This window comes from Nycticebus coucang, chromosome 11, assembly GCF_027406575.1.
Source record: "Nycticebus coucang isolate mNycCou1 chromosome 11, mNycCou1.pri, whole genome shotgun sequence".
Taxonomy (NCBI): Eukaryota; Metazoa; Chordata; class Mammalia; order Primates; family Lorisidae; genus Nycticebus; species Nycticebus coucang.
In genome coordinates, this window is record NC_069790.1 from 109,916,731 (window position 1) to 110,051,457 (window position 134,727).

At 43.0% G+C, this 134,727-nt stretch overlaps 2 protein-coding genes and 1 pseudogene across 3 annotated transcripts; all 3 read right to left on the reverse strand.

Moving 5' to 3' along the window:
- Positions 1 to 23,978: 23,978 nt before the first annotated feature.
- ZC3HAV1L (zinc finger CCCH-type containing, antiviral 1 like) lies at positions 23,979 to 34,358 on the reverse strand. Its single transcript, XM_053608730.1, has 5 exons — positions 33,545 to 34,358; positions 32,568 to 32,703; positions 25,505 to 25,763; positions 24,174 to 24,296; positions 23,979 to 24,061 (listed from the first exon to the last, which is right to left on the reverse strand). The coding sequence occupies exons 1-5, from the start codon at positions 34,066 to 34,068 to the stop codon at positions 23,979 to 23,981; spliced, it is 1,125 nt and encodes a 374-aa protein (XP_053464705.1). The 5' UTR covers positions 34,069 to 34,358.
- A 6,015-nt stretch (positions 34,359 to 40,373) lies between these two features.
- Positions 40,374 to 107,533, reverse strand: ZC3HAV1 (zinc finger CCCH-type containing, antiviral 1). Of its 2 annotated transcripts, none has more exons than XM_053554007.1 (13): positions 106,869 to 107,533; positions 86,683 to 86,818; positions 82,583 to 82,835; positions 79,183 to 79,938; positions 78,018 to 78,119; positions 75,352 to 75,475; positions 71,752 to 71,926; positions 69,991 to 70,111; positions 64,925 to 65,027; positions 59,084 to 59,174; positions 58,189 to 58,319; positions 57,645 to 57,778; positions 40,374 to 44,541 (listed from the first exon to the last, which is right to left on the reverse strand). In XM_053554007.1, exons 1-13 carry the CDS (start codon positions 107,174 to 107,176, stop codon positions 44,279 to 44,281), a joined length of 2,697 nt encoding a protein of 898 aa, XP_053409982.1. In that variant the 5' UTR covers positions 107,177 to 107,533; the 3' UTR covers positions 40,374 to 44,278. The 2 variants fall into 2 exon arrangements, with proteins under 2 accessions (XP_053409982.1, XP_053409981.1); XM_053554006.1 differs by having other exon boundaries at positions 78,826 to 79,938.
- A 5,477-nt stretch (positions 107,534 to 113,010) lies between these two features.
- On the reverse strand, positions 113,011 to 113,357 carry LOC128560413 (ubiquitin-fold modifier 1-like; annotated as a pseudogene).
- Between the last annotated feature and the right edge of the window lie 21,370 nt (positions 113,358 to 134,727).

The window sequence follows — 134,727 nt, forward strand, 5'->3', positions numbered from 1 at the left end:
TCTTGTCATGAGTTGGGGTCTACTCCATGAATAACCAAAGCCAAACCCACACTAACTGCCCTGCTTCTCTAGAAAACTCCTTTCCCGCTCATATCCCTAAATGAACACTCTGCTAGGAAAGAGACATCTGTTCTTGAGCCTTTAGTTGGGGACATCACTTCTACAGGAGGCCTTCCCTTATCTCCCCAGACTAATCTCCCCTCCTGGCTCCTCCGAGGTAGTGAATTAACCTAAAGGGAGCCTTGTGTCCATAGTTCCTTGGTAGGGACACAAGGGAGGAACCGTGGCATCTCCTTATCATCCTTACACTGACATACTACTCAAACTTCAAGTCAAGAAGTGCTAGATTCTTCTTCTACACACCATGAAACACCCAGCAAAGACTGTTTTAAAGACACAAAAGGCCATTTCAGACATGACATTGGTTTGACCTTATGTACAATTCAGTAAGGTACGGTAATTGGCACCAGCAAATGCTTATTAAATTTAGCAGTCTAAGGCCCCTCAACGAAATGGAGGAAAACACCATTTCTGCCTTTTAGGAAATAACAATCTCTGAACAATAAAGCATGTTTACCAAAATTGGATTTTATAAGCTCTGGATGCAAACTGTGAGAAGCTGAATGATAAAATTATCTGCCCACAGACAACTGTGTGTGGAATTCACCCACTGTTTTAAAGACGAAATTAAGAAACTTTCCAGAAGAACTTTATAAGATAGTGGAACTGTTCTGTAAATCTGTGCTGTCCAGTGAAGTAGCCACTAGCCACAAATGGCTATCAGGTACCCTGTGTATGGCTAATGCAACTGAAGAACTGAATTTATAATGTTATTTAATTTTAGTTAATTTAAATATCCACATATGTGGCTCGGCGCCCGTAGCACAGTGATTAGTGCTGGGTCCCTGTAACCTGATAATCAGCTGGAAATTCATGATTCCCATAAATCACTGGGACAGTCTCTGCCTGAGACTTAGGACAGGATTGGACTCAGCCACCATCTGCGACCATAGCAGATGTCTGAGGGAGCCCCATATGCACTACAGACTGGTCACTGGGTGAATAAAACCTAAAGATATCTGCACTGAAAATAAACACTTCGAACATGTACAAATAAACTTCCAAAGCTCCCCCATCACTTTGTCAATAAAATGCATTGCTCAGCATGCCAGGGCAAAGGTTCTCAGGGAAGTCCAGCCAGAGCAGCCATCCCTCCAGGTTCCTCCCCTGGGCCTCTTCCCGCCCCAACCCGCTGGGCTTTGACCTTCACCTCCCCCTTCACCTGGTGGGCTCTTCCTCACCTCGCCTGCCTTGACTGTCTGCCTCCATTTAAATAAATCATTCTTGTTGGCCTGTTCTTTTTCAGCACTTACTAGAACTTGAAATTATATATTTAATTCTGTGTTTGGATTCATGTCTGTCTTCACTACTACATCACAATCTCTATGAAGACAGAAACCATTACTTTCTGTTTAGAAAGGAGCATTTCCACAATGTCAAACTGCTCAGACCCTTGAGCCAACACTATCTGCATTTGTCTCAAAGCTCCACTGACATAGTACCTTAGTTTCCACATCTGTAAAATGGAAAAATGTAAACACCTCAGGAGGTTGTATGAAGATTAAATGAGTTAGTAGATAAAAGCACTTAAAAAAAAGCCTAACACGTAAGTGTTAGCTCTTATTATCCTTTGTCACTATATGCCCAGCACCTGGAACAGTGCCTAGCACATAGTATGCTCAGTAAATACTTACTGAATGAATGATTGAATTTCTAACCATGTTTTGCCCTCTTAAAGTAATGATTATATTCTCTAAATGTATTCTAGATGATCATTTTTTTTTTTTTTTGTGGTTTTTGGCCGGGGCTGGGTTTGAACCCACCACCTCTGGCATATGGGACTGGTGCCCTACTCCCTGAGCCACAGGCGCCACCCTCTAAATGTATTCTAAATAATTATGATAGGGATTAATTGACTTATAATTAATGTGATGTTGACTTTTGCTTTTAAAGACATAGACACCAAATTAGCAAAATATCTACTTGATCAAAGTTCATTGAATACTACACAATGCCTCTGCAGTGTCTATAAACTCGTGTTCTAGTGTTCACCCTTCACTCTGTTGATGTGATATAATACATTCAAATTTTCATTGGGGTCAGTGGCTCCATAACTGTAATCCCAGGAAGCTGTGAGGTTGAGGAGGATCACTTGAGGCCAGGAGTTCATGACCAGCATGGGCAACACAACAAGACCCCCATCTCTAAAAAAAATTTTTTTTTTTTACTTTTTTTAATAAGTATATGCCAGGTATAGTGACATAGACTTATAGTCCAGCTACTCGGGAGGCTGAGGCAGAAGGATCCCTTGAGCCCAGGAGTTCCAGGCTGCAGTGAGTTATGATTACACCACTGCACTCTAGCTGGGGCAACAGAGTAAGACCTCATCTCTGAAAAAAACAAACAAACAAACAAACAACAACAACAAAAAAAAACAAACAAAGCCATACACATGCACTCATTCAGAATTTTCTTTGTGATCTGCTAGTCTTACATTTGGAGGTAAGTTCTTCTCAGTCAGGGCATGGTATGTTCTACTTAATCAAGTTTAGTGATTGAGAACAAAAAAGACCTGACTTTGAATACAGTTTTATCATTTAATAACCATTTAACTTTAGGCATTGTTTTTCTAAGCCTTGATTTCCATCTAAAAATAGAAATGTTAATACCTTCTTTATTGTGTGGTATGAAAATAAGTTAATTAGGTAAGTTAATCTAGTAATTAGCATCTAGGTTAATATATAATGATATTATCATTTCTCAATTCTTTGCTGAAATTTTATATAAGAATTTTGTTACTATGTTCATAAATGAAATTGGTTTCTAATAGAAATTTTAAGAAATCTTCCTTATCAGTGTTAAGAAAAGCATCTCTTTAATTAACAGAATTAATTTGGGATCATGCCATCTCTCATTTTTCTAAAAAGAACCTTAATTTTTTATTTATTTTTTTTTATTATTTTATTTTATTTTTTTGGCTGGGGCTGGGTTTGAACCTGTCACCTCCGGCATATAGGACCGGCGCCCTACCCCTTGAGCCACAGGCGCCGCCCAGAACCTTAATTTTTTATTACATGTTATAGAAAAAAACAGAATATGCAGAGAAGTAAAATTATGGATATTAAATTAATCTGTAATCTCACGATTCCCAAAGAACATTATATCTCATTGTTAACATTAAATTGTATATTCTTCTAGACACTTTAAATGTATAAATTCATACTTGCACACAATACTGATAGAAAACTGTACAAATAAAAAGAAAACTGTACATAAAATTTTGTTTCACTCAACAATATATTATGAACATCTTTTCACCTTAGTAAATAATATTTCCAAAACTTAAATTTTAATGGTGGTTTAAATTCCAAGACATGACAAGTTGTTCAGCAAATTCCCTAATGTTGGGCACTCAAGTGGTTTCTAATATTTTACCATCATAAACAATGCTGCATCAAACATTGTGCTAAATCTTTTTATTAGCCCTCAGTCCCTCCTCTGCCCTTCCCTATAATTCAGTTTGCTTCAGGAAGCTGACCTTTGAAATCACTGGGCTGACTTTTTTTTTTTTTTTAATTCTCCAGCTTTATGGAGGCACCATTTTTAATTTTTATTTATTTATTTATTTTTTCTTGTTATATCATAGCTGTGTACATTAGTACAGTCAAGGGGTACAGTGTGCTGGTTTCATATACAATCTGAAATATTCTCATCAAACTGTTCAGCGTAGCCTTCATGGCATTTTCTTAGCTATTCTATGTAGACATTTGTATTCTGCCTTTAGTAAGTTTCGCCTGTACCCATTCTAAGATGCACCGTAGGTGTGGCCCACCCATTACTCTCTCTCCACCTTAACCTCCCCCCTCCCTTCACCTTCCTTGGCCCTTTCCTCATAGTCTTGTGCTATAGTTGGGTTATAGCCTTCATGTGAAAGCTATAATTTAGCTTCATAGTAGGGCTGAGTACATTGGATACTTTTTCTTCCATTCCTGAGATACTTTGCTAAGAAGAATATGTTCCAGCTCCATCCATGTAAACATAAAAGAGGTAAAGTCTCCATCTTTCTTTAAGGCTGCATAATATTCCATGGTATACAATTTGCTAGTCCATTCGTGGGTCAATGGGCACTTGGACTTCTTCCATGACTTAGCAAATATGAATTGGGCTGCAATAAACCTTCTGGTACAGACATCTTTGTTATATTGTGATTTTTGGTCTTCTGGGTATAAACGTAGCAAAGGAATTATAGGATCGAATGGCAGGTCTATTTTTAGGTCTCTAAGTATTCTCCAAACATCCTTCCAGAAGGAACGTATTAGTGTGCATTCCCACCAGCAGTGTAGAAGTGTGCCCTTTTCTCCACATCCACACCAACATCTCTGGTTTTGGGATTTTGTTATGTGGGCTACTCTTACTGGGGTTAGGTGATATCTCAAAGTAGTTTTGATTTGCATTTCTCTGATGATTAAGGATGATGAGCTTTTTTTCATGTGTTTTTAGATTGTGTGTCTGTCTCCTTTAGAGAAGTTTCTCTTTGAGTCCCTTGCCCACCCTGAGATGGGATCACGTGTTCTTTTCTTGCTAATATGTTTGAGTTCTCTGTGGATTCTGGTTATTAGACCTTTATTGGAGGTATAACCTGCAAATATTTTCTCTCATTCTGAGGGCTGTCTGCTTGCTTTACTTACTATGTTCTTGGCTATGCAGAAGCTTTTTAGTTTGATCAGGTCCCAGTAGTGCATTTTTGATACTGCTTCAATTGCCTGGGGAATCCTCCTCATAAAATATTCACCCAGGCCAATTCCTTCAAGAGTTTCCCCTGCACTTTCTTCAAGTATTTTTTTGTTGTTGTTCTTCTTCTTCAAGTATTTTTATACTTTCATGTCTTAAGTTTAAATCTTTTATCCAGTGAGAGTCTATCTTAGTTAATGGTGAAAGGTATGGGTCCAGTTTCAGTCTTCTACAGGTTGCCAGCCAGTTCACCCAGCACCATTTGTTAAATAGGGAATCTTTCCCCCACTGAATGTTTTTAATTGGCTTGTCAAAGATCAAATAACACTAAGTAGCTGGATTCATCTCTTGGTTCTCTATTCTGTTCCAGACATCTACTTCTCTGTTTTTGTGCCAATACCATTCTGTTTTGATCACTATCGATTTATAGTACAGTCTCAGGTCTGGTAGCGTGATTCCTCTTGCTGTGCTTTTATTGCTCAGTAATCTTTTCGCTATTTGAGGTTTTTTTTCTGATTCCATATAAAACGAAGTATTTTTTCAAGGTCTTTAAAATATGACAATGGAGCTTTAATAGGAATTGCGTTAAAATTATATATTGCTTTGGGTAGTATGGACATTTTAACAATGTTGATTCTTCCCAGCCATGAGCATGGTATGTTTTTCCATTTGTTAACATCTTCAGCTATTTCTTTTCTGAAAGTTTGATAGTTCTCTTTGTAGAGATCTTTCACGTCCTTTGTTAGGTATACTCCCAAATATTTCATCTTCTTTGGCACTACTGTGAAAGGAATAGAGTCCTTGACTGTTTTTTCGCCTTGGTTATTGTTGGTATATAAAGGCTACAGATTTATGGGTGTTGATTTTGTAGCCTGAGACGTTGCTGTATTTCTTGATCACTTCTAAAAGTTTTGTAGTAGAATCCCTAGTGTTTTCCAGATATACAATCATATCATCTGCGAAGAGTGAAAGTTTGATCTCTTCTGACCCTATGTGGATACCCTTGATCGCCTTTTCTTTCCTAATTGCAATGGCTAAAACTTCCATTACAATGTTAAAGAGCAATGGAGACAATGGGCAACCTTGCCTGGTTCCTGATCTAAGTGGAAATGATTTCAATTTAACTCCATTCAATATGATATTGGCTGTTGGATTGCTGTAGATGGCCTCTATTAGTTTAAGAAATGTCCCTTCTATACCAATTTTCTTAAGTGTTCTGATCATGAAGGGATGCTGGATATTATCAAAAGCTTTTTCTGCATCAATTGAAAGAATCATATGGTCCTTATTTTTTAGTTTGTTTATGTGCTGAACTACATTTATAGATTTACGTATATTGAACCAGCCTTGACACCCTGGGATAAATCCCACTTGGTTGTGGTGTATAATTTTTTTGATGTGTTGTTGGATTCTGTTTGTTAGGATCTTATTGAGTATTTTTGCATCAATATTCATCAGTGATATTGGTGTATAATTTTCTTTTTTTGTTGAGTCTTTCCCTGGTTTAGGGATCAAGGTGATGTTTGCTTCATAGAATGTGTTGGGTAGTATTCCTTCTTTTTCTATATTTTGGAAGAGGTTTAGTAATATAGGTACTAGTTCTTCTTTAAAGTTTTGGTAGAATTCTGACGTAAAGCCATCTGGTCCTGGGCTTTTCTTTTTAGGGAGATTTTGTATAGTTGATGCTATTTCAGAACTTGATATAGGCCTGTTCAACATTTCCACTTCCTTCTGGCTAAGTCTTGGTAGGTGGTGTACTTCCAAGTATTGGTCAATTTCTTTCAGATTTTCATATTTCTGAGAGTAGAGTTTCTTGTAGTATTCATTAAGGATTTTTTGAATTTCTCAGGGGTCTGTTGTTATTTCATCGTTACCATTTCTGATTGATGAAATCAGAGATTTTACTCTGTTTTTCCTGGTTAGGTTGCCAAAGGTTTATCTATTTTGTTGATCTTTTCAAAAAAACAACTTTTGGATTTATTGACCTGTTGTATAATTCTTTCGTTTTCTATTTCATTTAGTTCTGCTCTGATTTTGGTTATTTCTTTTCTTCTGCTGGGTTTGTGGTTGGAGTGTTCTTCCTTCTCCAGTTGCTTGAGAATTCCCATTCAGTTATTAACTTCTTCTCTTTCCGTTTTCTTGAGAAAAGCTTGCAATGCTATAAATTTACCTCTTAGGACTGCCTTTGCAGTATCCTAGAGGTTCTGGTAATTCGTGTCTTGATTGTTGTTTTGTTCCAAAAATTTGGTGATTTCCTTCTTAATCTCATCTATAACCCATCTACCCTTCAGCATAAGGTTGTTTAGCTTCCATGTTTTTGTATGGCTATGCAGGTTCCTGTTGTTATTGTGTTCAACTTTTATTCCACGATGGTCTGAGAAGATGCAAGGAATAATTGCTATTTTTTTTAAATTTGCTGAGGTAAGATTTGTGGCCTAGGATGTGGTCGATTTTGGAGTATGTTCTGTGGGCTGATGAGAAGAATGTGTATTCAGTTTTGTTGGGATGAAATGTTCTGTAGATATCTGTTAAGTCCCGATTTTGAATGGTTAAGTTTAAATCTAAAATTTCTTTGCTTAGCTTCTTTTGGGAGGATCTATCCAGCACTGCTAAAGGGGTGTTAAAATCTCCAACTACTATGGAACTGGAGGAAATCGAGTTGCTCATGTCTGTTAGAGTTTCTCTTATAAATTGAGGTGTGTTCTGGTTGGGTGCATAAATATTAATAATTGAAATTTCGTAATATTGAGTATTACCTTTAACAAATATGAAGTGTCCATCCTTATCCTTCCTTATTTCGGTTGGTTTAAAGCCTATTGCGTCTGCGAATAGGACAGCAATGCCTGCTTTTTTCTGCTTTCCATTTGCCTGGGGTATAGATGACCACCTCTTCATCTTGAGTCTATATTTGTCTTTTAATGTAAGATGCGATTCTTGTATGCAGCAGATATCTGGCTTGAGTTTTTGTATCCAGTCAGCCAACCTGTGCCTCTTTAGAGGACAATTTAAACCATTCACATTAATTGAGAATATTGATAAGCCTTTCGAGAGTCCGGTGGACATTTTTAATCCTTTTGCGACTGTGGAATTTGGAATTCGATCAAAATTTTCTGGGTGGGTTTACTTTTGTGGTGGAGGATTGTGCTGGTCTTTATGAAGGATAGGTCTGAGAATATCCTGGAGAGCTGGTTTAGTTGTGGCAAATTTCTTCAACATGTGAATGTCATTGAAGTATTTAATTTCTCCATCATAAATGAAACTCAGTTTAGCTAGTTACAGGATCCTGGGTTGAAAGTTATTTTGTTTTAGGAGATTAAAAGTCAATGACCATCCTCTTCTACCTTGAAATGTTTCAGCAGAGAGATCTGCAGTTATTCTAATATTCTTGCTCTAGTAGGTGATGGTTTTGTTTCATCTGGCTGCTTTCAGAATTTTCTCCTTTATATTAACTTTAGTGAAATTGATTATGATGTGTCTGGGAGATGTCTTATTTGGGTTGAGTCATGCTGGAGTTCTGAAACTGTCTGCTATCTGAATTTCAGAATCTCTTGGCATGTCTGGAAAGTTCTCCTTCATAATCTCATGGAGAAGAGACTCTGTGCCTTGTGAAGCCACTTCGTTGCTTTCGGGGATCCCTATAAGATGAATATTGGTTTTCTTCTAATTATCCCAGAGCTTTCCAAGAGAGTGATCTGTTTTTGCCCTCCATTTCTCTTCCTGTTTGAGAGTTTGGGAGTGTTTGAAAGCTTTGTCTTCAATGTTGAAAATCCTTTCTTCAGCTTGGTCCATTCTGTTACTGAGGGATTCTACTGTGTTTCTCAGATCTTTGAGGGCTGCAACTTCTTGTCTCAATGTGTCAAAATCTTTGGTCATTTGGTCTTTGAATTCGTTGAATTCTTGAGATATCTTTTGGGTTACTGCTTGGAATTCTAATTCAATCTTATTTGCTATTCAGATTCTGAATTCGATTTCTGACATCTCAGTTATTTGTTTGTGCATGGGATCTTGTGTTGTGTCTGCCCCATTGATCCTTGGGGGAATTGATCTACTCTGATTATTCACATTTCCAGAGTTTTTCTGTTGATTTCACCTCATGATTGTTTTTCACTGTTGCCTCTGGCCGTCCTCAGAGTTGGGGAGGTGTCTCTCCAAGATTAGACCCCAGCGGGATCACTCTATTGTTGCTGGATCTTTGTAGGGAGTGATCCTGTGTAGTTCCTCTGGGGATGCCCCAGCCAGGGAGTTCTGGTTGTGGAAGCAGCTCCAGAGTGTGATACACCCGGATCCAGCACTAGGGTGGGAGGTATTGCGCACTGTTCTGGGAGTGCCTGGCACCCAGTGACTTTGGCACAGAGAGCCCAAGGCTCCAGCAGTGTCTGGCCAGGAGAAGGGCTCTGCACAGAGGCAGGGAGGGTTCTGGGGGGGCACGTGGCTACCAGAGTCCCTGGCCAGACGAGCGGGCTGGTGTGTAAGCAGGGAGGTTACAGGAGGGAGGACGCAGGGTTGCGCGGCTCCCGCAGTTCCTGGTCAGGGCATTTGGAGGCCCAGCGGGCTCTGGTCGTGGGTCGGGGGTTGCAGCACAGCTCTTATGGAGGTCCAGGCGGCGCCAATCCCAGGAGTTTGAGGTTGCTATGAGCTGTGACACCACAGCACTCTACCCAGGGCAACAGCCCAAGGCTCCAGTGTGCCAGAACCGGTCTCACTCTGCTCCTGAGGGTTAAGGCTGTAAGGCAGCTCAATCACCGCCTTTAGGCTGGTCAGTCACTAGGTTTCTAGCACCTGCCAATCCTTGCTCTGCGACCCTGAGGGCAGAGCTTGCCCGGGCAGTTCTCTCACAATGGCTCCCTGCGGCCCACAGCCAAACACTATTAGCTCTGTCTGGCTCAGCGGCTCAGTCTGGGGCCCTAGACAATGCCCAAAGTTCTCTGCACTCCTGCTCAAGCTCTCCCCAAGGCAGTTCAACTAAGTGCCAAGTCCAAAAACACTGAAACAGTTCACAGGTAAGGCGTTTGCAGTCTTGCTGCTGCTTGTACCTATGGCTGCCAGCAGGATTAGGTCGATCAAACACACACAACCACTTGCCAGTTTTCCACTGTTTTTGTCCTCCTCTTGGGGTCCAGAAGTCCCTTGCTGATTCCCTGTATCCTCAAAGGGATGATCATAGGTAGATCCCACCAGCCTGAGATGCCTGGAGTCCTATCTCCCCAGACTCACCATGCCCAGTTGCAGGGAAGCTGTTACTCAGCTGCCATCTTGCTCCACCTCCTGGGGGGCTGACTTTTGAATTTACTGGGGTGCCCTTTGAACTCCCTGAGCTGACCTTTGTATCATGGTCTTCTTTGACTTCCAGCTTCCTGTGGGTTCGGCCAATGACAGGCACCAAAAGAAATCCAAGGATGGAAAAAAAGGAGAGATCAGGGTATTCATTGCCCCAGTTCTCTTTCCAAAGGGCTACTAGTTGGCTCTGTCCTTGAACTAGAGACCATAACACCTGGTTGGAGATTCCCTCCTGTGGTTACTCTCCCTAAGCTCCTGTTATAGCTCCTCTCCTTGCACCTTCATGCTTGGGGTGGTAAGGTGCTACCACCCTTGGTTTCCCTTAACCATGCCCATGCCTTTGTACATAGTCCTTATTAAATTCTCCCTGCCTTTCTAGTTTAATTGTGCCAGGACCCTGACAAATATAAACAACTTCATAAATAAATCCCTCTACATACTTTTTCCTATTATCATATGACACATTTCTGCAACTGGAATTATTTGATCACAAGCAGGCGTACTTTAAAAACTTTTTATAATATAGCCAACTTGTTTTCCAAGATAGCCTTCCTCTGGCAGGCTATGATAGCACCAGCCTTGAGGTCATTGTCCAGTTGGACATTATCATTTCTTTTCATCTTTTTCTGTGTTCATAAACAATTCTATAACAAAGGGATCATCTTAACTTTGAAAGTGTGGGGGGGGGGCGGTGAGTGGAGGAGATTACCTATTAATGACTGCAGACTATTTGTCCTGGTGGTTCTTGCATAACTTTCCCAGTATTCTCTGCTATTAGCTATTACAAATTGACATGCTGGCCTATGCTTGGCCTTTAATAATTCATTAAAATTTCAGTTCATTTCATTTTATTCATTTCTACTGGGGCCTTCTCTTTCCCTGCAGTCTGTCAAAGGTGAAACTGTCTTTGTGTCACCTCTCTCCTTGTAGGGCTGTGTCACTCTTTGGATTTCAGTTACCTTGGTTGTCTTGTGACTATAGCTCTTTTATGGACTCAATGAAAAGTTATGATTTTGTAAATTATCTGACTTTTTCTAGTGACTTCCTATATCCTCAGCTAAAATGAAACTCCCCATTTAATATTTTGAAAACTTAATGAAATCTTGACATTTTTATATAAAGCACAAAGCTGTATTCAAATACTGGGAAAGTATACAGCTTTCCCTTTGTGCTTTTTATATAAAGCACAAAGCTGTATTCAATTCTACATTCAATATGAATGTAATTCCTAGTGGAAGAAATTGATATCCTGCCTATCACTTACATAGAAAACTACTTTATAAATATTGGTCAGGCGCGGTGGCTCATGCCTGTAATCCTAGCACTCTGGGAGGCCAAGGAGGGTGCATTGCTTGAGATCAGGAGTTCAAGACCAGCCTGAGCAAGAGCAAGACCCTGTCTCTTAAAAAATAACCGGGTGTTGTGGCAAGTGCCTATAGTTCCAGGGACTTGGGAGGGTGAGCCCAAGAGTTTGAGCTGGGAGCTATGATACCATAGCACTCTACTGAGGGTGACAAAGCAAGTCTCAAAAAAAAAAAAAAGAATATATATTCAACACACATATTGTTTCATAGTGCAAAATGTTCTCCTGCCTCCGTGCACAATTGCAAATACTATTCAATTTGTGAGTACCTTTAGAACTGCTGATTTGAATGCAAAGGAGGGAAAACAGACATTAGAAACTGCTGGGGAAAGATATTTCATTTCGCTGGAAGCTGTTACATGCATGCCTTCTGAAAGGCAGGGCCTGACTCATTAATTAGCTCTGGCTGACCTGCACATTTCCACCATGAAAATCTCTGCAAAGTTCAAACCCATGTCTGTTTCTAGTGTTGGCAGTAGTACAACCCACAGACCTGCAGAGTATCCAGAAGCAGTCACCCCTGGCTTCCAGGACATGGGATAAGTGATGTGGAGAGGCATTTCCCTGGGGCCTGAATGGCATAAATCAGCAGCCCTCTAAAGCAGAGGCCAAAGATGGCGGCCTCTCTTGCCCTGGTCTAAAGGCAGTATTGATGTAACTCCTCTCTGTTCTGATGAATGAATGATTAAATAAAAAGACTTTGCATAGTACCTGTCTCTCAGTAAAGCTACAATAAATGGAAGCTATTATAATTATCACTATTGATGAGAAATATTAGCTTTAAGTATCTTAAAGATACTTATTTCAATTCCTCTGACTTTCTACTTGGATTCCAAACTCCAAAATCATGATATTCTCTCTGGTATTTCTTTCTTTTCTTTTTTTTTTTTTTAATTGCAGAAAATTGTGTGGGATGGCAAAACACAGTAACATCTACTATCTGATTAAACCAAAAGACTTTCAGAGCTAGCACAAGGCGTATGGGAAGATGGTCTGGGCTAGAAGTGTTTACTGAACATCAGAGTCAGCACTGTGAGAAGATAAATGCCAGGGGAAGCCCCTCAGTCAGTGGTATTTTGTTTTGGCATCCCTAGCTGACCCATGCAGCTGCCTACAGGGAGTGAGTGAAAATGGGTTAGAAAGAACAGAGGGAGTGAGGGGGGGCAATGACTCTTTACTGAATATACCTTTGCGTGTAACCCTAACTTCTGGAACCACCTTAATGTTCATATACTTTTAAAAAGAAAAAGAAAAGAAAAAGAACCAAGATGTGAGCATCACAAAATTAACACAAACAGAAGCAAATGAACCAAATTATATTTCAAATGAATAATATAAACCATACTGACCAGGGGTGAAGGTGGGGACAGGGGAACTAACCAAACCCAACTAACTTTTGAACACTCTATTCACTCTATTTGGATTATATAACCCCAGTTTAAAGATAAAATGACCAATAAACAAATGTTTAATTCTTGTTAGTAGGCTTCCTTTTTTACAGAAGCACAATTTACCAGTTCTGAAACTGCTTTTCCATACGTTCTAATATTGAACAATTAAGTAAACATATTACGGACAATGGGAGCCGGTTTTCTCACTGTAAAAGAAGAGGCTTACAAATAGGGAAAGGAGGAAGGAGAGAATGAAGGCTGTGGGGTTGCATTAGATTTGTAGCAATATGAGCTCAAGAGTTTGGTTTTTTCCCTTTGTTTAAGACAAGGTCTCACTCTTGTTGCCCTGGGTAGAGTTTCATGGCATCACAGCTCACAGCAACCTCAAATTCTTGGGCTCAAGAGATTCTCTTGCCTCAGCTTCCCAAGTAGCTGGGACTACAGGCACTCACCACAACACCCAGTAAGTTTTCTATTTTTAGTAGAGATGGGGTCTTGCTCTTGCTCAGGCTGGTCTGAATCTCCTAAGCTCAGGGGATCCACATGCCTTGGCCTCCCAGAGTGCTAGGATTGCAGGCCTGAGCCACCAGGCCAGCCTCAAGGATTTTACTATAAATGTGAATAGCTAGATATATAAATGGATATTGATTGTGTATGTGGACGTGTGTTAGTGTGTGTGTCCATTTCCAAGCCCCATCAGCTAATAGGAACTAGAACCAGGGGCCTCTGCCCTACAGCTACTATGAACACACCTTGCCTTTCATGCAGATCTCCAGTTTAAACTCCATTCTCTACTGAAAGGAACGGGAGGTTGGGGTGTTTCAGAAATAGTTTATTCCAGGGCTGGGAAAGAACAGATGAACCTGAAAAAACTCATGTCAAAAAGTAAGGCATCGGGTGGTGCCTGTGGCTCAGTGAGTAGGGCGCCGGCCCCATGTACCGAGGGTGGTGGGTTCAAACCCAGCCCCGGCTGAACTGCAACCAAAAAATAGCCGGGTGTTGTGGTGGGTGCCTGTAGTCCCAGCTGCTCGGGAGGCTAAGGCAGGAGAATCGCAGAAGCCCAAGAGCTAGAGGTTGCTGTGAGTCCTGTGACATCATGGCACTCTACCGAGGGCGGTAAAGTGAGACGCTGTCTCTATAAAAAAAAAAAAAAGTAAGGCATCCCCACCTGGTAGCTTGCACCTATAATCCTAGCACTCTGGAAGGCCAAGGTGGGAGGATCACTTAAACTCAGGAGTTTGAGACCAGCCTGAGCAAGAGCAAGACCCTGTCTCTATTAAAAATAGAAAAATTATCCAGGTGTGGTGGTCTCGCCTGTAGTCTCCGCTACTCAGGAAGCTGAGGCAGGAAGATTACTTGAACCCAGGAGTTTGAGCTGTGAGCTAGGCTAAAGCCATGGCACTCTAGCCCAGGGAACAGAGTGTGACTCTGCCTCAAAAAAAGAAAAAAAAAAAAGTAAAGATATCCTCAAAGAATGAGAGGGACCTATAAAAAAGACACAAGACGCAGGAACTAGCTTGCAGGGCTCCCCACTGGACAAATACAAACCAACTTGTGTATCAAAATAAACAATAATAGTAAGGGTACAGTGGCTGATACCTGTAATCCTACCACTTTGGGAGACCCAGGCAAGATGATTACTTGAAGCCAAGAGTTTGAGACCAGCCTGAACAACATAGGAAGACCCTGTCTTTACAAAAAATTTTTAAAAATTAGCCAGGTTTGGTGGCAAGTGCCTGTAGTCACAGCTACTCGGGAAACTGAGATGGGAGGATTGCTGAGGCCTGGGAGTTTGAGGTTGCAGTGAGCTATGATGATTTCTTAAAATTTTTTTTGTGTTTTTTTTTTTGGCCAGGGCTGGGTTTGAACCCGCCACCTCCGGTATATGGGACCAGCGCCCTACTCCTTGAGCCACAGGCGCCACCCGAGCTATGATGATTTCACTGCACTAAAGCTCAGGTGACAGAGACTTTATCTCTAAATAAATAAATCATGACAAGAGATTATAACCATTGAATAAGGAATCCATGAGTTCACACTGAATATGTATATGTATATATATATAAAGTGGCCATAAGTTTTTGTGCAAATTGACATGAACTTAGTGTTAGCCACCCTGTATATATGTAAATAAGGGAAAACTATGGAATCAGAAAATTACCCCTTGGCAGCCATCATCATCAAAGAGGAGGGAAGGATAAAGGTGATCAGCATACATTTTTGTATTGTATAACTAACTCCCTAACTAGGTGATTTAGGTTACAACTGCTCCAATCACAGCATACTCATGGTTCTACCAACGATGAATGCACTTATGCACTTGTTTATACATCAATCCCTGCTTGACATGGAGGCCATGGGACAGAGCCAAGTAAAATGAGTGTGTTCCATACACACTAATCCCACAGGGTCATGTAAAAATGAAAAAGGACATTTCTGAATATGGGAAAATTTGCTTGTCCTAATACCCAATTAAGTTATTTTGTGATGTATAGTCATTAGTGAGGGGGTGCAGGGAGGGTTGGACAATCTCTGACTGCTAAGTGTGTAAAACACTCAAATGTTTATAAGACATATCATCTCTTTGTCTTCTCACTTGAAAAAATTTTGAAGCAGAAATAAACCTTTCATCTATGTCAAAGATTCAGATCTCATAGGACAAGCATAATGTCATGCCTCTTCTCAGAGACAAAAAACAGAACAGTGCCTCCAAGTCAATTGATGACTTCGTTTCCAAGAGAAAGAAAGATTGCACAGAATCCATTTGGATGGTGGGTGGCAGCAGTTCAGCTTCTGGGATCTGGCCCCGTTGTTGCTGGTGGTACCAGCTGCTGCATCCTATGCTGGGGCGGTAGTGGTGCCTTAGTGGTTTGGTTCTCAGGCACAGCTCCGAGTGTGGTTGTTGGCAGCACAGCCTCCAAGCTTTTTTCAGCAGCTCTTCCAGAAGAGTGAACTACCCAATACTGTTACAATAAATTCCTTTATTTACTTACACTGGCATGGCTTTCTACAGCTTGCAACTAACTACAAGTCTGATAAAGTGGATAGTTGTGATGTTTGGCCCTATTTCTGTTATTTTGTTTTGGACATTCTATTTGGCTTTGTTGTTTTGGGGATTTTTGTGTGCTGACTTATTCTGTTTTATTAAACAAATTGTATTTGATTTTATTAATTTTTGGTAACCATTTAGGCAGTGGTATGCTATTTTTAATTCTCATTAAGGTCATCAAGTATATTCTTAAACATATATTTTTCTAGTTATTAAATCCAAGTGATTTTTTTTTTTTTTTTTTTTTTGTAGTTTTTGACCAGAGCTTGGCTTGAGCCAGCCACCTCTGGCATATGGGGCTGGCGCCCTACTCCTTTGAGCCACAGGTGCCTCCCCCAAGTGATTATTTTTAAAATTCCACCCTATGTACAGTGACAAACTTCTATGAGCTTTTCCTTTTCCCAACACGCTTTTCCCAGGCTTTGCGAATTCAACCAGGGATTATAAATACCTTCCATAGTGCATCAATCTACTCACTACTCTGCTTCACAGGGAGCCTCTGCTGATTAAGAAATGAGGCAGCAGGAAGGGTGCCTAAGCTGTGCCCCCACTGTCCCAGGAACCTCCCCTGGAGGACAGTGGGTCGCCCTCGCCTTATCCACACCCCACTCTGTGCTTCTCATCTATGTCTTTCCTGAATAAGGAAGGCACTCAGTGCAGGTCTGGGTCTCTCCCTCTGGCTAGAAACCAGAACTCTGCTTATGTTGTCAGAATATTGGCACTGTTTGCCACATCTTAGTTGAAGCAATAAAAGTGCACCAACATCAGAAATTCTGCAGCATCCATAAAGGAGACTGCCTCCCCAGGGCAGCACAAGAAAGGCCACTGTCTGAGCTTCCTCCTGTGGAAGGAATACCTTCCTCCGTATTATGTTAAAAATACTCACTGCCCCTCCTGATGGGACATTATCATCCTTGTCCACTGATAAGCTTGGCTATGCCATCTGCAGTGCCCTGTAGGATCATATATCCACACCCTGTCAAGCGCAGCATGGCCGCACCATTTGCTTTGAACAATGCAATGAGAGTAGATGATTGAAGGGCCAGCTTGTGGTCTCCCCTGCTAGGATAGCAGCACTGGTCCAGATAGAGGCTCCTTAGTCAACTCGGGTCCCAACGTGAAAACAACATGGAACAGAATTGAAACTGATTATGAAAGTGAGAAATCTTTGTTATTACAAACCATGAGATTGGGAGTCTTATCGTTACAGCATAACCTAACCTATCTTGCTCATACATCTCTACACTATGTATAAGCCCTGATTCTTCCTGTATCTCTGTCTGGGAAAAGCCCATTCATTGGACTCTCTGATCAGTGTTAACTGGAGGAAAGGGACAGAATGGTGGGTTGTACGAAGGAGCTGTGATTGGCTCATGTTTTCTGGCTTGATTTTATGAACCTGGAGAAAACTGTGAGGCAAAAGAAGGTCTTACCTGAGACAGTTCCAAGTTTTCTAAGTTCATCTTGAAACCAGGTATTGTCAACTCAAGTTAGCAAACATGTCATCAAAGTGACAGCTTACTATGCACTCCATACAGAGGCAGTATCTCTTCTGAATAAACTGACAATTTATCCAGGAGATAAATACCTGAGAACAAGCACCCAAGACACCATGTGAACATTGCCTTTATAAGGGGAATGCACAATCAGTTTACAAAAAAACTGACAAAGCAAATGTAAAGCAAAAAAGAACTCTCAATAAAGACAAAACATCAGGAAAATACATATAATATAATAATCTTATTGTATAATAAACAGATTAATAGCTAAGCCTTGGATATATAATTAAGGAGAAATCATTACAACGTATTTCTCTAAATACTGGCCCAGAAGAACCCCTTTGGAAACAAAATGTGTTTGGTGTCTTTCATCAGAATGTGCTTTATAACACATGCTATTGAGGGAATACTGAGACAGGCAATTCCCCTTGTGATCCCCCTTCCCCTGTGTAATCTGGCATAGCTATTCTGGAAGACAATTTGGAAATGCTTTTTGAGTCTTTATAATATTCAAATCTTCTGGCACAGAATATTCACACCTAGAAATCTGTTTTAAGAAAATAATCAGAAATTTAGTCAAAGATTTATATACTAAAATGTTGCAAACAATAAATATTTAATAATACAACTATGATAAAATAAATAATATATTTAAAAAATGCAACCAACAAGTATAATTATGATTGCTTTCAATATGTAGAAAAATGCTTCACAAAATATCAATCCAAAACAGCATAATGTAAAATTGTAGTATACCCTCAATATTTAAGAACATATGCATTAAAAAGACTGAAAAAATTACCCTTAAGTATTAGCAGTGATTATATTTATATAGTAAATATTATTATTACTGTAATTATTATTTCCTTAACACATTAGCAGTCCCTAAATTTCCACAATGATATTATATATTCAAAAAAAATTATTATAGAAAAATATTCCTAAATAATAACAGAAAGAATGATTCAAGTCTACAATAATACATTATTTTTTAAATAAAAGTGACATTACAGGCCAGGTGCAGTGGCTCACATCTGTAATCCTAGCACTTTGGGAGGCTGAGCCAGGAGAATTGCTTGAGGCCGGGAGTTCAAGATCAGCCTGAGCAACATAGCAATACTCCAGAGCTACAAAAAATAGAGAAACCAGCTGGGTGTATATTGGCATGCACCTGTAGTCCCACTACTCAGGAGGCTGTGGCGAGTGGGTCACCAGAGCCCAGGAGTTTGAGGCTGCAGTGAGCACTCTAGGCCAGGCAACGGAATGAGAATCTGCCTCAAAAACAAACAAACAAATAAACAACAACAAAAAAGATAGTGCAAATCTATTTTTAAAAACTCCAAATAGTACTTAGAATAAAATTTATACTTTAAGCATATACAAGTAAAAATAATAATGAAATTACTACGCACACACATGAAATAGAAGTGAGTTTTATTTGTGAATGTATAGATGTACAGCAAATAGGAAAAATACATTAAAGGAACACATACCATAATCAGGTAGAATTTATCTCAAGAATTTAAGGATGCCTTAATATTGTGAAAGCTTATATATTCGTATTTGGTGAGTAGAATGATAAAAATATAATTATATCGAAAGATACAAATTCTTTGTATTAAGCCTTTAGCTCCTAACAAACAATAGAAATTGTTTTTCTTATCTGAATAAAGAACCTTTGTTTAAAACCAAAAATTAACTTCATATGTAATGAAGAAATATCAAAAAATATCTTTTCACAATTTTACTAAACACTAAAACAAAATACAGATACCTAAGAAAATAGATACTTTTTCAACTATGTCTTAATAGTTAAAAAAAAAAAAACAAAAACAAATAGGCCGCCTAAAACTGTTAGAACAAAGATACTTCATCAAAAGATAATTGTTTAAACAAATGAATAGCTTTCTAATGATGGAAACGCCCATGCTGAGCAGCAAGACAAATATAAAACACCCAAGAAAAGGTTAATGAGGTACACAGAAGACCCAGAAAAAAATAAGAACAAAATATAATGAAAGAAATCAAGCGACAGGACAATAATGAAGAGATTTAATCACTTAATCGGATTTCTTTCCTTTCCTTTTTCTCTGACCAATCCCTTATGGCTTACTTAGTTTAGATATCAAATTCTCTCCCAAGTCTTCCTTACCTAACCTCCCACAAAAATGAATTAGATGCCAGTCCTAGCAAACCATAGCTTTTACCTAAAAGGTAAAGGACGCATCATAAACATAAGCTTAAAGAGTTAACTGTAGACCTAGACAAGTCATTTAGACCTAGGCAATTCAAATGAAAGCACTAAAAAACAACTAATAACAGAAATCTTAGGGGGATTTCTTTCCTTAGGGGGAAAAAGATTTCTTAACGTTAGAAAAAAATATAAATGGGAAGAACAATGGGTTCAAATAGTGTTTCGTTTGCATGACAAAATATGTTGTAACTCCCAAGTGTTACAACTACCAAGGGGAATAAATAATGTTTTTGTTCAAAACCAGGGAATAAAAACACACAGAATTGCAATGCAATGTAGTAAGCATGATGGCAGCTGTGAGAATGTGACAAGACCTGGCTCTCTTGAGGCAAGCAAAGGCCAATCTGGCATTCTGAGGAATCTAATTTGCCAGGTGTTGAAGCAGGAGGAATGAAGAAGGAATGACATTTGTAAAAGAGGGAACATCATTTACAAATACAGAGGATACCAAGACAAAATGGCATAGTCCAAAAATTCCAAGTAGGTCAAGTACATATAATATCGGCCTGCATCTGAAAAACTTTAAGTCAGTATTTAAAATTCAGAACATTTCCCATAAGAATCTGGATTTCTGTTTTTTGTTTTGTTTTGTTTTTCTTTTAATAAAAAACTGAACAATATGAGAAACTGGGCTAGGAGAAGTGGCTCACACCTGTAATCTAGCACTCTGGGAGGCCAAAGCCAGTAGATCGATCACTTGAGCTCAGGAGTTTGAGACGGACCTGAGCAAGCATGAGACCCTGTCTCCACTAAAATAGAAAAAACTATTGTTGATATGGGCACCTGTAGTCCCAGCTATTCAGGAGGCCAAGGCAGGATGATCGCTTGAGCCCAAGAGTTTGAGGTTGCTATGAGCCACGATGCCACAGCACTCAACCCCAGGGTGAGAGTGAGACTCTGTCTAGAAAAAGAGAAAGAGATTCAGCCTATCTTCCCACATGGAAACCAGAGGCAGGTGTTCCCTTTAGAGCAGCGGTTCTCAACCTGTGGGTCAGGACCCCTTTGGACTGTATTAAAGGTCCGTGGCATTAGTAAGGTTGAGAAACACTGCTTCAGAGCCATTCACCACAGTGCTTCCTCCCTTGTCCCATTTCTCTGCCATCCACTTCACTTCATCCCTTTAACTCACCCTTCTGCTCCTTGAAAGCAGCTGAATTTATGAATTCTACCCAGCATGATGGGGACCGAGGAAGGTTTTAGCCAAAAATGCAAATATCATTCTGTCTGCTTTCAAAAGATCAACCAGGCAGCCAGATGGAAACAGGCAAAGAGGAGGATGATAAGGAGACCAATGAAGTTCTCAAAAGCCCATTGTGTTAAAAATGAAAACAGGGCTACCATCATTGAAGTGGGACAGGGCACTTTCTACAATAAACCTAGCACCTCCTACAAAAAACTCCCACGACACATAACTTGAAAACCACTGAGTTATGCATCCTTGAAATATATGCAGGAGGTGAAGAGGGTTTGAAACAAGGCAGTGTGTAGGCGATGGAAAGAAAGAGACAGAGAGGGATAAACATTTGGGAAGCTTCTGAAGGGAAAGAAATCTCTAACACTGGGTAACCAATTTGACACAAGGGACAAGGAGAAAGAAGAGTATAGGGCGATTTGCAGTTTTTATGCAGGTTTGTGTTACGAGGTAGACGGCAGCAACATTAAAAAATAAGGGAGTAACAATAAGGAGGAAAATTGATAATTCAATTTAGGATATGTTGGACTTATGGAGTCTATTATAGATATGTGGCTTTGCCTCATAAGCACCAATAAATCACCAAAGGAAACTCATTTCCAGTTGTAATGTGATAACTCTCTAGCAGCTGAATCATAAGACAAACATAAGATAGACAGGCAAGACTGTGTAAAATATTTTTACAGAATGAATACCCACAGAACTAAGATTAAAATGGAATATTATGGAATTGGATAAAATATTGCAACTATAAGATCACAAAGGATCAACTCCACATATGCGAGCATAATGATAAACACATGAAAAGGACACAAAAATGTGAAACATCTACCAAGTCCGTCAACATGAGGGGTGTGCATTTATACATCATAATGTTCCCACTGAGGATTTAAAATGACTAACTAGGCTCAGCACCTGTAGCTCAGCGGCTAAGGCACCAGCCACATGCACCAGGGCTGAGGGGTTCCAACCCAGCCCGGGCCTGCCACACAACGACAACTACAACAAAAAAAATACCTGGGCATTGTGGCGGGTGTCTCTATTCCCAGCTACTTGGGAGGCTAAAGCAAGAGAATCACTTAAGCCCAAGAGTTTGAGGTTGCTGTGAGCTGTGACGCCACAGCACTCTACCAAGGGCAACATAGTGAGACTTACTACACAAATACACAGAGTAAACTGATAAGTGTAAATGATAATTATTCATGTAAAAATATTTTTTAAAAAGTTAGCACCAGGAGAAATCAGAACTAGAAAAAAAGAAACAAAATATGTAGAACATAAGAGCTTTCAGAAATACTGTTGTTGACAACCAAAATAAAAAGATTAACACAAATTACATAACTGTCCATTAAGAGAAAACATAGCCAGTTCTTACTTAAAAAAGAACATCTTTGCATTCTTACCCAATCAAAAAGATAATATTTCAACATTTAGCTTTATGAAAACTTATTACATTAGTCTTATTTCTCAAATGTTATGTCATTTCAGGACAGTTAAATTTTTTTTTGACAGTTAAATATTTTCAAAAAACCACTTTACAGCAATGTGCACAATGTGAGGGTGTTTGGCACGCCCCCTGGGTGAAGGGCTCAACTACAACTTGAACTTTACTGTAGAAGTAAAAACAATATAACCTAAAAATTTATACCCTCATATTAATTCAAAATTTAAAAAAAAACTTTACACAACAACATTTGTGACTATTACTATGATAAACACAGTAAAGGATTTCATAAGACTGCTTCTTTGTGGTACCCTTTGATGAAAACAAAAAAAATCGAAATTACGCAGCTTGATGAGGATAGCGTGGTGGGTGGAGGGCAGGGTGGAGGAGCGTAGGGAGAGAGAGGAAAGGGGGAAATGAGGTATATAGACTTATGATGGTCCATCCTGATCCACAGAAAGAACAGATACGATGTAGAGGAATGGTCAAACCTCACATCCTTCAAACAATGGAAGTTGGGCTTTGGTGAGAGTTCAGTAAAAGATGAAAAGTAGACAGAATGGCTCAGCGCCCGTAGCACAGTGGTTATGGCGCTCACCACATGCACCAAGTCTGGCGGGTTCGAACCCAGCCTGCGCCAGCTAAACAACAATGACAACTGCAACAACAACAAAAAAATAGCCAGGCATTGGGGAGGGCACTTGTAGCACCAGCTACTTGGGAGGCTGAGGCAAGAGAATAGCTTAAGCCCAAGAGTTTGAGGTTGCTGTGAGCTGTGACGCCATGGCATGCTACCAAGGGCAACATAATGAGACTCTGTCTCAAAAAAAAAAAGAAAGAAAGAAACAAAAGTAGACAGAATGAGGTAGAAATCTCTGGTAAGAACCCAAAGGTAGAGTTGGCTGAGATACAAAAATTGGATATCCTCTGAGCATGGTGTGGTTGACATCCTTTTATGAAAATAAAGGAGACTCATTAAAAGCCACGCACATCAGCATAGGGAAGGGCCCCCTTAATAAAAGGCCTTGTACAAAATGACAAAATAGACATATACCCTGTTTCCCCGATAAGGTGTGCTCCCAAAGATGCGCTAGGTCTTATTTTCAGGGGACATCTTATCTTTCCTGTAAGTAGGTCTTATGTTCGGAGGATGTCTTATTTTCAGGGAAACAGGGTAGAAAGTAGATGCAGAAAACTACTCACATATCTATTTTTAAAAATGTAAAAGATAGTATCATTTAACACCTATAAGCTAAGTAAATATAAAGAACAGCCTTAAAATTCAATACTTTACCAGTTTTAAGAAAGAAGTTATACTTGAAATGTTAGAAAGAACTAAAATATCCCAGAATAAGTAGTTAAATAAACTATGATATATTATTGTATCTGTTCAAAAAATGATTACATATGATAACATGAACAAACACGGAAAGAAGCTTATGAAGCATTAAGTAAAAAAACTGTGTACGAAGTGTACATATGCTATGCTTACGACCACAATGTAAACTGTGCTATTTGGGCATATAGAAAAACACTGGCTGGACCACAGAAGTCAGCAGAAACTCGCCCCTTGAAGAGCTCCATCCACCCCGGTGAGGACAAGTACTCAGAACTGCAGGCAGAAGCTGCCGTCTGCAGGACTAACCCCATCTGCACTCGGCTTTCTCCGCTCCGCCAGCTCAACTCCCAACCTCAGCCCCAACCGCCCATCCCTGATATTATCCTCCAAGTCTGCTATCTTCTCCTTTTCCATCTTCTTTACTTCTCACAACACGCTGTGAGGTAGATACTATCATGACCACTATTAAGAAATGATTAAATGAATGAATGCTTACAAAGGAAAGTTCAACAGAAACCTCGTTTTCAGAGCTGACAAGCGTCTTCTTAGTTCACTGACCCTCTTTAAGGTTTACCTGGGGAGGGCTTCTTGGCCGACAGAGGGACAGAAGCTGAAGGGCTGGCTTCTGCAGCTCCAGCCACCTGTGCGCCTTGTTTCTCAAGGCCCTGTGAGTGCTCAGTAGAAGAGGCTGAGTTATCTGAAAAGAAGAAAGGGATGAATTTTCATAAGACACACCAAGTTTTATTTTACATTGGGAGCAACAGCCCAGCTAACCACACCTCAGACAAGACTCCCAACACCCTCGATTTGGAGAGTTCATGTCCTTGGCTTAAAAAAGAAATGTATATATATATGTGTGTGTGTGTGTGCATGCATACATACACGTATACAGAGAGAACAAGAGACAGAGATGTTGAGTATATACATGTATCTCAATAGCAAGCAGAAAAGCACTATGTCATAGTGATTTAGTAAGAGACCCACTAAACAAGACCAGAGGAAGATAATGACAGGCCCCAGACATGCCACAGAGTAGAAGGTCCCTGCCACCCCTCAGGGTTCCCTAGAAATGCTCTAACATGGATATATCTTATCTGGTTTTCCCAACAGCAACTCTAAGCCTACCACCCAGATTTTCAGCTATAAACAAATGTAATAGAATAAGGAGCCTATATGTTTTAAAATTGAAAGAACACCTAACTATAATTTGCAGACTTTTAAAAACGTCCAAAAGAGAAAAATAGGTCCAAAAGACTATGTAGCAGTATGGGAAGATATTTATGACACTATGCAAACTGAAAATTTGAAATACTAATGCGCAGTTTGAGCACAACTGGGTTAGCATTTGTAAATACAGACTGAAAAGCGTCTAATAAAATGTTAACAAGTACTGTAGATGAAAGTGAGCAGATGCATATGTGATTTTTATTTCTAGTCTATTTTCTAAGTTCTCCTGTAATGTGGTTAAAATTACTTAAAAAATTAAAAAAGAAAACCCTTTAATTGCACTTCATAAAAGAACGCCACCCCCACCTTATCCTTACTTTCCTAGTCACTAGCCCATCTCTCTCCTTTTTTTCCTAATCAAGCTGTTAAGACTGTTCTTCCTGCTTCCTGACCACCAACTTACCAAGGAGCTACACTGCTCAAACACTTGGGCAGATTCTATTACCTAGCAGTGGCAATGATGAAAATAAATGTTGCTTCCCCACTTTGGTTAGACTCACAGTTCTTTATCATAAAATGCTGACTGCTCTAAGCTTTCCAAAGGACTACGCCACAATTAATATATGAAGTAATCTATTCCCAGACTCACTTTCACATTACTGTTCTTAAGTCTTTACAGTGAAGAATCTCAAAACCATATCATTCGTTGATCATGTCTGAACTACCTGAAATACCCACCTTTATTTTCAAGCATATTGCGCAACTTCATATGCTTGTAGGTAGCAATTATCTGAAAATTAACGACACTTGGAATATTCAGTCCTTGGTCCTGCAGCAATTTCAAGGCCGTAGCATGAATGAGCTGATGGGACCGTTTGCAGGTCTGAAGTTTGCACTCTCCCCTGACAAAGGATTTGCACACGTGAAACTTGGTGCACTTATCCTTGAGGTTGCAGTATCCATAGAGGGCTTCGCCTTTGTTGTACAGCAGACATACCTGATACAGGAAAAGAGGCAACACTTGAAACATTACTTTTTACTGTGTCTTTTAAGCTAATAAACCACAGCTTCTCTAGCTAAACTGAAGATTAGATGGTGTCTTATGATCATCAATGGCTGTTCATATTTTGGGATAACAGCCTGACAATGCAGAGTGTGCCCCAGCCTCTGTGAATGTTGGCTCCTACCTTAGACACTCAGGAGCCCTGCCCTCCTCTCCAGAGCCTATAGCAACTGAGTGACTGGGGTGGAGGCACAAAAGGCTGCCCCCTTGACTCAGAACTAGAACAATTGCTTGGTTACAATTACACCCCTGTAATCCTGGCACTCTGGAAGGCTGAGGCAGGACAATTGCTTGAGCTCAGGAGTTAGAAACCAGCCTGAGCAAGAGTGAGACCCTGTCTCTACTAAAAAATAGAAAATTAACCAAGGGTGGTAGCATGCACCTATAGTCCCTTGGGAGGCTGAGGCAAGAGGATCACTTGAGCCCAGGAGTTTGAGGTTGCTGTGAGCTATGACGCCACACCACTCTATCTAGGGCGACAGAGTGAGACTGAGACTCTATCTCAAAAAAAGAAAAAACGGTAGAAAAATTCTGCAGTGTAATCCTCAGGAATCCAGTCAAGGCCAGACTTCACCTTCCTTATAGCTCTCCCTTCCCTCTACCCTGCTTCCCTCACTGGGTTTTCCTGAAGAGCCCACCTTTAATAAATCTCAGACAGCTGAGTCCCTGCCTCAGGCTCTGCTTCCAAGGAAACCAGCCACAACAGGTAACACAAATGCATAATTTATGATCAAGACAAGAGCATCTTTGAGGGTGCGAGGGAGCACTATTAAAGTTAGATTGGGACAACTAATGAAACGTGCATTAGAACCAGACAAACCAAGAACAAGAGCTTTATAATGATGGATCAGCTTGGCTACCCTGAAACCAGTCTGCATCGCACATGCACAAAAAGATGACAAGACATGACATACTTCCTCATGTAACGCAACAGAAAACACAACTGTCCAGAGTTGACCACGAAAGTCTGACATCCCAGGACGCCCCTCCTGGGGATGGGCGATGGTCAGTCACTCTAATGTGCCTCACACTTTAAAAAAACAAAAGTCTTGTTACAGAATCAATCCTAAATCCAATCAAACCTCCAGATCTGTCAGTTTACAGAAGATTCAGAGACTAGAGGAACACGTTATTAATAAATGATATTATAAGAATGCATTTAATCAAATAAAAAAATGTGGGCAATGCTACCTGATACAGATGATCTGGTTTAAAACAAAAAAGCAGGGCAGCACCTGTGTGGCTCAGCGAGGTAGGGCGCTGGCCCCATTTGCTGGAGGTGGCAGGTTCAAACCCAGCCCGGCCAAAAACTGCAAAATAAATCAAAATAAAACAAAAAAGCATTATATCTATAATGCTTCTAGTTCTCTAAAATGAACTCCTAAGTTTAATAATTTTAATGTAATTCCTATCTCTGCCTAAATAATTTCTATAAAGTAGTTTTTGACATTTAATAATTCTAAAACGTATCTAACAAAGGAAACAAGTGAGACCCCATCTCTACTAAAAATGAAAATCTGAAGCAAGAGGATCACTTGAGCCCAAGAGTTTGAGATATGATACCACAGCATTCTACCAAGGGTGACAAAATGAGACCTCTGTCTCAATAATAACAATAATAATAATAAATAAAATAAAAAAGGAAATAAGCATTGATTCAACAAAAAATGTAAAAGAAGAGTAAGGGGCATAGAGACTTGAACTATCATATATTAAGATATAGGCTGGGGGGCGGCGCCTGTGGCTCAGTCGGTAAGGCGCTGGCCCTATATACCGAGGGTGGTGGGTTCAAGCCCGGCCCCGGCCAAACTGCAACCAAAAAAAAAAAAAAATAGCTGGGCGTTGTGGCGGGCGCCTGTAGTCCCAGCTACTCGGGAGGCTGAGGCAAGAGAATCGCCTAAGCCCAGGAGTTGGAGGTTGCTGTGAGCTGTGTGAGGCCACGGCACTCTACCGAGGGCCATAAAGTGAGACTAGGTCTCTACAAAAAAAAAAAAAAAGATATAGGCTGGGTACAGTGGCTCACATCTGAAATCCCAGCACTTTGGGAAGTGGAGGCAAGAAGATCACCTGAGGCCAGGAGTTCAAGAGCAACATAGCAAGATCCTATCTTTAAAAAAGATAAAAAAAAAAAAAAAAAAACTAGGAGGACATGGTAAAGTGGGTCTGTAGTCCCAGCTACCAGGGCGGCTGAGACAGGAGGATAACTTAAGCCCAGGAGTTTGAGGTTGCAGGGAGTTATGATGATAATACTACACTGTAGCCTGGGTGATAGAGCGAGACACTGTCTCAAAATATAGCAATAAAACTGTACTATAAACTGTTTTAAATAGTGTGATACTAGTTTAAGGAGATCAAGAAAATAGATTCTAGACTTACTCTAAAAATTAGAATAAACTGTCCATTTAGGGGAGAGTGGGGAGATATAGGTCTGAGGGTACAAAGTTTCAGTTAGACAAGATGAATAAGTTCTGGAGATCTATTATATAGCATGATGAATATAGTTAATAATAACACACTATATATTTGAAAACCCCTAAGAGAATAGATATTAAATGTCCTCTTCAAAACATAATACTATGCAAGGTGACAGATACATTAATTAGCTTGTGATAATTGTATCACGATGTATTGTTTAAGAATGTTGAAGGTGGTGACCATTCTTTTCTGGCTTGGAAGGTTTCAGGTGAAAAATCTGTTGTCACTCTAATGGATCCACCTCTGTAGGTCAGTTGGCACTTACTCCTGGCTGCTTGCAGAATGTTTTCTTTCATCTTGATTTTGGACAGGTTCATTACAATGTGTCTTGGAGAAGCTCTAAGTTGAGATAACCTGGGGTTCACTATCCCTCTGAAAGGAGTGTCAGGGTCTTTAGTCTCCAGTAAGGCTTCCATTCCCTTGGGACAATCTTCTTTCCCTATTATTCGTATGTTTGACTGGTTCATGGAGTCTCGTAGTTCTCTAAGCCCCTGTTCTGCTTTCTCTCTCTTCTGCCTCTTTAACTACCTGGGTTAACTTTATCCTCTAGCTCTGAGGTTCTTTCTTTTCCATGGTCTAACCTATTTTTGATACTTTCTACTACATCTTCACATTTCCTGACTGTCTCCTTCATTTCCGTAAACTCCACCATATCCTTTCTATATTCTACATATCTCTCATCCAACTTTTGTTTCTGTCTTTCCATTTTCTCGTCCATTCCTTTTGTTGTCCTTATCATCCATATTTTATTTTATTTATTTATTTTTTGAGACAGAAGTCTCACTATATCACCCTTGGTAGAGTGCTGTGGCATGATAGCTCACAGCAACCTCAAACTCTGGGCTTCAGCAATTCTCTTGCCTCAGCCTCCCAAGTAGCGGGGACTACAGGCACCTGCCACATCGCCCAGCTATTTTTTGTTGCAGTTGTCATTGTTGTTTAGCTGGCCCAGCCAGGTTTGAACCCGCCAGCCTCTGTGTATGTGGCTGGTGCAGTAACCACTGTGCAGTAACCACTGAGCCCTATCATCCATATTTTAAATCCCCTTTCTGTCAACTCCATTAATTCTTTATAGGTGGAGTCTTCTGCATTAGCTGGCTCATGGTCCCTTGGAGGAGTTGCTCTGTCTTGGTTTTTCAGGTTGCCTGAATTTTTCTGTTGGTTCCTCCTCATATGTTATTTCTTCTTATTCACCTCCTTGTCCTTTTTCCTTCTCCCTCCTTTGCTTCAAATTACCTTGTCTCAGAGCTTAGGTCTTGAAGTTGCCTCAACCTGAGTAAAGGCAAACTTTTCCTCATGGCCAAAAACCCAGTCCTTGCTCTTGGTGACAATATGTCTCTGGGACACTAGGTGGTGCTGTTTTTTTTAAAGGTGATGGAGCACACAGCCAGCAACCTCTATGGTCCTTATTCCTAACTTAGTTGCCCTCGTGATCACCTGATCGTTTACTCAGCATTCAGACCCCACTGGGTTGGGATCCCAAAGCTCACAAGAATCCTCCAGGGGCAAATCTCAGACTGCCCCCTGACCCCAGTTCCCATGAGGTGTGGGATTCCCTCTGCCTGTCCCAGGAGTGGAGTTCTGAGCCCCAGTAGGCAGAATTAAGATGGCAGTGCTAAGACCTTCTCACATTCCCATAATGGCAGCCTCTGGCCACGGAGACCTTCTCAGTCCAGCTACCCTGCCAGCCACCAAACCTATGACAAGTCCACTCCAACCAGTATTCAAATCTGGTTGCTGTATACCGTTCAAATCTGCCCACTCTTCCAAGCTTTCCACTAAAGCACAGCTTCCCCCCAACAACTAAAAACTCTGGAAAGGCATCCTCCTGTCCATGACCTTCTATGGGAGGCCAGCCAATCCCAGCAGGTCACAATCACTTGCCTAATTCATCCACTTCTTGGGATCATACGCTGTATTCAGTTCACCACCTCCTGGCTGTACTCCCTAAGCTACAACTCTGGGTAAGGTCCCCACACCAGGTAGGGCTGGGTTCTCTCTTTTTCTCCAGTAATTCTAGGAGAGCTCAGCTGACTGATCCTTCTGGTCTGCCATCTTGCTCCACCCTCTCCACAATGTAAATACATAGCAGAACACCATACTGTATACCCCCAATATAGTAGAACCTCCATAGCTGATCACCTCCCTATATTGGCCACCTCCCTAGGGTGACCTAACTTTCATAGACAAGACATGCACCCCATATACATATCAGTACAGCAGACCTAGTTACCTTATGTTGACCACCTCAATATGTTGATCAGTTTACAGTCCCTTGGATGGTCAACTTACAGAGGTCCTACTGTATATAATTTTTGTCAATTATACATATTTTAATATAGAAAATAATGTGGGGTGGCGCCTGTGGCTCAGTGAGTAGGGCGCCAGCCCCAGATACCAAGGGTGGTGGGTTTGAACCCGGCCCCGGCCAAATTGCAACAAAAAAAAAATAGTGAGGCGTTGTGGCGGGTGCCTATAGTCCCAGCTACTCCGGAGGTTGCTGTGAGCTGTGATGCCACAGCACTCTACCAAAAGCAACGAAGTGAGACTCTGTCTCTATAAAAAAAAAAAAGAAAGAAAGAAAATAATGTGATAAAACTCAATAAAACCACATAAGCCTGATGTTTTCTCATAAAAATTTTTTAACTGTCTTAGGATTTTATTGAGTTTTTAATTTAATTTAACTTTTACTTTTTTGGAGAAAGGGTCTCACTCTGTTGCCCAGGCTGGAGTGCAGTGGTATCACCATTGTTCACTGCAGCCTCAAAGCTCTGAGTTCAAGTGATCCTCCTGCCTTAACCTTGGGAGTAGCTGGGACTACAGGTTCCTATCACCACCCTAGCTAATTGTTAGTTTAATGCTTTTATTTTTTTAAAAAATGGTAAGACTATTCATGCTTTCTATTTCTTCTTGAATTAATTTTGATGAGTTGTAGTTTTCTAGCAATTTGTCCATTTCATAGAAGTTTTCAAATGTGCCAGCATAAAATTTTACAAAATTATCTTAGTGTCTTTTTTGGTGGGCAGTGTGTCTGTATTATGTACTGTATCTTTAGGAGAGTGGTAGAAGGAATCATCAGACATTTTCATACAAGAGATGTGAGCCACCATTCTTCCCTCATCCGCTGTGCTGGTCTGTGGTCCCTGCTGTCTAAGTGGCCATGTTTGTGCCACAAGGCACACACCTCTGGTCCCAGCTGATGGAGCCTACCCCTGTCCCAACTGCAGCCACCCATTGGCTGCTCACAGAACGTCAAAGTAGTCTAATAGGACATAATGAGCCTGGGCTCAGGACATGAGGTTAGAAGCCACAAAACAAAAGATTCAACAGGTTTGACTATATGAAAACATTAAAACTTCTATAGCTCAAAGAGTACCATAACATTAAATGGCAACAACATGGCGGCACATGCCTACTTGGGAGGTTGAGGCAAGAGATCACCTGAGCCCAGGAGTTAGAGGCTGCAGTCAGCTATGATGGCACCACTGTATTCCAGCCTAGGCAACAAGGATGAGACACCATCTCTTAAAAAAAAAAAACTTAAAAGGCAAATGGCAGTTGCACTACCCCTTCTCTCTGAGAGACAGCAGGGACTGGAGCCAGCTTCAGAGCTCCTACCGTTCTCCTCACCCTTTATACCAAGAACCTGCACTGGCTGCTGCTGCAATCTACTTTCAGCAATATGGCTGGCTGGAATGCATCTGGTTCACAACCAAGACATATCAGACCTGGCTTCAGAGGTTGAGATGAGAAAGGAGATGGATGTCAGAAAGAAACCTGTGGCTCCTAAGACCAACTGTCTTACAGATTCTGCTGTGTGGCCTCTGCCATCTGCACCAAAGGCTTCAAATCATACTACATATTCTAGCCTTGTGCCTTTTCCCCTTGTAGACCTTGAAATACCTTAGAGTTAATTCGGGCCACAATTATGAACTGTCCTCTGTCTTCCCAACATCCTCCCTCTTCTGGCAAAATGGGAATGTCAATGATAGGATCATTGTGCTAGATCAAAAAATAATGCTTGTAATAGATATTTTTATAATAGTGTCTCTTGGCATTCCTACTATTTTGTATATACAAAAAAAATCTTTTTATATTGCTAAACTAGAACAAACATGGTAATTTCACCATGATAGCAATGGGTATGTTTTAAGTATTTGAAACTGAATCATGTTGCTGCATCAATTAAAAGCCAAAAAAGTACATAGAGAACAATATTTGTAACAAATGTAACAATATTAGGGTGACTCTGTGGTGACTCACCTCTGGTAAAAGGCAGGGATCATTCTGCAAAAGCAAGATCCGCAGCTGACCTTCATTGAGGCCAAAAAGACCGTGGTTTTTCAGCACTTGGATGTTGACAGATGTGTGGATATCATGGGAAAGGGTACAGGTAGACCTAGGAGATCAAAACTCCAGGTTAGAAGCCGGGTGAAGAAGGGCCTATCTGTCAAGTTCCTTGCTTTGAGCAGCTTTCCATTTACACATGAAGTTGTACAATTTTCAAGAGGCCCTGAATACTACAGCCTAATAAGCACTAATGGATAAGAAAGTTGGGCTGAAGCAGCTCCTCTCCCAGGGTCATTTTCATTTCAGGGGGGCTGCTTAAAGCCAAGGACACCCCTCCCTCAATCATGGTCTGGACTGAGGGTGGGCATCTGGCCTTGGGCGACTGCGCTTGCCTCTCCAAACAGCTGCGCACCCCCACAGTCAACCACTGGAGGGAGGGAAATATCCCCAGCAGGAGGAAACCTCACCCGCCAGCTCTGGTAGTCACCGACCCAGCACCTCACCCACACCACCTAGGCTTCAGTTTGGGGGGAGGGATTGTCAGACTAGATCAAAGCTAAGGACACAGGCCCGGGGCCTAGAACCGTGTGGTTATGTGAGAACAGGCGATAGCTGGCTAAAGGGTTCATGGATGTCATGGGATCCTCAGATGTCTCAAAAGCACCAGTGGAGTAAGTCCCAGTCCTGATTTAACCCGCCGTGGTGTGAGGGATATAGCGGCAAGGTCAGAAGGTTTTTTGGCGGGGGGTGGTTGAGAAATCTCAATGGAGCGGACCTGGGGAGCAGGGGGTGGGAGAAGCTGCAGCCCGCGGCCCCCGCCCGGACGCACCGCCCCCCTCGTTTCCAGTCCTGGCCGCGGCTGGCGGGCTAGGCCTGCGGCCCGCGCACGGGGGTCGCGCCGCCGCCTTCGCCGCCCCCCACGGCCCCGGCCACCCGGTCCGCCGCCTCACCAGCAGTCCCGGTGGGGGCACTTGCCCAGCATGTGGCGGCGACAGAGGTGCAGCTGGTCGCAGCCCCGGCACTCGCCCCGCTGGTAACGCGCGCAGAGGCGCGCGGAGGACACGGCCACCACCCTCCAAGCGGAGGCGCCGCCGCCTCCTGCGCCGGCCGCGCCGGCCGCCACCTCGGCCTCGGCGTCCCAGAGGCCGTCCTGCATCGCCACCTCCTGCAGCAGGAAGCGGTCGGGCCCGGCGCGCCGCAGCGCGTCCCGGAGCGAGGCCTCCGACAGCTCCACGTGGCCGCGCAGCTCCGGCAGGAACATGCGGCCGCCGCCCGCGCACAGCACCTTGGTGAGGAAGGAGCAGAGTGTGGGCTCCGCCATGGCGGTGGCTGCGGGTCCTGCGCGCGCTGCGCCGACCGCGGGGCGGCCAGACTCCTCCCCGTCACGTCCACGGTGTCCAGCCAACATCCCGGGGATGGGCCTGGGCAGGCCGGGCGAGGGGCCGCCCTGCGGGGGACGCGGCGGGGACAGCATGTATTGAACCTGCTGTGCCGGGCACCCTTGGAAGTGACTTCTAGCCCTGTGGCTCTTGTGTAGTGGGGAATCACAACAGACTTGCTAGCGAGTAAGATCATTGAAAGTCCTCTCCTTAAGGGCTGCCAAGAAGATAAAATAGGTAAAGGACGTCTCTGAGGAGGTACCACTGGCGCTTACGAATAGTCCAAATTGAGAGGTGATGTAGGTGTGAAATACACGCAAGGGACTTTGAGAATTAAGAATGAAATATAAAATATCTCATTAATACTTTTTTATGAATCACGTGTTAAACTGACTTTGATTATATTCAGTGCAATAAAATGTTGTGACCATTTCATTTGTTGCTTTTACTTTCCTAATGCTGATATAAGAAAATTTTAAATTATAAACATGGTTTATCTTACACTATTTCTGTTGGACAGCACTGGCCTGGCCCAGTACATCTGTTAAGCATCTATCCCTTTTGCCCATCATCTTGCTCATTTAGTGAATGTTTATTGAGCCAACTGCTAATTCACTGACAGTTCAAAGATGAATGAGACCACCGAGGACGCAGCCAAGTTGCTATATTACAAGGTGCTTGTGAGCATTAAATGTGTTACTGTCGTGTAATGTAAGGAAGCTGGAGAAAAGGGCAACTGGCCAGATGCCCAAGACCTTCTCTGCCATGCTAGTAAGTTTCCACTTAAATTCTGAGGATTCTGAGAAGCCACTGAAGGATTTTCAGCTGAGGAGCAACATAGTCTTTCCCCTGATACTCGCTTAGATGTGTTCTTTGGGCCATTCAGCCATGAACTTGAGTCTTCTCTTCAGCAAGGCCTTTCCTGACGTCCCAGTCTAAAGTACCTCCTCAGTCTCTGCATGGAACTTAGCACACAGTTTTCTTCTTTCTTGTTTATTTATGTATTTGTGAAATTCAGGATCATGAAGGCAGGAGCGTTTGTCTTGTTCATTGCTGTGTCCTCACCACCTGAAACAGTGCCTGGCTGTATTGTAGGGTAGGTGTTTTAGAAAAATCCCTGACTGCAATAAGAATAATGGATTTCTAGAAAAGTGAGAAAATACAGGGAATAACAGAAGACAAACAAGATTTGGGAACTATAATCCCAACTTATGTTATGTTGAGTTTGTAGTGGACAATTCAAGGTAAGATGCTCAATAGGTAGTTGTGCTATATGGTCAGGTCTAGACCATGTCCCCTTGTTACTTAGCGTCTGTCCCTGGACCCTCTGCCTGAGGCCTTTTTCCAGAAGGAGTGAGCAAGCCTGCAGAAGAGGCAGGCTGGAGTTACCAAGAAGATAAGACCTGCAAAAAGAGCCCTCAACCAGTAATGCTGGGTAATGGCTTTGTCTCCACTCAGACCTCTACAGTCGATATGAAGATTGTTTTAAGCCAAAGACATTTAATATTCAACAATGCAGAAAAAGACCTTTTTGAAGAGTCCTTTATTTCACTAAAAGCAGAAGCTTCTCGAAGGGGGGCTGCTGTACATTCCCTCTCCAGGTGTTTATGGACATGAAATAAAAAATGGGGAAGACCACCAGTGCCTGCATAAATAACAAACTTCTTATCTCCTATTTCTTGTTTCCACAGAAGCCTTTCTCCCCCCTCCCATTCCCCACTAAGTTAGTTATATAAATCCTCGTCTTGAACTGTTTTTGGGGAGTCGTATCTTTCATACCTGCCCATATGCATAGGAATAAACTTTGGGGTTACTTTTCCTCCTACTGTCAGTTAAATTTGCAGGCTCCAAGGCCCTGAACCTAAGAGGTACAGGAAGAGTTTTGCCTCTCCGACAGAAGATAAATATCCCAGCTCCTTATTCCTCAGGGGAAACAACTTGGAGGTACATTGCATGGTGTTCCAGAGGTTCGTTAGGGGAACTGACCACAGCCTGCTCATTAGCAGCCCTGTGCTGTGCGCCTTCCTTTCCTCCTCCCACCCCCCACTCCCCTACCCGTGTTTCTTGGGATTCCTCCCAAACGATCTGCTCACGTTCAGTCCTTGTCTGTGTGCTTCTGAGGGAACCCAGACTAATATATAAACTGATAAAGAGAGGTTACAGGAAAATGAGAGTGATTCCAGGATGCACAGAAGAGAGTTTCACGCAGGAACTGGTCAGCATGTTTAAATGCTGCAGGGAGGAGTGTGCCTAAAAAAAAAAAAAAAGGAGGGCAGTGCCTGTGGCTCAAAGGAGTAGGGCGCCGGCCCCATATGCCAGAGGTGGCGGGTTCAAACCTAGCCCTGGCCAAAAACTGCAACAACAACAACAACAACAAAAATTGGAAAAGCCCAGGGACCAGAGCCTACTTTTAAAAATAAGATAATGATATGACCTAGTACATGGTGGGGAGTGGAGGAAGGGAAGAGCAGAGAGAGGAGGGGGGGGAATGGGGGAAAGGAAGAACAGAGAGGGAAGGAGGGAGGGGGGTGGGGGTTTCGGTGTGTGACACACCTTTTGGGGCAAGATACAATTACAAGAGGGACTTTACCTAACAAATGCAATCAGTGTAACCTGGTTTCTTGTACCTTGATGAATCGCCAACAATAAAAACAAATTTAAGGCTCGGCACCTGTACTCAGTGGCTAGGGCGCCAGTCACATACACCGGAGCTGGTGGGTTCCAATCCAGCTGGGCCTGCCGAACAAAGACAACTACGGCCAAAAAATAGCCGGGCGTTGTAGCGGGTGCCTGTAGTCCCAGCTACTTGGGAGGCTGAGGCAAGAGAATCGCTTAAGCCCAAGAGTTGGAGGTTGCTGTGAGCTGTGATGCTACGGCACTCTACTGAGGGTGACATAGTGAGACTCTGTCTCAAAAAAAAAATAAGGTTATGATAAAATGATAATTAGACATGAGATTGAGGGAGGTGTTTTATTATAGGAAAGACAAGCATAGTTATATGCTGCATAGAAAAAGCCAGTAAGAAGGAAATGTTGAAAATAGAGAAAGGAGGTGGGCGGCGCCTGTGGCTCAAGGAGTAGGGCGCCGGTCCCATATGCCGGAGGTGGCGGGTTCAAACCCAGCCCCGGCCAAAAACCACAAAAAAAAAAAAAAGAGAAAGGAAAATGTAATTTGGTGGGTTAGGCCCACAAAACCGTGGGAAAGAAGGGGACATAGTGCAAGACTTAACCCCAGACAGGAGGAGAGACGCCTCTTCCACTCAGAGAAGAGAAAAGGAGGCAAGGACTACCTGCAAAGACAATCTCATAGGCTTAAGGCCAAGGAGTAGAAAAGACTCCTCCCAATAGTTTTGTTTAGTCTTTTTTAAGCATAAGAGACAGAATGGGTGTGAGAACACTCATGGGGTAGGAGAAGGCTGACAGGTAGGACCAGTGGATACTGATTTGGAGTGGCATTAATCCAATCAGCACTGTACTCCTAAAAACTCCCAATGTGTAAGAACAGAATTTGATTAATCCACTGTTAGGTTTATCAAGTAGATGAGACTTAAAGTCTAAGGTTCTGGATGATTGAAAGTTGTCAATTTTACAGGCTCACACTTGTAATCCTAGCATTCTGGGTGGCCAAGGTGGCAGGTTGCTTGGGGTCAGGAGTTTGAGACCAGCCTGAGAAAGAGCGAGACCCCATCTCTATGAAAAATAGAAAAAATTAGCCAGGCATAGTGTTGCTCATCTGTAGAGGATGAGGCAGGAGGATCACTTGAACCCAGAAATTTGAGGTTGTAGTAAGCTATGATCACACACTCTGAAGCGACAGAACAAGACTGTCACAAAAGAAAGTGTAAATTGAAACAGTGGTAAGGAGCTGAAGATAAGAATGGTCCAATGTGAGCAGAGCAAGTCATGTGGGGAATCTAAGAGCTAAAGGGCAGGCTGGGGTCACAGAATATAGAAATTTAAGATTTAAGAAAGACACCTGTGGGATGGCTCAAGCAGGTAATAACAGCACTTTGGAAGGTCAAGGAGGGAGATCACTTGAGCCTAGGAGTTTAAAACTAGCCTGGACAACATAGCAAGACCCCATATTTTAAAAAAAATTAGCTAGATGTGGTGTTGCATGCCTGCAATCCCAGCTACTCGTGAAGGTGATGCAGGAGGATCACTTGAGTCCAAGAACTAGAGGATGCGTCAGCTATGATCATGCCACTGCACTCCAGCTTGGGCCACGGAGAGAATCTGTCTCTTAAAAAAAGTGAGGGGCAGCGCCTGTGGCTCAGTGGGTGGGGCACCAGCCCCGTACACTGAAGGTGGCAGGTTCAAACCCCCCCCCCGCCCTGGCCAAACTGCAACAACAACAAAAGAATAGCCAGGTATTGTGGCAGGCGCCTATAGTCCCAGCTACTCAGGAGGCTGAGGTAAGAGAATCACTTAAGCCCGGGAGTTGGAGGTTGCTGTGAGCTGACACCACAGCACTCTACCAAGGGCGATAAAGTGAGACTCTGTCTCTAAAAAAAAACAAAAAAAAAAAGTCCAGGTGCTGTGGTTCATGCCTGTAATCCTAGCACTCTGGATCCCATCTCTACTAAAAATAGAAAAACTAGCTGCGAGTAGTGGCGGGCGCCTATGGTCCCAGCTACTCCAGAGGCTGAGACATGAGGATTACTCAAGCCCAAGAGTTTGAGGTTGCTATGAGCCATGCCACCACAGCACTCTACTCAGGGTGACAGAGCGAGATTTGGTCTCAAAACAACAAAAGATTTCAGAAAGAGCAGTTCTGGAGCAAGTCTGACTGATGACAGTGGGGTGATGGATATAGATGGCTATGGATATAGGCCTGGAATAGTGAAGATGATGAAGACAGAGGCTAAAGGCATCTAAGGATAGGAAGGGTATGTGACGTGTCTACAATGAATGGTGAGGGATGAGGGGCAAGATTTAGAGTAGAGAAGAAGTCTGAGCCAGAGTATGGAGAAGAGACCAGAAGTTAACAGGGGAAAGCGGGGAAGGGGAGAGGTAGACCATTGTGCAGATAATCGCACTTAACCTGCGGGCTCTCCAGCTGCACTCTGAGGGTCATAGTCTTGATTCTGTTACTCTTTAGCCACAACACCTTGTGCAAGTTATTCGACTCCTTAGCAGAGGTAAAGGGGCTGGAGTCAGAAGTGTGTGATAACCTGAAGTCTGGGAAGAAATGACACCTTTCATAGGGAAATGTATAGAGGGGGAAAAGGAAAGATCCCAGAGCAGGTTATTAAGAAAGGTGAAGTTCTGGGGCAGAACCAGGAGCCATTAGATGCTGGGCAGGTTCACAAGGAACTAGGAAAGAGAAACAGGAGGTTGAAATTGGGGTACTTTAAGACCAGAGCTTTTATGACTCAAGCATTTCCTAAAAAGTCCTGAAATGTCCTCCCTCTTGGATTCTGAAGCTCATTCTCAAGCACATGTCTGTAGCACAGGCTTTTGAACAAGTCACCCCAGGGCACACACTGGTACCACTGCTGTAAATTCACTCTATTATTAACCCCCTAAATGAAACCTGCCTGTTTTCCCTGCACCCTTTCCAAGCCACATCTGGCAACACCCCAGTGTGTGTAACCACACACATGGCACTGGACTAAGGGTTGCCTTTGCAGTAGCTCAGGTGTGGCTGGGAAGCCACTGCTATCTAGTTTTGCTTCCACCAAATGCTGGACTGAGGAGTCCCCCAGAAACCAGACAATGGCAGATCTTCTGGGGGAGCACTAAGGTGAAGTAAATAAACACATAGAAAAAATAACCAGTAATCTCAAATACCCACTCTTGCTAGGTTTCACAGCACTTTCGTGTATTTGAATGGGAGTGCTTTGACAGCATCGGGTTATATCGAGGCCCAAGTCAAGCAGCAGTTTTACCTTCACTTTATCGAATCTGCAGTTGTCACAGAACTTGCTCTCTCTCCACTCAAACCTTTGGGATTAAAAAACAATGCGTGGAGAAGGGTTCTGAAGATTGGATAATTCTGCTGATAACTATTTACGTTTTTAACTTTTGTGCTTGGCCTGACCCTGTTTCCACCTGTTGGACCAGAGGAAGGTGTTAGCAGCTTCAGCTCTGGCCCTTCCCTGTCTGAGTCCCCAGACAAAAGATGTGCAAACCAAGGGTGGGCAGCTCTGTCACCATCACTGTGTCTCACTCTGGCAGTATGCTGTAAAGACTACTTGGTCACGGAAACTTGGGATGTTAAAACCGGATGGACAAAACATGTCATCTCTTCCCAGCTGAGTGCACTGATGTCTGTGGTTGGTGATTTCTTTGGAGGTACCTAGAAATAAAGCAAGTAAAAAAGGCAGGACAAAATTCTTTCCTTTTATTAGACAGTTCAAATGAAGCGGAAGAACAAGCAATACAACCCAACTGAAATATACATAGTTGAGCTTAATTTATTCAACAAATGCAGCTAAATTAATGAACACAAATTTAACTATAGATGCGTCACTTTATTAATATGGGCATGTGGTGTGGTGCAATGAACAAGATTTGGCCCTCAGAGAGCTTACATTCCAATTCAAAAAGCAGGCAATTTCAAGTTACATAGATGAATGAATTAACAAAGTAAGGCATAAAATATTATAAAAACTGCAAGTACAGGAAACAAGCAACTAACCTATAGAATTCCTTATGCAGTTAAGAGTTGGCCTAATCTGAGGATGTTAAGACATTAACTAGGTCAGTGGTTCTCACTGTGGTGTTTTAGAAATGGATGGGTGTTGGTGGTCTCAACATAGCTCAGGACTACCACCAGCATTGAGCGGATGCTGCCAGGGCCAACAGATGTCCTATAGTGTATGGGCGTGTCCCACACAACGAAGAATTATTCTGTACCCTGTACGACTTTCTAATGTCCCACCGGACATTTATGTAGGACCCTACAGTTTGTCTCGGAGAATTCAATTCATTTGTTCCTCAGAGACAATCTGCAATTTGTTTTGTCCTATTATTATTTCAAGTTGGGTAATCTCGCTCTTTCCTTTGCCATACACAGATAAGGTCTGTTATGACTTACCCTAATACTACAAGGTGTTCCAAAAGTCTCCATACATAGGAAAATTGTAACAACAGATATCTTGGAACATGTTCGCCATTGAGTGGGAGAGAAAACTCTGTGTTAGTATAGGAAGAGATGGCCAACACGCAGAGAATGTTTTGTAAATAAAGGTACATTTAGCTACAATTTCCCGTTTTCCTGTGTATGGCAACTTTTCGAACACCCTACAGTTTTCATGCTAGAGTCCCCCATACCTCTAATCTTTCATATTCCTGTACTTCTTCACAGGAAGCAGCCTCTAATCGGCTCTTAAATATAAACCTATTCATTGTAAGTAAGAATAAATATCTATTTCATGTCTTATGTGGCATAGTCATGCCTGTGCATTTATAAAATTGAAATTCATTTTATTTTCATTACCTTTTTATTTTTACCTTCTATTTCTCCATTATAATAGAGTTAGGGCATTCAATTGATTTTTTTTTTTTTTTAAGAAATGTATGTGTGGAAGTAAATTGTATTATCTATGAATCATCTCAGAACAACCAAGAGGATGTTACAAAATACCTGCTCAGCAAATGAATAGGTCTTGACAGTGTCTGGGGCTGTCACCAGGGTTGGGGTGGGGGCGGGGGTGCTACTGGCATTTAGTATGTGAGAGCCAAGTATGCTGAACATCTCGCAATACATTGGACAGTTCCTCACAATAAGAAGTTACTCTGCACCCTATACGAACTTTGAACGTCTCGCCGGACATTCATGTATGAGCTACAGCTCGTCTGAAAGAATATAGTATCTCCTCATTTCCTCCGCTTCGGTAATCTGTAAATTTTCTTGCATGCTATCTTTATTTCAATTAAGGTGACTTCGTTCTGTCACTTATACACAAATAGGTGTTATCTTATGCAAGTAAGTTGTTGTATCTTTAGTTTTTATTCTGATGTCCACTAGTATCTCTGCTTTTTCTTTTCCTCATGCTTCTTTGTACAAAATGGTTTCTGACCTCCTCCCTTCTTCTAAGTTCAAATGTATTCCTTAGAATTAGGTGTAAACATCTGACTACTTCATTAGATTTCCTAGTATGATTGTGCCCAAGTTATATAGCTTTTATATGATTTTTAGTTTTACTTAATTTTCAATTTATTTCTAAAATTGTGCATAGATAAACCAGATCACCTCTGAATTGGAGTTCGAGGATAATAAAAGCGTATTTGTATTAGACGTTTAAAAAAAAAAAAGGCAGAAGCGATAAATGAGAACCACTGAACTAGGTGAAAATGGGAACCACAGGGCTGAAAGAAACCCAGAGTGGCTTGTGTAGAAGAAAATAAATGGTAAGAGGTGGGGAAGGGAGACTGTGAGTCCACGAAGTGATTTGTGTTTTCAAAGAACATTACTAAGTACATTGTTTTAGAGAACAATGTGCAAGGGAACAGAGACAGTTAAGAGGTAAAACTGGATTTGGGACTAGCTTAGATGTGTATCAGGAGGGAGAACAAGGGGTTAAGGATCACTTCTGTACTTTTGCTTGAGTGGAGGGTGGATGGTGGTGCCATTGACCTGTACACAGAAAATAAGTAATGATTTGTGTGAGCGAGACAGATCAAGGGTTCTGTCTCGGACCTGTTGAGTCAGCAATGCCTGTGAAATATCCACCTACAGGTGCCCACTGGGGAGCTGGAAGGAGCCGGATAAATTGCACCTCTATGGCATTGGGGTCAAACAAAGTCAGAAAATGAACAATCCAAAATTGATACCATGGGAAAAAAAAACGTGTGAATGAGAATAACTATTTGGGGTAAGACTGCCGAAAAGGAACCCCACTCTAAAAGATCTTTGCATTGGTCTAAAATCTGCCTAATATAAAATCCACTCTAATGCCAATTAATTATCTGTGGTATGTCTCCTGGAAGGAACTGTAACAGGGAATGTTGACTCGTAAGGAATGTTAGAAAAAGGAAAATTGGAAGAAATAACTTGGTTCATAATAAGAAAAGACATATTGGTCCCTAAAAACTGTACCACGATTCCATATAATCCGATATACAGAGGCTGCCAGAAAAATGCATATCCATATGCAATGGAAAAAAACTGTATTAAAATTGTAATACTCAATATATAACAGAAATGTTTGTTATCTTGTATGTTGTATCTTGTATCTCTTGTAATTGCAGAAGTCAAACGTGACTTGAGTATTACAATTTTAATAGTTTTCGTCCTTTCTTAAAATGTGTGTACATTTTTTTGGCACCCTCTGTATGTAGAAAAAGAAGCCCTAGAAGGCACGAAGCCTCTTTAAGACATTTTTCTTCTAGATCTGATTCTATGCTCACCAGGAAACAAATCTTGTCTCCTTAGGGGGCCCGACCTTCAGTAAAGATGGCTTGCTCCTAATTCCCTGGTGAGGTTCATCTGACGCAGCCAGCAACTACATAGCATTTGTGTTTATCGGTCATGCTCATGTGAGTCTGGTTACTGCAACTCAGTTCCCTAAAAATACAAATACCTCCATAAAAGACTCATATGATAAAAGCCTTTTCATATGACACAATATCTACTTTGTCATAATTATATAAAGAGCCTAAACAGACAATTAACTTCATCAGGTTGCTTCTCGCTGAGCCACACTTGGTGTTCCAAAAAAAGTTAACCTGGATGGTTGACCCCTAAATACGTTTAGAGGCAAAGAAATGTGTGACCCAACTAAGTTTCATCACTAAGATATAGTACTGCAGTTACATCTACAATAGCACTTCAATTTTACTTTTTTTCCCTAGTCCCTAAGCTTTCCTCACCCCCCCCAACTTTTTCACAATCTTTCATTCAAGTCTATAATGTCTTATGTCCTTATTTCAATAGGCCTATTAGATTTCTCTCAATTTCCCAAATTAATTTTCTTTCAATTTAAGCAAAACAAACAAAAACCCAATGCCATACAGTAAACTAAATGAGCAGATGGGAGAAAAACTGCTGCAATTACCGAAAATTTAGAAATCAACTATTACCAGTTACATCTAAAACAATGCAAACTTTCCAAACATTGGAATCATCAGGAGAGCTTTAAGAAACACTGATTTAATTGGCATGGGGTGCAAAGCTGAACGTTGGAATTTTTTAAAGCTCCCTGGATGATTCTAATGTGAAGCAAAGTTTGGGAACCACTAATCTAAGACATTAGGTAACTGGGCAAGGAAATATAAAAGTTTAACTACTATCTGGGAAAATTTGGTCCTGTAAGGAAACAATGTTTATGGCATTTTTATGACACTGTATTCATCAGTTCTAACTAATCACACAGGCTTTGTCTACTTCAGTATACTCTATCACATATTCTGGGTAAATCTGATCTTTATCAAATATGACAAAAACGGAGGGACTCCCTCTGGTGTCCACACAGCTGTCGTAGTGCAGAGGAGGGCTTGTGTATGTCATATGGCCTTCAATAAAACTTCCCACCAGGACTCGAGCTACAAACATAATGATGTTTTTAGCATCATACGGGCAATTTTTGTGAGAATAGATGGCATCTTCTGCGAAGTAATATCCTAGAAATAATCAGGAAATAGGTTAAGAATTATAAAAGAAGACATATAGTTTATAAGATTATTGACACATAATCAGATGAGGGGCATGAACTAAGCATATTCAATAATATCGTACTGATATTCATAACTTGTTTACACTTTAAAAAATGTTTACGATACAGAGCAGGGCTCACACTGATGGGGCCAGGCACCGGGGGCACAAGCAAGTGGTGATGACAGACACTGGGACCCATCTATGCAACCTACACAGGATGAGTTGAATGAGCTGAGTCAGAACCAATGAGCCAAAGATACTCAAAGCAGAGGCCCCCTTTATATTGTGTACATTTGAAGGAACAAAAGTTATTTACTACTGATATGAAAGTCTTGGAAAAGGTCAAAGGCAGGGGTGCAGCACGGGCAAGGAATTGACGCTGACAGAGCTTTTAAACAAAGTTGATGCATCATTCTCAATTCTAAAATAACCCCAGACAATCCCTGATGTTTCCATACCCAAGGAGATCAGCAACAATTTCCAGACAAGTTAAAATTTCCTCTTTTTCTTTTATTTATTTATTTTTTTTGTAGAGACACAGTTTCACTTTATCGCCCTTGGTAGAGTGCCGTGGCGTCACACAGCTCACAGTAAACTCCAACTCCTGGGCTTAGGGGATTCTCCTGCCTCAGCCTCCCGAGTAGCTGGGACTACAGGCGCCCGCCACAACGCCCGGCTATTTTTTGGTTGCAGTTTGGCTGGGGCCAGGTTTGAACGCGCTACCCTCGGTATATGGGGCCGGTGCCCTGCTCACTGAGCCACAGGCACCGCCCTCCTCTTTTTATTTTTATCAATGTCAAATACTTTTCTGCCATTTAAAAGACAATGAGTAGATATTACAAATTCTGATTTCCCCAAGGAGCATCATAAGTAAAATGAATTTGCTTTATTTATAGTAACAAATGTTTAATGCATTTTCCATCTATTTTGCTTTTTTTGAATCTTTTTTTAATAGTTAGATGTTTGAATTCCAAAAACATTGCTTATCCTGAATGGCTCAGACAGTGGGTATTCTGGGTAAATGGTGTTCTAACGAAAGTAAAACATAAAAGTCCACCTATACTGACCTACCATGTCCAAGTCCACTCTCCTTCCCCCAACAGTTAATGGCTTGGTAGGAATACTTTCATACCTGTTTGTATGCATTCATATACATATATATGCAAATATACGCTGATATAGTTTTCTGTTAATTTGTTCATGCATAGAATCATACTATATGAACTCTTCTACAACTTCTTTTTCCACTTCAGTCCTAGAAATCTTGCTAGGACTTTATAATAGTTACATAGTATTATATTGTGTGAACGTATCAGAATTTACTCATACATTGAAAAGGTAGGTTGATTTCACTTTTTTTGCTATTACACACAATACTACTTAAATAAATGCTCTAAAACTGTGGTCCCCAACCCCTGGGCTTCAGACTGAACTGTTAAGAAACAGGCCACTCAGCAGGCAGGCCAAGTGAGCTAAACTTCATTTGTATTTACAGCTGCTCCCGGGTGAGGTAAACTTCATTTGTATTTATAGCCTCTCCCCATAGCTGGCATCACCACCTGAGCTTTGCCTCCTGTCCCAATCCCCTACCCCTAACCAACCCCAGTCCATGGAAAAACTGTCTTTGATGAAAACTGGTCCCTGGTGCCAAAAAGGTTGGAGACAACTGATTAAAACACCCCAGTAAATACACCTTTGCGACTGTGTAACAATTTCTGTAGAACAAATTGCAAAACCATAATAGCTGAGTCCAAGGACCTGACCATATTAAATTTTGACGGATACTGCAGACTGCCCTCCACAGTGGTCTCACAATTTTACCATCAACAATAAAGAAAGTTGGCCAGGCACAGTGGCTCATGCCTATAATACTAGCACTCTGGGAGGCCAAGGCGGGAGGATAGCTTGAACTCACGATTTCGAGACCAGCCTAAGCAAAAGTGAGACCCCATCTCTACTAAAAATTAAAAAACTGAGGCAAGAGGACTGCTTCAGCCCAAGAATTGGAGGTTGTTGTGAGCTATGATGCCACAGCACCCTACCCAGGGCAACACCTTGAGACTCTGTCTTAAAAAAAAAAAAAAAAGAAAGAAAGAAAGGAAAAGAAAGTACTCTTGTTCCACATCCTTACCTACACTGGATATTATCTATCCTTTCACTTTTAGTCAATCAGAGTTTTTAAAATTTCAGATTAAGGTGAGAGTACAAGTGATTCTGTTACACTGTTTGCATTTGTTAGGTAAAGTCCAAGGTGAGCCCTTCCCCCAGGGAGTGTGCTGTATACCCTTACATCGTGCCCATTAGGTGAGGGCTTGCCAGTCCTCCTCCCATTCCCTTCTTCCCCCCCTTGAATTGAATTATTTTGTTCTCCCTGTGGGCATGTAGTTGTGTATCTATTGGTTTCATATCAGTATTGAGCACATTAGATGCTTGCTTTTCCGTTCTTGTGATACCTTACTAAGGAGAATGTTCTTCAACTCCATCCAAGTTCATACAAAAGACATAAAGTCTCCACCTTCTTTATGGCTGAATGGTATTCCATGGTATACATATACCACAATCTATTAATCCATTAATGTGTTAAAAAAACCCTGATATTTTTCTTCGAGGAAGAGTGTCAGTCTGTTGCCTGGGGTGCAGTGCAGTGGCAAAATCCTAACTCACTGCAGCTTGGAATTCTGAGCTCAAGCAATCCTCCTGCTTCAGACTCCTGAGTAGCTAGGATGGACTACAGATTCATGCCATCACTCCCAGTTAATTGGTAAAATTTTTTTTGCAGAGACAGTGTCTCTCTGTGTTGTCCAGGCAGGCCTGGAACTACGGCCTCAAGTGATCTTCCTGGCTGGCCTCCCAAAGCTCTGGGATCACAGGTGTGAGCCACCATACCCGGCCACCCCTGATTTTAATATGCATTTCCCAGAATATTAGTGACATTGAGCATCTTTTCATATGCTTATTGGCATATTTCATATGCTTTTTCTCAGAACTGCCTTTTGGTATCTTTTTTGCTGTTGCCTCTTTCTTACTGATGTGTGATTTCACCAAGACAAGCTTACAGTCGAGGTAATGGGTCCATCAGGATCTTTTTAGGGTCATGTAAAGGAGGCCAGTAGATAATTAGAAAATGACCCACACACAAAAATCACCAACTCACCACATTGCTCTAGGGTGCCGGTTCTCAACCTGTGGGTCACAACCCCTTTGTAACAATGAAAATACATCCTGCATATCAGATATTTACATTACAATTCATAACAGTAGCAAAATTACAGTTATGAAGTAGCAACAAAAATAATTTTATGGTTGGGGGTCACCACAATGTGAGGAACTATATTAAAGGGTCGTGGCATTAGGAGGCACTAGGAAGATTGAGAACCACTGCTCTAGGGCCACCTGCTCTGCCTCTGTCGCTGCCACTACCCCCTTCCAAGCTATTTCCTCAGTTTTACTAGCTCACTCATTCCAGCGTGTCCCACACCGCTCTGCGAGAGTGTCTGCAAACAACCGGAGACGAGAGGCTGGGCCTTCTTGTGTTACCTCTCACTGTGATGAGTGCCTCATGATGTACAAATAGTCCCTGGGTTACAAACATCCATTTACATACAACTTGCACTTACAGTAAGTCCCTGAGTTACAAACATCTCACTGACGGACAACTCACACTTACGAATGGAGGATATTACAAGTAATAGGTAAGTGTACCTGTTCCAACTTACATACAAATTCAACTTAAGGACAAACCTGCAGAACCTATCTTGTTTGTAACTTGGGACTTGCCTGTATTCTGTATTACCCCATCTTGCCTCTATATCACCATATAGTCATTATCTTTTTTGTTTGTTTGTTTTTTTTAAACATATTTTCACTCTGTTGCCCTGGGTAGAGTGCTGTAGCATCATCACAGCTCATAGAAACCTTAAAGTCTTGGGCTCGAACAATCCTCTTGCCTCAGTCTCCCAAGTAGCTGGGACTACCAGCGCCTATCCCTATACTCAGCTGATATCTTATTTCTTTTTCTCTTTCTTTTTTTTTAGAGACACTAAAAAAAGTGTGGGTGACTCACTTTGTCACCCTCAGTAGAGTGCTGTGGCATCACAGCTCACAGCAACCTCCAGCTCTTAGGCTTAGGCGATTCCCTTGCCTCAGCCTCCTGAGTAGCTGAGACTACAGGTGCCCACCACAATCCCCAGCTACTTTTTTGTTGCAGTTTGGCCGGGGCTGGGTTCAAACCCGCAACCCTCCATATTTGGGACCGCCACCCTACTCACTGAGCCACAGGCACCACCCCATTATCTTATTTCTTAAATATCCACAAAGAGTCAATCCTCATCTACCAAGTTCCAGAACTTCTAAACAGTTTAAGCTATTTTGGAAAGTGATTTTCCTGAAGCAATACATTTTACTGGTTTAAAGAAACAGCAGGACGGGTATGGTGGCTCATTTTTGTAATCACAGCACTTTGGGACACTGAGGCAGGATTGCTTAAGCCCAGGAGTCTGAGACCAGCCTGAGCAAGAGCAAGACTTGTCTCTACTAAGAACAGAAAAAATTAGCCAGGTGTGGTGACGGGTGCCTGTAGTTTCAGCTACTCAGAAAGCTGAGGCTGGAGGATCACCTGAGCCCAGGAGTTTGAGGTTGCTGTGAGCCACTGATCTAGCATGGGCAAAAGAGCAAGACCCTGTCTCAAAAGAGAAAACAGAAAGAGATAGAGCAAATCTATTTTAAACAAATATAAATACTAATTCTGATATGTAGTATTATAACCAACGACTGCTTTCTCGAGTTAGGAAGCCGGATAGCATCATTTACCCCTGTATCAATGTGCCTGGCATGGGAAAAAATGCTGTGTGGCGTTTGTGTGGTACAGACCATTTTTCCTCTTTTCCCACTGAAAGCTGTTAACTTCCTCCTTGTTCTTTGCCTCTAGCTTCTCTTTACTTCTCCTACACCATATTTGCTGGGCTGGTGTTAAGAAAACAACACACTCTGAAATAGGACTCCTTACATTCTGAGGTGCTCCCAAGGATTCACATACATGATCTTCAGAATGCACATTTTTTTTTTTTTGGGGGGCTGGGGCTGGGCTTGAACCCGCCACCTCTGGCATATGGGGCCAGCACCCTACTCCTTTGAGCCACAGGTGCCACCCCAGAATGGACATTTATGACAACTATTTAGGCTACCCATCACATTGGTCTTTCATTCCTTTTTTCACTGTTAATTGACAAACGGTAGATATTTATGGGATACAATGTATATTATGATACATATAGGTAATGGGGACACTTTCATATTTTTAGTTATGCTACATAAAACTAACATTTCCAGGCTCAGCGCCTGTGGCTCAAGTGGCTAAGGCACCAGCCATGTACACCTGAGCTGGCGGGTTCGAATCCAGCTGGGGCCTGCCAAACAACGACAGCTGCAACCAAAAAATATCTGGGCATTGTGGTGGGCGCCTGTAGTCCCAGCTACTTGGGAGGTGGAGGCAACTTGAGCTCAGGAGTTGGAGGTTGCTGTGAGCTGTGATGCCATGGCACTCTACCCAAGGCGACAGCTTGAGGTTCTGTCTCAAAAAAAAAACCTAACATTTCTAGATGAGCAAAGTCTTAGTCATACATGTAAAAGGTTGAAAATAAATAGTATGGAGTTGCTGGTAGGAGACAGATTTGACTTAAGCAAATAGAATTAAATCTGTAAAAAGGAATTTTATCCATTTTTTTCTTTACTGTACATTATCACTTTATAAAACCATAATACCTATTTTCTGAAATTCAAAGCTGACTGTACATGTCTTTCAGTGACACGGAGTTACTTTAATACTTCTCAATTAAATTTTTTATTTTTTAAGGAAGTCTGAGAGCTGATTTGATTATTTGATTACTGTTATCCATGCTAACTGAATGAAGGATTTGTGAAGTTAAGGAAAAATGATTGTGTGGACAGATTAATTATAGATCTTCAAGAGCTCTTTATCATTCTCCACTGAGCAAAAGAGTAAACCTTACCTAAAAACCTGATTTTGTAAAATGAAGTATCCATTTCTTTTACTACTCTTTCCTTTTAAAAAATATTATCTAACTTGGGCGGCGCCTGTGGCTCAACGTGTAGGGCGGCGGTCCCATATGCCGGAGGTGGCGGGTTCAAGCCCAGCCCCGGCCAAAAAAAAAAAAAAAATATTATCTAACTTATTTTTTAAATTAGTAAATAATAATTGAATATATTTGAGGGGTACAACGTGATATTTTGATATATGTATATAATGTAGAATCACTAAATCAGGCTATTAACGTACTCGTCACTTCATTTTTTGTGATGAGACATTTGAAATTTACTCTCAACAATTTGAAATATACATTATTATTAACTATAGTCACCAATGCTATGCAATAGATCTCAAAAATGTATTCTTTCTAACTGAAACGTTGCACCAACATCCTTTCATTCCTCCTCCTTCTAACCCCCTCCCCCCAGGGCCTACAGTAACCACAATTCTCCTTTCTACATCGTGAGTTCAACTTGTATATATATATATATATTTTTTTTTTTTTTTGTAGAGACAGAGTCTCACTTTATCACCCTTGGTAGAGTGTTGTGGCATCACACAGCTCACAGCAACCTCCAACTCCTGGCTTAGGCGATTCTCTTGCCTCAGCTTCCCAAGTAGCTGGGACTACAGGCGCCCATCACAACACCTGGCTATTTTTTTGTTGCAATTTGGCCAGGGCCGTGTTTGAACCCGCCACTCTCACTATATGGCGCCGCCCTAGTTCAACTTTTTTAGATTCCACATTTGCCTTTCTGTGCCTGGCTTATTTCACTTGGCATAATATCCTCCAAGTTTATCCATGTCATTAAAAATGACAGATTTCCAAAAAAAAAAAGGGCAGTGCCTGTGGCTCAAAGGAGTAGGGCACTGGCCCCATATGCTGGAGGTGGTGGGTTCAAACCCAGCCCCAGCCAAAAACTGCAAAAAAAAAAAAATGACAGATTTCCTTCTTCTTAAAGACCGAATAGTATTCTGTGTATTCAACCACAATGCTTGGCTATGTTTAGAGATTGGGTATTGCTCTGGCTCAGGTTGGTCTCAAACTTATGAGCTCAGGCAATCCACCCTCCTCAGCCTCCCAGAGTGCTAGGATCACAGGCATGAGCCACCATGCCCAGCCAACAATTCCACGTTTTTTAACAACCATTGGTAGATATTCTGGTTATCATGCATAATGCTGCAATGAACATGATAATGCAGATGTTTTCCATGTACTGATTTCAATTCCCTTGGATATACACAGAAGTGGGATTGCGGGATCACATGAGTTCTATGTTTCATTTTTTGAGGAACCGCCCTAACAGTTTTCAATAATGGCTGTGCTAACTTGCATTCCCACCTAACAGTTACAAGGGCACCCTTTCCTCTATGTCCTCTTATTTTTTCTCTTGTTCACAACAGCCATTCTAACATGTGTGAGGTGGTATCTCACTGTGGTTTTAATTTGCATTTCCCTGATGATTAGTGATGTTGGGCATTTTTTCATGTACTTGTCTGCCGTTTTGAGAAATATCTATTCAAGCCCTTTACCTATTTTTTAAAACTCTTATTTGCATTTATTTTGTGTTGAATCTATTCATATACTGTATTTATTTATTTATTTGTTTGTTTGTTGAGACAAGAGTCTCACTACGTCACCGTCAGTAGGGTGCTGTGGCCTCACAGCTCACAGCAACCTCAAACTCTAGGGCTTTAAGCGATTCTCTTGCCTCAGCCTCCCAAAGTAGCTGGGACAACAGGGGCCCGCCACAATGCCTGGCTATTTTTTTGTTGCAGTAGTCATTGTTGTTTTAGGTGGCCCAGGCCGGGTTCGAACCCACCAGCCTGGGTGTATGTGGTCGGCACCTACCCACTGAGCTACGGGTGCCACCTACATACTGTAAGTTTTTAAGTTTTTTCTAAGGTATCTCTTTCTTCTGTGCAACCTCCTCTTCTGGTTTAGGGGTAATTTGTTTCTTTCCAGTAAGGATCATTTCAACGTAGCAGGGGAAGCTGGTGCTTGGGTTAATCTGACCACGGGCTCTCTTAAGTGGAGCAGTGCATCTTGGGAGTTCTAGTCACCTAGGTATGCTCAATGACCAGAGGATATATGTGAGTTTAGTAAATTTTTAAGCGTGTGCATCAAACATTTAGCATTATTTTTTTGGGCCACTGACCCTGTGCCCAGCCCCAACTCTACCCTTGGAATGGTGGAAGGGTACACATTGTTTCTATAAGGTAACATTTTCAGATACTTGATGGATTTTGGTATGCACATTTCCTTGACATCCTGGGTGGTTTCAAGGGTGTTCTTAAATTGAACACAAAGATTTACATGATTTCACTAAGTTTTCTGGGCCAAGAGGATAGTGAACCATTTTCACAGATGACTGCAGGCCCACGTAAAAGAACACGTTGCCCATTTTTTCATCAAGTTATTTGTTTTCTTGCTATGGAGTTGAGTTCCTTATGTATTTGGGACATTAACCTCTCATCAGATGTATGGTTTGCAAATCTTTTCCCCCTCTCTGTGGTTCATCTTCACTCCGTCAACTGTTTCCTTTGCCTTTTAGTTTGATACAATTCCATTTGTCTATTTTTACTTTTTTTCCCCAACATCAATTTTTTTTTTTTTTTTTTTTTTGCAGTTTTTGGCCAGGGCTGGGTTTGAACCTGTCACCTCCGGCAGATGGGGCCAGCGCCCAATTTCTTTGAGCCACAGGTGCCGTCCCCAATATCAATCTTTCAAAATTCATACTGGGGCAGCGCCTGTGGCTCAAAGGAGTAGGGCACCAGCCCCATTTGCCAGAGGTGGCGGGTTCAAACCCAGCCCTGGCAAAAAAAAAAAAGAAAAAGAAAGAAATTCATACTTATACCTATAATCCAAAATCTACATTTTCTCAAGTTATCCAACTTGAGAAAGAGCCAAACTTGTACCTTACTCCTTTGCGTGGGAAAGGGAGTAGAGGGTATAGACCTCCCTGGAGCCCCAACATTCTTTTTATCCTTCTGCTACTATCTGAGTCTAGGCTATCTTTATTTCTTGTCTGGACTCTTTTTTTCTTTTCTTTTCTTTCTTTCTTTTTTGAGACAGAGTCTCACTATGTCACCCTTGGTAGAGTGCTGTAACGTCGCAGCTCATAGCAACCTCATTCTCTTGGGCTTAAGGGATTCTCTTGCTTCAGCCTCCCAAGCAGCTGGGACTACAGGCACCCACCACAACACCTGGCTATTTTTTTGTTGCAGTTGTCATTGTTGTTTAGCTGGCCCGGGCCAGGTCGAACCCACCAGCCTTGGTGCATGTGGCTGGTGCCACAACTACTGTGCTACGGGTGCCATGCCTTGTCTGGACTCTTAAATAACTTCCTAACTGTTCTTTCCACCTCTAATCTAAGACCTTTCCATCCTTTCTTCACCCTGCCGCCAGAGTCACCATGTAAAGCCATAGGGAAGTTTACTGGTGGCCTTGGATATAATCTATCCCCTACACATGGCTTATAAAGTCTTTCAAGATCTGACCCAAACCTACAGTCCTAGCCTCATCTTTTATCACTCCTAGCATACCCTAAAAGTGCTATCTCCAGCCTTCCCTGGCCAATCCCTAATCTTCACAAACACTCTTCTCCCAACTTTTTTTTTACCTACCTAGATGCTTTTCTATAATCTACTTTGAGTCATTTTTCATTTGTTCAATATTATTGATGTAATCGAAAAATATTGCCAAAATATTGTGGTCCTTTCTTCTCTCTCTCTCTGCAATTCTTAATACATAACCATTCTTCTGTTTATCAGACATGTCCTTTGGTTTACAGAGAATTAGAATTATTGGAAGGAATATAAAGATAACCAAAGAATCATGGTAGCTTATTACCAAAATAGGATTTAGAAGTTCATTGTGATACATAATGGTCGGGCTTTGCCAACTAGAAAGAACTCTGAATAAGACCAGGAGAAGGAGGCCTCTCCAGGCTGAGAGTCAGAAAGGATTCAGTTGACTCTGACTCAGTCATCTGGGGAGCCTGGGTCTAGGGTATGGTAAGTAACCAGAAGTCAGAGATGACAGAGGAAGGCATCAGCACAGGAGACCCATGCCGTACTTCCTGTGAGGCCAGCATTCTCGTTCTTTGTAGATTCCTGTGGGTTTTCTTTTTTTTTTTGCCGGGGCTGGGTTTGAACCCATCACCTCCGGTATATGGGGCTGGCGCCCTACTCCTTTGAGCCACAGGCGCCACCCTCTTTTGGGTTTTCTACACAGACATGTCTATTACCTCCCAAAACAATATTTTTGTTTCTTTCTTTTTAATCATTTAGCACATTGAAGTGTCTGGGCTGGAGAAAATGGGGAGAGTTTATAAATGCTGTGATGCCTGCAGTGCCCTGGCCCTTAACTACGTTTCCTGGCCTCATGTACTTGCCATCTGTCTTCTTGAATCTAGTCTGAACACCAGGACAGGTCTTTCTTCCGATAGCTATCATCCCAAACCATGTGCTTCTTTTTTTAGTTTCACCTTGCTTCTACTTTTTAGCCGTATGTAGATTGAGTTCTTATAATCTCCTCTGGCTGTTGAGTTGAGGGCTTTCCCCTAATTGCCATAGTTCTTATAGCATCTTGCTCCAGACTGATCAGCAGCTCCCAGTCTCCGGCACTTACCAACTCTCTTACTAATCCAGAATAATAGTCGTCTACGATTAGTTTCCATCTCTCTTAGTTGCCTGGTTTCTGCCTTCATTTACCAGAGTGCAGGTGTAGCCCACAGTCCTTCTGTGTTTTCAGGCATGCTTTCAGGATCATGTTTTGACCCTTACACATGGTCAAATAATAATTTATGTAAGATACCAGCCTAACCACAGTAGTTTCACACAGGCTACAGGGGGGCTTGGTTTCCCTCCAGACAGTAGCAGTATCTTTGATATCTACCACTTGGCCTCTTTTAGGATAACTGTCTGACCTGTTAAAGATTGCAGGCCCAGGGCGGCGCCTGTGGCTCACTGAGTAGGGTGCCAGCCCCATATGCCGAGGGTGGCGGGTTCAAACACAGCCCCGGCCAAACTGCAACAAAAAACAAAAAATAGCCAGGCATTGTGGCGGGCGCCTGTAGTCCCAGCTGCTTGGGAGGCTGAGACAAGAGAATCGCGTAAGCCCAAGAGTTAGAGGTTGCTGTGAGCTGTGTGACACCACAGCACTCTACCGAGGGCGAGGGCGGTAAAGTGAGACTCTGTCTCTACAAAAAAAAAAAAAAAAGATTGCAGGCCCAATGCTTTATACTAATCTAGGTGGTCAGTACCAATAGCATCATGGAAGATGGGGATAGAAAGCCTACATTAAAAATAAACACAAACCAAACAAAAACATCTCCTAATTCTGTATATAAAGAAATGGGCCAAGGAGAATGATCACTTCCTTATCTTCACAAGGGAAGGTGGACTGGGGAAAGGTTAAGATCTTTGCAAGACACCTTGCCTGCCCTATATGAGCTATGGACCACACCCTTGCCCCTATCCTTAATGAAGCACCTGGGTGTTCTCTTAGCTGTCAACAACATCCCCCTCTTACCAAGCAAAAGGAAAAATAATAGCAAGTGAGGAACAAGGTCAAACCATCAAAATATGCTTAATGGGTTTCGGTATCCTTCTATTTATAAAAGTGGAGAGACAGGTTAAGCACCCATTATGTCACTATCAAAACAAGCTATGGCCAAAAACTGGGAACACATACGTAGGCTATTTCATTTTCTAGGATAAATATTTGTTTGAGTTCTGACACAGGATAGACTTTGAGAAACTGATGCCTTTAAATTTCACCTGTGTTACATATTGCTCAAGATGGTTATTACACTTCCTCTAAACTTCCAGGTAAGTTTCAGTGATGCATTTAAATTTAAACTTATGAAATTCTCATCAAGTCACTCCCCAGCTTGAAACCTTTCATTAGCTTCCCAGGCCTTTACAGTCAAATCTAAACTCTTTATGGCATGGCCCTTTATGGCATGCCACTTACCACTAACTGCATGTCTTTCCTTGAGAACATCTCTCTAGCCAGGTTAGGTGTCCACAGGGCCTGTTCCTTTTCCCTACAGCAGCCCCACATTGGCAATCATTTAATTATTATTATTATTATTTTTTTTTTTAGACAGAGTCTTAAGCTGTCACCCTGGGTAGAATGCCGTGGTGTCACAGCTCACAGCAACCTCAAACTCTTGGGCTTAAGTGATTCTTTTCCCTCACCCTCACAAGTAGGTGGGACTACAGGCACCTGCTACAACGCCTGGCTATTTTTTGGTTGTAGTTGCCATTGTTGTTTAGCAGGCCCAGGCTGGATTCGAACCCACCAGCTCCAGTGTATGTGGCTTGCACCCTAGCTGCTGAACTATAGGCGCCAAGCTCATTTACTTATGTATGTGAATAATCTGTCTGGGGCCATGTCACACTTGTTCCCCACTTGTCCTTGGCACTTAGCATATAGAAGACAGTCAAAAATGCTCACTGAATCACTAGTTGACTTCTTGCCTTTTGGGGTTATGTGAGAAATTAATTTTAGTTATATGACTTGAGCTCACTTTGAAACTATGATGAATTCTTCATGGTTCCCTAAAACTGAGTGACTCTTTGGGTTTGTTTTTGTTAAAGAGATGCATGCAGAAGCGAAGGAGCATTTACATGTAGGCAGACTGTGATACATTCGGCCCCAGGTGACCCAGTGAGGCCTGAGATGGGGACGGCCCTCTTCTTCCCATCTTTAATTAAAATCCATCTGCAGCAACAGAAGGCTACTTCGAATGGCTTTGCAGGCCTGGGCTTGGTTTAGGTAAAGCCATAGCCAGAACAGGGTAGTAATGGTTGATAATATAGCCAACAGATGGAGTAGTTTGCAAACATGTAAAGACTCTAGTCACTCCCAGAAAAAAAACAGAAGAGAGAAGCAGGGTTGGGTCCCAGCAATCAAGCTCAAGTCAGCTGAACCACTCTAATTAATTACATATACTTCATAACAGAAGCATGTATGAAGCATGACTAGTTTGCCTTCTCTATTCCAGCACAAACCTTTTCCATATTTGTTTTCATGAGTTTCATGTAAGACCAAGTTGAAATTATTCGCACAGATAGACTCCACATAGGTGCGCCTCGTTGCATAAAACAGGAGTTTTTCGGTTTTGTTGGTCATCTGCATTTTCTTCCTAATACAGGAAATGGGAGATTTAACACCGAGAACATTCTTGCCCTACTCCACCTAATAACATTAATCCCAATTAAATCCCAATCAGTTTAAATTTTATTCCAGTGGTTTTCAGAATAAGGCTACTAACTTTGAGGCAGCAGGCATAAAAGAATACATTTATGAAAATATTTAAATGATATACCCACGAAATCATTGAACTGTAAAATAATAAAGTTTTAAAAAACAGTGAAGCTCGAGTTAATACAATGAAAAAACAACTAGAGACTGAAGAAAACGTTGATTACTAAAATAAACACTGAATGTAAGTTTATATTTATATAATCTGAATCTAAGTTTTAAAGAATGGATCTCTTAACGAATCCTCATCAGTTTTATATTAGGAAATCTGATAATGTGGACAATACCAACCTTCTAAAATTATTCGAGAGCTCTGAGTTCTGGATCATCTTTATCTTCTCAATCTTGCAATTTTTCATGGAAGCTTTAAAACGCTCACTTACTTTGGTATATTCCAGAGACGCGTTATTGATCTCTACCAACTAAAAAATTTTAAAAATATGTAAACATGAAACAGAAAACATTTAAAGCATTAAATGCATCATACATCCATTATGTATGCCCCTCTAATACCATGAAGTATCAATGCCAGGGTTCTGACAGCAGATGGGATCAGCTGGCTTAGAGTTTCCACATCTGGCACCTCACTGCAGTCATGAACCAGATTGTCAGTGGGCCTCCTGTCTATCCAGGCCAATTTACAGCTGGCAAGACATTGTGTCTATGGGCAAAGGGCAGTTCCCTTTGGTGTCTGATTTAGTCCAGTGACCTGGCAAGTTCCTTGCCTAATGCTCCAAAACTAGTGAGGTGTAGAGGAATTGGAGGTTCCCACAGGGTACAAGCAGACCAGCCTGCACAATACTAGAGGCTAGCATGTGTTACAAATCTGGGACTAGTCTTATCCCCATCAGGCTAGGTGACAAGGATGCATAGTTTGACTCTTGCAGAAACCTTTTAACTACCTAACTGCAACTAACAGATAAGTCTTCCAGTTTTCTCATCTATCAAATAGAGATAATAATATCTATCTCGCAGGGTGGTCTTAGAGATCTGTCCAGAAACAATGAGGTGCCCCATAAAGGTTAATTTTTCTCTGGGAAAGAGAACCAATCATTTCATGTCTGCCTTTGAATCTTGATCTAAGAGTTTTGCAGGAGCAATTCATTCATTCAAACAAACCCTTATAGCAAATGACTTTTCCCCACCCTTAAATGATTCCCCCACCAAACAAGTGAAAATCAAGTACCTTATAACCCTTTGAGGGGAAGACAGAAGGATCCTGCAGAGGAAGAAATCTCTCGGTTACAGATGCTGACAGGGCTTGAACCGGTTGATAGCTACAAATAAAAATAGATTAAGAATCCTTTTAGCTCCCTGTTCTGCATGCCCAAGCAACTTTTAATCTTAACTTTCTGCCACTAAGCCAAGGTTCCTAGAAAAATGCACAAGGTTTATTTCTGTGTTTTCTCTGTATTATAACCCTGCAGATTCCCTGTATAGATGTCCCAGTAGGCACACTTTTTTAAAAAAAAAATGCAATAACTATTTCATAATCAGTAGATTAAATGCTATTTTCTCACTGATTTGACCTACACAAGCATTGATTCTTTTTCCTATTTCTGCTCAACCTTCAAAGGTCCTCATGTGTTAGCATTAAGCAAATGTGTCTAACACCTTCAAATGATAAAACATTGAAATATATTAGGGATTCCAGGGGAAGAATTCTGTCTTTCCCATAGGAACTATATTTTAGGGTAACCATACAGGAGGAAAAATTCTTCTTTATAGATGAATTACTGTTAATAATTACGAAAGAATTGCTAGAATTAGAAAAACACCATAACAGATTTAAACAATCATTAATCACTAGCTACTAAAATCATTAAGTGGAAGATTGGATGAGGAATACTATAATGGAAGATCATAATGGAATGACTAAACCTAATCTGTGATCTACATCACCAAAAAGAGGACAGTTAGATGTTACCTATCTCTTCCTAAGAAGTAACAAGAAGTGCAATGTGCGTTGCTTATACAGGATTCTTGACCCAAAACTGAACATGACCCTAATTAACCCTCTAAATCTAATGATCAATTAACAGAAATTATGCATCAAATGACCCCAAGAGGATAGAATTTGCTACATTTTGAACTTGGGGAATTTCATAGGTCACATCACTTAATTTCTCTTCTTTGTTTTTGAGAGTGCAAAAAAAATTGTGATATATTCACACAATGAAGTAAACTGAGCGATAAAAATAGGACATGTTACTATTACATAGAAGAACTTGGATGGATCTGACCGACATCATGGAGGGTGGAAGCATCGGGATACAAGAAAGTAATTCTGCAATTCACCTAATTTCTTTAAAAAAAATTGCATAAAAAGAGGGGTGGAGGAAGATGGGAGACCAGAAGGATCCTTCAGCTAAGGTCTCCTAGAAAGACTGGGGAAAAAGAGAACCCAGCCATACTTGACGTGGGGACCTTACCCAGAGTGATAGCTCAGGGAGCACAGCAAGGTGGTGGTGAGCTGGATACAGCAGATGATCCGGAGTGATGGAAAGTGATTGCAACTGGTTGGGATCAGCTGGCCCTGCACGGAGGAGTAGCGGGATGGCAGGAAGCCTTTCTGGAGTTTTCAGTTACTGGGGGAAGCTGCATGTTGAGTGGAAAGCTTGGAAGAGTGGGAGGACTCAAACAGTACACAGCAAAGATTTGAATGCCGGTTGGAGGGGACTTGCCAAAGGTTTGTTGGCTGATGAGGCAGCCATACTGAGAAGGTCTCGGTGGCCAGGGGGCTGCCATTGTGGTAAGGTCAAGAGAAGGTCTTAGCAGGGGCCTAAACACAGCCTGCTGGGATCAGAACTCCACTCTTGGAACAGGCTGAGGGACTCCTGCACTCCACAGGTACTGGAGTCAGGGGGCAATGTGAGACCTGCCCCTGAAGGATTCTTGTGAGTCTTAAGAACCCAACCTGGCAGGAAATAGTCAGCAATCACCAAAGGTGACTAAGTTTGGAATAAGGACCATAGAGGTTGCTGGCTATGCTCTCTATCCCCTAAAAAAAAAAAAAAAAAAAAAAAAAAAAACCACTACGCATCTGGTGTCCCAGCAACATTTTGCAAAATACTGTCATCAAGAGCAAGAACTTCTGTTTGAAATAAAGGAGGCAGTAAGAAGTAAAAAGAACAAGAAGAAAGAACACCTGAGGAAGAACCAACAGAAAAATTCAGGCAACATGAAAAAGTAAAATAAAAGAACTCCCCCAAGGAACCATGAAGCAGCTACTGCAAAAGACTCCACCTACAAAGAAATAATGGACTTGACAGAAAGGGAATTTAAAATACGGATGATAAAGACAGTAAAAGGAATGGATGAGAAAATGGAAAGACAGGGGCGGCGCCTATGGCTCAGTCAGTAAGGCGCCGGCCCCATATACGGAGGGTGGCGGGTTCAAACCCGGCCCCGGCTGAACTGCAACCAAAAAATAGCTGGGCCTTGTGGCGGGCGCCTGTAGTCCCAGCTACTCGGGAGGCTGAGGCAGGAGAATCACCTAAGCCCAGGAGTTGGAGGTTGCTGTGAGCTGTGTGAGGCCACGGCACTCTACCAAGGGCCATAAAGTGAAACTCTGTCTCTACAAAAAAAAAAAGAAAATGGAAAGACAGGAACAAAAGTCGGATGGCAGAGAAGGAGACTATAGAAAGGATATGGCAGAGCTTAAGGAAATGAAGGACATCATCAGGGAATGTAAAGATGCAGTAGAAAGTATCAAAAATCGGTTAGACCATGGAGAAGAAAGAACCTCAGAGCTAGAGGATAAAGTTTTCCAGGTAACCCAGGTTAAAGAAGTAGAAAAGGAGAGAGAGAAAGCAGAACAGGCACTTCGAGAACGAGACTTCATGAAGCATTTAAACATACGAATAACAGGGATTCCTGAAGGGGAAGAATATTGTTCCAAAGGAATGGAAGCCTTACTGTAGACTATCATAAATTAAAACTTCCCAAGTTTTACTAAAGACCCTGTCCTTTCAGATGGATAGCAAACCCTGGGTCATTTCAACTCAAACTGAGCTTTCTCCAAGACACATTGTAATGAACCTGTCCAAAGTCAAGATGAAAGAAAAAGTTCTGCAAGCAGACAGGAGTAAGCACCAAATGACCTACAGAGGCAGAGCCCACTAGGATGACAGCAGACTTTTCAACTGAAACCTTCCAAGCCAGAAAAGAATGGTCATCCACCTTCAACATTCTTAAATAAAACAATTTTCAGCCCAGACTTATGTATCCTGCTAAACTAAGCTTCAAAATTGATGGAGAAATCAAATCTTTTGCAGATATACAAGCACTGAGGAAACTCACCACAAGAAAAGCTCTACAGGAAATACTTAGACCTGTTCTCAATATTGACTACCACAGTGGACCACCAGCAAAGTAAACACCCAGAAGCTAAAGGTCAAAACTTAGCTTCCACCATGGCACAAAGGATAAAATTACACAAAGGACTTTCACAAAATAAGATGAATCAAAGTCTGCCACACTTATCGATTCTCTCAATAAATGTCAATGGACTGAATTCACCACTGAAGAGGCACAGGCTGGCGGAATGGAGAAAAATGCACAAGCTATCCATATGCTGTCTGGGGATATCACCCTTCCAGACTTTCAGCTATACTACAAGGCCATAGTGATCACAACAGCATGATATTGGCACAATAATAGACACATTGATTGACATTTGGAATCTAAGAGAAAACCATGAGATGAAACTAACATCCTAGAGCCACATATCTTCAATAAACCAAACAAGAACTTACACTGGGGAAAAGAATCCCTATTCAATAAATCGTGCTAGGAGAACTGGATAACCACATGTAAAAGACTAAAACTGGACCTGTGCATCTCACCACTTACAAAAATTGATTCAGGATTGATAAAAGATGTAAATCTAAGGCATAAAACAATAAAAATCCACAAAGTAAGTGTGGGGAAAACTTGAAGATATCAGACTGGGGAAAGATTTTATAAAGACTCCCATGGCAATTGCAATAACAAAAATAAACAAATGGGACTTAATTAAACTGAAAAGCTTCTGTACAGCTAAGGAAATAACAACCAAAGCGAACAGGCAACATTCAGAATGGGAAAAGATATTTGCATATTATGAATCGGACAAAAACTTGGTTCACGCCTTTACCCCTAGCACTCTGGGAGGCTGAGTTGGGTAAATTGCTTGAGCTCTGGAGTTAGAAACAGGCCTCAGCAAGAGAGAGACCCTGTCTCTACTAAAATAGAAAAAAGTATTATTGTGCTGGGCCTCTGTAGTCCCAGCTACTTGGGAGGCTGAGGCAAGAGGATCACTTTAGCCCAAGAGTTTGAGGTTCCTATGCATTATCATACTACAGCACTCTACTGAGAGTGACAGTTAGACGCTGCCTAAAAATAAAATTGGGGAAGGGACTTGAGATAGCTAGACCAATCCTAATGAAATTCTTGGGAACTTGATTAAGAAATTCAGAGAAGGGCGGCGCCTGTGGCTCAACGGGTAGGGCGCCGGTCCCATATGCCGGAGGTGGCGGGTTCAAGCCCAGCCCCGGCCAAAAATAAAAAAAAAAAAAAAAAGAAATTCAGAGAAAATCAGGCAGTTAGTGGCAGAAGATAAGGCTGAAGGAATTTGCAGAATTCTGAATTAAAATAAAGTCAGTAGATATATACATATATTTATGTATATATGTATATGTACACACACCATATATACTATATATTTATATGTAGTATATGTTTATATATATATAATGTATATATAGTCACTGAATCTGTTCATAGAGGAGAAATAAAAATAATAACAATAAGAGCAGTTAACATTGATTGAATACCCATATGTATTAGCTACTGTTCTGAGTGCCTGGACTATATTACTCAAGTAACCTTGAGGAAGGTACTATCTATTATTAAGCCCATTTTATAGGTGGGGAGTTGCACAATGATCAGTTAGTCCAAATCCACATAGCTAATGAGTAGCGAGGTAGAATTTGAACCTAGGCAATCCATATCCGATCTGTGTGACTCCAGGCTGCTCCAGTTCTGAAGCCCAACCAGAACCAATTCCCATTCTGAGGCCCCAATCTAGCTAACAATAAGATTCTTAGATCCTTGTACATTGTTTTGCGCATTCCCTTACACTTATTTATCTTGTTAGTAATTTTCCTTTTTCATGAAATACCTTAAATTCTTATAACCAGAAGAACACCTCGATTTTACATCTGTCTTGAAAACTATTTCACATGATCACACATCACCCAGGGGAAAAAAACAATTCCAACTCCAAAAATATTCGTGGTACAATACAGATTTTACTGAGAGCTTCACAAAGAAAGTTACAACAAATTCCCACAGCAAAATTCTTTTTTAAAAATCCCTTTTAATCGGGCGGCGCTTGTGGCTCAGTCGGTAGGGTGCCGGCCCCATATACCGAGGGTGGCGGGTTCAAACCCGGCCCCGGCTGAACTGCAACCAAAAAATAGCCGGGCGTTGTGGCGGGCGCCTGTAGTCCCAGCTGCTCGGGAGGCTGAGGCAAGAGAATCGCTTCAGCCCAGGAGTTGGAGGTTGCTGTGAGCTGTGTGATGCCATGGCACTCTACCGAGGGTGACAAAGTGAGACTCTGTCTCTACCAAAAAAAAAAAAAAATCCCTTTTAATCAGCATTACCTTTTCCCTAAGCACTTGCTCACACAGATACCTCATCGCTTCTTTCTCTCCACCTCTCTCTCAGCCTCCCGCCTTCAATAAATCACAGAACAAAACTAAAGGCACTCAGAAAAATCCACAACAAAACAAAAACCCAGTGCATTTGATTATTTCTTAGACACACTGCGTTCATCCAGCGATGGAGACACTGTTGCCCAGAGTATTAAAGATTCCCGCAAAGTCGTCTGTGGATAGTACTCCAGCCACACCATGCAGCTTAACAAACACCTTAGTAACAGATAGTGCAGCAGGAAACTGCAATGTAAGGCAAACAGGAACTTTTCAGGAAACCAGGGTCCAGACTCACGAGTGATTTAAGAGCCCTGGGCATGCACACTTACTTGGGCCCCCTTCTCCTTTGTTCCACATCCCACGGAGACACAAACGTTGGCCTGCGGATGACATCCTTTTGCGTCTTGGAATCTACGTTTGTCTGAATCATCCCTTTAGACAGAAAAAAATAAAATCGAGAATTAGTCCTAATGAATCAAGAATTAGTCCCAGAAAATGACTCCTTATTTTCCAGAGGCTATTTACACAGCAAACATTCATGACTAAACTGTATGTGTATAACAGAGAAAATCCTTTTGAGTAAAAACCGCTCATGATAAAAAAAACTTGTACCTTTCACTGCCCTTGGAAGGCAAAGAGGCAAACAGAAGCTGGGGAATTAATCTACTGTTTATATCAAAGTCAAGGGTAAAGAAGAGAGCGAGGGCAGCCAGGTCACCATCCACGCAAGTTGCCCTAGACCAGACATCAGTGATTATGGACTGGAATTTGGTAGCTTCGTTTTGAAGGATTTTTTTCTACATCAAGTGTGAAACATCATTTTCAATTCGTGCATGGTGTAGGCCTAGTTCCAAACTGTAAAGGCGATTCCTTTGCGAAATGAAGCACCATACATTGCTAGTCAGAGTGTAAAATGGGACAACCACTTTGGGGAACAGGTTGGTGGTTTCTTATAAAGTTGCACACACACATCCTATGCTTATGATGCAGCAATCCCATTCCTAGGTGTTTACCTGGGAGAAATGAAAACCTATTCGCACACAAAGACTTGCAAATGAATGCTCACAGCAGTAAGTATGATGTTTAATCTTCTATAAGCATTATTTTTATTTTTTCATTCTTTTGAGACAGAGTCTCTTTCTGTCACCCTTGGTGGAGTGCCGTACTGTCATAGCTCACAGCAACCTCAAATTCTTGGGCTGAAGTGATTCTCTTGCCTCAGCCTCCCAAGTAGCTGGAACTACAGGTGCCTGCCACAATACCTGGCTATTCTTCTAGAGACAGGGTCCCTCTCTGACTCAGGGTGGTCTCGAACTCATGAACTTAAGCAATCCACCTACCTCAGTCTCCCAGTCACAATAGCATTATTATATATATATTTTTTGAAATGCAAATGTTTAATAGAGCGTGCTTTTCTATAAAAATCAAATACATATTGTTATATACATAATGTGTATTGCTCCAACTGTGAGGTAAATAACAGAAAAAATTATTCCTTCTACCATTAGTAGACAGATCTACTCTGTTAGCAACTTTCAAGTACATAATATATTGTTATTAACTATAGTCACCATTATATAAGGTAAACTTCTTAAACTTGTTACTCCTATCTAACTGGAATTTTTATTTTGAGACAGAGTCTTACTCCATTGCCCAGGATAGAGTGCCATGGCATCATAGCTCAGAGCAACCTCAAAGTCTTGGGCTGAAGCAATCCTCATGCCTCAGCCTCCCAGAGTGCTAGGATTATAGGTGTGAGCTACCGTGCCCAACTCTGCAGTTGTTGTTTTTTTTTTAATTTCAAATTAATATAAGGGTACATAGAATTAAGTTACATTATTTGCATTTGTTAGGTAAAGTCCAGGTTGCAATTGAACCCTTTACCCAGACATTGCCATACACCCCTACACTGTACCCGTTAGGTGAGAACTTACCAAACCTCCTCCCCCTACTCCCTTCTTGAATTTAGAGGTGTTTTTCTCCCTTGTGGGTATGTAGTTATTCATCTACTGATTTCATATTAATATTGAGTATATTGGATGTTTGCTTTGAGATAGTTTACTTACTTAGGAGAATGTTCTCCAAATCCATCCAGCTTAATACAGAAGAGTTAAAGTCTCCATCTTTTTTTATGAATGAATATTATTCCATGGTATAATATATACCACTGTTTACTTACCCATTCATGGGTTGATGAACACGTGGGTTGTTTCCTCATCTTTGCAAGCATTATGATATTTTAATAAATAAAACACGACACGGGGCATGGTGGCTTATGCTTATAATCCTAGCACTTTAGGAGGATGGGGCAGGTGGATTGCTTGAGCTCAGGAGTTTGAGACCAGCCTCAGCAAGAGCAGGACCCCGTCTCTACCCAAAATAGAAAAGCTAGCTGGCTATTGTGACGGATGCCTGTAGTTCCAGCTACTTGGGAGGCTGAAGCAAGAGCATCACTTGAACATCAGAGTCTTGAGGTTGCTGTGAGACACGGCATCAAGGCACTCTACCCAGGGTGACAGAGTAAGACTCTGTTTCAAAAAATAATAACAATAATAATAAACAAAAAGTGGAAACAACATAAATGTCCATTAACTATGAATGAAAAAACTACAGTATATCCTTGCAATGGATACTACTCAGCAATAAACAGGGAAGAATTACTACACATGCAATAATGTAGACGAATCTAAAAAATTATTCTGAGAAAGAAGTCAGCCACATGCAACGCTCATATTGCAAGAGTTTCTTGCTTTTGGGGGGTGGGGAGGACAGAGCCTCACTTTGTCACCCTCAGTAGAGTGCTGTAGCATCACAGCTCACAGCAACCTCCAACTCTTAGACTCAGGTGATCCCTCACCTCAGCTCCTGACTAGCTAGGACTACAGGCGCCTGACACAACATCTAGCTATTTTTAGAGACAAGGTCTGGCTCTTGTTCAGGCTGGTCTCGAACTCGTGAGCTTAGGCAATCCACTCGCCTGGCCTCCCAGGGTGCTAGGATTACAGGCGTGAGCCACCTCATCTGGCACTGCAAGAGTTACTTACGATGAAGTTCTAGGCCAGGTAAAATGAATCCATACGGACAGAAAGCAAATCAGCAATGGCCTGTGATGGGGATAGAGGTGGGGGGACGTGGTGGGGGTTGGGGTGGGATGAGATGGATTGCAAAGAGACAAGAGGAAACTCGGGGTCAATGGAAATGTTCTACATCTTGATTAGCACGGTGAGCTGACACGCATTTGTCAATATTCATCCAACTGCAGGCTTAAAATGGGCGCATTTTCTTGTGCTAATTGTACCTCAGTGCAGGTGATGTAATAAAAAATGGACATAAGCAAAAAGATAAGTCAGATCCTGTGACAATCCTGCTCAAAATCTTCCCATGTCCTGGGCGGTGCCTGTGGCTCAGTCAGTAAGGCACTGGCCCCATATACCGAGGGTGGCAGGTTCAAACCCGGCCCCGGCCAAACTGCAACCAAAAAATAGCCGGGCGTTGTGGCGGGCGCTTGTGGTCCCAGCTACTCGGGAGGCTGAGGCAAGAGAATCGCTTAAGCCCAGGAGCTGGAGGTTGCTGTGAGCCGTGTGAGGCCACGGCACTCTACCGAGTGCCATAAAGTGAGACTCTGTCTCTACAAAAAAAAAATAATAATAATAAAATTAAAAAAAAAAAAAAAAATCTTCCCATGTCCTAACAATACATCCAAGTTTCTATCTCTGCTCTCATCTCGTACAGACCCTTCTGTTCTGTGAGACTTGGGGCCTGTCTGCAGCTTCCAGCATCAGCCCCACCTCTTCCTCCTACCGGAGGAGCAGCAGCCTATGTGCCTGTGCTGCCCTCGTCCCTGAGGCTCCTCCTCAGACGAAATCAAGGGCTCTCCCAGTTGACTGCTCCGTTCTCTGGCTGCTGCATGACATTTTCTCCTTTCCACATAGCTGCTATCAAATTCTAAAGTGGCCCAATCTGCTTACTGGTTCACTGTCTCTTGCCAACCTCTTGAACGGAGGCTCCCCAAAGAGCAACTTCATTACTGTGTCCCTGGGACCTGCAACAGTGCCCAGCACGTGGCTGCACTCATATAGGAGTTTGATGGATGAGAGAGTCTAGATAGCAACGAGAAAAACCTGTCTGGAACACTGCAAACTGCTCTGAACTGGTTCTATGTACCAAGTGAACAAGAGTAGGTGGCCAAATTGCTCCGGATCCAGGAACAAAGTATATTGGCTCTCATTTTCCAACAACGCTTTAAGGCTGAAAAAAAAAATCTCACCACAGAATTTTTGTAAAAATGTAAGTCATTTTTAATTTCATTACCCAATAAAACAGATTTTTATTTTTCTCTATTGACTTCCAGTCTTGGCCTATACATTAAAACTTTTTCAAAAAATCTTTTCCATTTTAAATGCAACACACAAACCGAAAAATGCATAGACATAAATTTGGAGTTCTGCCTTTTTCATTTAACGATGTCAAATTTTGTTTTTACTACCTAGTTTTCATAACTATGATCTTTAACAACTACCAGATACTCCACTGAAATTTAACACCCTAATTTATTTAGTCACTACCCTACCAGCAAACCAGCTATTCCTATTTTTTTAGTACTACAGATAAGGCTTCAATAAAGATAATGCCTATGGCTTTTAATTCTTCCTCTTCTAGTGAATGAAGAGAATGAAAAAGCAAATATATTTTAATGTGGCTTGATACATACTGCCAGGTTGCTTTCTAGAATAGTTCATATAATGGTCCTTTTAAAAGCTACATTATTTAACATACCAAGTAGTACAGGATGCAACTCTCAGGTGCCACCTGGGAACTCATGGACCTGTGAAATTCTCCTTTACCTCTTCAAAGCACCTGCGGGTCCTCAAAGGGCTCATATCTGACCACATGCAGGGAGCTTCTGGGTGTGCCCATGGGAGAGCACATTGAGAGGCAGGGCAGCTCCTCCCTGATTTCTAGCTAGACGCTGCAGATAGATTGGCGGCAGCTAACCAGAAGACCTTGCCATAGTGGCTGAAATAAACACGGTGGAAGGCACCGTGGACCTAGATGATGAAGCTTAGGAGAAACAGCAAGTTTCTGAAACTGTAAAGGTACCTAAAGGCTCAAGGCCTTTATGAGTCATCATCACTTAAAAATTCTGCTTCAGCCTGGAGGGCTGCCTACCCAGAGTCAGAAACTTAGGATGACAGAAACAGAAGTACCCCTAAGACCACTTAGTTCAATCCGCTGACTTTATAACTGGACCTAGAGAGGCCAGATGTCCTTCCCAGGGAAGTCTACCAAGCGTCTGTCTTGCTAAAAAGAACCCTGCCCACGGGCATAGCAGTGCCTATCTGCTGTGCTCCCACACGCTGGTTTTCGAGGACACTGCCAAACAAAAGAAACTTACCTTGGAAACTCAGCTCATACTTCTGAGATCCCACCCGAAACGTGATAATTCCCGGGGAATAAGATTGATAGAAAGTCTCCAGGTATGAAGAGTCAACGGTTGAACTTTCCTGGTTGTTTTGCTAATTAAAAAAAAAAAAAAAAAAACAGGTGAAGATTTCAGGGAAGGCTTTTAGACTGTTTACATTGTATCTTACCTGTTCTTAATTTAGCAATGGGATTTGAACAAGAGCATATCTTGCTTCCCAAACCAGACTGTGAGGCTTCCAGGATGGGGCCAGGTCACAACCTTTTGGTATCTTCTTCATTGTGGTGCCTGAGAGAGCGATCTATCCTGTAGAAACCGACTCAACACTCTGTGGATGCCTGAAGAATGTAGCTTTTTGCCATATCCTTTTTACACCATCCATAAAACATGAGATAAGCCTAAATTAGTTTAATTTAGGCTTATAATTTCTATTTCCATAGGTGCTTTACAGAATCACTTAGTTTACATCGTCTTTGGCTTGAACATAAGAATTTATGCAAAGCTCAGCATCATGGGGGTTTTTACACATTGCTCAGAATTCTGTTCCGCTACATGGGCCACCAAGAGTGAGGAAGAAAGCCTAAAGAAAGGGACCAGGAGATCGGGCTCAACCCCCATCCTATTTCAACAGAGCAGCTCTGCTTTACTCTTACTTGCTCATTTAGGTTCTTTGACAGATTGCTTGACAAAGTATATCTGCTACTAAAACAGCTGGGAATCCACTATGCCAATGAATTGACGGCCGGGCTATTTATTGTTGAGAACCCTACTCTCCACCATGTACATCAGAGATGTTTTTCCCAAGCCTCACTGACAGAAAAAAAGTGGTGCCTCTTCTCAGTAGCTGGTGCATTTTCACCACAAAGGCGCAGAGGATCTTGTACGAGATTATGTTTCTCTGTGTGCTTTGGCAGCTAGGGAGCTCAGAGCCAAATTTCTTGTCTATGGACTTGTAACTATATAGAACCTTATGCTGGCGTTCCCTGGTCCCTACTTTATCTTTGGCTTCATTTTCATCTCTTGTTTTATTTTCTCTTTCTCATCACTCTGATTTCATTACCTACTTAAAATCTCTCTGCCTCCCTCTCTCCCTCTTTAATCGTATGAATTGAAGGGAGGCAGGGACACTTAGACACAATAGCAGAAGCTCTGCTTATCTAAACTTCTACCTCCTGTCACTCTGTCCCCTCTATGGGTCAGCCTGAAATCTTCTAGTTCCAATCCTTCAAGTCCATCTGAATCCAGACCCTGACTGAATATGGGTGACCTCTGCACCAGATGTGGTTTCACTGCTTGAATGAATTAACACATCCCCTGGGACAATTAACCATCCCATCATCTCCATAGTCTTTTAACTTCTCACTCTCACCCTGTTTTCTGGTTCAAAAGCAGGAGTGTCTGTACATTTGTGTATTAATACACAGAAAATGATCTCAAGGTTCCACCTCCATTTCTGATGGTGAAGAAAGAGGCGTAAGTGGCTGACTCATGCCTCAGGGTTTCTTTAAAAATAGTTAATATAAGTTCTTGTTTATAATTGCAATCGGAGTGCATGCTTGCTGGAAAATACAAACATGGTTGTGCATAAAAAAAATGCTTCATGGGTAGCATGGGTAGCTCATCAATATTTTTATATATTTATAAAAATATATATATTCTATATTTCATCAATCGTTTTCTTTATAAGTTGGCAAGTTGAAACAAGAGCCTCCCACAAGAAGGACTGATACTCACGTCTTTCCCATATTGAATCCACTGGCCAGATTCACTCTTCCAATACCAAATCCATTGGGTGGTGAAGACAGAGTTGCCCGGGTTCGTGGCAGATGAAGGAGTGGAGATACGCCGGACACGATTGGAACCACAAGTCATTTTCTGAAAATCGATTGTGTAATCTCCCATAGAAAAGCTAAGAGAAAAGTAGAGTGAACATCATGTTTCATCAACCTTTATTTCTATTATCTGGTCTTCCCAAGGGAGATTCTGAGGCTGAAAAGCATCTTCGAACTTACTTTATGCAGCTCCACGTGTTACACAGAAAAGAAAAACTGAAATACACAGAGATAGTGACTGGCCGTGCTACATCTTCAATGTTGTCATAAAATATATTCTTCTGGGACTGCAAACTAATACAACATTTTTGGAAGAACTCAAATTAGACTTCCCGCTTGATCCTGCAATCCCATTAGTAGGCATCCAGCCAGAAGAAAAGAAATCCTTTTATCATAAGGACATTCGCTCTAGACTGTATATCGCAGCTCAATTTACAATTGCCAAAATGCGGAAACAACCTAAATGCCCATCAACCCGGGAATGGATTAACAAGCTGTGGTATATGTACACCATAGAATACTATTCAGCCATTAAAAAAGATGGAGACTTTACATCTTCTGTATTACCCTGGATAGAGTTGGAACACATTCTTCTTAGTAAAGTAACACAAGAATGGAGAAGAATCCAATATACTCAATTCTAATATAAGCCAGTAGATGATCCCACATAAGTGAAAAACTCAAATCAATTCAAAGTGGGGTGGGAGAAGGACAGAATGGGGAGAGGGAGGAGAGAGGGGGACGGGGGTTTATAATGTATAGCACACCTCTTCAGGGTGAGACACAACTATAAGAGGGCTTTACCTAAAAAATGCAAACAAGGTAACCTAATTTTCTGTACCCTCAATAAACCTGAAACAATAACAAATAAGAATAATAAAATGTATTCTTCCCTCAAAAAAAAAAAAAGAATTCCCAAAGTAGAACTGTGCCCACAAAACAACTGATTGGTTCACAGTCAGAAAGTGAGTTAGCAACTTACATTAGGTCAGTTTTTTAAATTATTTATTATTATTTGATAGTTATAAAAACGTTTCTGGGACCCTTTCAGAGAATCAGCAAGGTCAAAGTTATTTTCATGATAATATTAAGACATTATTTGCCTTTTTTATTTTTATTCTCTCAGGAGTGGATAACAGAGTTTTCCTGAGATTATGGGATACATGATTTTACAGCAGATCAAATAAAGAAGTAGGTATGAGAATGTAATTGTCTTCTATTAAGGTGCACTAAAGAGATTTGCAAAAATATAAAACAATGTCACCCTTTCTCGGTAAATTTTTGTTTTGGAAAACAACTATGTTAGGGGTTACCCATATATATACAGAGGGAAAGAGTTATATACATGAGTATGTATATTACATGGACATACATGAATTAGGTATGCAGTATTAAACATAATTTTATGTTATTTATGTTAATATGTAACAAATTTATTACTCTTATTTTTAGATGAATCGATATTTAATTTTTTCCAGTTTTAATTTTTAATATGGTAAATACTGACAGCTATAATCCATAAATATCGAAATTCTTTGGGATCTTCAATACATTGTAACAGTGTTGAGGGACCTTGAGACCAAAGAGTTTGAGAATCGCTACTCAGAGAAAGGCCTCTTAGATCAGTGGCTCTCAATCAGACATGATTTTGCCTCCAGGGGACATTTGACAACACCTGAAGACATTTTTGTTCATCACAACTTGGAGGGGGACAATAGGCAGATAAGAGCTTACTGGCATCTAGCAGATAGAGACCAGGAATACTGCCAACAGCCTCCACAACAATTATCTGGCTCCAAATGTCAAATCATGCTGAGGCTGAGAAGCTCTGCTCTAGGTTACCTGAGCAGGGTGGGGGGCACATACAGCAGAACCTCCACAGCTGACCACCTCCCTACATAGAACACTCCTTAAGTTGATCTAATTTTCACAGACTAGATATGCACCACATGTATGTATCTGTACAGTTGACCCAGTTGCTTTATGCTGACCACCTCCATGTGTTGACCAGTTTGTTATAGTGCCTTGGATGGTCAGCTTACACAGGTTCTTCCGTAGATCTAGAAACAACACAGGTGATGGTGCCCTCTAGTGGCAAAACACAGCAATACAAAAATCTTTGGCAAAAGTCACTGAAATTGCCTGTGTTGAAAAGTATATAAATTTCTCCCAAAAAAATTTCCTTGTAAAGCTAGGTTGAAAAAAAAAAAAGACAAGGTCTTGGGGCGGCACCTGTAGCTTAGTGGGTAGGACACCAGCCCCATACACCGAGGGTGGTGGGTTCAAGCCCAGCCCCAGCCAAACTGCAACAACAACAACAAAAAGACAAGGTCTTGCTCTATTGCCTAGGCTGGAGTACAGTAACACAATCCTAGTCACTGCAACCTTGAACTCCTGGGCTCTCAAGTGATTTTCCCACATTAGTTTCCCTAGTAGCTGGGATGTGTTGCCACACTTGGCTAATTTTATTTTTTTATTTTTTGTAGAGATGGGGTCTTGCTACGTTGCCCACACTGATCTCTAACTCCTGGCCTCAAGCCATCCTCTTGCCTCAGCCTCTGAACGCACTATGTTTACATGCATGAACTGCTGCTCCTGGCTCATGCCTGTAATGCATCTCATATCCCTGCTCATCATAGGTAAAAATGGTCTTGTGGGTATCATCCATTTCAGCCCTACGAGAACCAGAAATGTAAGGCATCATTTTAGATGCTTCCAGGACAGAGAAAAAGAGCAAACACATGGAAGGTATAAAATGCTAAAACATGCAACAAAATTTCTTTTCTTTTTTTTTTTTTTTCTGAGACAAAGCCTCACTTTGTCGCCCTTGGTAAAGTGCGTGGTGTCATAACTCAGCATCCTCAAACTCTTGGGCTCAAGCGATTCTCTTGTCTCAGTCTCCCAAGCTGTGAGGGACTATAGGCACACGCCACAATGCCTGGCTATTTCTTTTTTGTTGTAGTTGTCATTGTTATTTAACAGGCCCGGGACAGGTTCAAACCCGCCAGCCCCAGTCTATGTGGCCACAGCCCTAACCACTGAGCCATGGGCGCTGACTCCAAAATTTCTATATGAAAATTACTCAAATCATGTTTTAAACTTATGAAGTTAAGCCAAAGGCTCTTTGTTCTGAATCATTTAGTACTTCTAATAATTTTGTGATGAACTGATAAGAATAAAAAAGACCTCTTCCCTGTGTTTTTTTTGCAAGACACACTGGCAGGTATCAACTAAACAATCATGGTGCTGTTTATTTTGAGTTAGCAAATATTCCCAGAATCCCTAGTGTTATCCTGGCTCAGTGCAACTTCAGACCTATCCAGCTGTGTTTTTTCTTCATTAACTCAGCAGGCATTTGTCATTTTCATCTCAAGAGTTATCTCACACTTGAATGGGATTCTGGGGAAAAAATGTATTTTTCCTTTTTCCCATAAGCCTAGCACTATGCTCTCTTTTGATAACAACGTGGATCTGAAAAGCCAGAGTACAGCCACCAACTTACACACAGTTTTGGGGGTTACAGTAGGCCTCTTCAATCTTCTCCATGGAGCAGAGGTCTCTCCAGAGCCCTTCGAAGAACATCTGCCACCGGTAGGGCAGGTGGAAGTGGTCTTTGTTGCAGTTACCTACAAAGACAGAGAGGAGGTCTGAGGACCCATTCAGCGGAGATTCTAATCAAGTCAACCAAGTCATTGCTGGCTTTCCCATTCTAGACCTGCCTTTCCCACCCTGCCAGATGGTTCCCATCTTTATCTTTGCTCACGTTGGCCCTTCCCCCATATCCATTATCCAGCTTCCTTTATTATCCAGCTTCCTTTGTTATCCATGGAGACTCAACAAAAAACAAAAATTCTGCCTGAGTGCGGTGGCTCACGCCTGTAATCCTAGCACTCTGGGAGGCCAAGGTAGGTGGGTCCCTTGAGCTCAAGAATTCAGAGACCAGCCTGACCAAGAGCAAGACCCTGTCTCTACTAAAAACAGAAAAACTAGCCAGGTGTGTGGTGGGTGCCTGTAGTTCCAAACTACTTGGGAGGCTGAGGCCTGAGGGTCGCCTGAGCCCAAGAGTTTGAGGTTGCTGTGAGCTATGACACCATGGCACTCTACCCAGGGAGACAAAGCGACTCTGTCTCTAAGAAAACAAAAATTTTTCTCTCCCCCATAAGTCACTTTCCAACATGGAAATCAAAAGTAATTATCAATTTACAGTTATCCTTTCTGCACCTCCCTGAGTGTATATATTAATATAAAATGCTCTCCAACACAGGCAAGAACCTGTATTTCTTTGAATCCTTGCCCTACAATCCATCTCTTCCAGAAAGATTCTCCCAACTAACCTCACTCCATTCTCATTAGACTTATATTTTGTATTCTCTTAGCCAGGACCCAATACCCAGTGCGGGCTTATTTTTCTTTCTTTCTTTTTTTTTTGAGACAGAGCCTCAAGCTATGGTCCTGGGTAGAGTGCCGTGGCGTCACAGGTCACAGCAACCTCCAGCTCTTGGGCTTACGTGATTCTCTTGCCTCAGCCTCCCGAGCAGCTGGGACTACAGGCGCCCGCCACAACGCCCGGCTATTTTTCTGTTGCAGTTTGGCTGGGGCTGGGTTTGAACCCGCCACCCTCAGCATATGGGGCCAGTGCCCTACTCACTGAGCCACAGAAGCCACCCATTATGTTTTTACTTTATGTAGTTTTCTCATTTGCAGATGTTTTCATGCTCCACCTTAGGTACAACCTCACTAAAGAAAGAGTTGCATCCTCGTTTAGCTTACATCCTCCTTGCATATCGAGCGTAGGGATGGGTATATGAAAGATGGCCATTAAAGGAATACAGGCTAGGGCCAGGTGCGGTAGCTCACGCTTGTAATCCTAGCCCTCTGGGAGGTCAAGGCGGGTGGATTGCTTGAGCTCACAAGTTTGAGACCAGCCTGAGCCAGCGCGAGACCCCATCTCTAAAAAACAACCAGGCATTGTGGTAGCCACCTACAGTGCCAACTACTTGGGAAGCTGAAACAAGAGACTCGCTTAAGCCCAACACTTTGAAGTTGCTGTGAGCTATGACACCTCAGCACTCTACCCAGGATGACAAAGTGAAACCCTGTCTCAAAAAAACATTAAAAAAAGAACGCTGGCTAAATAGCAAATGAATATCATAAGCAGGAAATCAGAAAATAGTTCTGTTTCTTAAAATTTGCATTGTGTTACGTTTAAATTGTTTTGAGATTTGTTTTTTTTTTTTTTTTTTTTTTGTAGAGACAGAGTCTCACTTTATGGCCCTCGGTAGAGTGCCGTGGCCTCACACAGCTCACAGCAACTTCCAACTCCTGGGCTTAAGCGATTCTCCTGCCTCAGCCTCCCGAGTAGCTGGGACTACAGGCACCCGCCACAGCAGTTTGGCCGGGGCCGGGTTTGAACCCGCCACCCTCGGTATATGGGGCCGGCACCCTACCGACTGAGCCACAGGCGCCGCCCTGTTTTGAGATTTTTTTAAAAGATGTATGATTTCTTTAAAACAAAGAGGCAAAAAAAAAAAAAAAAGAGAGAGACAGGTTCAGACACCATAGGGATACCCCTAGCATGGCACTGCTTAAAACGTGGCTGATTCAAAAGTACACAGGCACTCATTATAGTCCACACTTCACACTCATTAGAATGGCTGCTATCAAAAACAAATACACAGAAAAATAACAAGTGAGTGACTGATGAATATGGGGAAAAATTAGAACCCTTTTGCACTGCTGGTGAAAACGAAAAATGGTATAGCCACTACGGAAAACAGCTCCTCAAAATATTAACCATATATGATCCAGCAATTCTACTTCTGGTACACACATATACACAAAAGAACTGAAAGCAGAGTTTTGAGCAGGTATTTGCACACTCATGTTCAAAGCAGCATCTTTATCCCCTCCAAGAGTTAGAGTCAGCCGCCCCAGTAGCTGGGACTAGAGTTGTGATCCCAGCACCCTATCAACTTAAAAAAAGTTCTTTTTCTTATTTAGAGAAGGGGGTCCTGCTTTGTTGCCTAGCCTGGTCTCAAACTCCTGGCCTTAGGTGATCTCTCTGCGTCATCCTCCCTAAGTGCTGGAATTATATAAGCATGAGCCACTGTACCCGGCCTGTAGCTGGTCAAAAGGTAGAAGCTTGTAGAAAATCCTTATTTTACTTACTCTTGAGTTGACACCCCTTATACAGATGGTCAAGACAAATTTCCTTTGAGTCAGAATCCTCCATCCTAGAAAATGTGGTATCTACAACATCAGCCACAGACCCTGTAAAACAGAAGCGGATGCAGGCATGTTGACATAGTGTTTGAACCAAAAATCAAGATGCCGGTCTCTCCATGGGAAAGAATATCTGAAACGGGGCCTGTGCAAGACAACTCCTGAGATTCATGCTCGTGTCTGGACAGCCTCACCCCAAAATGAAATGTGGACATGAGGGTCATATGAGAGCTATGTTTATTTCTTGATTTTTTGTTTGTTTGTTTGTTTGAGACAGGGTCTCACTTTGTCACCCTGGGTAGAGTGCTGTGGTGTCATAGCTCACAGCAACTTCAAACTCTTGGGCTCAAGTGATTCTCTTGCCTCAGCCTCCCAAGTAGCTGGGACTACAGGCACCTGCCACAACGCCCAGCTATTTTTAGAGACAGGGTCTCACTCTGGCTCAGGCAATCCACCCACCTGGGCCTCCCAGCGTGCTAAGATTACAGACGTGGGCCACCACACCTGGGTATGTTTATTTCTTAAACCACAGTGGAACTATTGCTCTTGTCAGTAAATGTAGCAACTTGCTCCACGTGTGGTTCTAATGGTTGGTCTTTCCCTGTCTGCATAATTCAGCCTCCCCTGTGGTACCACCTCTGAACCAAAACCCTCTGCCTCGATGCTCTTTAACAGCTATGGCAGAACATCCCAGGAGAAACCACCAGCCCCAGCCACTCTACTTCTAGACTACAAGGCTCCTTCAGTGACTTACGCAGAGCAGAGCCTGGGGTCCTCCTTGTGAACTCAGTGGTGGGGGAAATAGGGATTTGGGTGGAGTTCTGGACAAGGATCCCAGAGGCTGCAGCTCTGTTGCTTGAGGAAGGTGACTGATGCAGGGTGCTGACCAGCGCAGGTGCCTTGGTTTCCCCAAGTGTGGCCAGGACCTGGCTTCTCAGACTCTGACCCCCAGAGCGTAATGCATCTTTTTCCCCAATAACTTCCGTTTTTAAGCCCAAACCAGCAGCACCAGTTTTTTCTACATTAGTAGTTTTATCCATAATTTGACTAGAGCCATTTGGTACACTGTGGACAGTTTCACTAGCCGAGAATGTCTTCCCTCTGTATTTACCGTTAACAAATGCCACTCCTGCATAATCACTCTCTGTAATTTTGTCAGTGGTTTGGAGATCTTGGGAAGCGGGTCCAGCGTCCTGATTCCTAGGTAATGATGTTTCTCTCTGACCACTGATTGTGCCTTTGTAAGTGAAAGATCTTGGGGGAATTAAACCGATGGCTTCTTCATCAGCATTATTGTTAAAAAGAACATGCTGGATGTGTGGAATTCCACTTTTGCTGTCGATGTCGCTGAGGTCAGAGTAAAGCAAGCCTGTGTTCTCTCTGGTGGTCACAGCTGCAGGTGTTGGTGCAGAACCAAGAGGAGAGTGGGGGCCGGTCAGAAGTAGAGAAAACATGCTCTCTTTCCTGGTGCCTTGGTCGTTCAGCCAGGATGTGAGGCCCTTTTGGTTGGAGGCTGGTATGGAATCCGAAACAAGGTAAGTGTTGCTGTGATTCCCCTGAAAGAGGCCTTCTGGATTGACATTCTCTGGAAACTTTTGACCTGCTCCTCCAAGACCGGTAGCCTTATGTGAGGCCAAGGAAGGCTGAGTGCAATCCTGAGTCCCCAGGTAGGCGAACTCGTGGGTGAGACCATCTACCGACACATCATCCCCGGGAGCCCTGCAGCCGATCTGATCTGGACTGGGCGTGGAGGACCTTTGAGCGGATGCCGAAGCAGATGAAAGAAATTCCTGGCTTCCCTGAAAGAATCGCTCTCTGCTTTTGCTTCTACCTCTGTATGCCCCGCCTCTGCGATGTGAGGAAGGAGCTGGGGGAAAAATGAAACGAAATAATGAAAGTTAGAGTTAAAGAGATTTGAGTTCCTACCACCATTCCTCCTCTTAGCTTCTCTGGCTTTGCCATCCAAGTTCTATCAAATTACTTGTGCTGATCTGGAGTGTAACAATCTTGAGGATGGGTTGTAACAATGATGGAAGAATCTTGACATTCTGTGGGCACAGAGAGCACCTGAGTCCGTGGCCTAGGGTACAGGTGAGATCCTGGTTCTCTTCCTGCTGCTCCTCTAGGACCGAGATGTGGTCCCCAAGCCCCAACTCCTAGGTGGAGGTGTCCACTATCCCCTGGCCCCAAATCAACGTTCACTCCATGGTGAATGAAGAGACAGACTAGGGCAAAGCACGGAGATTTTCCAAAAATCATTTTGATTTTGCCTGCGTTGTAATATGGGTACCTGACAATTTGAGGATTCATGATACTTAAATAGAAAATGAAACTAACATTCTGAAGGTCTGATTTTCTTTAAGCCAGAAAAGTTTCCAAATTCCTTTCTCTAGCGCTCCTTTCCCCAATTCCCAAGCATAATATCGAAAGTCCAAATCGACAAAGCAGGGACGGGAAGGGAACTGGCTTCCTCTAGAAACTTGATGAGTCACACCCCCCTGGACGCAGGGAGGAAGGGAGGGAAGAGGGCATTTATGAATGTGTGGCGAGTGTGTGCAATGTTTGTGTGTGTGCGTGGATGAGTATGATGAGGGTATGCGTGGACGATGTACAGGAAAAATAAAATCTCGGAACCCCCCAAACTCATAATGTCAAAAGGGAGACCAAGGCTGAGAACTGCGTTACACAGCACTGCCAGCCTCTGCCCAAATCAAATAGCTATTGATTTATGCACAAGCCAGGTTCCCATAACAACAAAGGTCCTTTGCTTCTCCGAATGACTCTCCTCAGGGAATGCTTGCAGGGAATTGTCTCATTAGCCCTATAACTTCTCAGGGTATATGGTCCCTACAAAACATGCACACGCCAATTATCACCTTAGAGCCACAACCTAAATTCTTGCTCTTGAGTTCTCAGTTTCACTCTGACCTTGTAAATTGCAAGTTTATCTCCACAGATACGAACCAAGGACAAATAAGATATCTCAGCCACTCCTCTGCGAAGAAGACTACATCATTAACTTTCTTTCCCTCACCTAATCTTATGTAAAAATGTAGATTTACTGAACACTTATTAGAGCCTCCCAAGAATGTAACATCTGCCTCACTGCCTCCCTCTCCCCACCCCCTCCTCTTCTGATAGCCCTCTCCTTTAAATACCTCATGGCCTGTTTCTTTACCCTTTAAATGAGGCTAATAAATGTGAGGAACAAGGATGAGATATTTGGGGTGAAAGTCCTTTGTAAACTATAAACACCTTCCCAAATAGAAGGTGTAATTGTTCATTACTTTACAGAATCATAGAATCGTGTGTTCTATCTGCTTCATAAAATTCTTCACTTTTTCTACATACAGAGGATGCCCCAAAAATTGTATATACATTTTAAGAAAGGGAAAAAATGCACTGAAATTGTAATGCTCGATATATACTGATAACATTTGTTAACCTGTATACTGTATCTTGTATCTCTTGTAATCACAGAAGTCAAATGTGAGTGTGTATTACAACTTTAATGCACTTTTTTCCTTTCTTAAAGTGTGTATACATTTTTATACCCTCAGTATATTTGACAAAGGCATTGAAAACACCACCATATAATATGAAAATGCTCAAGAAATATCACTTTGTACTCACTAGAATGGCTAACTATCAAAAAACAAGAAAATAGAAAATCATAAAAGGGATGCGAGAATTTACCACAATTAAAAAAAATTTCTTGGGTGATGCCCGTGGCTCAAAGGGGTAGGGCGCCAGCCCCATATACCAGAGGTGGCGGGTTCATACCCAGCCCTGGCAAAAACCTGCAAAAAATATATATAATTTCTTAACAAAATGGCATTGAGGACTACAGATTAAATTGTATATAGTTCTGCATTATTGCTAAATTTTCCATATTAATTGTATTACGGCTATGTAAGAGAATGGCCAGGTCCTGAGGAAATGCATGCTGACATATTCAGGTGTGAAGTGTCAGGATATATCAAATGCTTTAAACACCAAAAGTCCCATATGTGCATGTACATAAAAATAGAAAACAGAAAAAAAGCAATTGTGACAGAATGTTAGCAATTGGCAAATCCAAAACATTTTTATGTTTCTTCTCTCAAAAAAATAAAATAAAATAAGCTATATCTAAGCATAAGGTGAAGTTTGGAAGAGAAAATGAAGACAGTTTGTTTTTTTTTTTGTGGTTTTTGGCCGAGGCTGGGCTCGAACCCACCACCTCCGGCATATGGGACCAGTGCCCTACCCCTTTGAGCCACAGGCGCTGCCCAATGAAGACAGTTTTATGTCATAAGGCAGAGCCATCCTAGGTAAAGTTTTTCTTTTCCTTGTAATATCTGTTCATTTGAAAGTTCACACAAATGGGGCGGGGCGGCGCCTGTGGCCCAGTGAGTAGGGCACTGGCCCCATATACCAAGGGTGGCTGTTTTGAACCCAGCTCTGGCCAAACTGCAAAAAAAGAAAAAAAGAAAGTAAGTTCACACAATTAAAAAGAAAGAAATGTTTACCTCTCGACCCAGGGGGGTTCCTCCGGGTGTGCTTGTTGTTACAGATGTCCTGGATGTTCTGGACCACGTCCGGACTCAGCCCGTGCTCCCTCATGGTGGCCAGCACCTTTCTGTCCATCAGGTTATGGGACCTGAGACAGTTGGGGTAACTACAATTCCCTCGGGTGAAGTGGTCACAGATGTGGAGTCTGTCACACTGCGGCTGCTGATTGCAAATCTGCTTCTGACCCTCTCCCTTGTAACTTTTGCATATCTGCAGAAGGGAGAAACAATAGCCAGAGACAAAACACCTTCCTGTATCTGCCAAATGCTCATTACGGCAAGCTCAAGTGCACGCAAATTCCTGAAGCAAGCAGAGATACACTAAAGGAAGAGGAATACACATATATTCCACAATCTCTGATGAGTTGCATTCGATTGGTGATTGATTTATTTGAGCCAGAAGAGGCCTGCAGGCTAACCAAAAGATACTGAAGAATTGGATGACTCTTGGAAGACTCGAAATAACATCGGCAACTGTGATCAGAACCCAGCTTGACCATTAGGTATGTGGCAAAGGAACCCAAAGGAGGAAGGTTTGTCTTTGGATAGCAACTGACTTAGCGATTATAAAGGACATGTGTGTCTTACCTGCAACTGCTTGGGAATCTAGAATTTAGTCTCTGCTAGGCAGAATGTAAAGTTTCTCTAACGATCAACTGAAGAAGATAAATTTTATATTACTACTTAAATAGATATATCTGCCTGTTGAGCTCTACCTACATGTACTTCCCAGTGAAAAGAGGACAGAAGAAATACTGTCACTGAGGTCAGGCCATAGGCTGCAGGACTGGAAGATGCTGGTTTTAAAGCCAGAGGCCCGGCCAGGCAGGACAGCTCATGCCTGTAATCCCAGCATTCTGGGAGACCAAAGCAGATGGATTGCTGGAGCTCAGGAGTTCAAGACCAGCCCGAGCAAGAATGAGACCCCGTCTCTACTAAAAATAGAAAAAACTAGCTGGGTGTCATGGCAGGCATCTGTAGTCCCAGGTACTCTGAAGGCTGAAGCAAGAGGATTACTTGAGCACAGGAATTTGAGGTTGCTGTGAGCTATAATCATATCACAGCGCTCTACTCAGGGCAACAGAATGAGACTCATAAGTCTTAAAAAAATAAATAAATAAAATAATTAAAAAATAGTAATAAAATAAGGCTTATTAAAAAAAAACAATAGGTGGGCGGCGCCTGTGGCTCAAAGGGATAGGGCGCCAGTCCCATATGCTGGAGGTGGTGGGTTCAAACCCAGCCTCGGCCAAAAACCACAAAAAAAAAAAAAAAAACAATAGGCTCGGCGCCTGTGGCTCAAGAGGCTAAGGCGCCAGCCACACATACACCTGAGCTGGTGGGTTCGAATCCAGCTTGGGCCCGCCAAACAACAATGATGGCTACAACCAAAAAATAGCCGGGCATTGTGATGGGAGCCTGTAGTCCCAGCTACTTGGGAGGCGGAGACAGAAGACCCGCTTGAGCCCAGGAGTTGGAGGTTGCTGTGAGCTGTGATGCCATAGAACTCTACCCGGGTGACAGCTTGAGGCTCTGTCTCAAAAAAAAAAAAATAAAATAAAATAACAATAATAATAAAGCCTGAGACCCTAAAAGCAACTGTGTGGTTCCCAGCTTCTTTTTCTTTTGCTGGGAGAAATAAATAAAGCTGGTGAGAAACCCAAATTTCAGACATTTTGAAGCTTGAGACATTTATAAGCTGTTTCAAATGACTCTAAGCAAATCAGATCGACATGGTTCACAATAGATAATTTGTCTAGATGGCAAAGCCATGGACTCAGACTCTAGGAACAACGGTTTAGCTACAGAGACAACTTCTAAAACCCGATTCAAAAAAATACTTGTGATTGCTGTGGAGTCTCTTGTCCAGAGTTCAGACCAGGAGTTTTCTTTTTTTTTTTTTTTTTTGTAGAGACAGAGTCTCACTTTATGGCCCTCAGTAGAGTGCCATGGCATCACACAGCTCACAGCAACCTCCAACTCCTGGGCTTAAGCGATTCTCTTGCCTCAGCCTCCCGAGTAGCTGGGACCACAGGCGCCCGCCACAACGCCCGGCTATTTTTTTTTTTTTTTTGGTTGCAGTTTGGCCGGGGCTGGGTTTGAACCCGCCACCCTCGGTATATGGGGCCGGCGCCCTACCGACTGAGCCACAGGCGCTGCCCAAGACCAGGAGTTTTCAAAGTATGGTCTCTGGACCAGCACCATCTGCACCACCTGGAGACTTAGAAACCCAACTCCCCAGATCCTTCCCCACATCTGGAGGCGGGAGGACCAACAACCTGTATTTTTAACAAATCCTCTAGGTGGTGCTGAAGTGTGTCCCAGAGGCTGCAACAAAAACAACCACCTAATTAGCAACCTTACAAGTGATGCTTTGGTAACATTCCTACTACTATACCAATGTTTAAGAAAGAATGTTCCTGCCTTTATTAGGCCAGAAGAAATGAAAGTACTTTTTCCTTTAATAAGTACATTGCAATTTGACAGGTTTATATACCAGGAAGTCAGGTTGCCTGGTGTTTTTGTGTCCTCACAAGTCAAAGCAAAGCGAAAAAGTGGGAATATTATAACTTTTTTAGGGCAAGAGAGTCTGTCCACTGCTGCCACACATCTGCGGGGATTCTGAAATCTTAGCTGAGTGAGTGTAAAGCAAGCAGCAAAGTGAATATCCCACGGTGGCCCTCAGGTCCTTGTCCACTGTCAACCCCCCCAGCCATTTCTCTACCTGCCTCCCAGAAATTAACTTAGCCCCTCCTTCCCACCTCACCCCTTTTGATAAAGTCCAAATTACCCAAATAATAGCTGCTGATCTGCAGAGATAATTCCTCCATCCATGGAGAGCCCTTCTTTTTTTTTGAGACAGGCCTCAAGCTGTTGCCCTGGATAGAGTGCTGTAGCATCACAGCTCACAGCAACCTCCAACTCCTGGGCTCAAGCGATTCTCTTGCCTCAGCTCCTGGGCTTAAGCAATTCTCTTGCCTCAGCCTCCAAGGAGCTGGGACTGCAAGAGCCCGCCACAACGCCCAGCCATTTTTTGGTTGTAGTTGTCATTGTTGTTTGGCAGGTCCAGGCTGAATTCGAACCCACTAGCTCTGGTGTATGTGGCTGGCACCTTAGCCGCTTGAGCTACAGGCGCCGAGCCAGCCCTTCTTGATCAACTATTCTTGAAACTAGCTGAACTCTTCACCCCTCCTGCTAAAGCCCCATGAAAAGATCTCATCCTACTCCCCCAAATTAAAATGCTCCTTTAGAGACTTTTCTTGCCCAGCATTTTTGCGTAGAAACTCATGCCAACGATACTAACTAAGCCAACTACAGAAACCAGTTCCTCAGGCCTTCATAGATTGCTGACTCCTGATCTAGACTATCACGTGATAGAGAAAAAAATTAAATTTGGGGGACTCTCTCTCATGACAGCTTAGCATCCTCTTTCCTGTCATCTTCTAAACCTCAATTCAAAGCTCACCTCTTCGGAGAAGCCACCCTCATATAAAGTATCAGTTAGCCCTCCATGTATTACATCTTCAGCCCACACTTGCTCACACACAGGCTTCCATAGCAGCCTGGGTGGAGGAGATGTTCCAGACTCAAATTAATATGAAACTTCACACATGAGAGAAACCACTGGGCTCTCTTAGGTCACCCAGCAATAACCCTGCCTGCCCAGCCCCAACACCAACGTTGAGTCTTTCCTGCTCCTACACCAACACATCCATGCCACAACACTGCCAAGGGTATTTTCTCCCTGCTTTTTTTTTTTTTTAGAGACAGAGTCTCACTATGTCACCCTCAGCAGAGTGCCTTTGCGTCACAGCTCACAGCAATCTCAAATTCTTGGGCTTAAGTGATTCTCTTGCCTCAGCCTCCCAAGTAGCTGGGACTACAGAGGCCAGCCACAATGCCAGCTATTTTTGGTTATAGTTGTCTTTGTCTGGCAGGCCTGGGCTGGATTCGAATCCACCAGCTCTGGTATATGTGGCAGGCACCCTTAGCCGCTGAGCTACAGGCGCTGAGCCACCCTCCCTGCTTCTTAAAGGGAGGAATCCTAAGTAACTTACCTCAGGCATAAAGAAAGGATCACTTTGGAGGAGGAGCACTGCTAATTCCTCTTGGTTAAGGCCAGATAGCTCATGCAATTTCAGGATTTTGATGTTCTCTTCAGAGAGAACCTCATGAGAATATTTGCATAGATTCCTGGAAGAAAACATGACAATGGTCAGTGTTGCCACTTTACAGAAGTAAAGAAAAAGAAAATCACCCACAAAACATTTAGTCAACAAAGAATGATGTCCGTAGGCTGGCCAGTGGCTCATGCCTGTAATCCTAGCACTCTGCAAGGCAGAGGCAGGAGGATTGCGTGAAATCAGGAGTTTAAGACTAGCCTGAGCAAGACCAAGATCCCATCTCTACTAAAAATGGAAAAATTAGCCTAGTGGCCTTGTGGGTGACTTGTAGTCCCAGCTACTTGGGACTGAGGCAGGATCGCTTGAGGAGTTTGAGATTGCTGTGAGTTAGGCTGATGCCATGGCACTCTAGGCTGGCCAAGAGTGACACTCAATCTCAAAAAAAAAAAAAAAAATCATGCCTTTACCCTAATACAGGTTGGTTATGCTAGAGAATAACTTTTAATAAAATAAATTTATGAAACAGTCACATGGGGTTGTAGTTGTGGTGTATTTCTTCACAAATTATACATATATATACACATAACTGACTTTAAATTATTACAATACTTCTTTAAACAGTATCTCCCCTGGTAAACATTAAGTTATTATTATTTTTTCTTTTTCTTGGAGACAGAGTCTCACTCTGTCATCCTGTGTCGAGTGTCATGGTATCTTACCTCACAGCAACCTCAAACTCTTGGGCTCAAAGAGATCCTCCTGCCTCAGCCTCCTGAGTAGCTGGGACAACAGTGCCTGCCACTACACCTGGCTTATTAATTTATAATTTGTGTATAGCTCAGAAACGTCAGAACAGGAAAAAAACTGGCAAAGAAAATATAGCCAAGCTGTTAAAAGGGACTGCTTAACAAGAAACAAAGAACAAATTGTTATAACACACCTACGGACTGACAATAAAGTCAACAAGATAGAATTTCATTTATCTGGATGGCACCTGTGGCTCAGTGAGTAGGGCGCCAGCCCCATATACTGAGGGTGGTGGGTTCAAACCCAGCCCCGGCCAAATTGCAACAAAAAAATAGCTGGGAGTTGTGGCGGGCGCCTGTACTTCCAGCTTCTTGGGAGGCTGAGGCAAGAGAATTGCCTATGCCCAGGAGCTGGTGGTTGCTGTGAGCTGTGATGCCACAGCACTCTACTGAGGGCAACAAAATGAGACTTTGTCTCTAAAAAAAAAAAAAAGAATTCCATTTATCTAATATTTTAATTAAATAAAATTATTTATTGCTATATCTTTTCTGTTTTATGTACTAATGAACGTATCTATATTATTTATGCCTACAAAAGAATGGAACAAACTCTTAACTGTATATTTCAAACAACTCTTCAGAAAAAGATAAATTAATTAATAATTTCAGACATTAATAATTTAGTTCAGGGCCGCGCCTATGGCTCAGCGGGTAGGGCGCTGGCCCCATATACTGAGGGTGGCGGGTTCAAACCCAGCCCCAGTCAGCTAAGACAGCAGTGGCAACTGCAACAAAAAATAGACGGGCATTGTGGCAGGCACCTGTAGTCCCAGCTACTCTGGAGGCTGAGGCAAAAGAATCGCTTAAGCCCAAGAGTTGGAGGTTGCTGTGAGCTGTGAGACCATAGCACTCAACTGAGGGCTAGAGAGTGAGACTCTGTCTCAAAAAAAAATTATAATAATTTTCAGTTCAATACTGTCCAGTAGAACCTGCTGTGATGATGTAATTGTTGCATAATCAGAGCTTTCTGATATGTAAGCCCTACATGGTGACCGAGCACTTGATTTAATCACATTAGAATCAAAGAAGCATTGGTTTAGATCACTGAGAAATCCTAACAGCACTGATACTCTCATTAGACAAATATAATTTGACAGTCATCAACAATCATATAACAAACTCACTCCACTTTTCAATTTACATATTCTACATATAATATTGTCAAAGTCCTCAGATTTATGGCTTTCGCAGTTACTAATATGATGACATGTTAATATTTTCTAATCTGCACCACAATTATCAAGTTGTCAGTTGTGTAATGACTAGAATTTTACTACTTAAATAGTGTGGTTACAATTATCCTTATACAAATAATCTTTCTTCTTTTATATGATTTTCCTGAGAGTTATTCCTTTGAGAATACTGCCATAAAGAACAGACTAATGTTCTCGACAGCTTCTATTTAATTTTGACCTACTGTTCCCCAGAAAACATACCAGCAAGCTGGGAGTATGTCTATTTCCCCACAAGCACACTGACATTGAGTTTTGTCACTTTGCTATTTCAATAGGTATGAAATAGACTTACACTCTTATTAATTCACACTGAAATATTCCAAAATGTTGGCTTAATGCTTGCATATTCTCTTATACAAACTATTTGTTCATCCCCTTTGACTGTTTATCTAGTAGAGGATGAGTACCAAGCTGCAGATTTGTAATTGTTGTTTACATTTTTAATATTAATTTTTATCAGCTTTGTTTATTTCAAATAATTTTGCATTTTCTCCCCCTTTTTTTAATTTCAGATTAATATGAGGTACAAATGTTTAGGTTACATTGTTTTCATTCCTAAGGTAAAGTGCAAGTTGTAGTTGAGCCCTTCGCCCAGGGGATGTGCTGAACACCCTCACATTGTGCACATCAGGTGAGATTCCCCCCTTTTTCACTCCCCCCCACTAGATTATACTTATGGTTCTTCTCTCATATGGGAGTTCAGTTGTTTCTATATTGGTTTCATTTTGGTATTGTGACATTGGATACTTTTTTTTTGCAGTTTTTGCAGTTTTTGACCGGGGATGTGTTTGAACCCGCCACCTCCAGCATATAGGGCCGGAGCCCTACTCCTTTGAGCCACGGACATTGGATAGCCCTACTCCTTTGAGCCACGGACATTGGATACTTTTTTTACATTCTTGAGGTACTTTACTTTCTTCCTTTTTATGTTGCATTATATCTCTGATTCATAAAAAGGGACCAGTGACTCAAAAGTGATTCTTCAAATTGTAAAATAATGGTGAAAATGGCAGCATATGGCTCAATGCCCTTAGTTCAGTGGTTAGGGCTTTGGCCACATACATGGGGGCTGGCAGGTTCGAACCCTGCCCAGGTCTACTAAACAACAATGACAACTACAACAAAAAAAATAGCCAGGCATGGGCAGTGCCTGTGGCTCAAGGAGGAGGGCGCCGGTCCCATATGCCAGAGGTGGCGGGTTCAAACCTAGCCCCGGGCAAAAACAAACAAACAAAAAAAAAAAAATAGCCGGGCACTGTGGTTGGCATCTATAGTCCCAGCTTCTTGGGAGGCTGAGGCAAGAGAATCGCCTAAGCCCAGGAGTTGGAGGTTGCTATGAGCTGTGACTCCACAGCACTCTACCAAGGGTGATAAAGTGAGACTCTGTCTCTTAAAATAAAAAAAAGTACCCAGGCATTGTGGTGGGCACCTGTAGTCTCAGCTGAGGCAAGAGGATTGCTTGAGCCCAAGAGTTATTTGGTTGCTGTGAGCTATGACGCTATGACACTGTACTGAGGGTGACAAAGTGAGGCTCTGTCTCTAAAAAAACGATGTTCAAAGCACAGTAATTATATTCTTTTTGTTTTCCACTCTTTTTTTTTTTTGATCAACATAATTTAAGTGTGCCGCAGAAGTTTAACTATAGGTTCCATGAGATAAAAAAAGGTTTAAGAACATTGCTCTAGATTTTATGATTGTCACTTGAACCCATTTTTGATTCGCAGCATCTAGATCTAGCTTTTGTCTGACCTGTGGCCCCTGCTCCGTTTCCTCACATTCTCTACAATTCTCCTTTAACTGATTCTTACAGGCTCTATCTTTGCCCTAATATCAGCATTTGTATCCACTATGAAAGTGGGGCAGTTTGTGCTCACCTTCTATTTGGGGGTAAGTACTGAAACTAACATCTATGATGCATTTACTAAGTGACAGGAACTCTACATCTATTATTTAATTTAGTTGGGATAATCCTACCTTGTGAAACTGAGGCCCAATAAAGCGAGAAGTGAAGGTGGGAGGACTGCTTGAGGCCAGGAGTTCAAGACCAGCCTGAGCAAGAGTGAGACCTATTGGGGGGCTAATGTAGCCACACGGAGCCCTTCCCCCTCCTCCTTCTCCTTTCCTAAGACAAAGGACCTAGTTAGCCCCACCCCAAAGGACTTTAACTCACCAAAGCCTTCGGGCAAGTTGTAGAATTTGCATATTCCCTACTACGCAATGTAAAAGGGGATCTCTAACTGGCCCCAAGTGCAGACATCATTTTGCAATGCCCAGGCCAATCATTCTCCCCTTTCAAGAGTAAATGTAGAATGTAATTGTCTTAACACAATAAGTAAGAAAATGCCAGGAAGGCTTTGTCAACCAGTGTGATGAAAATGTGTCAAACTGTGTACAAAACCAGTGTATGGTGCCCCATGTTCGCATTAATGTACACAGCTATGATTTAATAATAAAAAAAAAAAGAAAGAAAGAAAAGAAAAAAAGAAACCTAGCCTGAACATCTTCACTCTGGTCTTGTCTCTGGACACCACCGCTTACACCTTTCAAGACCCCATCTCTACAAAAATTAGAAAAATTTAGCCGGGTGAGGTGGCAGGTGCCTATAGTCCAAGCTACCTAGGAGGCTAAGGCGGGAGGAATGCTTGAGCCCAGAAATTCCAGGCCGCATTGAGCTATGTTTGTGCCCCTACACTCTTGCTCAGGCAACAGATTGAGAAACGATCTCCAAAAAAAGGACAAAAAATAATAAATAGAAACTATTTGTTGTAATTAGCATTGAAGAGACACAGCTCAGTAGCATGAAACATGATTAGAGGTTGAAGGAGCTCATGTTTAAGGTACCAAAAGCTTCCTTCCACTTTCTTCTGATCATTCTGGCCCAGCTCCAGCTGCCTAATATTGCCATTGCTCAAGCCAGGAAATAGCATGAAAGTCTCCCATGGCCTCTTGGGGTTTGCTAAGCTAGCAGTATTCCAAGTGCGGTTCCCCAGGCCAGCATCATCTACACCTGGGAGGTTGTCAGAAATGCAAACTTGGCTCGGCGCCTGTAGCACAGTGGTTACAGCGCCAACCACATACACCAAAGTTGGCAGGTTGGAACCCAACTCGGGTCAGCTAAAACAACGACGACAACTACAACCAAAAAATAGCCAGGTGTTGTGGCAGGAGCCTGTAGTCTCCGCTACTTGGGAGGCTGAGGCAAGAGAATTGCTTAAGCCCAAGAGTTTGAGGTTGCTGTGAGCTGTGATGCCACAGCACTCTACCCCAGGGGGACGGCTTGAGACTCTGTCTCAAAAAAAAAAAAAAAAAAGAAAGGAAAAGAAATGCAAACAATGGGTCCCATCCTAGACCTACTCGCAAACTGTTAGTGTGCTATGTGCTGGGCTCTTACCCCAGTCTCTGTATCAGTAAGACTAGGTGGAGGCTTGGCTGAGAATTTGCATTTCTAACCAGCTGGTTTTAGAACACTTGAATTATGAAGTCTTGGGGGCTACCTCCACCCAAAAGGATAATGGGTCCTGCAGAAGGCTGGTGAGGAGCAGCAGAAACTCCCAACTTCCCAATACGAAAAAAAGCTCACTGGCTCGGCACCTGTGGCTCAAGCAGCTAAGGCGCCACACATACACCTGAGCTGGCGGTTCAAATCTGGCCCAGGCCCGCCAAACAACAATGACGGCTACAACCAAAAAATAGCCAGGCGTTGTGGCGGGCGCCTGTGGTTCCAGCTACCTGGAGGCAGAAGAATTGCTTGAGCCCAAAAGTTGGAGGTTGCTGTGACATGTGATGCTACAGCACTCTACCCAGGGCAACAGCTTGAGGATCTGTCTCATTAAAAAAAAAAAGAGAGAGCTCTCTTACAAACCATTATGAAACTGCCCAGGAGAAAACAAGTATTTGCAGAATGCTTCCCCTGCTTGGAGGAGATAAACCTCTAAAAACAACATGAGTTGGGATAAGAGATTAAAAAAAAAAAAACAAAAAACAGCAAAGATGGCCTTGAAAGAGGCAGAATTATCTCTCTTTCAGGAATCTCAGGCCAAAAGTCTAAAAACAAATGACCTTTCACTTTTCTTTCTGCCACGAAAAAAATGTTATTTTAACCCAGGCCGTAAGTGCTCTCCCCGACTGCTGGTGCAGTCTAAACAGATTGCAGAGTGGTTCTCATCCCTGGATACACATAATAATCAACTGGGCTGAGTTTAAAAATACCTAAACCTGGGCCACACCCTCAGAGATCAGTTTAATTTGACTGGGGTGGCACCCCAGGTGATTCTAAAGTGCAGGCAGGGCTGAGAATCATGGGTTGGTTTTGTCAGTTTCAATTCTAGGTTAGGTTCTTGAACTGGATTTTCACCTCCAAGCTTCTGAGCTTCACAGGTCAATAAACCCTGGCCCCTGGCCAGCTATGAGCTCTGCTGCCAGACCAAAAAGAGAGAGATAATAACCTGAGAGACTCTTGTTTTTTGACAGTAATTTGTATTAAAATACCCCTCACCCTCTCTGTTCCCCAACACTCTGTGGAATTGATAAAAAACAAAGAGACAGTTGACTTGTATAGAAAACAGGAAATGGCTCACCCATGGTATAAGCCAGGTGAAAAAAAGGAACCAGGATGTGTGAAAGATAAAATCTAAAGAACACTGGTCTAACGAATAAAATGCCATTAATCAAAAACACCCTCATGAAATATTATTTTAAAGACACCAGACTCCTATTCCCTGTGTTTGTACTTTTGATGTTCAAGATCAGATTGTCTTGTTATTAGAGAGTAGGGATGATTCGCTGAACCTGGAACCCCTAGGAAGATGGGGGAGGAACAGTAGAAACCACATGAGCAGGGTGGCAAAGGATGTGGGGAGAGAGAGGGTGGGGCTGAATACATATGGGCTTCCTTTAACCACACCTGTAATACCCAGAACACAAGAGGAAGACAGCCCCAGCCAACTGTTGCCAAGATGGTGAGCCCCAGGCTGCAGCTGCTACAAGCCCCAGCCGGGGCAGAGGAACGCTCCTGTGGGCAGCCAAGGACAAAATGAAGGGCCCAGGCCCACTAAGGATCAAGGGGATATGCCTGTATTCTACAGTTGTACCACGAGTGGGGCAAACAGTGCTGGTAGCAACCAAAGATCACCTCTGTTATTGTGGCCAGTCTCCCCAGCCTTGACTTATTTCTCTAATCCCCTAAATTAGTGGTTTACAAACTTTACTGCCCTCAGGGGTCCTCAAACTACGGCCCATGGGCCGCATGAGGAGGTGTGATTGTATTTGTTCCCATTTTGTCTTTTTACTTCAAAATAAGATATGTGCAGTGTGCATAGGAATTTGTTCATAGTTTTGTTTTTTTTTAACTATAGTCCGGCCCTCCAGCAGTCTGAGGGACAGTGAACTGGCCCCCTGTTTAAAAAGTTTGAGGACCTCTGAATGCCCAATTCATACCCCAGTTAAATCAAATGTAGGAGTCAGACATGAGTATTTTTTTTTTGAGACAGTTTCATTCCATCGCACTGGGTAGAGTGTCATGGTGTCACAGCTCACAGCAACCTCAAATTCTTGAGCTCAAGCAATCCTCTTGCCTCAGCCTCCCAAGTAGCTGGAACTACAGGCGTCTCCCACAAAACCCGGCTGGTTTTTCTATTTCAGTAGAGACAGAGTCTCATTCTTGCTCAGGTAGGTCTCAAACTCCTGAGCTCAGGCAATACACCCATCTTGGCCTCCCAGAGTACTAGGATAAAGGCCCGAGCCTCTGTACTTGGCCAAGGGCATCAGCATTTTTTAAAAAGATTTTCTGAATGATTTCAATGTGCAGTTTAGTTTGGGAAACATCACCCTAAATCAATAACACTAGGGAGAAAAAGGAGAATAAAGGCAGGAAGGGGTGGTATTGCCAAAATCTTGACGATTAGAGAAAGGAGGTCACACAAACCTCTTCTTTCATGGGCCTCTTCTGCCCCACCCAGAATTCCCAACACAAATCTTTTTGAAAATTAACATGAACATTAAAATAAACTAGAGAGAAAGATTACTTAACTGGTTAATAGTATTCAAAGATCCCCTTAGTGAAAGAGGAAAGGGTAGAAGCCTCTAGAAGAGCCTACCATTTGCCACACAAAATGGTCAATAAATATAAAGGCCAATGGTTTCCTATGTCTTGTGGTTCTGTCATATAAAAGTAACTGACACATCAAGCAATACTTTAAAAATATCTTTTTTTTTTTTTTTTGAGACAGAGTCTCGCTCAGTCACCCTGGGTCTGACTGCCATGGCGTCACAGCCACAGCAACCTCAAACTCTTGGACTCAAGCAATCCTCTTGCCTCAGCCTCCCCAGTAGCTGGGACTAGAGGCGTCTGCCACAAAACTCGGCTAGTTTTTTAGAAACAAGGTCTCACTCTTGCTCAGGCTGGTCTCAAATTCCTGAGCTCATGCAATCCACCTGCCTCCACCTCCCAGAGTGCTAGAATTACAGGCATGAGCCACCACACCCAGCCCTAAAAAAAATCTTTTGTTGGATCTGCACTAAAAAATCCATTTCTCTTTTACTCCCTTAAGCTCAGAAGCCACAAAAAACCTTGCATCTGCATTCTTCCAGGAAGTGCATCTTTGGCGAACTATTTGTTTCTGAAAGTGTGGTTTTGACCCTTTTGAAAGAATCCTTTAGGGTGATGTTTAAAATGCAACTTCCCAGGCCCCACTAAACCTCTTCCAGTGTGTGACTTGGGAATCTGCATTTTAGTAGCTTTCCCACATGATTCAGATGTGCATCAAAGTTTGGGAAGTACCACTGCAAAGTTAGCTACTTATACCCCACATACTACCCTAAACAATCCACCAAGGTGTGGGGAAAAAATGGTAGAACGCCTTATATTTATTTTTTTACCTGAAAAAGTAGAAAAGTAGGGCATGGACTCAAAGCTGATGAAAATAATCTGTATCTATGTTGAGGCGATGGTTACATGAGTATAACTATTTGCCAAGACTCTTTCAATTGTATCTTTTAAATGGGTACATTGTATTGTATCATACCTCAAAAAAGTAGATTAAAAATGTGTTAATGTAATTAAGTACATTTTGAATGTACACATTAAAAGTTGTACATCATTTGTTAATTTTTAAATAAATGACACATATTCAAGATGTTTTCTCCAGATTGGAATGAGAGATCAAAATGTTTGGAAACTACTTCCCCAAAGACTTTTCTTGGCCGAATGCCTTGGGTTGATCTGAAATGTATTAAAATCTCTTCTCTGTATGCGAAAAGATTTAAAGATCATGATATAGTCAATGCACTCTCCTCCCAACCTGAGTCTAACTCCCTGACAGCACCTTGGCTTGACTGACTTGACTTCCCACTGAGCCTGAGATCCTAGGTTCCTTCTGGAATCCTTTCTGCTTTTTCCATTCCCATCTCCAAGGTCACTTGCAGGTAAAGATCACAGATTCCTGTCTGGAAGTAAATATGGGCAGGCCTAGTAAGCAAATTAGACCCATTTAATGGAAGGAAGACAAATCTATATTTACTTTAAATGTTTGATTTTTCCATCCCTATATTATATAAAAAAAAGAAATATTTTGTTATTAGATACTTATTTGTCACTATATATAAGATTTTATTGTGGTTCACAGTATCATATATAATGTCACTAAGTTCCTTTTATTTTTATTTGTAGAGACAGTTTCACTTTATCGTCTTCGGTAGAGTGCCGTGGTGTCACACAGCTCACAGCAACTTCCAACTCCTGGGCTTAGGCAATTCTCTTGCCTCAGCCTCCAGAGTAGCTGGGACTATAGGCGCTCGCCACAACGCCTGGCTATTTTGTTGCAGTTCAGCCAGGGCTGGGATTGAACCCACCACCCTAGGTATATGGGGCCAGCACCCTACCCACTGAGCCACAGGCACTGCCCTTTTTTTTTTTTAATGAGACAGAGTCTCACTTTATCACCCTTAGTAGAGTGCCTTGGCGTCACAGCTCACAGCAACCTCCAGCTCTTGGGCTTAGGCGATTCTCTTGCCTCAGCCTCCTGAGTAGCTGAGACTAGAGGCACCCACCATAACGCCCGGCTAAAGTTTCTTAGCTTAATTTCTACAGAAATTGGAGATTATTGAAAGTCAAATTTGATCTGGGCAGCGCCTGTGGCTCAAGGAGTATGGCGCCAGCCCCATATACTGGGGTGGCAGGTTCAAAGCCGGCCCCAGCCAAAATCTGCCAAAAAAAAAAAAAAAAGAAAGTCAAATTTGATCAAATTAAAATTTTAAAACATAGCAAATCTACAAAGAGAACACAAATTCTCAAACGATTCTTCCAGGGAGATCCCTTTTGGGTCATGATGGTGCAGAAAATAGCATGTCTCTAAGGCCACCATCTTGACAACATGACTCCAACTCCATGGATAGAAGATTTATTGCCACTGAATTGAACACTTTACAATGGTTTTATCCATTTAAAAAATGGTAATAAATAAGTAAATAAATAAAGGCTATTACAAACAAAAATAGAGCACTAAGATTGCCAAAAAGTAAAATGCAAATAAGAAGCAAGTACTAAGACACCAAGTAAGACAAACATTTAAAAATGAATAATAGGATTTAAAAGGGCTGTACACCCAGAATATATGAAGAATTGAAACCACAGTGAGATAAAATTTCACATTCCTTGTATTGGTACAGGTTTTAAAAGGCTGATGATAGCAGTTGGCAAGGATATAAAGCAAGAGAATGCTCATATTCTTCTGATGGGAGTAGAACTTGGCAAACATACTTTGGAAAGCAATTTACAATTATCTTGTAAAATTTAAGTATGAAAATTCCACTATTACATATGTAGGGACACTCTTACAGGTACACAAAGAAACACATATATCAAAGTGTTCAAAGCATTATAGTTCAAGAGCAAAAAATTCAAAACAATCTCAATTTTAATAAGAGAATTGATACATAAATTATGTATATTAATACAAAAGAAAGCTATGTATGTCAAGGAATTGAAAGAAGTTCTTCCCTAAATTTGTGGGGCCCAGAGCAAGGCTCTAAACAGAGGCTCATGTATAAATATCTAAATACTTAACAGTAATAAATTAATCTAAGAAATAGTTAAATAAAATATACTCTGTCTTCCTATCATAACAAATATTCTTTCGTAACAACTAGGAAGGCCAAGTTTAAACTTAGAATTCATGGACTCCCTGAGTTCCACAACAGAATACAGAAGGCTCCCAACTTCTCTTTCCACCCCCGGCTCTGTCTCACACTGCTAGTGCCACCCCACAGAAGCAATGGACACACTAGGCTATATTTGCAAATTCCTTCCACAAGTAGGAAGACCCAGAAGAGAAGACCATACAGGCCTCAGAAGTGGCTTGAGAATTCCAGGGGCCAAGTAACAGATGTGGGGATCACAGGTTCTAAATAGGTATGACTCTTTAGCCCCATGGACTCCTCAAAAACTAGGTAAGGATGCAACAGAGGAGGACCAAGACCGGGGTTAGTAAAGCATAGCACACAGGACAGAAGTCTATCTTGCCCAGGCCTCAAGGTGGTACAGAAATAGAGCCTCGTGTGTTAGAAGTGAGTCTCCGAAATATCATGTTGAGCAAACAATAGCAAACAGAGCAAACATTTGCAGTATTGATACCATCTATAGGTTCACAGATCTGAATACAGACAAAAACAATTATAAATATTACTTAAACATACCGTATACAACTATGTAGAAAAATAATACATGGATAGGGAGAAATAAACACCAAATATAAAAACAGCATTTAGCTCTGCTTACTATTTCTACAAAGGGGAGATGACTGAGGAAGAGAATTCAGAGAGGTTTAACTGTGTCATGTTCAATTTTTTTTTTCCGCCAGGGCCAGGTTTGAACCTGGGGCCAGCACCCTACTCAAGCCACAGGCGCCGCCCTCATGTTCTATTTTTTAAGCTGATTTGAGGGTACACAGATATTCATTGCATTCTTTGTATATTTTCGTAAGACCTAAATATATAATACATATAAAATGAAATTTTTACAAGACATCATATAACTTTAGCAAGAAAATTCTTTTTAAATTAAAACAATGTCATTTCACACCTTTCCAATTAGCATAAATCAAAAAAGTCTGATAATGACAAGTGTTAGTTGGCCAGAAATGGGGAAACAAGGACACTCGAAAACAAAAGTAGAAATTAGTATCACTACTTTTCTTAGTAATTTGTCAGAATCTGGAGTAGTTGTAGCTGTGAAACCATTCAGCACGCAAATCTATCTTGGAGAAGCTCTTGCTATGAGCACCAAAAGACACACGTATATTCCTGGCAGCACGATGTGTTATAGGAAAAGACTAGAAGGGCCGGTGCCTGTGGCCCAAGGAGTAGGGCACTGGCCCCATATACCAGGGGTGGCGGGTTCAAACCTGACCCTAGCCAAAACTGCAAAAAAAAATTAAAAAGGAAAAGACTAGAAATATAACAAATATCCATTATTGGAAAAATAGATAAATGGACTCTGGTATAAATCATGTAATGAAATAACAATTCAACAGTTAAAATGAGTAAACTAGATCCTTATGTGTCAATATAAACAGATTTCTGAAACAACATTGAATAAAAACTCTAAAACACATAAAACCATACTACATTTTGTATATGAATACAAACATAGAAGGCACCAAAAAAAGTACACACATTTTACAAAAGGAAAAAACTGCATTAAAATTGTTATTCAATATATACCAGTAATAAAAGATGAATACAAGTCATGTTGGGCACCTCTTATAACTGCAGAAGACAAATGGGACTGCACTCCACCCTGGATGGCAGAGTGAGATTCTGGCTCTAAAAAAATAAAATAATAAATAAACAAAGACATAAATAAGAAGTAATTATGACTTGGCGCCTGTAGCTCAAGCGGCTAAGATGCCAGCCACATACACGGGAGCTGGCGGTTCAAATCCAGCCAGGGCCCGCCAAACAACAATGACAACTATAACCAAAAATAGCCGGGCCCAGGCGTTGTGACAGGTGCCTGTGGTCCCAGCTACTTGGGAGGCTGAGGCAAGAGGATCGCTTAAGCCCAAGAGTTTGAGGTTGCTGTGAGCAGTGACGCCAGGGCACTCTACCCAGGGCGACAGCTTAAGATTCTGTCTCAAAAAAAAAAAAAAAAAAAGAAAGAGAGAAATAATTATAAAATCACAGAATAGCAAGATTCACATCAAAATCGTCACTGAGGATGCTTCAGGAGAAGGAGCGGAATGAGACTGGCCAAGAGAAAAAAAGATAACATACGTCTGTTATAATTGTTTATTTTAGTTTTGGGGTTTGTTTGTTTGTTTGTTTGTTTGAGACAGAATCTCACTCTTGCCCCAGGCTAGAATGTCATGGCATTACCTTAGCTCACAGCAACCTCAAACTTCTACGTTCAAGCCCTCAATCCTCCTACCGGGGCCTCCTGAGTAGCTGGGACTACAGGCACCCACCACAATGCCCAGCTAATTTTTTTTTCTATTTTTAGTGAAGACAGGACCTCGCTCTTGCTCAGGCTGGTCTTGAACTCCTGAGCTCAAGTGATCCTCTTGGCTTGGCCTCTCAGAATGCTAGCATTATAGATGTGAACCACTGTGCCCGGCCTATTTATTTTATTTTAAAAGAGAAGCAAATTTTAAAAATAAGTAAATAAATAAAAGAGAAGCAAAATTGATAATTGTGAACATTCAGAGTTACAAGCTTATATCATATATGCTTTTACAGAACATAACGTGTCATATAGGCTTTGTGTTTTTCAGTATTTTTTTCAATTTGTGAAATAGTCACTTAGTCCTCTTCCCCATCTACCCATCCCCTCCCAAAGTTTCAACTAACCAAGAGGGAAAGGCTCACAAACAGGAAGGAACCCAGAGGAAACACCCACACTGGCAGAAACCACAAAGCAAGAAGAAGACACTCAGACAGCCTTATGCAGTTAAACAGAAATCAAGCTTGCAAAAATAAAATACAAAACCCCCCAAATTAATAACTTTATTTAACTAATGTTCACTGACTACCTAATAGGAAAAAAAATTTTCTTTGAGGTCACAGTGTTTATTAGGTCAAGATAGGTCAAAAGATAGGTGAGTTATGTAGGTTTCACAAGGCCCACGCTCAAAACTAGCGTAAGTTAAATGGCAGTTAATGTATTAAGAAGTCATCAGGCCAAGCAGGGTGGCTCAGGCCTATAATCCTAGCACTCTGGGGGGGTCTGGAACAGGGTAATCACTTGTGCCCAGGAGTTACAGTGAACTATGATGATGACGCACCACTGCACCCTACCAAGGTGACTTGGTATGACTCTGTCCCCACTTCAAAAAATAAAAATAAAAAGTCATGCAAATCTGGGTTCAAATACCAACTCTGCCAGCCATTAGCTATTGGATCTTTAGTAAATTTCTAAAGAGCTCTATGCCTGAGTTTCCTTACGTTAATAATAGGACTTAAAACAGCTCCTCAGGAGCTATGGTAAAGACTAATTGGGATACCATCTTGAAAGTGCTTATCATAGTCAATAAATGGTGATTATTTTTGTGTCAGAACTGGGACTAGAACTCCAAATATGGGCTTGGTACCTGGACTCAGCAGCTAAGGTGCCAGCCACATATACTGGAGGTGGCGGATTCGAATCCAGCAACAATGTAGTTGTCAACCAAACAACAATGACAACTACAACCAAAAAATAGCCAGGCATTGTGGCGGGCATCTGTAATCCCAGCTAGTTTGGAGGTTGAGGCAAGAGAATCGCCTAAGCCTAAGAGTTTGAGGTTGAAGTGAGCTCTAACACCAAGGCACACTACCAAGGGCGACATAGTGAGACTCTGTCTAAAAAAAAAAAAAAAAAAACTCCAAGTATGGATATTATCTTTCAGCAAAGCAAATAGAAATATCCACATCAACACTGAGGTGAGCCCTGTTGTTAACTAAGATGTATAACTAAAAGCATTGTAAACGAAAAGACAGGAACCACAGAACAGATAGGAGAAACTCCATCTATAAATTACAGTCCTATATCAGTATGGAGATTTCTCAAAGAATTAAAAGTAGAGCTACCATTTCATCCTGCAACCCCACTGCTGGGTAGCTACCCAGAGCAACAGTTCTCAACCTGTGGGTCACGACCCACAGGAAAGGGCTGCGGCATTAGGAAGGTTGAGAACTGACCCAGAGGAAAAGAAATCATTACATCAGAAAGACGCCTGCACTCATGTTTCTCAGCATAGTTCACAATTGCAAAGATATGGAACCAATCTAAGTGCCTACCAACTGACGAGTGGATAAAGAAAATATGGCATATATATGTACATACACACACACACACACACATATATATATATCATTAAGTACTACTCAGCAATAAGAAAGAATATAATAATGTTTTTTGCAGCAACTTGGATGGAACTGGAGGCCATGATACTAAGTGAAATAACTCCAGAATAGAAAAATAACTGTCTCATGTTCTCACTCATAAGAGAGTTAACTACGGCTACACAAGGGCGCACCGAGTGGTAAAATGGACTTTGGAGACACACAATGGGGAAAGGTGGGAAGAGATAAGAGAGGAAAAAGTACTTAAGGGACATGTATACTCCGCTGGTGACGAGTACGCCAAAAGCCCAGCCTGTACCATTATCCAGTACACACATGTAATGAAATTCAACTTGTACCCCCTAAATCAATTAAAATTTTAAAAAAGAAAAAAGATATCAAGTTGGTGAGAATTTTTTATAATAGATAAGAACAGAAGTAACAAATCTTTCCAACTCTTGTCATTGTAGCACTCCGGTGCTAGAATGTGCTAGAATGTTCCTTCCTTTTCTAGTCTCCACTCCCTTCTTCATCTCTTTAGTGATTTCTTCAGTTATGAAAAAATAAATTGTCCAAAGAAAAGAATATTACCGTACTATAGACAAAATTTTACAAGTCCAGCAAAATGCAAATTGTCCCAACACAGAGAGAGACCAGTTTACTGAACTGAAAAAGTAACCTCAACATGGGTATCAACTAGCTAACAGACCCATTAATCAGTAAAACACAAAGAAAGTCCTTAAGATTCAGAAGTGGGAAGTTTCGGAAGACAAAGTTTTGTAAGTTGCTAAAGCAGGTTTGGGGGAGAGGGGGTTATGTTTTCTAGGCTCTGATGTAAAAAACAATTCTCCCAGAAATCCTTATTAGAATATTTTATACATTAACAGATTAGAAGTTTGTAATTCAAAAGCAATATAAAAGGAAATTTAAAATATGGCTAGATCGATAAATGTAGGACGTAAGATTTTATCACTCCAGTTAAAAAAAAACAATAAATCCTCTGGAAGGTTTGATCAAACTTGCATATATCAAATAATCCCTGTCATATATACTCATAAAATATTTAAAAAGTAGGCTTAACAACCCAATTAATAAGTTTAAAATGGTTTTGATGTTTCAAACTGAGCAATTATATATCATAATAAAAATAAAATCATAAATTTCTAAATATTAAATATATAACAAATTGAAACAAAGTTTCTAAATATACCAGATAAGTAAAAAACAATTATAGATTATGTCTGTATAGCTTTTTTTCCCGAAAATGCCAGTAGGATTTATAAGACAATCTAAGAAAATTGGTATTAGATGATAATAAAATGGTGATTTTTAAAAATAAGATTATCGTGTTGTATTATGTTAATAAAATATTGTCCTTATCATTTAAAGATACTAAAGTATTTACAAAGCAAATGATCTCCAGGATTTGCTATAAAATAAAAACTTGAAGTTTGGGGGAAATCAATGAAACACCATTGGCCTTATTTTGAAAACTGTTGAAATAATGCATACATGGGAATTCACCATTCTCTTCTCTCTCCTTTCAAATATGTTGAAAATATCCATAGGAAGAAATTAAAAAAGAAACAGCACATGTATTTAAAACTAAAAGCCAACGCTAGTTGGTGAGAATTTTTTATAATAGATAAGAACAGAAGTAACAAATCTTTCCAACCCTGTTGTCATTGTAGCACTCCGGTGCTAGAATGTGCTAGAATGTTCCTTCCTTTTCTAGTCTCCACTCCCTTCTTCATCTCTTTAGTGATTTCTTCAGTTATGAGTGATCAGATGACTCACTCCCTTTATACATGTAACTTGCCACGATACAGAAACAGATTTCAAACTGCTGCCTCACAACATATTAAATATTTAGAAGGAAACATTAGAGAATCCTCCTTTTCTTTAAGTTTTAGAGTGAACTGGAAGGGTTTTTGCTGTAAACAAATACTTTTTTTTTTGAGACGGAGTCTCACTTTGTAGCCCTGGGTAGAGTGTCGTAAAGTCACAGCTCCCAGCAACCTCCAGCTTTTGGGCTTAGGTGATTCTCTTGCTTCAGCCTCCGGAGTAGCTGGGACTACAGGCGCCCGCCACAACGCCCGGCTATTTTTTGCGGCAGGGCAGGGTTTGAACCCACCACCCTCAGTAAATGGGGGCCGGCGCCCTATTCACGGAGTCATAGGCACCGACCAACAAATACATTTTTAAAAAGTATTATCTATGCTCAGTGCCTGCATCTCAGGGGTTAGGGTGCTTGCCACATACACAGAAGGCAAGAGGTTCGCACCAGGCCTGCTAAATAACAACCGCAAGAAAAAAATAGCCGGGCATTGTGGCAGGCGCCTGTAGTCCCAGCTACTTGGGAGGCTGAGGCAAGAGAATCGCTTAAGCCTAAGAGTTTGAGGTTGCTGTGAGCCGTGATGCCACTGCATTCTACTGAGGGTGACATTGTGAGACTGTGTCTCAAAAAATAAAATAATTAAATAATTAAACAAATAAAAAGTATTATCTTAAAAAAAAGGATATAGAACATGGTCATGACCCAGAAAGTTCCCTGGTGCCCCTTTGCAGTCAGGAACTACTGCCACCACTCTTCTCTTTTTTTTCACTACATATTAGTGTTGCTTGTTCTAAAACTTGATGTGAGTGGATTGGTACAGTATTCTTTTATGTAAGACTTCTTTCACCAACATAGCATTTTTGAGATGTATCCGTGTTGTTAAGAGTTTTAGTAGGTCTATTCCTTCCAATTGAGTAGTGTTACATTATATAAGAATATATAATTGTAACGTTATACAGTGTTACATTATATAAGAATAATATAGTTTGTGCAGCTAGTCTGTTGTTCACGGACACTTGGAATGCTTTCCATTTGGGACTATTATGAATAAAACTGCAATTATTATTCTAAAATATATATGTACTATATAGTCTAATCCACTTAAAACACTGGTCCTTTGTGTTTTATTACACACATTTTGGGCGTGAATGACAGTTTTTTGTTAAGTGTATGAGTGAAAATTTGACGACCATCATTTTGGAATCTGGGACACCACTCAATCTTTTTAAGAATGGACAAAGTGTGGGGCGGCGCCTGTGGCTCAGTCGGTAAGGTGCTGGCCCCACATACGGAGGGTGGCGGGTTCAAACCCGGCCCCGGCCAAACTGCAATCAAAAAATAGCCGGGCGTTGTGGTGGGCGCCTGTAGTCCCAGCTACTCGGGAGGCTGAGGCAAGAGAATCCCTTAAGCCCAGGAGTTGGAGGTTGCTGTGAGCTGTGTGACCCCACGGCACTCTACCGAGGGCCATAAAGTGAGACTCTGTCTCTACAAAAAAAAAAAAAAGAATGGACAAAGTGTAAAGAGTACTCTGTGGAGAAAAACAATTGAGCGAAAGTGCCCAGGGACAGAAAAGATGAGAAGGAAAACTATGGCCAAAGAGAAGCATTTGCTAATTCAACGGGGTATCATTGCGAAATGGGAAGGAGGAAGCAGACAAAAAGGGAATGGGACACTTCCCGGTGTTGATGAAGGCCTTGGAAGGAGGAGGATCAAGAAATTGGGCAAAAGGTCAGAGACCCTGCGTGGAGGCCAAGATGATGAGTTTGATGAGTCCCAGGGGATGCTCAGGTGCAGCTGTCCCTCAGACACCGGGAGATGAAGACCCTGATTCCGGAGGAAGCGCGCGCGGCGCAGGTTAAGCCTGGAAGCCATCTTGTTAGATGTGACTGCTGAACGCTCTCGTAGGGAGAGATTCAGAAGACAGTTACATCAAAAGGCTTAAGTGAAAAAAAAAATCTTTGAACACACCTGTATTTTAGTGGTGAAAAAGCAAACGGAAACACATAGCAGATGCTTGAGACATAAGCTCCACTATTTTAAACTGATTTAAGATAGTGGTCCCGGCTCGGCGCCCTGGCTCAAGCAGCTAAGGCGCCAGCCACATACACCTGAGCTGGCGGGTTCGAATCCAGCCTGGGGCCCGCCAAACAACAATGACAGCTGCAACCAAAAAATAGCAGGGCTTTGTGGCGGGCGCCTGTAGTCCCAGCTACTTGGGAGGCTGAGGCAGGGGAATCGCTTGAGCCCCGGAGTTGGAGGTTGCTATGAGCTGTGATGCCACAGCACTCTACCCAGGGCTACAGCTTGAGGCTCTGACTCAAAAAAAAAAAAAAAGATAGTGGTCCCAATAAGGGGTGGTCGACGGTGCGGGCCACCGGGGAGAGACACCGGGAAGGTGCTCAGAGAGAGGCGGCTACATCTTTGGTAACCTTGCAGATGGCCATTCCGGTCAGGTGTGCAGACTGGCCCCAGTATCAGAAAAGTGGTGAGGAAGGGGGAATGAAAGGGCTACGAAGAGAGAGGCAGGCAGAGACCCGAGGTGCGCTGGGAAAACTGCAAGACGTATACGTGAGAGGCAGTAGAGAGCGGAAGACGCAAGGTACCGTGGAGGTATTGTCCTCCGTTCTCAAAGCGGCCTCCAACTTTTCTAGGCCCAAACTTGCCCCCAAAGTACTTTATTCTTCTCATTGTTATGGGCGGGCGGGGGGAGGGGTGGAGATTGAGCCTGGTCTCCACCCGGCACCGATCGCTTTAGCCATCCATATTTTAGGAAAGGTCTGGAGCGCTGAAAGGAAGGGAAAGGAAAAGGTAGGGGCTCCCCAAAAGGCGCAGAGAAGGGAGCGCCTGGAGGAAGAGGCCGTCGGGTGCCGGGTCCCGCGAGGGCGCGCCCCTCCCGGGGCAGCTGCCCCTCCATCGCGGCGCACTCACCGTTCCGACTGCGAATAGTTGCACCGGCCCAGCAGATTGAGCTTGCAGAGATGCAGGTTGTCGCACGGTCTCTGGCAGAACTTGCGACGGCAGACCCGGGCTCGAGTGGTGGCCACCACCGACCGGGTGACTCCGGCCCTGCTGCCTGTCTCCAACACCACGAAGCGATCGGGGCCGGCCTGCTCCAGTAACTCTGAAAGCTGCGCCTCGGGGAGCGCGATCTCTTTAAGCAGCTCGTCCAGGGACATGCGGCCCCCGTGGGCGCACAGGATTTTGGTGATGAAGCAGCACACGTCCGGGTCCGCCATGGCGCGCTGGCTCTGCTGGCTCTGCTGGCTCTGCTGGGCCGCGGGACTGGACTTGGAGTAAAACCGAAACTTACAAGTGTCGGGGGCGGGCGCGGGCGGTGCCGCTGCTGGGCGCGCCCGGGACAAGCGAGCGCGCGCTCTCTGCCGCTGTTAGCCGAGCCCGGCGGTTTCGGTTTCCTACGCGGCTCTCAGGTCCAGAGGTCAGATCTCCCCGACCGCGATTTGAAGTCAGCGGCGACGGCAACCGGTCAGAAAGAAAGTGGACAAGCCCGGGCTCCGCCGCGATGCAGTGACCGTGCACCCGGCCCTTCTCGGTTCCAGGCTCGACGAGGGCGAGGTTCGCCGTCTGAGCGCCTCGAGGCTTCTTCGGAAGCAAGAGACGCTAGAATGGTCTTGCGGAGCTGGTGGGGGTTTTATAAACCGGTGGATTGGGGCGGATGACGCAATTGAGAGCCTTCTTGAGTCCTGTAGTTCCCCAGATCAACAGTTCCCGGAAAGAACTGAGCATTTCCTCGGAGCAGGGCGCCCTTCCTCCCACGTTACTGAATCTTCGCAACTCCACGAGTTAGATATCATCCTCATTCTGCGCTTGAACTAAGGATGCTTGACATAAGGAATTCCTTTTTTTTTGCAGTTTTTTGGTCGGGGCTGGGTTTGAACCCACCATGGGGCCGGCGCCTTACTCCTTTGAGCCACAGGCGTCGCCCAACTCCATTTTTTTTTTTTTTTTTTTTTAGGGTTTTTGCTTTTAGTCTCTGCCACCCAGGCTAGAGCGCCGTGGCTTCAGCCTAACTCACAGCAACCTCAAACTTCTGGTTTCAAGTGATCCTCCTTGCCTCGGCTTCAAGAGTAGCTTGGATAACAAGTGCCGGCCACAACGCCCGGCTAATTGTTCTAGTTTTAGTAGAGACTGGAGTTTCACTCTTGAACTCGTGAGCTCTTGTATCCTCCAGCCTAGCCTCAGCCTCCCAGAGTGCTAGGGTTACAGGCATGAGCAACCACCACCACCACCACCACCACCACCACCCCCCGCCAGTAGGAACTCCCTTTTTGAGTTGGGTACTAGAAAACTTGCAAAACATGTTTATCCCTTAACTGATAATCAGATGTTTGTCATTTGAAAGAGTGCTGGGGCTCAGGGCCTGTAGCTCAGCGGCTAGGGCACTAGCCACCTACTCGGGAGCTAGCGGGTTGGAACCCAGCCCCGGCCTGCCAAACAACAATGACAACTACAACCAAAAAAATAACCGGGCGCCGGTAGTCCCAGCTACTTGGGAGGCTGAGGCAAAAGAATTGTTTAAGCCCAAGAGTTTGAGGTTGCTGCGAGCTGTGACGCCACGGCATTCTACCAAGGGTGACATAGTGAGATAATGTCTCAAAAAAAAAAAAAGAGTGCTGAGCAAAACATGTTTACTTACTAAGTGCTAGCAGTGACCAAAACATGTTTACTGATGGATTGATAACCAGACCTAGGGTGGTCAGACTCTGCCTTAGAGAGACTTGTTTGGTCATTGCTATAAAAGCAAGATGCTCCCACAGCAAGCCAGCCCACTGCACTCCAGGGAGGCTATGAAGCTGATGGTGTTCAATGAGATCCCAGCTCCCATAGACTCCTTTACCACCTTCATCTGAACACACGGAGTCCTGTCATCCTGATTTGAGACTAGCCCTCTTCATAATGTCTTCCACCTGATGCCACACGCCTGTAGCTGCCTCCTGGCACCCCACTAAAAACTGAGTAGGACTGAACCTTTGCTTGGGACTATTCTATGAATTTTCCGTTCTTGGAGGCTCCTTCCTGCATTCATAAACTTTGCCTTTTCTCCTCTGAATCTAATATGTAGGCCCCCAAACACAGGATACATTTGGAAGAGGAAAAAAAAATTTTCTTCCCAACACTCACAAATAAAATAGACATGTCATTGATCAGATAGGAAAAATCTCTTTTTAGAAAATAGTAGAATCTGGTTGCCAAATTTGAAATTCATCAAAAATAATTATTGAGAATTCCCCTTGGTGTGGTCATTCGTGATAGATGAACTGTCTTTCAGGAATAGAGTACTTTCTTGTGAAAACCAGCCAAACATGCGGCCCTTGTAAAATCATCTGACTTCTTATTCCCTTTTAAAATCATCTGACTTATTCCCTCTGGCTGTTGCTTCTGTAGTTGTCTTTTAATCCACTTGGCCTTCTTTGTGGTCTGACAGGTTCCCAGGGATCTTTTATTATCAAATTAACTAAGTTCAATGTGTTTATTGACTGTCTTCTATGTGGTCCTTAAAGGAGTTAGTCACTCTAAGCATGCTGACACTTAAGAAATAGTCCCTGCACTCAAGGAGCATATGCATAGGAAGACATGAAAAAAAAATTGAAAAGTAAGGGAATCGGTGGTTAAATGCTGCCATGGGTATACAGAAGGTTAGAGAATGAAGAGTCCACTCTGGGCTAGAGTGGTTGGATGTACCGATGTAAAATCTCCCTCAACTTGAAGCCATTAAAAATGATTTCACGAGTTGCGGGGAGGAAAAAGGAAATTTTGGGAAATTCACAGGTTAGGTTCTCTGGGAAGGGGATTTGGACGTGGAATGGTGGAGGCTGAGGCAAGCCCATCTGGGTTGCTGATTAACCCCTGTTGCAGGAATGCCCTGAGATTTCTACTTTATCTCCTTTACAGTAAAGCCTGCCCTTAGGCAGATTCACAGAGCATTCTTGCCTTTAGCTGAGAGGTCAGTTTTGGTTATCCTACACATTCCTTCCCTAAGCTCTAGGTCTGGTCGGGGTGGTGGTGATGGTTCAGGATTCAACTGTCTCTTGGCCTCCCAGGACATGGATTCTGTTTGTAAGTCACTATTAAATGTTTCTTTCTGAGAAGCTGGATATGTCAGCTTCATTATTCGGCCTCTCAGCTTGCTCCGACTTGTGAGGATAAGTTTACTGTATAGGCTTCACCAGGACATGGCACTGGGCTCAGAGGAAAATCAAAACTTAACAAGTGTGGGGGAGAATAGTTGGTTAAAGGGTTCAGTCAGACTTGAATGCAGACCTGACAATCTCTGCCAGCCCACTGGGGAGCTCTGGACTAAGAGCCCGACTTTGGGAAGAAAAGGCTAGGCACTTGTGGTGCTGCCTTGCTCGGTCATTGGAGGGACTCGGTCATTGGAGAGACTCGGTCATTGGAGAATTGAGTGACCAGCTCAGATGCTAAGGTGGATCCTGAAGGCGCTAACGCCGGAGGCTGCTGACTAGTCATACTCCTTGAAGTGGGTAGTAAGCCCTGACTGAAGTGAACCTGAGTGCCTCACTGTGTCAGCAGTAGTCCACCCTTTACACCAATTTCATCTCTTTCTCATTTGTATTCAGAGAATAGCTCTTTCAGGGCTACTGTTCCTATGAGGAAATTTGCAAGAGGGAAAATAGTGGAATGAACCCCTTAGCCCCTGTCACTGCAGTTGGCCTCAAGGCCACAACTGGCTCTCATCATACCCCTCCACCACTATTCATTCTTTTTTTTTTTTTTTTTTTTTTTGCAGAGACAGAGTTTTTACTTTATGGCCCTCGGTAGAGTGCCGTGGTGTCACACGGCTCACAGCAACCTCCAACTCCTGGGCTTAGGCGATTCTCCTGCCTCAGCCTCCCAAGTAGCTGGGACTCCAGGCACCCACCACAACGCCTGGCTACTTTTTTGTTGCAGTTTGGCCGGGGCTGGGTTTGAACCCGCCACCCTCGGCATATGGGGCCAGCGCCCTGCTCACTGAGCCACAGGCGCCGCCCACCACTATTCATTCTAATTCTCTCACCCTTAGTTATCCACCTCAGCTGCTTGCTTAGGAGCTCCAGATCCTCATTTCTAAGGGGTCTGAGCACATTCTCAGGTCAGGGATGCTGCTCTTATCCATTCACAGTCAAAGAAGTTAGGCAAAGGAATACCAAGAGGCACCCAAATAAGTCGCCAGAATTCCAGACGTATTCCACCTGCCTGCATTGTGTAATAGTACCCACCTCTTCCTCCTGACCAGTATTAATTACCTCTGGTCAGATGGCCATTCTTTTTCTTACCTGCTAGTCTCTGACCATTAGTAGGCCAAAGTACTTCATCACAGCCATCACTGTAGTCCAATGGACTCTCTGCTGTGTCTCCAGGCAAGACTATCCCTTTGGGGAACCAGGACCTCTCACTCTGCAGACCCCAGTGTTGTGGGGACAGGAAAATCTGATTGGTCACTGGAAAGATGGTAAGTGGAGCCACCTAGGCTTCTTTTCGCTCTTTCTAGACCCATGTGTCATTTCTGCTGGTAAGACAACACCATATATAGTTACTTACATAGTAACTTGGATATACAACTTATATAGTATATAAGTACATAGTAACATATATATTCAAGGCATATATACTCCAGGGTGCTGGAGGGTGTCATCACCTTCATGCTGGTCCTTCAGCTCCATCTTTAACTGGCCATTCCAATACTTTATCCAGTAGCTTTTGGGTGGTGAGGTGTGTGATATGATCAGTGGATCTCATGTTTGCGGGCTCATTCCCTCACTTGCATGGAGAGAGTCATCTGGTCAGATGCTATGCTATATGGGATTCCATGTCTGTAGGTCAGGCAATCTTTAAGATCCCAGAGAGTGGAGCTACTGAGCCCTGCAGGGAGGAAAGGAAACCCTTGAGTAAGTGTCTAGTCCTGTGGCAAACAACAGGCCCCTCCAGGACAAAAGGGATCAATGTAGTCTACTGGTCACCAAGTAGGCTATTGATTTCCTTAAGGAAGAGAGCTTAGAATTAGTATTTATGGCTGGCAGATTAGCCATTCAGAGATAGCAGTAGCTATATTCATTTTGGCAAGTGACAGTCTATGCTGTTAGACTGATATCACCTCTACCTCTGCCCTCAAGCCTCTTTGTTCAGATGTCCGTCACGTAGCAGTGAGGGACAGGGCTTTTCACAAAGGCTGGCCAACATTGACCAGCCAAGTTATTTTATAGTCTAGTTAACGCATCCTCTGTGGTAGATATTTTCTTGTGGGCCTTAACACGTGATGCAGACAGCTTATCACTTGTGCCACATTCATATGTCCACCCATGGGCCTCCACCCCAGACCTTTTAGCGTTTCTTTTCTTTTTAATTAAATCATAGCTGAGTACATTAATGCAATCATGGGGTACCATGTGCTGGTTTTATATACAATTGGAAATATTTTCATCACACTGGTTAACATAGCCTTTCTGGCTTTTTCTTAGTTATTGTGTTAAAACATTTATAGTCTACATTTAGTAAGTTTTACATGTACCCTTGTAAGATGCACCGTAGGTGTGGTCCCACCAATTACCCTCCCTCTACCCATCCTCCACCCTTCCCTCCTCTCCCTCTCCCCTTTCCCCATATTCTTAGGCTATAACTGGGTTATAGCTTTCATGTGAAAGCCATAAATTAGTTTCATAGTAGGGTTGAGTACATTGGATACTTTTTCTTCCATTCTTGAGATACTTTGCTAAGAAGAATATGTTCCAGCTCCATCCATGTAAATATGAAAGAGGTAAAGTCTCCATCTTTCTTTAAGGCTGCATAATATTCCATGGTGTACATATACCACAATTTATTAATCCATTCACGGGTCAATGGGCACTTGGGCTTCTTCAATGAGTTAGCAATTATGAATTGGGCTGCAATAAACATTCTGGTACAAATATCTTTGTTATAATGTGATTTTTGGTCTTCTGGATATATACCTAGTAGAGGAATTGTAGGATCGAATGGCAGGCTGAGACCTTCTTGTCTCTGATTTTCCCAACCTTTTCTTTTTTTTCTTTCTTTTTTTATCAATATCAATATTTATTCTGAAAGGAAATCATATGTTCCAAGTAGTAGATATTAACAACCTCCAACACGATCTCTAGGAATAATTCATAGTTCTGAACCATGTTTTAGGAAAACATTTCCAGCAGTCTGTGCAGGATTTATTCCTATTCCATCATTGGTAATAATTGCACTTGTTGCAGCAGGAACTTTAAATTCTTCTGCTGCAAATTTTAAGACTGCTGTAAAAGGTGTACTTTCAGGAACACTAAGTACTTTGTATGGCAGCCACGGTCCGACGTCAGCTTGATCTTGAAGGAAACCTTGGACATGATGAGGCCAGTCGGACGGAAAACCTGCGCCAACTTCGCCGGGAGCCCCACTTCCTCCTAGGCCCAACTTTTTCTTATAGGCTCCTAATCCAGCCAGACCATTATTGTTGCCCATGAGTCCGCATATGCTCTAGCCTTGGGTCATTCTCCATCCATGCCAAGTGGATGACCAGGTCCACATCTCAGAGCTCCACCCATTGGAGAGATTTTTCCCCTCACCACTTTTTCTCAAGGGCTTCCCTGAGTGAGACCATAATATGACTGTCATACTTTTTCAGCTTATACCCACATACTAAGCTAATCCAGCCATACCCCAAGCTTTGCCTTTTTCCTTCCTTCTTTAGCAGATTACATAAGACTCCCTAATAAGGTCATAGCTGAGGCTGCGGGAGGGGTGCTGGCGAAACTGTAGTGAGTGACATAGCTGGGCTTGCTCATGCAGCTTGCTTGTGCCCTCTGGTTCTGCTTGTGCTGAGTCCAAGATGTGCCAATTTTATTCTGTGGTAGCTTTGATACTGGTGCTGCCTGATTTTATGACTTCATGTGTCTCTAATAGGACCTAGTTCATGATGGCCAGTTCTAAATCCAGGGTCTGTTTGATATCTCTAGCAGGGTTAGGAGCTGTTTTCTAAAAGATGCCCAGTCTTTCACTGTAGTTGGCATGATCTTGGCCTGCGTTGTGGTTCTTCCATTGGGACTTGCCATAAATTCCACATCATGTCTTTTTCCATTGTTGACACCTCCAACATGACAGGTTGTGCCAGATTGTATGGTCCAAGCAGAAGGGCTGCTTGTATCACAGCCTGCTCTAGGACCCACTCAAACTGGCAGCCTGCTGTGTAACTCAGTATATGAGCAGCAGGGGTACCACATATTTTAAGGTGTGAAATGTGTTTCCTTAAGAACCCAGAGATTCAGGTGGCGCCTGTGGCTCAGTGGGTAGGGCATTGGCTCCATATACCAAGGGTGGCAAGTTCAGACCCGGCCCCGGCTGAAATGCAACAAAAAAAATAGCCGGGCGTTGTGGCGGGCGCCTGTAGTCCCAGCTACTCGGGAGGCTGAGGCAAGAGAATCGCCTAAGCCCAGGAGTTGGAGGTTGCTGTGAGCTGTGTGAGGCCACAATACTCTACGGAGGGTGATAAAGTGAAACTCTGTCTCTACAAAAAAAAAAGAACCCACAGATTCCTAATAGGCTTTGTATTTCCTTCTTTCCAGTAAGGGATAGAAGATGCAGCATTTTTTCCCTTTGCTTTGGAGGTAAGGTTCCAGAATGCTACTGACTATTGGACTTTCTTTTTTTTGGAGACAGAGTCTCACTTTGTTGCCCTTGGCAGCAGAGTGCCATGGTGTCATGCCTCACAGCAACCTCAAAGTCTTGAGCTCAAGAGATTCTCTTGCCTCAGCCTCCCAAGTAGCTGGGACTACAGGCACCCACCATAACACCCAGCTCTTTTAGAGATGAGGTCTTGCTCTGGCTCAGGCTGGTGTCAAACTTGTGAGGTCAGGCAATCCACCCTCCTCAGCCTCCCAGAGTGCTAGGATTACAGGCTGAGTGACTGCACCTGTACTGGACCTTTAAAATCTTTAGTGAAGTGACAGGTCACTGAATCTTTATAGAACTTTTCTTCCACTCTTTGGAGCACATGTGTCACACCAAGTCTTCTGGCAAGCTCTCCACGTCTTTCTCGTGCGTGCTATCATCAGTGTGATGTTATGTGGGATGTCCAAATGCTCTGATTCTCATAGCACTGTATTATGACAGAGGACTGAAAAATAAACATAGCCCCTTGAGCCCCTTGTAGCAAAACTATAAGAACTTGTTGTTATCCATTCCATGTGAATCTTAACTACTTCTGATCCTTTTTCCTGACTGGGATAGAAAGGAATGCATTCACATCCGTGGCCACAAACCACACACTTCAGGCTGCTCTGGCAAAGATACTGCACACGGCACAGTAGTGTGACTGCCCTTCCTACGCCCTTGCAATAATTTGAAGTCATTTTCTGCAATTGCCTAGCGGCTGCAGAGTCCACACTGGTAAGTTAAACAGAGATGAGATGGGGACATATTTCTTCACCCTTTAGATACTTCAGAGTGGCACTACTCTCCGCTGTCCTCATCCTAGAATGCAGCGCTACTTTGCAGTTGCTACATTGGCCTGAGGGTCAAGGGTAGTTTCAGATACTTCTATTTGGCCTTCCCGGCTGTAATAGCTACATCCCTACAGGACCAGGGTGATTGGGAAGGTTAGCCCAACTTCCAAGTATGGTGGTCCCAGCCACACATTTGGCGTTAGAGGAATGACAACTGGTGGGTCCATGGGCCAAGAGATGCACCATAAGCTGGACCTAGTCAGGACACCTTGACCCCCACTCTAACATGGGGGCCGTGAAGATGCTTCAGATCTCTGGGCACAGTTGATCTCTGATCCTGTGCCAAACCGTCACCAAAATGTCTGTTGTGTTGCCCTATCCCAGTATTCCATCACTCAGGGAAATGTAGTAGATCTCTTTAGGGGAGAATTGGAGGGATAATTATAGTACATTTTTGGCATAGTGATATAGGAGGAACATTGGCTCCTTTGCCCTGGGGACATGGCCACCTCCTTACTCTGGGGTTTGAGTCTAGACACTAGTTCAGGTAGAGAAGAAACCAGATAAGGAATTGTGACTTTTCATTGGGGTGACTGTCCTCTTCATTGTTTTACTTACTAATTCATGTTCCTTTCGATTATACATATTAAGCTGTATAGATGCTCCTTGACTTACAATGGGGTTACATCTGAAAAAATCCATCATGGGCGGCGCCTGTGCCTCAGAGGAGTAGGGTGCTGGCCCCATATGCCAGAGGTGGTGGGTTCAACCCCAGCCCCGGCCAAAAATTGCAAAAAAAAAAAAAAAAAAAAATCCACCATAAATTGAATATATCAGGTGGCACCTGTAGCTCAAGGAGTAGGGTGCCAGCCCCATGTGCTGGGGGTGGTGGGTTCAAGCCTGGCCCCCACCAAAAACTGCAAAAAAAAATAAATAAATAAAAATAAATAAATAAATTGAATATATCATATGTCAAAAATGATTTAATACGATTAACATACTGAACATTGCAGCTTAGCCTAACATACCTTAAACATGCTCAGAACACTTACATTAGCCGAGTTGAAGGAATAATCACCTAACAAGCCTATTTTATAATAAGGTATTGGATGCTTCATAGGGTTTATTGAATTGTTCACTCACATGGCTGACTGGGAGCTCTGGCTCACTACCATTGCCCTGCATTACAAGAGATTGTCAAACGGCACATCATTAGCCTAGGAAATGATCAACATTCAAAGTGCAGTTTCTATTAAACTCATACCACTTTCACACCATAGCAAGGTGGGAAAATCATAAGTTGGTAATCTACACCTGGGGCAAGGAGTGTTTTTCAACCTTTTTTTTATCTCACACTTAAACCTATAGTTAAACTTCTGCAGCACCCTGAAATTATGTTGATTTAAAAAAAAAGAGTGAAAAAAACACTGTCTTTGAACTTTTTTTTTGAGACAGAGTCTCATTATGTCGCCTTTGGTAGAGTGCCAAGTGCTGTGGTGTCACAGCTCACAGCAACCTCAAACTCTTGGGCTTAAGCGATTCTCTCTCTAGTTGTCATTGTTGTTTAGCAGTCCTGGTCCAAGTTCAAACCTGCCAGCCCCGGTGCATGTGGCCAGCATCCTAACCACTGAGCTGCGGGCACAGAGGCTGCTTTGAATTTCTTTCTAAAATAATTTGATTGGGCAGTGCCTGTGGCTCAGTCGGTAGGGTGCCGGCCCCATATACCGAGGGTGGCAGGTTCAAACCCGGCCCCAGCCAAACTGCAACCAAAAAATAGCTGGGCGTTGTGGCAGGCGCCTGTAGTCCCAGCCACTCGGGAGGCTGAGGCAAGAGAATCGCTTAAGCCCAGGAGTTGGAGGTTGCTGTGAGCTGTGTGAGGCCACGGCACTCTACCGAGGGCCATAAAGTGAGACTCTGTCTCTACAAAAAAAAATAAAAATAAAAATAAAATAAAATAAAATAATTTGATTAATGATCTTTACAATTTTCACGGCACACCGGTTGAAAATCACTACGCTGTAGGTCAGGTCCCATTGGCTGCCACTCTAATTTTGTCATTACAAACCCCTAAGGGCAAACCACATTTTGCCCTTAAGTGCTATCCTTAATGGCTTAAGGTCTTTGACAAACCCACTGCTATCAGTGAGTCAAGTCCAGGACAACCCATTAGTTATGTCCTAGTGGGAAAAGCATCACAGAATTCTTGGGAATGTTGGTGTCCCTCTCACTAGTGTGTTCCTGCCGGCCTTGATGAACATGGTTCCTTGAGCCATCCTATGGAGTGCAGTCCTCTGCTGGGTGTTCTGGATTACGATAATAAATTCTTTTCAGGATCCTAATCCTTTCCTCTACAGTCTGACACAGCAATTTAGGCATTTTAATTTTATTCTTCATAAGCCATCACTTTTCCAGGCTTTGGGGAGTTACCCTTGCAGCACTTATGCATCATCCCCTGGGCCACACCAAGAACCTTAACCTTGTATTCTGAGAATGTGCCCCTAAGTCAATAAATTCTCCTATATACAGTCTTATATTCTAACTCACTTGCTAGAGTAGTTTTCTCAAAATGAAAGGTTGTAAATCAAAGCATGTTATAGTAAAGAAATAGAACAATTGACTGGAGATCATTTTTTTTTTTTTTGAGACAGAGCCTCAAGCTATGGTCTTGGGTAGAGTGCTGTGGAGTTGCAGCTCACAGCAACCTCCAACTCTTGGGCTTAAACAATTCTCTTTCCTCAGCCTCCCAAGTAGCTGGAACTACAGGCACCTGCCACAACGCCTGGCTATTTTTGTTGTTGTTGTTGCAGTTTGGCCGGGGCCGGGTTTGAACCCACCACCCTTGGTATATGGGGCCGGCACCCTACTGACTAAGCCACAGGCAACATTAGAGAACTGACAAGGAAAGGGAAGGGAAGGAATTGCTCAGGTAACTTCAGAGGGAGGTTTTTTTTTTTTGGTTTGATTATTAACCTCACTTGTTTTTTGTTTGTTACTCTTGTTTATTATTATTTTTTATGATTTTATTTTTATTTGTGATCTTATTTAGAAATGTTTATTATTGGGCGGCGCCTGTGGCTCAGTGAGTAGGGCGCCAGCCCCATATGCCAAGGGTGGTGGGTTCAAACCCAGCCCCAGCCAAACTGCAACCAAAAAATAGCCGGGCGTTGTGGCGGGCGCCTGTAGTCCCAGCTGCTCGGGAGGCTGAGGCAAGAGAATCGCGTAAGCCCAAGAGTTAAGAGGTTGCTGTGAGCCGTGTGACGCCACGGCACTCTACCTGAGGGCGGTACAGTGAGACTCTGTCTCTACAAAAAAAAAAAAAAAAAAAAGAAATGTTTATTATTGTTTTACTAGAAGATCTGGGAAAAAGTGAAACAAATAAATCTGAGAGGAGTGCAAAGTGAAAGGGCGTTTGGAGGCTGGGCACAGGATAACACTTTGGGAGGCAGAGGCAGGTGGATTCCTTGAGCTCACAAGTTTGAGACCAGCCTGAGCAAGAGTGAAATCCCATCTCTAAAAAGTAACCAGGCATTGTGGTTGGTGCCTATAGTCCCAGTTACTTGGGAGGCTGAGGCAAGAGAATCACTTGAACCCAAGAGTTTGAGGTTGCTGTTAGCTATGATATAACGGCACTCTTCTGAGGGTGACAAAGTGAAACTCTGTCTCAAAAAAAAAAAAAAGAAAAGACATTTGGGTGATATCTAGCTATATGAATCAGTTGAACCACCATTCAGAGAGGGAAACAAAACACACATAAGCTGCAATGAGTCAGCTATACTAAGTCATAGAAATTAAAAGTACATAAACATCAGAGGGTTGAGTCAGATGCAATGTCCAAACTTCACGCCAAACAGATGTTCTACAGAAGGTGCAGGAGTTGAGCGAGGCACTAGTCAAATGATCGGGGAGCTGGGGCAGGGTGAAAGTCGGGGGGCAGGTACAGGGTTCCCTAGATTGAAACTGTACCACAACAAGGTGCCCTTGGAAGAATTGAGCTGGGAAGGATCGGAACTGTAGGCCTAGGTGGAGGATTTAACTTTAGAGTGGAGAAAGGCCACCCTAAAGAGTTTATCCCTCTTTGAGGATAAACTTACCGACTCTTGTTTTGGTGGTGTTAAAAGAAGGAACTTGGGCTCAGTGCTGTGGCTCAAGCGGCTAAGACGCCAGCTACATACACCTGAGCTGGCGTGTTCGAATCCAGCCCGGGCCCACCAAACAACAATGATGGCTGCAACCAAAAAATAGCTGGGCATTGTGGCGGGTGCCTGTAATCCCAACTACTTGGGAGGCAGAGGCAAGAGAATGCCTTGAGCCCAGGAGTTGGAGGTTGCTGTGAGCTATGATGTCACCGCACTCTACCCAGGGGGACAGCTTGAGGCTCTGTCTCAAAACAAAAAAAAAGAAGGAACTTGTCAGGCCTGGTGGGGTGCCTATACTCCCAGCTACTCAGGAGGCTGAGGGGGGAGGATCACTTCAGCCCAGGGTTTCTGGGTTGTACTATGTTACACCGATTTGGCGTCTGCACTGTTTCACAACAATTTGGTGACCTCTGGGGAATTGGGGATGGCCAGGTTGCCTAAGGAGGGTAAACCAGCTCAGGTTAGAAATGGAGCAAGTCAAAACTCCCATGCTGATCAGCTGTGTGACCACACCTGTGAATACCCACTGCGCTCCACCCTGGGCAACATAGTGAGACCCTGTTTCTAAAAAAATTAAAAAATATGGCGGGCATCTGTAGTCCCAGCCCTTACCAACTCTTGTGTTAAAAGAAGGAACTTGTCAGGGCTGGAGGGGTGCCTGTATTCCCAGCTACTTAGGAGGCTGAGGTGGGAGGATCATTTGAGCCCAGGGTTTCTGCGTTTTTGTTTTTTTTTTTAATTCTGAAGTTTTTAATGCACAAAACGGACAACCCAGAAACAGAACAGGTATTGACTTACTAACAGTAAAGCGTTACATAAGGACAGCCTTCCCTGCTTAGTAAATGAGAATATAGTGTAAATAGGCAAGAAAGGAGGTGAACACTTCAGGATTTAAGGCCAACCCTGAAGCTGTATACAGCATTCACATATGGCTTATAGCAATATAAGATGTTCATAATGATGTATATGAGTTATATCCTTACTGGTAAGGCGCTTCCTTTTTTTTTTTTTTTGAGTCAAAAGTTAAACAAAAATGCTAAAGAGGTAGTTTTTGCCCATGCAAGGTTAAGAAAAAGGCTTTACCTTGCATTGGTGGTTTCCTCAGAAATCTGCATGCATTTCTTTTTTGTTTTAATTTTCTCCTGCATCAGCCAGGAAGAGGTTGCTGTGAGCTGTGTGATACCACAGCACTCTACTGAGGGCAATAAAGTGAGACTCTGTCTCTAAAAAAAAAAAAAAAATTAAAAAATTAAAAGAGGAGGGCGGTGCCTGTGGCTCAAAGGAGTAGAGCGCCAGCCCCCTATGCCAGAGGTGGTGGGTTCAAACCCAGCCCTGGCCAAAAACTGCAAAAAAATAAAGACTTGTGTAATAAGAAAACATGCTGGCTAATCAAAACTGTTATTAAAAAAAGAGGAGCTTAAGGCTGCAAATCTTCCAGTAATCTAAGTGTAGAGGAAGTGTGGGTGTTGCAATCCAGAGGTGGGGTTAACTTGATGATTTGGGTCTGATGTGATAGCCAGCTGGCTCCCAGAGAGTTTTGCCTCCAGGTATTTGCACCCTATGCAGCCTTCCAAACTGAACAGACCTAATCTCTATGATCAAAGGGATATATTAGGAATGACAGTGTGACCTCTAAGTCTGGGTCCTAGAAAACGCTGTGGATTTCTCTTTGCTCTTTCTTGTGTCTCTTGCTTTGGGGAAGTCAACTATTATGTTGTGTGGACACTCAAGCAGCCCTAGGGAATGGTTGGTGTGGCAAGTAACTAGCCCTCCCACCAAGAGCCAGCACTAACTTGCCTGGTATGTGGGTGAGCCTGTTGGAAAGGGATCCTTCAGCCTCAGTCAAGACAATTACACAACTGCAGCCCCAACTAACAGCTTGACTGCATCCTTCTAGACTCTGAGCCAGAAATACCTAGTTATAAGATAAGACGTTGACTGCTTACCTTATACTGCTTCTCAATCATAAATTATGTCAGTGATTCTTAAGCAAGTCAGTGAGGTGAGTTTTCTTTTCTTTTCTTTTCTTTTTTTTTTGAGACAGAGTCTCACTTCATTGCCCTCAGTAGAGTGCCGTAGCATCACAGCTCACAGCAACCTCTAACTCCCCAGGTTGGAGGTTGGAGAATCTCCTAAGAGATTCTCTTGCCTCAGCCTCCCGAGTAACTGGGATTACAGGCGCCTGCCACAAAGCCCGGCTATTATTTTGTTGCAGTTTGGCTGGAGCCAGGCTTGAACCTGCCACCCTTGGTATATGGAGCCAGCGTCCTACCGACTGAGCCACAGGTGCCACTGGAGGTGAGTTTTATTACTTCCATTTACAGAGGAGAAAACGAAAATTCAGAGAGGTTAACACAGGTTAGAAGTGGCAGAGGCAAGATTCAAATCTAGGTCTTCCTGACTCCAAAGCATATGACTCTGTCACCTTCACTTATTGCTAGTGGCTGCCTTTAGCACTAGGGAAGCCACTGAAGTGTATGGGGCCATCTTAGGATCCAGCACTTAAGCAGCTGGTTGACAGAGGGTGTTCCTCCTATTGAATCACCTCATATTTTTCCTGTTTACATCTTATTGTTTATACTGCGTCATGATTTCTCGATTATCTTTCTACCAAATAAATATTTACACTAACAGGCCAGGCGTGGTAATCCGTGTAATCCTAGCACTATGGGAGGCCAAGGCAGGTGAATAGCCCTGAGTAACAGGTTTGAGACCAGCCTAAGCAAGAGTGAGACCCCGTCTCTAAAAAAATAGCTGGGCGTTGCAGCAGGTGCCTGTAGTCCCAGCTACTTGGGAGGCTGAGGCAAGAGAATCGAGTGAGCCCAAGAGTTTGAGGTTGCTGTGAGCTGTGATGTCACAGTACTCTACCAAAGGTGACAGAGTGAGACTCTCTCAAAAAAAATTTTTTTACACTAATAATCAGATGTTGAAAATTATTATTATTTTTTATTTATTTTTTATGTAGAGATAAGAGTCTCAGTTTATCATCTTTGGTAGAGTGGCTTGGTGTCACAGCTCACAGCAACCTCCAACTCCTGGGCCCAGGTGATTCACTTGCCTCAGCCTCCGGAGTAGCTGGACTACAGGCGCCTGCCACACACCTGGCTACTTTTTGTTGCAGTTTGGCCGGGGCTGGGTTTGAACCTGAAAGACTTGGGGCAGGACCCCCCACTCTGCCCTGAGCTCTGACGACCCCAATCAACCGCAAGAGACGGCGCTTGATGCAAACAGCAAGAGGATTTTATTCCAGCATGCTGGGGCCTGACTCGCAACTCTTTTAGGAGCCGAGGAGTCAAGCCCTGAACAGCAGTTTTTACAAGCTTATAAAGGCAAAAACCAAGTAGGGAGGGGCAGCAGACATAGCAGGGGCTTTAGGGAGGGGTAGCAGACATAGGGGCTTTTCCAGATAAGAAGAACTCTGGTTCATTACTCATCTATCTTAAGACAAGATCAGCAGTTAAACATTTGCTTAGCTTTTTTCTTTCAGAACCAGTTACCGGTTATCTGCTTCAGCTCAGGGCTATTTCCTAGGACAGTTACAAAAGGTCACATTCTTATGGTAGGGGGCGAGGGGTGCTGCTACATATCTGGTCCCCCCCCTTTTTGGATTTTGTAGTACTTTCCTTCATTCCCCCATTTGTTTTTTGGGAAGTTCTAATCATGGAACTTCTGGCTCTATGTATTCATTCTCATGGCTATCATCCCGGCAGAGAGACTGGTAATGCTGTCTGAGCATTAACACTTGTACAGCACTTACTCTCTCCCGGACAAAGGTGACTATACAGTTGAAAATGCAGGGCCCAAAGGTAAGAATTAGAAGCAGTATGATAAGGGGACCTATTAAACTGGAAACGAGAGTGGTGAACCAAGGGGACTGGTTGTACCAACTTTCAAATCACCCTTGATGGGCCTCCCGGTCTCGTTGCCTTTTTTTTCCAGTCTCTCCCTGAGTTTAGACATGGAGTCTTTTACCATGCCAGAGTGATCTATATAGAAACAGCATTCTTCTCTCAGTGCAGTGCATAACCCTCCATCTTTTAGGAACAGGAGATCGAGTCCCTGTCTATTCTGCAATACTACTTCTGATAAGGATGTTAGCGACTCTTCTAATTTTGTGATTGATTGTTCTATGGCTTGTAGGTCCTCATCTACGGCTGCTCGCAGTTCTTCGAGATACTGTGGGGTCTGGACAAGCGCAGCCATTCCTGTTCCTACTCCGGCCGCCATCCCTATACCCATCAGGACAGCTAGGGTAATAGAGACTGGTTCCCTCTTCTGTCTACGGGGTCGGAGATCGAATTCTGCCTCGAAGGAACTCGCCTCGTGGTAGATAACTCTAGGTATTAACTGTACGAGGATACAGTAGTCTGCAGTGGAGTTAAACACTGATGAGGAAATGCACGGGGTTAGCCCGGTGCTGCAAGCCCACCATCCTCCTTTAGGGGGCACTAGATAATAATTGGTAGTGGTTGACGGGCTTTTAATGGTCTGATTACACAGATGCTGGTGATTTTCGGGGATCGTGCCTAGGCAAATGCCTCGCCCGGAGACTGCTGTAAGGGTGATCTTGGATCCCCAGTCACAGAAATTATGGGAGGTGGTATTTTGGAAGATACCTGAGAAGGCGATCCCTTCATAATAGGGCAGGCCTGAGGCTAGACACAACCAGCAAGATTCGGTAAGATTAGGGTTGGAAGTATTGAGGACATTGAAAGCCCCCTGTATTAAGTTAAGGAGTCTCTGCCCGGTGCTTGGAGTCTCCGGGGATGTTACCTGGGGAGACAGTTTCGCAGGCGATGGGGCTGTGCTGGCCCCAGTCAATTGGGTGCTCCCTGGGGTCTGGGGCATACGGGGGAAAATAGGCGGCCTGGCTGGCGGCTGCTGTCCTGAGAGTACGATGTTGGGTCCTATCTGGACAGTGACGGGGGTTTCTATTTTTAATAAGGTAAAGAAGGTAAATCCTTTATCCCATCCTGACATATAGAAACGGAATCCCCATGTTCTTCCTTTTAACCAATTTTGGGCTTGCTTCCCCCTCTCCATGAAGGAAATATTTAGGGGGTTTGACCCTGCCCCGGTACTGCTTCTCTTTACAGTTATTAAGTCCCAAGAGGAAATGGGGTGCCAGGAGGCCTGCCCAGTCGTTTCACATCCCCATTGCTTACAATAGAAATTTTCTATCCCCCCGCATCTGTTGGCCTGGCTTCTTGTTCTCCCGTCCCAGGGACAGATATAGAACTCCGTTTGTCACATCTGGCGCTGGGCGGGCAAGTTGCCACAGCCAGGGGCGTCTGCAATGTACTGGCCTTGGGATGTGGAGCCTCGGGTAAGCGAGCGCTTTGCCAAATGATGATCAAGGCTCCATGGGACCTCCTCAAAGGTCTCATCGGGGATATCCCAATTATCTAGCCCTGCTATTAAGGTGCAAATATCTGGGGTGAGGGACGGCCACCAGGTCCAAGGAGGGTCCTCTTTTGTAGTACTCCATACTACATCACCAGTCTGAGAGAGAACCTGCCAGGTTAACCTCTGGGGGGCATGGGGATTGGGACCAGAGCTACTTATCACCGGGAGTTGTATCAGCAGGAGCAGGGCTACTGTGGCGGATGCAGAGCTTGAGGGGGTTGTCTGTCTTTTCCACTTTTCACCTGGAGTCTGGTGGCGGTGCTGGTTTGACATGAGACGCGTGGATCCAGGCTGCGATCGGGGTTGTGAGCAGTACTAGGTATGGTCCTTTCCACCGTGGTTCAAGGTTGGCTGTCCGGTGGTGCCGGATGTACACCGAATCTCCAACCTGGAACTGGTGAGGTATTTGCAGATCTCCGGGCTTGTAGACTTCGATCAGCCGGCTCCACACTTCCTTTTGCACAGTTTCAAGGGCTTTTAATCTGGTGTATAAAGATTGAGAGGAGTAAGATTCTGGGGAAGGGAGGTGCTGCATGGCAACGAGCGGGGGTTGAGCTCCATATAGGATTTCAAAGGGGGTCAGCTTGAGAGTACTAGGGGTGTTGAGCACACGGAACAGGGCAAAGGGAAGGAGGACTGTCCAGTCAGTAATGCCAGTCTCTAAGGATAATTTAGTCATGGCCTCTTTTAGGGTTCTATTCATCCTCTCTACCTGCCCTGAGCTCTGGGGCCAATAAGCACAATGTAATTTCCATTCAAGCCCCAGGATTTTGGCCAAACCCTGACTAACCTGGGCAACGAAAGCAGGACCGTTGCCGGATCCGATTACTTTGGGTAGCCCAAATCTTGGAAAAATCTCTTCTAATATTATTTTGGCCACAACTTGAGCAGTCTCCCTCTTCGTAGGAAAAGCTTCGACCCATCCTGAGAAAGTGTCTATGAACACTAGCAAGTACTTGTATCCATACTTAGCCGGCTTAATCTCAGTAAAATCTGTTTCCCAGTAGCTTCCAGGGCGATACCCTCAGAGTCGTTTTCCCTGAGGTAGTGTGCTAGGCTGGGTGTTTACTAATTGGCAAGGTCTGCACTCTTTTACAGCTGCATCAGTGAGCTTACTTAATTCTACAATATAGTATGGAGAGCACTGAACAATGGTTTTCAGATGCTTGGGGCCCAGATGGGTTAATTTATGAAGTTGCCTGAGAAAGGTGATTGCCTGCTCCTCAGGGAGGATGTTTTTCCCTTCCGGGGTTTCTCGGATCCCCTCTGGGGATTCTAGGTGGAGGCCTAATCTGTCCATCCTCTCGAGATCCCGCTCTGAATATTTAAAGTTTTTGATAAGGGGGGGGTGCTATTTCTTTATGGGTAGGCTTTAAAGTGTTTTCATATAGCGGTAGGATGTTGAGCCCTTGAGCCGCTAGCTTAGCTTCTCGGTCGGCTCTTTGGTTTCCCTCGGCAACTCTGGATCCCCCTTTCTGATGTCCAGGGCAGTGGATTATGGCCACCCTCTTAGGGAGGTGAACAGCCTCCAGTAGACTTAGGATTTCTTCCCTGTGTTTAATTTCTTTTCCTGCTGAAGTCAACAGTCCTCGCTGTCTGTAAATGGCCCCATGGACATGGGCTGTAGCAAAAGCATACCTGCTATCGGTGTATATGTTAACTTTTTTTCCTTCTGCCAAACGTAAGGCCTGGGTCAAGGCGACCAGCTCGGCCTTCTGGGCTGACATCCCTTCAGGCAGACTACTTGCCCACATGGTCTGCTTATTGTCCACAACCGCCGCCCCGGCCACCCTTTTACCTTCTATTATGGAGCTGCTCCCATCAGTGAACCAGGTCAATTGGGCATCCGGCAGGGGCTGATCACAGAGGTCCCTCCGAGTTCCAGTCTCCTCAGCCAGTACTTCTTGGCATGTGTGTAATATATCCTCCCAGACAGAGGTATCAGGTAGTAGGGTAGCCGGGTTGAGGATGACAGGCGGGCCAAACTGTACTCTGTCTCCATTTAATAGGAGACTCTGGTAGTGTGTCATGCGGGCATTGGACAGCCACCGGTCAGGGGGCTGTCTGATGATGCTTTCTAAGGCATGGGGGGCAATAACTGTCAACTTCTGCCCCATAGTCAATTTGTCTGCATCTTTTACCAGTACCGCCACTGCCGCCACAGACCTCAGACAGGCTGGCCAACCACCAGCGACGGGGTCTAATTTCTTGGAGAGGTATGCTACCGGTCTTTTCCATGGCCCTAAAGGCTGCATCAGCACCCCTCGGGCCACTCCTCTCTTCTCATCTACGTATAGGACAAAGGGCTTTGTTACATCTGGTAGAGCCAGGGCTGGGGCTGATAATAATGCCTTTTTAATGTTGTCAAAGGCCCGCTGTTGGCTGGCATCCCACTCGAAGGGAGTGCTTTCCTTGGTCAAAGGGTAGAGGGGGGCTGCCAGAGTAGCAAACCCTGGTATCCATAAGCGGCAGAACCCCGCAGTCCCTAAGAATTCTCGCACCTGGCGAGGCGAGCAGGGAACTGGAATCTGAGTCACAGTATGCTTCCTGGCTTCTGTTAACCATCTCTGCCTTCCTCTTAGGGTGTAACCCAGGTACGTTACCTCTTTCTGGCAGATCTGGGCTTTCTTGGTGGAGGCTTGATATCCTAAGTGGGCTAGCTCTTCCAGTAACAGTTCTGTGCCCCGATGGCACTCTTCCTTTGTCGTTCCAGCTAGTAGTAAGTCATCTACATATTGTAGGAGCGTTACCTGAGGGTGGCTGACGCGAAAGTGAGCTAGGTCTTGGTGGAGGGCTTCATCAAAGATGGTTGGGGAGTTCTTGAACCCCTGTGGAAGTCGGGTCCATGTCAATTGCCCCATCATTCCAGAGTCCGGGTCTCTCCATTCAAATGCGAAGATGTTCTGGCTAGAGGAGTGTAGTCGGAGGCAGAAGAAGGCATCCTTCAAATCCAGGACAGTGTACCAGATATGGTCCGGAGGGAGAGAGCTTAACAGATTATAAGGGTTAGGCACAGTGGGGTGGATGTCTTGTGCCTGCTTGTTTACTTCTCTCAGGTCCTGCACAGGGCGATAGTCTCCTGTGCCGGGTTTCTTGACGGTTAATAAGGGGGTGTTCCATGGCGACTGGCACTTTACTAGTATGCCCAGCTGTAGGAGATGCTGAATGTGAGGCCTAATCCCTTCCCGAGCTTCCCTAGTCATAGGATACTGGCGCACTGCCACAGGAGTGGAAGTAGCTTTGAGTTCTATGACTATAGGCGGCCTTTCTGAGGCCAGTCCCATTCCGGCAGTTTTGGCCCATGCCCCAGGATATTTTTCTAGCCAGTCATGTATGAGACTAGTCCCTTTCTCCCGTTGCTTTTCAAAGAGTCTATGTTCATCCTCCAAACGCATGGTCAGGGCTATTACTCTCTTATTCTGGGTTACCTCTGGGCCATCAGGAGTGAAAGTGATCTGGGCTTCCATTTTGGTGAGTAAATCTCTCCCAAGGAGGGGCGCAGGGCACTCAGGGATAATTAAGAACGAGTGGGTTACCCGTCCCACTCCCAGATCTACTGATCTTCGGGTAGTCCATGAGTACTGCTGATGCCCTGTGGCCCCTACAACTCAAGATTTTTTCTTGGAGACGGGTCCTGATGGTTTGAGTAGGACTGAGTGTTGAGCTCCGGTGTCTACTAGGAACTCAACTGGCTTCCCCTCCACCTTAAGTATTACCCTAGGCTCGGGGAGGGGTTCCGAGCCCCGTCCCCACTAATCTTCTTCTTCCTCTAAGGCCAGTACTTTCTTCCTTTTTTTAGGACATTCCCTGGCCCAGTGCCCCTTCTCCTTACAGTAGGCACATTGATCCTTATCTAACGGGACGCGGTTGCCCAGGCTACCTGACTTCTTACTTCTACCTTGGGTCTGTTCTTGGCTCTTCTCCCCTACTACTGCGGCCAAAATCCGTGTTAAGTTTTTCTCCTATCTTCGGTCTCTCTTATTTCCCCTTTCCTCTCTCTCTTTCTCCTTTCTCTGTTCTTTTTCTTCCTCAATTTTTCTTTTATGGTATACTTTCTCAGCTTCCTTAACTAAATCCTGCAAGGTATAGTCCTGCAATCCTTCAATCCTCTGCAGCTTTCTTTTAATGTCTACAGCTGACTGCCCTATGAAAGTCATAGCCATGGAAGCCCTCTGTCCTTCAGAGGCAGGGTCAAATGGGGTATAACGCCTAAAAGCTTCCATTAGGCGCTCAAGAAACACTGAGGGGGGTTCCGTAGCCCCCTGTATTACTTCTCTTACCTTAGCCAAATTAGTGGGGCGTCTTGCCGCCCCACAGAGGCCAGCCACTAGAGCCTGGCAATAGACTGTCAGTCGCTCCCTACCTTCTGCCGTGTTGAAGTCCCAGTCAGGTCTGGAGAGGGGAAAGGCAGCCTCGATGATGTTGGGGAGCTGGGTAGGATGCCCGTCCGCCCCGAGTACATTCTTCCTAGCTTCTAGTAAAATCTTCTCCCTCTCTTCAGTAGTGAAGAGAGTCTGTATGAGCTGCTGGCAGTCATCCCATGTGGGCTTATGAGAGAACATCAGGGACTCTACCAGCCCAGTCAGGCGTTGGGGGTCTTCTGAAAAAGGGGGGTGATTAATTTTCCAGTTATACAGGTCTGCGGAAGAAAATGGCCAGTACTGGAGGGGCTGGAGAGGAGGTGATCCCTCATCTGTTGCCACCGGCGGGGGGCCGTATGCCCTCAGGGGCAGGGCAACAGTAGTGTCGGGAGACATTCCTCCCCGGCGGTGACTCCTGGTACCTTGTGTGGGCCCCAGTGAAGGTTCCCCCGGAGGTGCAGAGGGGGCAATCGCCGGATCCGGCAATGCTGGTCCTCCCTGCCCCCCGACAGGAGCCAAGGCGGGAGGGTATGGGGGAGGAGGGGGCGGAGGGTCGAGGAGAAGATGATCAGTCTGAATTTCCGGGTAGATCTTCTTAGGGGGGTCCGAGCTGTTGCCCCCTTTTCTGGAACCGGAAGATTGGACAGCGAGCACCCGAGGATTAGACGGGGGCCTGGATGTGGCAGTCCACGGCCGAACCCAGTGGGGTGGATTCTGCACCAGGTCCTGCCAGACTATGATGTAAGGTTGTTGATCCGGATGGGCTCCCGATCCTCTCTGAAAAACAATCTCTTTGATAGCAAAAATAAGAGATAAGTCAAAGGTTCCTCCTGGGGGCCAGCCGACATTAAAAGTGGGCCACTCCGAGGAGCAGAAAGTCTGCCATGGGCCTTTTTTAACCTCTACTGACAGGTCACGACCTCTTCTCTTCACTTCAGTCCAATGATCTAGAGTCAAAGTCAGAGGGGTTGTCACAGTCTGTCCCATCGTCAGTAGATATGTCAGAAACACAAATAACAGGAATAACAGAAATATTACAGATACAAGGACCTACCTACCATACTTGGTCCCTCACAAGCCTACAACAGAATCAGACGGGCGCGTTTCCCGTAATTTTTGATCAAACAACCAGACTCGATCAGCGCCCTTACAGCAGGAGACAACCAGGCGTCCCTGGTTCTCCTCAGTTCCTGGGGCGTCCCCCTGGATTTCAGCCTCTGGTCCTCCGGGCATGTCTACCGACCACTGTCCGGCCACTCTCACAAGGTGCCGAACAGCTGCAAAACCGAAAGCGCGCACACAAAGTCAAACAAAGGACTGAAGACATAGACCAGACAGTTTTTGGGGTACCCCTTTCTTACCTCCAAGGTCGACTCTGCAGGTGAGGGGTGGTCGGCAAATCCCGGACGAGCCCCCAAATGAAAGACTTGGGGCAGGACCCCCCACTCTGCCCTGAGCTCTGACGACCCCAATCAACCGCAAGAGACGGCACTTGATGAAAACAGCAAGAGGATTTTATTCCAGCATGCTGGGGCCTGACTCGCAACTCTTTTAGGAGCTGAGGAGTCAAGCCCTGAACAGCAGTTTTTACAAACTTATAAAGGCAAAAACCAAGTAGGGAGGAGTAGCAGACATAGCAGGGGCTTTAGGGAGGCTTTTCCAGATAAGGGGCTTTTCCAGATAAGGGGCTTTTCCAGATAAGAAGAACTCTGGTTCATTACTCATCTATCTTAAGACAAGACCAGCAGTTAAACATTTGCTTAGCTTTTTTCTTTCAGAACCAGTTACCGGTTATCTGCTTCAGCTCAGGGCTATTTCCTAGGACAGTTACAAAAGGTCACATTCTTATGGTAGGGGGCGAGGGGTGCTGCTACATATCTGGTCCCCCCCCCTTTTTGGATTTTGTAGTACTTTCCTTCAAACCCACCACCCTCGATATATGGGGCCAGCACCCTACCCACTGAGCCACAGGCGTCGCCCAACAATTTTTTTTTTGTCAAGACAGTCTTACTTTATCGCCCTCGGTAGAGTGCTGTGGAGTCACACAGCTCACAGCAACCTCCAACTCTCTGGCTTAGCTGATTCTCTTGCCTCAGCCTCCTGAGTAGCTGGGACTACAGGCGCCCACCACAACACCTGGCTATTTTTTGTTGTTGTTGCAGTTTGGCTGAGGCCGGGTTTGAACCTGCCACCCTTGGTATATGGGGCTGGCACCCTATCCACTGAGCCACAGGTGCCGCCCCCCAAAAAATTATTATTATTATTATTTTTGTAGAGACAGAGTTTCACTTTATGGCCCTCGGTAGAGTGCCGTGGCCTCACACAGATCACAGCAACCTCCAACTCCTGGGCCCAAGCAATTCTCTTGCCTCAGACTCCCAAGCAGCTGGGACTACAGGCGCCTGCCACAACGCCTGGCTATTTTTTGGTTGCAGTTTGGCAGGGGCCGGGCTTGAACTCGCCACCCTCGGTATATGGGGCCAGCGCCTTACCGACTGAGCCACAGGTGCCGCTCCCCCAAATTATTTTTTACAGTATCCTTGCACAGACAAAGCCACTCTGGTTTTAGTTTGTTGCTTTTTGGGCTGTGTGTGTGCGCACTGTTGTTCTTTTTTGAGACAGGATTTCACACTATTTCCCAGGCTAGAGCACAGTGGCATGAACATAGCTCGCTGAAGCCTCAAACTCCTAACCTCAAGCTGTCAACTTGCCTCTGCTTTCCCAAAGTTCTGGGATTACAGGTATGATCTACTGTGCCAGGCCCCACTTAGTTTTAACTGATATAAATGCAAGTCACCTTTTATACTGAAATAAATATTGACTCCCATGTCTTTAACTTATTTCAGTCAAAAGAAGAATATGGAAGTTTTCAAATATATTTCTCTCCCCCCCCAAATTTAGATTATGGAAAATTTCTGTATAAAAATACAACAGTATGATAAATTCTCAAGTACTCATCACATAACTTCAACAATTATCACATACAGGTTTCTAGGTCTGACAACTTATTAGTAGTTCAGCCGCAACATATTATCCTTTAGCGCTTTTTTTTTGTTGTTGTTGTTGTTGTTTTGTAGAGACAGAGTCTCACTGTACAGCCCTCAGGTAGAGTGCTGTGGCGTCACACGGCTCACAGCAACCTCTAACTCTTGGGCTTATGCGATTCTCTTGCCTCAGCCTCCTGAGTAGCTGGGACTACAGGCGCCCGCCACAACGCCCGGCCATTTTTCTGTTGCAGTTTGGCCGGAGCTGGGTCCGAACCCGCCACCCTCGGTATATGGGGCTGGTGCCCTACTCACTGAGCCACAGATGCCGCCCCCTTTAGCGCTTGTTAAGTCACTTTTTTAAAAGTACCAAAATGTTAATAGCTATTGTTTCTTAGTTATCCATTTACAGATGGTTTACATTTTCTTCATTTACATTTTCTTTTAATTCTCAGATTTTAACACTGAGTATCTTCCAAAATGTCTTCATTTACATTTTCTTTTAATTCTCAGATTTTAACATTGAGTATCTTCCAAAATGTCCACAGTGAACATGAAGTATTTTTGTAATAAAAGAAAAAGTAGATTATTTTAAAATACTAATTTTTTTTGTTGTTGTTGCAGTTTTTGGCCAGGGCCAGGTTTGAACCTGCCACCTCTGGTATATGGGGCCAGCGCCCCAATCCTTGAGCCACAGGTGCTGCCCTTATTTTTATTGTTTTTAAGAGAGAGAGAAGGTCTTGCTATGTTGCCCAGGCTGTGGTGCCTACTCACAGACACAATCATAGTGCATTACAGTCACAAACTCCAAGGCTCAAAGGATCCTCCTGCCACACCCTCCTGAGTAGCTGGTACTACAGGCACAAACCACCACACCCCGCTTGAAAAATGTATTTAAGAAGTATATTTTCAATTGCTTAATCAATCAGTCATTATTGTTCTTCCTTAGAATCAATCATCATCTCTCCATGAGTCCATATAGCTTACTAAGAGGGAGTGCAATAAAATTTGTTTTTTTTTTTAACTTTCTTTTTTTTGAAAAGAGCAATCACTCTTTTTAAAAAATTTTTTTAAGGAGAGATGGGGAGAAAGAGAGGGAGATAGGTTGACGCCCTCCCCTCCAAAATTTATGGTATAGTAGAATATCTGTGAAGCTAGTGAAAAAAGGAAGAAAGAAAACTATCAACACTCAAATAGAGATTATGAATAATCTTGGTTCTGTAGCAGAGAGTGGAGGGTTCTTTTCATGAGTTTTTTTTTCCCCCTTAAGGAAAATCTACCCTAGCAACAAATACAAAAATGTCTTAATGTCTGGGCATTCAATTCCCTCAGCAACTCATGGCCCTGGTGCATAGCAGAGACATAGTTTCCACAGTGGTTTCTAAGGACCTGGAGTCAGTATCACTGTGCATCAGAGCATAATTGAAGAAACAGAGACTCCAGAAAATCTCTCTCTGAGCTAGGAGTTGGATTATCTTTAAAACAAACAAACAAATAAGACAAGATTTACTAAGATGCAATTACATAAATATAATCCAACTGTTTAAGTATATAATTCAATGTTTTAAAATAAATTTACACAGTCATTCAACCATGCTTACAACATGGATGTTCTTTCCAGTTCCTCCGACAAACTGCTGCTGTAGTGCAAATGCAATGAAGTCGCAATTTCCAGCTTTGCCTCTCATCCATGCAACCAGCTTTTTTGTATAATATAACTATGCCACGATTACCAACACACACTTGGGTGAATGGCCTGATTTTGCCCAATTTGTTAGTTAATCAACAAGATGTTAATTCTAAAGTCTTTTATTCTGAAGGGTTGACTGATATCCTCTAAGGTCTCTTTCAGCTCTACCATTCCACAACTCTGATTTTAATGGGTCCCTTGCAGCCATGTTAACTTAGTTCAAGTAGTGAGATAGATAAATTAAGTCCTCCGTTAACGAGTATTTATTACATAGCTCCTTATTGTTTGTAGCTGTATCTGTGGAAATAAGGGAGTGTATTTTGGTGCACTCCGGTCTCCAAACGTCAGCTCCCTGGGTTCAGCATAAATTTTCTAAGTTTTCCGCATCAGCTGGAGACCGAAATCCAGCAAGACAGCACCAGGCATTGCTATGGAACCCAAGGAGGTCCCAAACGGAAGTGATCCTTGAAAATCACGTTCAAGGAAACTAACACCGAAAAACAATGCCATTCTAATTAGTCTTTTCCTAAATTAAATTCATAAATAGACAAGCAAACTTTTGCTCACAGCATAAAGAACGAAGACCCCCCCCTCTGGGCGGCGCCTGTGGCTCAGTCGGTAGGGTGCCAGCCCCATATACCGAGGGTGGCGGGTTCAAACCCGGCCCCGGCCAAACTGCAACCAAAAAATAGCCGGGCGTTGTGGCAGGTGCCTGTAGTCCCAGCTACTCGGGAGGCTGAGGCAGGAGAATCAC

Coding starts and splice junctions, on each gene's coding strand:
- ZC3HAV1L (XM_053608730.1), bottom strand. CDS start 34,068: ATGCTGTCCCCGCCGCGTCCCCCGCAGGGCGGCCCCTCGCCCGGCCTG. Junction 32,704..33,544: donor TGCCCCCACCGGGACTGCTG/GTGAGGCGGCGG, acceptor TTGATCTCCTAG/GTCTACCTGTACCCTTTCCC. Junction 24,062..24,173: donor GGCCAAGAAGCCCTCCCCAG/GTAAACCTTAAA, acceptor ATTTCTTAATAG/TGGTCATGATAGTATCTACC.
- ZC3HAV1 (XM_053554006.1), bottom strand. CDS start 107,176: ATGGCGGACCCGGACGTGTGCTGCTTCATCACCAAAATCCTGTGCGCC. Junction 79,939..82,582: donor GAACCCCCCTGGGTCGAGAG/GTAAACATTTCT, acceptor TTTTTCCCCCAG/CTCCTTCCTCACATCGCAGA. Junction 59,175..64,924: donor CAAAGGAGAAGGGGGCCCAA/GTAAGTGTGCAT, acceptor TTTTATTTGTAG/CTATCAACCGGTTCAAGCCC.